Raw genomic sequence first — 144179 nt, 5'->3', positions numbered from 1 at the left:
ATTGATTATATACTCTCTTGCATTGTGGTTATTTTAGAGAGTAAAGAATCCATCTTACACATCATATTTTCACTTCATAAAGCATTGAAATTTGGTGAGTTGACTGATAGATTAATTTGGCATTATGTACTAATTGATTAGTCTTATTTACTTTATAGGCATCATGAAGAATGCAATGGTACTTAAAATGTTAAGAAGTTTAAAGACTACTAAGGGAGATGGGATATATAAAACAGTGGCAGAACAATGTAAAATATAAAAAAATACATAAAGAATTATGGGATTAAAAGTGTTGGTAACATACTTCCATGTTTGGAGATAACAGGAAAATTCATTTAAGAAGGTGAATTTTACCTGGTTTTAAAGAAAGGATAGGATAGAGGCATGAAATGGACATTTCAGAGAAAAGAAATGGTATAAACTAACTAGGGGCCTGGCATAGGGAAGCACTGATTTTTTGAGAACAGAAAGTATTTTAATTGGGTTTAGGCCTTTATGTTTTTAGAAATAAAGGTAGAAAGACAGTCTGTGATATTTTATACACTAAGAAATTAAGACTTTTTGGTAATCAAAAGCATTTGCAAGAGGAGTTATTTGATCAGAGCTGTACTTCCAGATTAGACTAGCATAAATAGGACTGTGCTTTGTAGAAAGGGAGAAACTGAACACTGAGTGGATTTCCCTACTCTATGTAGAAGTAATGAGAGCAGTGTAGTAGCAGTGGGAATGAAGAGGAGAGGGCAGTTTTAAATACAAGACTAGATCTGATCAGCTGAAATGAGCCATCGATTGTCAGGTTGCAAGGGTGACATCAGAGTCAAAGAGTAAGGAGGCTTTGATCCTGGGTAACTGGGTAGCTAAGTATGTTATAAATTAAACTGCAGAATACAGAAGGGGATAAATTTGGAAATAAGGGTCTTAAATGTAGTCATTGACATAATTAGTGTGAGGTGTTTTATAGGGAAATTTAGGTGGAGATATCTCCCATATCAATTGGAAATGCTGAGCCTAAATGTAGCAGAGACTGGAGGGCTGCAGATAGTCAGGAGCCGTATTTCTAGAAGTCAGAGTTGAAGCCATGATATTGATTGAGAATGTTACGGGAGTATAAGCAAGAACAGGCAAGAATCCAAAGGTTTATCCTTGGGGTAAGCCTGCATTTAGGGGCCAAAGGGAGAAAAAGGAGCCTGATTAAGTGGGCCGAGAAGACTGGGTTTCAGATACAGGAGGAACACTGAAAGAGTGTTGTGTTATAAATGACAAAAGAGGAGGAGACTTTCAAGAAAAGATGATCTGTTGTGTTAAATGTTACAGAGTTGTAGAGCTGAAAGAGCATTTGGTTTGTTACTATATGATCAGATAATGACCTCTGACAGTCTAGTTTCATACTAGAGTATAGTGTAATAAAGTAATAGAAGGCAAAAGTCAGATTACCAGGAATTAGTAGTGAGTCGGGAATGAGGTGGAATGGAGGTTGTAAGTATTTGAAAGAGTTTGAGGCTAAAGGAAAGGAAAGATATATAAACAACATCTCAGGAAAAAAAGGAAGGTTCCCCTAACTTTTTTGTTGTTGTGGTGGTGGCAGTGGTTTTCTTTTGAGAATGAAGAGACTATTGACAGACTTAACTGAAGGTGAAGATACAAAAGAATCAGTTGAACAGAATGCTTTTCAAGAGGTTGCCTCATAGAGAATGTTTCTATGGCTATCCATCACCAAAACAAAACAAACCACCATGATAGAAAGTCTTTCAGTATTAAATAGAACACATAATAGTAGTACCTGAACAACTTATTTGTAAAAAGGCAAATTAAAAGCTGAAATCACTCACCTTACAAGATTACCAAAGGATTGTTAGATTGTTTCCGCTGCTAATTTCTCAAGTGTTTCTTTATAGGTCATTAAATGCTCAACAGTGTAAACAACTAAAAACTATAACATTTCAATCTACTTCTGATTAAGTATCACTGGAAATTAAGATAAAATAAACCTTTATTAAAGATCAAAAGGGGATATTTACATTTCTGGTTTAATATTATTTACTCTACCAGAAAGGAAGCTAAATCTCTCTTCTGATCTGTTCAGTATAAGATTCTTGGGATCCTGGAGGCCATCAGAAAAGTCATGTGAACCACCTGAGTGTGCTGGAATGTGGTGAGGAGATGACTTATCACTCTAGGAAGTATTGAATGCACACCATTTTCAAGAAAATTAATCATGCAACCCAAAGCTACATTTTACCACAGAAAGTGCTGAGATAAAAACAACAATTAGGTTTTTGGTTCTATGACAGTTTTTGGAACATCATTTACTTAGAACACTCTGTGATTTTAATTACTATACACACTGCTGTAAGTAGCGTGAGGGATTAGCAACAATACAGGGCTGAGGTATTTGACAGTGGTGAGAAAATTCTTGTGTTCCTTAGCATGAAGTTAGAAGGTGTTTTCAGATATCTGAATGCTGCAAAGCTGCAGAGGGACTTGCTCCAGTTTTGATCTGAGTTTTTTTTTTTAATTTTTTATTGTTATGTTAATCACCATACATTACATCATTAGTTTTTGATGTAGTGTTCCATGATTCATTGTTTGTGTATAACACCCAGTGCTCCATGCAGAATGTGCCCTCTTTAATACCCATCACCAGGCTAACCCATCCTCCCACCCACGTCCCCTTTAGAACCCTCAGTTTGTTTTCAGAGTCCATCATCTCTCATGGCTCGTCTCCCCCTCCAATTTCCCCCCTTCATTCTTCTCCTCCTGCTATCTTCTTCTCCTTCTCCTTCTTCTTTTTTTTTTTTTTTAACATATATTGTATTATTTGTTTCAGAGGTATAGATCTGTGATTCAACAGTCTTGCAAAATTCACAGAAGAATGAAACTGGACCATTTCCTTACACCACACACAAAAATAGACTCAAAATGGTTGAAAGACCTAAATGTGAGACAGGAGTCCATCAAAATCCTAAAGGAGAACACAGGCAGCAAACTCTTCAACCTCAGCCACAGCAACTTCTTCCTAGAAACATCACCAAAGGCAAGGAAAGCGAGGGCAAAAATGAACTATTGGGACTTCATCAAGATAAAAAGCTTTTGCACAGCAAAAGAAACAGTCCACAAAACCAAAAGACAACCGACAGAATGGGAGAAGATATTTGCAAATGACATATCAGATAAAGGACTAGTATCCAAAATCTGTAAAGAACTTCTTAAACTCAACACCTAAAGAACAACAAATCCAGTCAAGAAATGGGCAGAAGACATGAACAGACCTTTTTCCAAAGAAGACATCCAAATGGCCAAAAGACACATGAAAAAGTGCTCAACATCACTCGGCATCAGGGAAATCCAAATCAAAACCTCAATGAGATATCACCTCACACCAGTCAGAATGGCTAAAATTAACAAGTCAGGAAACGACAGATGTTGGCAGGGATGCAGAGAAAGGGGAACCCTCCTACACTGTTGGTGGGAATGCAAGCTGGTGCAGCCACTCTGGAAAACAGTATGGAGGTTCCTCAAAAAGTTGAAAATAGAGCTACCATATGATCCAGCAATTGCACTACTGGGTATTTACCCCAAAGATACAAATGTATGGATCCGAAGGTGTACATGCACCCTGATGTTTATAGAAGCAATGTCCACAATAGCCAAACTATGGAAAGAGCCAAGATGTCCATCGACAGATGAATGGATAAAGAAGATGTGGTGTATATATACAATGGAATATTATGCAGCCATCAAAAGGATTGATCTGAGTTCTGACCAGCACTTGCATTTGAGGAAATTATTCAGGGTTGGAAAAAATCATTTAAAAGGAGTAGATGGAAAAGTGCTCAGTATTCACACAGGGCCAGGAACAGTGTGTTCACACTAGCAAGATTTGGAAATGTCATAATTTATAGGTAGAGTACCCAAAGATTCTTGCTTCCATAGTGAGAAATAATTAGCCCTACCATAATGTGCAAATTTGTCCTGCCTCACAAATTTTAAAAGCAAAAACTAAAATGATCAAACTGTTCCCAAGTAACTTAAGTGCCTCCTAGAAGAAAGGTGAGAAGTACTTAAAAAATACCAAAATATGCAGCATTCTATGAAATAAAATTCATGTATGGCAATCCATCAAGAACTACCTGGCATGAAAAGGATCAGGGAAATATGACTCATAATGAGAAGAAAAATGAAACCAGTTCATAACTGGCACAGATGTTATAATTAGCAGATAGGTTTTCAAACAATTATTAAAACTGTATTGTATATGTTCAATAAGGTAAGTAAGGACAGAGAAATCATAAAATGTCCCAGATCAACTTCTAGAGATGAAAATTACAATGTCTGAGATAACAAATATACTGGATGGGATTAATGGCAGATGAGACATTGAAGAAAAAATAATGAACTTGAAGACATAGCAATAGAAGCAATTCAAAATGAAACACATAGTCAAAGGGAATACAAAAATAAATGGAGCATCATGAGCTGTGAGACAACTTCAAGCAGTGTAATATAGATGTAATAGGAGTTCCTGAGAAAGGGAAATACAAAAAGGTATTTGAAGAAGGAATGGTTGAGAAATTTCCAAATTTAGTGAAAATTATAAACACACAGATCCAAGAAGTACAAAGAAGATCAAACACAAGCAATTTGAAGATAACTACACCAAGGTACATCATTATCAAATTGCTAAATAAAATTGATAAAGAGAAAATCTTATACATAGTAAAAGAAAGGTACATATGTTATGTATGGAGGAGCAAAGATAATGATCATAGCAGATCTTCATCAGAAACAATGCAACAATGTAAAACAACAAAGAGATAGTGACTAAATATCTTAAAGTACCAAAATGAAAATTGTCATCTGAAAGTATATACCTAGTAAAAACATTTGAGAAACAAAGGCGAAATAAGGATTTTTAGATAGGCAAAAGCTTAAAGAGTTCATCATAAACAAAGCTTCCTAACAAGAAATGTTAAAAGAAATTGTTCAATCAGAAGGAGAAAGATAGCAAATGGAAATATGAATCTAGAAAAAGAAATAAAGAACATTGGACTTGGTAATTACATGGGTAAAATATAAAATATTTTTCTTATTTAAATATTTTAAAAGAAAATTAAATATTGGGGTGGCCGGGTGGCTCAGTTGGTTGGGCGACTGCCTTCAGCTCAGGTCATGATCCTGGAGTCCCAGGATCGAGTCCCGCATCGGGCTCCCTGCTCAGTGGGGATTCTGCTTCTCCCTCTGACCCTACCCCCTCTCGTGCACTCTCTTTCTCTCAAATAAATAACATCTTAAAAAAAGAAAATTAAATATTAAAAAGATAATGACAATGTAGTGTGAAGTTTATAACATATCATGGCAGGCAGAATTCTAAGAATGGCTCCCTAGGATTCCATGTTCTAATCTCCAGCACCATTGAATATGATGATGTCTCTATTGATATGTTATTTTCTACATGTTCTGCTATGTTATGTTTTACAGCACAGTTGACCTTGGGATAGATTATCAAGTTGGACTTAACTAATCATACAAGTCCTTTAAAAAGCAGAACTTTTTCTCTGTCTGGTAGCAGAAGGGGAAGGTAGAGAGATGAAAGCACAGGAGTATTTGATGTTTTGGCAATGGCTTTGTAAATGGAGGGGTTCATGGGCAAAGATTGGAGAGTGGCCACAAGTAGCTAAGAGTGACCCTTTGTTGACAATCAACAAGGAAATAGGAACCTCAAAGTTAAAAACACAGGAATTAGATTTTGTTAGTAATAGGGAAGAGTTTGGAAGAAAATCCCATGTTCCAGATGAGAACACAGTGGGTTGATAGCTTGATTTCAGCCTGTGAAACCCCAAGCAGAAAACCCAGCCAAGTTATTCCAGACTTCTGACTTATAGAACTGTGAAATAATAAATGGGTCTTGTGTTAAGCTTCTAAGTTTATGGTAATTTGTTATGCAGAAAACCAATTAGAAAACTAATATACACTTGTAGAAGTAAAATGTATGACAAAAATAACAGGCTAGAAGGGGCAAATGAAAGTGCATTGTTGAAACACATGTTATAGTTAATATTTTCAACAAAGGAGATAAGATGCAATCATAAAAAAATATTCAATTAATTCAGAAAAAGGGAGAGAATAAAAAAGGGAACAAAGGGGCACCTGGGTGGCTCAGTTGGTTAAGCGACTGCCTTTGGCGCAGGTCATGATCCTGGAGTCCTGGGATTGAGTCCCACATTGGACTCCCTGCTCAGCGGGGAGTCTGCTTCTCCCTCCGACCCTCCCCCCTCTCATGCTCTCTCTCTCTCTCATTCTCTCTCAAATAAATAAAATCTTTAAAAAAAAAGGGAACAAAGATTATATGGAACAAATAGAAAAAAAGCAGCAAGATGATAGGTTGAGATCTAACCAAATCAATAGTCACACTAATTGTAAATGGACTAAACACCCCAATTAAAAGGTAGAAATTGTCACATTGGATAAAAAGGAAGCTCTAACTATATGCTAGCTACAAGAAATGCACTTTAAATATAAAGACATGAGAAGATGAAAAATAAAAGCTTGAAAAAAGATACATTATGTTAACTTTAGTCAAAAGAAAGCTGGAGTGGCTATATGAATAACAGACCAAATCAGTTTCATAGCAAATTACTTGGGATTAAGAAGTTTATCTCATAATAAATGTGTCATTTTATCAGGAGGAAATAACATTCCTCAGTGTTCATGTTCTGAATAACAGAGTTCCTAAACACACAAAACAAAAACTGGTAGAATTACAAGAAGAAATAGACAAATCCACAATTACATTAAGACATTTCAATATAATTCTCTCAATAATTCTCTCTCAATATAATTATCTCAATAGTTGATAAAACAAGTAAACAGAAAACCAGTTAAGATAAATGATTTGAATAAAACAATCAATCAGCCTGACTTAATTGACATTTATACAACAATTCACTTAACAATAGCAGTTTATTTTCAAGTGCCGACATTTATTTTCGACTGTGTATAGAACATTTGCAAAGATCATATTTTGGGCCATTAAACAAGTCTCAATAATTTTAAAAGGATAAAAGTAATACAAAGTGTGTTCTCTGGCCATAGTGGGATTAAATCAATAACAGAAGGATCTCTGGAAAGTCATCAGATATTTGGAAACCAAACAGCACATTTCTAAATTACTCATGGGACAAAGAAGAAATCAAAAGGGAAATCAGAAAGTACTGTGAACTGAATGAAAATGAAAACACAACATGTGAAAAATCTGTGGGATGCTATTAAATCAGTAATTATAAGGAAATTTATAGCACTAACCAATGGAAAAAAAGGCATTCAGTTTGGGAAAAAAAACTGTCTTTATTCATAGACAACATGATCTTTCATGCAGAGAATCCAATGGAATATAAGAAAGCTACTGGATCTAATAAATGAGTTATACAACATTAATACACAAAAATCAATTATATATGCTAGCAATGAACAATCAAATATTGAAAAAGATCACATTTAAAATAGCATCAAAAATATGAATATTCTTAGACTTATATTTAACAAAAGATGAGCAAGTCATATACTAAAATCTACAAATCATTTTTGAGAAGAACTCAATAATGGGGAGATATACAGTATTCCCAAGTCAGAAGAATCTATGCTGCTATGATGGCAGTTCTCCCCAAAATAATCTAAAGATTTAACACAATCTCAACTGAAATTCCCACAGGCTTTTATGTAAATTGCAAGATGATTATAAAATTCAAAATAAAAGGCAAAAGACCTAAAATAACCAACAACTTAGAAAAGAACAAAGTTGGAGGACTAAGATGATCTGATTTCAAGTCTTATAAATTATCCTAATCAAGACAGTGTGCTAATGGTATAAAGAGAGATGAATACAATAGACAAGAGAATCCAAAAATAGACCCACTCATTAAGGAGGGCACGTACTGCATGGAGCACTGGGTGTTATACGAAAACAGTGAATCGTGTGGATCACTACATCAAAAACTAATGACGTATTGTATGGTGACTAACATAACATAATAAAATAAAATAAAAAAAAATAAAGTTGCAAAGGCAATTCAGTAGAGAAATGATGGACTTTTCAACCAATGGTGCTGAAACAAGTGGATATTTATATGCAATATAAGGAACTTCAATATACACCATATACAAAGCTTAATTCAAAATGGACCACAGACCTAAAAGAGTTAAAAGTATAAAATGTCTAGAAGAAAACATAAGAGAAAATCTTTTTGACCTTAGGTTGGGCAAAGATTTTTTAGATATGGCACCAAAAGTCCAATCTGTAAAAGAAAAAATTCATAAATTGGACTTACTCAAAATTAAAAACTTCTGCTTTTGGAAAGACACTGTTAAGAGAACAAATAGACAAGCCACAGACCGGCATAAAATATTTGCAAATCATATCTGGTAACAATCATATTCAGAATATATAAAGAACTCTCAAAATCCAACAATAAAAACCCATAAACTCCAATAAAATTGAGGAAAAGATTTTAACAGACATTTTACCTAAGATTTACAGATGACAAATAAACACATGAAAAGATGTTCAACATCATTTATTATTCAAGAAGTTGAAATTAAAATGACAAGATTTCAAAATATTAGAATGGCTAATGTTAAAATGACTGACCATAACCAGTATTGGTAAGGATGTGGAGGAACTAGAAGTCATACTGCTGCTGAGAATGTAACATGATATAACCTCTTTGGAAGACATTGGTAGCTTGAATAATGGTCCCTCAAAGATGTTCATATCTTAATCCCTGGAACCTGTGAATATGTTTCTTTTCATGGTAAAGGGACTTTGTAGATGTGATTAAGTGAAAGTTCTTGGAGATCCAGGAGATTTTCTTAGATTATCCAGATAAATATAATATAATCACAAAAGTCCTTATCAGAGGTAGGCAGGTGGATCAGAGTCAGTAGTAGGAGGTGTAATCACAGAAGCAGGAAGTTAGAGTGTTCTAAGAGGTCATGAGCTATGGAACACAGGCAGACTAGTGGGTAGAAAAGGAAAACGAATGGATTTTCCCCTGATCCTTCCAGAAAAAACACAGTCTGGACAACACCTCAACTTTAGACTTACTTTTGATCTCTAGAACTGCTAAGAGATAAATTTGTGTTGTTTTAAGCCACTTAGGTTTTGATAATTTGTTATAGCAGCAATAGAAATGGCAGATTCTTAAAATGTTAAACATATATCTGCAATGTAACCTAGTCCTTCCACTCCTAGATATTTATGCAAGAGAAATGAAAGCATATGCTCAGCCGAAAACTTGTATATGGATGTTTGTAGCACCTTTATGTGTAGTAGTCAAAACCTGGAAACAAGTCAAGAATAACAGGCGAATGGATAAACAAATCATGGTATATCCAGTCAATAGAACATGGAACAATGTAATAAAAAAGAATAAATGATTGATAATTACAACATGGATGAATCTCAGAATAACTGTGCTGAACAAAGAAGCCAGAAAAAGTACCTATTGTAGGATTCCATTTTGTAAAAGTCAATATGCAAATTCATCTACAGTGACAGGTCAGTATTTGCTTGGGATGGTGAGGAGGGAGAGAACAGAGAGGAGTGAAAGGGAAGGATTGTAAAAGGTCATGAAAAAGCTTTTGGGGGTGATGGATATGTTTGTTATCTTGATTGTGATGATGATTTAATTACATCATTTATTCATTTATGTCATTAAAATGTATGGAATTGTATACTTAAGCATGTGTTCTTTGTTATATGGAAATTATACCTAAAACAACAACAGCAGCAGCCAAAAAAGAGTATTTACACTTCAGGCAGTTGTTGTGAAGCTAAATGAGATGCTCTGGATATAACGTTGTAACTCCTGGCACGTAGTATGAACCCAATCAATTCTAGCTATTATTATTTTTTAGTTTAGGGGAGGCAGTGCTAGATTGGGAATTGCCAAGGATCTTTGGAAAGAAATGTCATTTAATTTTTTCATAGAAGATAACTGGGTAAGAAAATGAGGAACAGATTTATTAAATATGACAATTAAATATACTGCACAAAGGTATGATGCGATCAGGGTGTGCTTTGATAGTGGTCTTTCTATTTTAGAGTAAGAGGTGTGAAATCCTTTCTTGTGCTTGGTATATAAAGTTTGCTTACTAAGTGGCCAGGGTTCTATCATATTCTTTTTGGACATAGAAGCTGCTTAACAAATATTTGTCACATTGAACTGAATTAATCATCACTTCAGTTCTCTAATTCAGTAATCTGAAATTCATGGCCAAGTATACCTTGTAAGTTAATTAACCTCAACTCAATTTTGGAGATTCCTTGCCTCAACATACTTAGTCTTTCTTTTCTGATGCAAACGATGTAGGTAATGATAGACAGGAAGCAGTGACTTATGAGAAGAACATGCCTGGGGAACTCCAGAAAGAATAGGGGGAAGTGTCTAGGAGAGGTGAGGTTGGGCTGGGCTGGGGTTGACAGAGTACTTTTATTTCCCATGATTTTCACATGTTCTTTCGTGAGTGTGGTAGACTCTTCACCAAACAATATACATTTGTGTTTTCTTTTTAGTTCTTATTCTTGCTGGATTAGCATTAGGAGAATTCTTTCTTCCACATTGTGCCTACCCCTGAAGTTAGTCTTTCTTTAAACATTGGCTCTGAGTAACTTCATGCTGGTTGCATGGAAAGGCTTAACAGCTGCAGCTGATTCCATATAGAGCTAGTTTTATAGAACATTATTGTCTTGAAAGTGTATTACTTAATCAATCAAATTCCAAAATACAGTTGTTTGAAACTGGTCAAATCCACCATTTAAGTGAGGATAGGGCTATAAATCTTTAGTGTTCATCAGGGTTTACTGAAAAACTTTCTTATACTAACAACATCTGGCTGTGGTATAAATTTTAATTAAAAAAGATATTTTCTGATTATAAAACCAGTATAAGAATAGGATGTTTTTCATATATAACATATGAGAGATGATCATTCCCATTAATAATCAGGGAAATGAAAATCAAAGTCATAATGAGATACCATGGTGTTGGCAAATTTTAATCTGATAATATCAAGTGTGAGTGAGGATATGGGGCAACAAGAACTTTTGTACCCTGTGGGTGGGCATCTATGTAAAGTAATGCAACCACTTTGAAAACACTGTGGTATTGCCAAGTAAAATTGAATTGTAGGTACTCTATGACGTGGCAAGTTTACTCCTATTTTCATAACCTAAGGAAATTCTTCTTGCATGTGTGTACCCGGACCTAAAGATGAGTAACAAAACACCCCAAACAGCCCAAATGTTCATTTCAGGTAAAAGGGAGGAATAAATTAAAGTGTTCATATAATGGAATACTACAGAGCAGTGAAAGTAAATGATCTATAGCTACATGCAGCAACATGAACAAGTCTCCAAAGTACAGAATTGAGGGAAAGAAAGTGGTCATGGAAGAATGGAATACGTAAGTAGAGGTTGAATTCCTTTTTGGACACGTGAAGTGTGAAGTGCTTACCTACCACCCTTGTGGAAATACCTAGATGCAGAAATGTGAATGTGAAGCTCAGGATTCAGGTAACATTTGGTGACCTTTAGTGAGGTGAAAGCTGAAGCCATTGGTGAGAATAACATAGGTAAAAGGTGATGTGGGTGATGCGAACCATTGTGATGAACTGAATTTAGTGAGTGGAGCGATGACATGGAAAAGAGGGTTAGAGATGTAGAAAAAAGAGAATATAGTGTCAGAAGTTAAGGGAAGAGTCAGGACTAACAGGGCTCAGTGCAAAATGAATATGAGATCCTGTTAACAAATTATTAAGAATTTCAAAATGAAGACAGAAGAAACCTAAACTGAGCCGAATCCTTCTAAGTGTGAGACCTCATGTGATTGCACAGATTGCAAACCTGTTAGGCCAATCCTGGGAAGAGTTTTGGGGACTAGCAATCAATAGGGTCAAATACATCAGGGGACTGAGAAAGAGAAATGAGGAAAAAAATATTTAAATACATTTTACCCTTCTGATTTTGAAAGTACTACTCATTAAAGAATATTTGGAAAAGTATAAAAATACCCATAATTTGATTTCCTTACCAGTAACCCTTAATCTGATAACATTTTGGTGTTTTTTTTTTTCCCCACTCACTTTCTGAACAGACACACACATTAACATGCATATCAACACTTTAAATAATACAAATTGGGATCATACTCTAATTTCATTACTCTAAAAAATTTAATATTATGGGAATTTTCCCATGACCTTAAATGTTTTTGAGAAAGTGATTCTTAATAAAAAAGATTATATTACTAGTTGGTCATTGATGACCTTGAAGAGGTTGACCATGTTGGTCAGATGCACATAAGTCAGGAGTAAATGAAAGTTGAAGTGGAGGCATAAAGCATAAACACTTTTCCAGGAAGTTGAGTGTTGTAAAATGATACAGAGAGGGTGGTACCTTATGGCGGTAGGATGTTTGGCGGAGCCTGTATGAGTGTGGGGGACCTGGATGTAATTGTAGATTGAAGAAGAATGCCAGAGAGGAAGAGGTGGGCATGATGATGGATAAGGATATAGTCTTGGAGAGGTTGGGGAAGGAATGGACACATAGGTAGCAGAAATGCCCATCTCTGAAAAAGGAGTGAAGAAGGAGATGATGGATTATATGTGTTGAAAATTTGAAGCACAGAGAAGGAAAATGATTAAATTCACATGATATAGAGCACTATTAAGAAAACAGAAGATGGAGAGGAGAGTAGACTTTGAGCTTAGTGATAACAATTTGATATGGCAAAAGTGATAGAAATATTAGATATTTCTATATATATAATAGATATTATCCAGAAATAAACTCCAAAATCATGAACATCAGTGAGGGCCCCACTGAGGCCAGATGGTATGATTTTGGAGTGAAAAAAAAATGACCCAAGTTCAAGATTTTCTTCAAGTAATATTCAGCAACCTGATACATGATCAGAGCAAGTGAATGACAGAATTTGCTCAGAGCCGGGGCTTGCCAAGGTAAGTGTCATTGAGGAAGGAAGGCACAAGGGATTCTGGGGTACTAATAGGAATAATATTAAAATTGTTCAATTTGAGAACCAGGAGTGGATAAGGAGGTGAGTAAAGGAGGAAATAGAGGAATGAACATGCTGAAAGTGGGAAGAGGGTGACTAAGCAGCGATTTCAGTAGATGTGAAAGGGGACGAAGGATAGGTTGTGGGCAAAGAAGGGAAATTGGGATTTAAGAATCTTGGGAGGGAGCAATTCTGCAGAATAACAGATCCAGGGTAAGTGTGGGTGCTTCAGTGGAGGTGCAGAGGTGGTGTAAGAATGTGGAGGCTGGGAGGCTGGTGGCAAGGACCATCCATATGGATGCTGAGATTAAAAAGACATTGCCATGAATGAGTCAGGAGAAGATAAAAGCCAAAGGCTAAACTATCAAGAGCAATACTGAAGTGTTCACAGGTTGCTAGAAAACAGCAACAAGTAAGGAGCTGGGAGTCAGGGAAGGGTGTTTCAGCAGGCCAGGCATGGCTGAGAGCCATGTTAGAATGATGGTGTGGGAGTGGCTGAGAAGAAGTAAGAGTGTGTTGCTTCCTAAATCATGATAATTCTGAGGAATGGCAGGAGTAGATACTGCTGAGGAGTTTTGACCTGCTGTCAGGTCAAAGTCAGGGGAGGAACAATTCAAGAGGAGACTTAGGATGTATGTGAGGTAGTTCATAATCACTTGGATTCCACAGGGCACAATATTGAGTGTGCAGTATTGGCAATAGTCAAACGGAAAGTAAGGTTTTCTTAAGCACTTTATAACATCTGTCTGCCATCTTTGATGTTCATGGGAAACCAGTCCTTTTAATTATAGCAATCAAAAGCCAGAAATAACAAAGTAAGAAGAATGAATTTTTGAACAGTTGTTAATTTTTACCTTGGGTTTACATTTAAGCACATATATTATCCATCAATGTTTGAATTGTAGGCTGCAGGTTGAATTATATTTGTCCTTTATTCTCTTATGCCAGGATGCTTTTGAGCATGGCCTCAAAAATTTTCCAGCAATGCTATGCAGTCTAGGAACAAGAATGGAGAAATTAGATGCAGGAGTTTAACAAGGGTTGGGAATTAGTAACTTTTTCTATTTAAAAGAAGTTTAGATTTCTGCTTTGCATGCATTATAACATAGGAGCATTTTAAATTTATTAGGTTGTAAAGTCTACTTTATGTCACCAAATACAATGTTTTGAAATGTGGAACCATTAAAAGAATATGTAAGTAGAAACAAACTGTGGAAGTCGCAGGTAAATATGATTTGGCATAGGTGCTGGAGCAAAGTAAGTTTACTCGATAGCTTCCCAGTAAAAGAATAAACCATGGAGCCTCTCCCTCCATATGCCAAATAAAAGTTAAACTGGTCAATGCATATGATATATATATTTTTTACAGCGCTGTCAAATAGGATCCATATAACTTTGTCAACAAAAGGCAGATTTTGTTAATTGGTAAGGCAGCTATCAGCCATCAGGTGATTCTTGTTGGATCATTATGTGATAGACATTGATCTAGAAAAAGGCCCATTTTCATTCCTGGAGGAATTTATAATCTAAGAGGGACATAGACATACACAAATCAAAATTGAGGAAAAGGCACTCATTAGGGACCCCTAACACATTGGTTTGTTTACTCAACGGGTTCCAAGAAATAGAGTCTTGGAGAGATTTCTGTTACATTTTGATCATCTCTATTGGAGGCCTAGTTTTACTGAATTTACTTTTCCATATTATTATTTGTTGTTAACTTTGGAGTTGACCATTTTTACCTTCATTTATATATGACACTTGGCATGGCAAGAAATCATGAAGTCATAGATTCTCAGAGCTTCTATAGGTTCTGGAGTCCATGTAGGTCTAGACAATATGGCACTGAGAATCCCACGGTGATGTGAGTGGCCTGAGGCCTGATAGCGCTACTAGTTAGCAGCAGAGGCAACACTTCTGCAGGGATCCTCAGTAGCACCTACGATGTTGGGCACTTGACTGTGCCTAGTGCAGGGATTGGGGTGCCGTGCTTCTGAGACTGTAGAAGAGGGGAGAAAGGGCAATTAAAGCCTCTTCTCTAAACCAGAGGAAGGACACTAGATGCTGATGAGAGGAAGCACCCTAAAGAAGATACTAAGAGGACTACATATGTGATTTGGTTGCAATTTTAAGGAATGAACCTAAATTAATGGAAAATGAGTTATCAAGATTTGGTACTGAAATAAAAACTATCAGTTAAGTATTAATAAAAAAGCTACCAAAGTATTGCCTTTAGTATTCATTTTCTTTTTAGATTGTTAGCTTTGAATTGTGTGTTCTGTATATTAATTACTCATCTATTTAAAAATAGGGCTCAGCTTTATTGTACCAAATTAGAAAAACATATTTATTTCCATTTCAGGTAAACTATACCTGAAGTTTGGTTAGTGGAATGCAAACCAAGAGGCCTGATAGGGAGACTGAGCAAAAACCTTCTCTTGTTTGGTAAAACAAAAAAGTGAGACAAGATGATTTTTACCACTCAAGCCATAAAGACATCAATTTCATCTTGTGACTTCTTACCTTAAGTGCAGGCACGGTACATTAGGATGTAAATAACCTCTTGAGTGTTAATACAAATATTAAAATCAGTAGCTATAATTTATTGAACACCCACTATATACCAGATTTTTATAACATTTGCTCTATATGCGTTATCTTTTATATTCACACCAACTACCTTGTGAGGTAGGTCTTGTCATCTTTTTTAACACACTAGTAGCTTTGACTCAGGGGCCTTCAACGATTTGTTCAAGATCAAGTAGCTAGTGGTTGAACTCCATGCACTGCAAAGTCAGCTTACTTCTGCGTCACTGTTAAAACCTAAAATGTGAAGGGGTAGCAGCAAAAACTACTTTCAAATAGTTAATTGTTTCAAATTCTTAACATCTTTTTTTTATTATTATGTTATGTTAATCACCATACATTACATCATTAGTTTTTGATGTAGTGTTCCGTGATTCATTGTTTGCATATAACACCCAATGTTCCATGCAGAACGTGCCCTCCTTAATACCCACTAGCCCCCCCCCTCCCCCCATCTCCCTCCCCTCTAGAACCCTCAGTTTGTTTCTCAGAGTCCATAGTCTCTCATGGCTCATCTCCTCCTCCAATTTCCCCCCCTTCATTCTTCCCCTCCTGCTATCTTCTTCTTCTTTTTTTTCTTAACATATAATGTATTATTTGTTTCAGATGTACAGGTCTGTGATTCAACAGTCTTACACAATTCACAGCGCCTGCCATAGCACATACCCTCCCCAATGTCTGTCACCCAGCCAACCCATCCCTCCCACCCCCACCACTCCAGCAACCCTCAGTTTGTTTCCTGAGATTAAGAATTCCCAACCTCTGGTTCTCTTTTTGCTAGTTAAAAGAATGTGCCATCAAATATATCAGAGTCACTCTCTATGAGTTTATACAGGGAGAGAATAATATGTTTTTTTCTCAAAGCATTCCTTTCTACCCAAAAGGTTTGGAAACTAAGAAAAACCCTCAAAAGATTAAATAAAAGGAATTGAGGATATATATTTATAAGGTATGTAAATATGGGGTCATAGGAATTTAAAAATGTATAAGAAAACAAAACAACTCTTCTGAGTGGTCTCTTTAAAATGTAAATATGACCTTCAAGTTCTTGAGGTGGCTCTGGGTTTGCTGTGCAAGGAAATGGGAACCTTCTGGCTGAAGGGTGGCTGCTGATACTAGAGGAGAAGTTGTGGGAAGAAAGGGTTAATTTGTAGTGAGATTCATAAATTAACCCAATAAATATTTACTAAGAGCTTACTAGGTGCCAGGCACTATTCCAGATGCTCAAGGTATAGTAGTGAGCATAACAGACCAAAACCCCCACCTCATGGAGCTTATATTTAGATCAGTTGGTTAATTAATTTGCAGAGGGAAAATAAAACAGTGCAGGGTGAATTAATCTATTAGAGCTAGGGGAACAGCTGGCCAGAAGAGCCCAAATATTGTGGCAAGGTAGAGACAAATAAGAAATGGAGTGTCAGAACTAGGGGATTGGAGGGGGGCAGAAAATGCTGATGAAGATGGGGGGGACCCTGCTTCAGGGCCTTGAATCAGGAGGTAGGTGCTGGACCCCAGGGAAAAGCTGAGGAGAAGTTTCCAAGACAGGGTTTAAACCAAGAGTGGTAGGTAAGCGTGGACCAGGCAAGGAGAGCTGGTACTACTAAATATCTAAGGATGGGGAAGAGAACACCCCAGTTCTGAGGAGGAAATAGGGAAAATGGTGATCTCCCTAAGGAATGACCATCACCAACATGCCCGAACACCTTTTGGCTGTGTGGCAGCTCTGTTCCTTGACTATGTGACAGGGATTGTCTTAGTGTGTCTTCAGCCAGGACATCATCTGCTGGTGGGTTTTCCTGTCTGCCTAACAGTCTGAAGGGTGGGGCTTGTGATACTCTCTCATGGTCATGAGGAGGGAGTTAGTGACTCACTTTCCCTCAACTGAAACCACACTGAGCCTCAGTGAAGGCTCTCGTGGTTTTTTTTACTGGAGAGTTTAGGTAGTTTTCTCAAAGTTCTGTAAGTCTGTGGGTGGGGGGAGGAAATTAGGTGCCTCGCCCACAATAAATCTCCAGAGCTCCCTTGCTCTCTTTCTTCCTCAAGGACAAAGACTCTCTGCTTAGGTTTTGGGGACAAGGAGGACTTCCCACAGGGACAATCTCTTTCTTAATGCCTCTCCCTTCTTTTATTTCCAGCATTTCTTTTCCTTTAATCCCTTCCTTGTTGGTATTTTTGACCCACCCACACATTTTTTTCCTAGGACCCTTACTATAATAATCGAATTTCTAGTCTGTCCTTTCTTGTGAATTGCAAATTTTAAGCCTCAGGCATTACTGATTGCCAGTGCTTAACATTGACTTTATATTCTTTACATTCCTTTAAACAAATAACTCTGGTTAATATTGCTAACATGGTGAAAAAACATATTGCTAACATGGTGTTCCCTGATTCTGTGACCCTGAGTTACATTACAATGTGATCTCACACTGGCTGATGATAAATGATGTCTGCTTCCAATCACTTCCCGTTAAGTGTTAGGTTCACTCCAACCCTTAGGAGCAGGGAGGAGACAAGAGTTGGTTCAGATGACTCTACTATAGTAGCTTTGTAATTTTATTATACTCTGAACATCCACTGTCCCTTCTCTGGGGAGTTTCTACCATGCACTTGAATGACTCATCTGCTGGGCATCAGGAGAAAGGATGGATGGAAAGGAATCAATGAAAAAGAATGCATGGAAGGAAGGGCTCGGATCAGTAATTGTTCTCTTAAATCTTGTGAGTAGTTTCCACAGAAGCTAAACTTTGGGCAAAGATCAATGGGGACGGTGACTGGGTAACCTGTGAGGCTACCATCTCTAGTAAAAGTCCTGTTTTGGTCTAGTCACATGCTGAAGGTCACGGAATGTGGCTGCTCATGTTTACTGGGCTCTCTCTGGGAAGAGGCAGTCAGGAGAGGGGCAGGGAGCTGTCTTTTCTTGCATACCTACTCTGTGCTCAGCATTGTCAAATACCATCTGTTTATTATTTCATCTAATTCTCAGAAGAGTCCAGTGATATGGACATTACATTATCTCATTTTATGGGGAGGACATAGATATTTAGAACCACACCCAAGTCACACAGCCAGGATGTGACAGAACCAGGATTTAAGTCAGCTCTGAGCAACTTTGATGACACTGGTAGCGCCACAAGAACTCGGGGGGTGCATTCTGAAGATGGAATAACACCCTGGCAGGACTAGCGGTTCCTTCTGGCTCCTAGACATCCATTCAGTCATGTGGTGATAGCTGCCACTCTAATGGTTTTCCACTTGTTTTGAAAGTAAGATCTTTATGCTCAAGGACAGTTAGGGGAAGTGTAGAAAGAGGAGGATAGTTTCCTTTGCTGAGCTTCTCGTTTCTTTTTGGTGCTTTCCTACCTTTATTTTACAATCAGTACTTAGTTCTCATCCACATTAAATGTCTGTAGATTTCTGAAAGTGGTGGCAGGTACATAGGCAACCAATGAATAGGGCTGTTTGGTGAATCTTTGTCCTCATTACGTTTTCTGGTCGGTGGCACACAGATATGTATGGGTCGTTCCTTAGTCCTTCAGCCCAGTTTTGTAGAGTGTGGTGTCAGTGCGCACGTCTGGAGTTCCCTTCTCCGTCATGGCAAATTTCCAGATCTCTCTGAGTGCCCAAGGGGCACGCTTCTTGAAACGCACTCCATGGATGAACTGGTGAATGTGGATGGTGTGTTCCCTGGTCCTTGCCTCATTGATGGCAGGGTGACTCTTCTCACACCCTTCTTTGTGGGAGCCATTGTGCTGGGACGCCTCGCCGGAATGGAAGGACTCCTCTCTTGATCTTAACACAGAGGTTAGAATTTGGTAGAACTGTTTAGTAAATTTCTGTCACATTTTCTCTCCTACTACTCCCCTCAGGCCAGGCCTCTTTCTCCTGTTTTGAAATTAAGCCTTTAAAATACTTTTAGAGAGAAAATTAATAAAAAAAGGCCCTAGGAAAACAAGAACATAACAGATGATAAAGAAAGCATGACAAATTAAAGGGGGAAGGGATAAGTCAATAAATAATTGAGAGACTTGATTATGTCAAAATGCATTTGACCCCCAACCTCACACTATATGCAATAAATAAGAAATATCTTGAAAAATTAAATGTAAAAATTTTAAACTGCAAAAAGATAGTGAAAGTATCAATAAATTTCTACCTGCGTTTTAGCTGACAAAAGTCTTTCTAAATATAAAAGCACAGAAAAAAATTCCAAATGAAAATTATTTAAAGTTCACTATATACTTAAGTCTAAGATACAAACAATCAGAAAGGCAATTAAAGGCTAAATAACACATTGGGAAAATATAAGAGACAAATGTTATAGAGGAAGAATTGAAAAGTTAAAGATGCCACAACTTTTATGAGAGAAATACTAAAGCAAGGTTTTATTTCTTCTGGTATAAATACATTTTAAGACGTGGCTCATTTTCTCGTATTGCTGAGATTTTTTTGGAGCTAATTACAAGCCTTATAATTTCAAGTTGTGCAGATTTGATATCCATGATATCAAGGTCCCCATGGAGGTTCTCGATAAATGAGTTAAGCAGCAAAGACCTGAGAATGAGCGCTGTGTCAAGCTGTTTGAAAACTAACCCAGATGGGCATGGATCCTGAGCCTGGGGACATCAGCCAGCTGGCTCTAAGTTTAGGCACTCAGCTGTTCTGGCATCCAGCCCATGCTTCTTCATCAGTATTCGTGGAGATTATGAAAGACAGAATGCCTTATGGAATCTAGATGCACAATATTTGTGAAGTTATTTTGCTCTTTCACTAGTTGAATTTTCCAAAAATGGAAATGAACAGTTCAGATGTCTTGTTCTTAGGGCATACGTGATGCCTTCTGGTGATCCATCATTTTCCCTTTATAAGTTCACAAACTTTATGTTTATTTATGTCTTTGGTAATATTTTCATTATTAATCTAGAGTTTGTGGCTTCTAACTTCATTCCTTTTTTGAAGATGAGAACTGTAATTTGCTTTTCTTCAGTTGTCTGGCACAGCTCCCTCCTTGCATTCCCTTAAAAATTCTTGAGGTTCTTTCCCTTCCCATTCTTTAAAAAAAAAAAAAGAAAAGAAAAAAGAAAAAAAGAAAAGAAAAAGAAAAAAGGGAAGCATAGGTGAATTAGCAGTAAGCTTAAAGAACATTTTTTTTTAAGCTTGTATGTTTCTGATTGAGTTGCCATTTCCAAAGGAATGAATTAGTGTGTATGTGTTAGTGGGTATGGGGAAGAGGTTGGGAGAGGAAAGAAGGACAGCGAGATGACCAGTGGCTCTCCTCTAGTCTCCTTTGGGCATCTGGGGCCTCGGACAGTGGTAGGGGAATGAAGCTCCATGACTGGATCATATGGAGAATTTTACTGTGTTGAGTTTACCTGTCACTTTTTCCCTATATTTGATCATTAGTGGGTTGAGTATGGACTTTTAATGGGGGAGTCTTAAAGAAGGAAAAAATAAAGAATCTGCTGCCTTTATAGAATTCCTTTCTCTATTGCAAATTCTAGAGCATGTCGACTTCAAAACCAATTTAAATAGAAACAAATTAGACTAAATAGACAAACAAAAAGTCTCAAAAAATAACAAATATGCTATTTCAGGCCACAAGCAGATAGATAAAAGCTTAAATGCTCAAAACCTTTGTTTTTGACAAAAATCATTACAATTGAGGATACCTCTGCCAAAAATCCAGAATGCCATAAGGCTCAGTAACTAACAAGATAGATTTTTCCCAAGTTAAAAATTTCCTCTTTAAGTGAGGTATGAATAAAAAGGACCACATAGTTTATATTTTTTTGAAAATGCCACCACATGCCTTTTTTTTTTTTTAAATGGCAGATAAATGCTATTTCATAAGCCTGACATTATAAGGGTTCTTCTAAGTTAAACCCTGGGGTTTGCTATTTCAGTCTTTCTGCTAAGTGAGTCCCATGCCTTGTGACATTACTTCTGCTCTGTTTACCAATAGTGTGAGTCAGGGTTTGTGGCTGTGACAAAGTTAGCTCCACAGCAGTTTTAACTCCTCTGACTCAAGGAACACGCCAGTAGACTGGAAGGGAACATGGAAGATCCAATGGCCCTGAGACCTCATGTCTGCATGGTAACCGCTGTCCTAACGAAGCTTAGAAATTATAGTCTGGATTATCCCTGGCTTCCGCTTGAAAGACGTTTCCTGTTCATGAAATATTTCTTTTCTTTTATTTCAAGTTTTTATTTAAATTCTAGTTTGTTAACATGTAGTGCAGTATTAGTTTCATGAGGTATTTCTTTTGTGAAATGGTACACAGTCATTACTTCACAGCTGAACTTTGGTATTACCTGCTTAGCTCCTTTCTTTGCCTACTATCTTCAACTCATTTAGCATATTGTCATCAGAGGAATCCAAATTATGATTCTGATTATCCAGATGGAGACATCCCTCAACTCTTACCCTGATTATATTTGCTTCCTATACAGTAAAGTGAAGAAAAAATCATATGCCTACTTTATAATAATTGAAAATTTTCTTGACTGGAAAAAGGTTTATAGATAAATATTATTTCTTGGTAAATAAAGCAGTTGCCTTTACAGTAAGTCTTGGGTTGAGAGATACAAGTACTCAATTCACAAGGTAATTTCAAATTTCATTGAGTTGATATTTGTTGAATTTATTTCAATTTATGTCCTGAATTTTGGCATAGAAAGAATTTTCAGTATAAGCCACAATGTGTGGACCCATAAGCAAAGCAAGAATGTATGTACCACTAATGCTAAGTAAACTTGTTATTTTCTTAAACATCCCATAATGTTATCCTGAAAGAGAGAATTATTTCTTTAAAAAGATTGTAAAATCTATTCAGTTGTGACATAGAGAGCTAGTGTTCTGTTTCCTCTCATTTCCTAGTCTCCTTTGCCATTAAGTTTGGGACTTGTGACTAATTCTGGCCAGTGGACAATAAGTAGAAAAGACACATTTTCTTTTGGGCTAGAGCAAGCTGGGACGCTCCACATTCCAGATGGCGCAGGCACAGAATGGTAGCCTGGTTCCTGGGATGCTGTGTGCAGGAGAGCATTCTTCAGGCCAGTGCTGGACATGGAACTTGAGCAAGAGATAAACTTTTCATGGTTTGAGGGTTAACTATCTACCCCATATAACCTAGCCTCTCCTAACTCATACAGAGTTTAAACAGTAAGTACCAAGTGTTAGGTACTCTTGCAACTGTATTGAAAAAAACGAAATATGAATTCCTTTCTCCTCCTCCAGTGGTTTTCTGTGCTGTGGAGAATACCTGGCTTTTTATTGACTGCCAGTTGAGATGTCCTGCTATTTCATCTTGAAGTCCTGGTCCTGAGTGTTTTCTGAACTGAGACTGAAGATGACCAAACTCTTTAGTTTGTACCTTTCCTGACTGGCAGAGTCTTGGCTGATGACGGTCTCAAGAGTAGAACTGGGGGGCACCTGGGTGGCTCAGTGGTTAAGTGTCTGCCTTCAGCTCAGGTCATGATCCCAGGGTCCTGGGATCGAGCCCCGCGTCGGGCTCCCTGCTCAGCGTGGAGCCTGTTTCTCCCTCGCCCTCTTCCTGCCGCTCCCCCAGTTTGTACGTGCGCTCTCTCTCTCAAATAAATAAATAAAATCTTAAGAAAAATAAACAAAGAGTAGAATTGTTGCTAGGCTCCTGCTCCTCCCCTTTCTGACCCACCTGCACCCTCTGAGTGCTCTCTACAAAAGTCTCAAATTTTTGCCTGACTGTCTAGTCTTATCCCAACTGCTCCTTCGGATTTAGGCCTTACCCCAACTCCTCCAGACCGATTTACTTGGATTTGCAGGACATGTCTATCTTCCTCTGGATCTTTTATTCGTATCAGGTGAGATCAGGCGCTTTCAGGATGGTGGGGTTACAGACTCTTTTAGTCATATCTTTGCTTCTGTCTAAAAGTCTTCCTTCCTTTTCAAATCCCACCTAGTCTTCAGGGTGCAACCCAAAGTTTGTTTTGAAACCTTCTATGAACCATATTAAACTTTCTACAGATTCACAATCCTTATCTTTCCTTCTAAAATCCAAGAAGCTCTGAAAACGGAAAGCTTTTAAATAACTCTTTTGGCAGCAAAACCTAAATTGATCTGAGGAAACTTGGAGACAAAACTCAAATTGACTTGTCTTTATTTATGTGTAGTTTTTATTTCATGTAGTGTATATATTTATATTCTGTTTGATTTTGATGTGCTATCCTAGACCTTTCTGGGGCTATTAATTTACAGTGTTACCTGCCTAAAATCTGAAACATTCTGAGTTCAGAAACTCATCTGCCTTCAGGGGTTTTGACCAAGAGATTGTAGCTCTGTTATTATCCTTATGGAGAAACCACTGTATATCTCTGTTTTCAAATTTTATGATCTATCTGATTGTGCTTTAATAAAACTAACTTCTAGCATAGACTGGGATTTTTGATAACAAAAATATTCTTTTTTTGCTTTTGGGTACAAATTTCCAAAAATGATAAATTCAGTTGCACAAAAATGTGCCGACTTTATTTTCTGTAAACTTAGCTTTTACCTCAAGCCCCTTCACCTGGAGAAAACATCAGGTGAATTCAGTTAAATTGGTGATTACTCAGTCATTTAAGGTTTAAGGAAAATAAGCCTGAAATTCCTGCTCGTCACAGGGCCCACCACATTTGTCCACTTTCCATGCTTCTCTTGTAGGCACAGGAAGCTTTCAGATATTTCTCTGTGGCCTTTTGGGACTCAGAGCCTTGAGTCCCTCTGCTTACACTGTTTTAACCCTGCTGTTGCCAGAACATACTGATGTGGGGTAAGTGTACTGAAATCTTCACGAAGGTTGTCTTCTTGATCTATGCATGCGAAACGAGGCCCCAGACCTAGTGGACTGATTATTCTTCCCTCTCCACTCTTAAAGGGTAGGAGTGGAGGCAAGCAGTTGAAATGCCCATGTCTTCTCTGATTCCAGAAAGGTTATTAATTAAATGTTATTTTCCTCTTCAGGTGACTAGGCAAGAATTCTTCTAAACTTATCAGGTTTTTTTTAAAAGATTTTATTTCTCAGAGAGAGAGAGCGAGCGCGCGCGCGCGCACGTGCGCACAAGCAGGGCAGCAAAGGGAGAAGCGGGCTGGCTCCCTGCTGAGCAGGGAGCCCGACATGGGGCTCGATCCCAGGATCCTGGGGTCATGACCTGAGCCGAAGGCAGACGCTTAACTGACTGAGCCACCCAGGCGTCCCTAAACTTAGTTTTTGATATTTAAAAGGCCCATCTCACCATGTGACATTGGTTTACAAAAGTATATTTTGAGGCTTGAAATATGTGTAACTAGAACAAACATGACTAGAATTCTTTGCTCTCTGGCTATGATTGTTTTGGCTCTGACTCGTGGATGAAGGTAGGTGGGAGGTGGGGTGGGTGGTGAGCACCTAGTCAGTATGTTAGAAGTTCATTCTACTGCATGCATACTCCCATTTAGCATCGCTCAAATCCCAACTGAAAAAGCTGCCTCCTGTGTGAAGGTAGAAGTTTTATTTATGCTTGGTTTAGTGCGTTTTCAGAGTGGTTTCAGGAAGCAGCAGAGGAGCCGTTGAGAGAGAATTTCTTCTCACCCAGCTCGCTCATGTCAGCCTTAAGCACATCATATCCATATTTAGTTCAGCCTTTTGTGTCTTTTACATGTTGTGGATCTGTGTGGGATTTAAGTAGGGTGCTGTTAGTAAAAATATTTTGAAAAATCCCTGTATCTATATAGGATTATACAAAAGATTTTTCAAACAGCCAGTTCCCAGTTAGTAATCTGTTTCACTTATAATCAACCACTGCTTAACTAGAACAAGCTTCCATTCTCAGCTGTGAGTGAACAATTCAAGGAGAATCTTCTAATTCAGTGACAGAATCTCCCGAGTACTCATGTCTGTGTCTGTATGTTTCAGGCTCTAGGAAGTTGAATTCAGAAGGCCTGGAATCAGTTTCCTTTCAGTCCTTGCTGCCCGCATAACCCCATAGAACCTTGGTCACTTGCTTATTAGGGCTTAGGGCAGAAAAACTTTATCATTTTTACTGCCATCTCTTTTCCTCTTGAGAGACACAGAGAGAATTAAACAAAAAGAAGCCTTTCCCATGCTCACTTGAGTATTCCCCTTCCTGCTGACTGAGAGCAGACATGATCCCTTGGATGTTTTGGCCAGTTACCGTGTAACTACTCATACCGTGGCTCACACACCCCTCATTTGCCACCCGGAACCTTTCGCTAGCCTTCAAAGTGGCCCCTTTCCTTTACTGCTTCTTGATCTTGCTCACTTCTAAAATGTCACTCAAGTATTCTTTTTCTAAAATGTACATCTAATCATATTGCTCTTAAAAATGTAAAGTTTTAAAAAGATTCTGTATTAGTTTTGCATTTTTAAAAAAGACTTCATTTATTTGCACGAGCAAGAGAGAGAGAGAGAGAGAGAATGAAGGAGTGGGGAAGGGAGAAGCAGACTCCCTGCTGAGCAGGGAGCCTGATGCAGGGTTCGATCCTGGGACCCCAGGATTACAACCTGGGCCGAAGGCAGATGCTTAACTGACTGAGCCACCCAGGTGCCCTGGCTTTGCATTTTCAGGGGATATTCAAATTCTTGGCCTTGGATCACAAGATCTTTAATGATTTCCACCAGAATGCTGGTAATGAACAATTATTATGTGTCTCATATGCCAGTCAGTACGATAGGACCTCTCATCATCATTTCAACTTTACAACAATTCTGGGAGGTAGTAGTTTTAGCTCCACTCTCTAAAATGAGAAAAGCGGACCTTAGAGGGATGACTTTTCCCACAGTTAATGCATAGCAAAATTCCTTCTATCACTGGTTCTTTCTGTGCACTCTTAGGTACTCCAAACACTGCAGTCTTCCCTGAGACCAGCACTGAACTATTCACTGTCACCTGTCTGGCCTCTTTTCTTTCCTTGTCCCCTGCCTGCAATGCAAACAAATCTCATTCCCTGAGCAATCTTTGATTAAGCCTCCAGATCCAGCCCACCGGTTCTGACCTCTGACCATTTTGTCCCTTGAGGCACAGTTATATATTCCCTTCCTTGCGAACCAGGAACCCTCTGTGGGACAGGTCACATGGCCAGATGGTGAATCCTGGGTGTGAAAAGGGTCCTCTACCTCATGCCTCACTCAGGGACTATTCATTCCATTAGAAGACGATCATTTCAGGAAACTGAGGAAGAGTAGAACATAGAGAAACTTTAGCTTACTGTGGTATTCCCACTGTAGACCATCTAATACTTGCTGATATTGTCCTTTATTTATCCATTTTTATTTATTTGAAAGATTTTATGTATTTGAGAGAGAGAGCATGGGCATGAGCAGAGGGAGGGGCAGAGGCAGAGGGAGAAGCAGACTCCTCTGCTGAGCAGGAAGCTTGATGTGCGGCTGGATCCCAGGACCCTGGGATGAAGACCTGAGCCAAAGGCGGATGCTTAACCGACTGAGCCACCCAGCTGCCCCTATTTTTTATTTTTTTAAATTAAAAAAAATTTAAAGTTTCCTCCTTTAAAAAAAATGTGTTTTTGCTCTGTTGACACCAATGTGCTTGCACAGGAAGGTGTTGGTGCTTATGTATTCAAACATCCAAAGGAGAGATTTCTTTTATTTTCTAGCTGTGTTTTTTTTTAATGAAAAGATTTTAATTGTGGCAAAATAAAAATAACATTAGATTTACCATTTTTATTTTCAAGTATACAGTTCAGTAGTGTTAAGCATTTTCACATTGTGCAATCAATCTTCAGAACTTTTATATCTTGCAAAACTGAAACTATCCATTGAAGAACTCCCCATACCCCCCCGCCAGCCCATGCCGGGGCCCGATGACCACTATTCTACTTTCAGTTTCTATGAATCTGACTACTCTAGGTATAAGTGGAATCATATGGTATATTTGTGTTTCTGTGCCTGATGTATTTCACTTAGCATTATGTCCTCCAGGTTTATTCATGTTACAGGGTATGTCAGAGTTTCCTTCCCTTTCAAGGCCACATAACACTCCATTGCGTGTATACACCAGACTTCGTTTATTCACTCCTCTGATAATGGACAGTTGCATTGCTTCTACCTTTTCGCCGCTGTGAAAAATACTGCTATCAACATGGGAGTGCAAATGTCTCTTTGAGATCCTGCTTTCAATTCTTTTGGGTATGTGCCCAGAAATGGAACTGCTGGATCATTCAGTAATTCTATTTCAATTTTTTTTTTTTTTTTTTTTTTTAGGAACTGCCATAATGTTTTCCGTATGGGCTGCACCATTTTACATTCTTATTGACAGTGCACCAGGGTTCCAATTACTCCACATCCTCTCCAACGGTTATTTTCAGTTTTTGTCTGTTTTTTTATATAGTAGTCATCCTAATGGGTGTGCTAGGTGTGGTTTTGAATCAAGAGAAACTCTCTCTAAAAGATTAGATACTTTGTACTAGAGGCCTCTCTGACTCAAGGGTTACATATAATACAAGACTGACAATTATTATCCTCTGCTTTTTTTAATGAATAAAACCAATGTTCATAAATAAAGCACAGTTAAGTAAACAAAGAAAAGCTAAAATCTTTGTCCAAGCTAGTGGAGTTTGTGTGAAACCAGGCAGTTTGGCCACAAAACCACAGCCCATAAACTACCCCTCTCCTGAAAGCATCTTCCCCCTAGGAGCAGTCTGTGTCCAGCAGGAACTAAGCACTTGCTAGGGTGATAGCCTTGGGAATCTGACTGATAAGGTATTAGTAATTGTCAAACTCCCAAGCTAAGCCAAGGGTTTCTGGGGGACAGGGATTGTTCATGTGAATTTTTGTATCCCCTTAGTGCCTGACATTGTGCAAGGCCTGTACTAATTTGTAAAAAAAAATTACATGTTTGGTATCTGCCATGTGGCAATTGGCCATCTTGGGGGTTGGGGGGATATGGCAGTGAACAAAATAGACAAAATCTCTGCCCTCATGGCCCTTAGAATATAGTGTTGGGGACTACATATAAATACATAGGTGTGTGTGTGTGTGTGTGTGTGTGTGTGTGTGTGTGTGAGAGAGAGAGAGAGAGAGAGAGAGATAAATGCTATGGAAAAAACAAAGCAGGAGGGGAACATGGGTGTCTCAGTCGGTTAAGTGTCTGCTTTTGGCTCAGGTCATGATCCTGGTGTCCTGGGATCGAGTCCAGCATCAGGCTCCCTGCTCAGTGGGGAGTCTCCTTCTCTGTCTCCCTCTGCCCCTGCTCATGCTTGCTTCTCTCTCTCAAGTAAATAAAAATAAAAACAAAAAAACAAAAACACAACAAAGCAGGAAAGGGGAATAGTAAGTGGCAAGAGGGGGTAGTTACAGTTTTGAACTGGGTTCAAGGAAGGCTCACGGAGATGTGGCATTTAGCCACATACTCAAAGGAAAAGAGGGAGTGAGGTATGCTGATTGCTTTCTAGGGGAAGTGTATTCTAGGTAGACAGTACAAAGGCAGAAAGCCCGGGGTGAGAGAGTGTTTGATGTGCTGGAGAAGAGCAAGAAGACCAGTGTGTCTAGAGCAGAGTGGAGTGGGAGGGAAGAGCAAGAAGACCAGTGTGTCTAGAGCAGAGTGAGTGGGAGGTAGAAGGGGTTGGATATGTGACAGGGAGCCAGACTACACAGGCCTGGCAGCCATTGAGAGAACTTTGGATTGGGAAGCCTTTGGGAGGGGAAAGGGTGGGTTCTGAGCAGAAGAGAGACAAGATCTGACCTACATTTACATGGATCACTCTGGCTACTGTGTTGCGAATAGAATAGGGACCAAGGGTGGAAGTAAACCTTCAAAAGATATTTATTGGTTGATGGAAGTGGAGTTTGTGTTATATGAAGGGAAGGCAGGGTTGGCAGCTTCAAAAGATGGACTACACAAAGTCAAAAGATGTCAGGCCTCAGCAAACTGTTCATGGATGACCCAGCTAAGGAAGGCATGAGTCAGAGAGTACAATGTGATGTCTCTGAGAATGGCCTGGCACCTTCAGGGTGGTGCCTGCTGTCTGCTTTGGGGTTAAGGCAGTCAGTCTACTATAGGCCCTGTGATCTGAGCAACATATTGAGGTTAGCAAAAAGGACAGCTGCCTACAGAGGAGCTCTTTCTTTCTGAGTGAATGGGTCAGACCCACTTTTGACAAATTTCTGCAGACCCTAGGTCTGAGAAAATTTGAGCAAAATGTCATCGGGTTTTCAGCAGTGGCCATGTGTGGTGGGACACAGCTGGGTGGTTCCCACCAGAGAAATTCTTTATTCCTTCATTGGTGCTGATGAAACTCACACTGGTGAAGGGAAATCACGTGATGAGACCACAGCTATTTCACCGAAAGTGCTACTCACTTGAACGGCAAAGCTGTCTGTAACCTTTTTTTTTTTTTAATTTTAAATTTTTAAATTTTTTAAAGATTTTATTTGTTTGCCAGAGAGAGAGGGAGCACAAGCAAGGGGAGTGGGAGAGGGAGAAGCAGTCCTCCCGCCGAGCAGGGAGCCAGATGTGGGACTCCATCCTAGGACCCTGGGATCATGACCTGAGCCGAAAGCAGATGCCCAACGACTGAGCCACCAAGGCGCCCTGTCTGTAACCATTAATCTTGGGCCTATGCCTCAAGGAAATAAAACCCAAAGAAACAACCAGAAAGGTAACTTGTACAGGAAACTTTTGAATTTAAAAGGGCGTTTAACAGAGGACGTTCCAAATGTTTGAGAAGAAAAACTAGTTAAACAAATTGTCAAACATGGTACTTTTAGGAGGCAGAATGCTACAAAGAAGTAAAAGCTCTATTTAGGTAAATAATACACCACACAAAATAGAATATTTGTACAGTTTTACCTGTACCCACCAACAAATGGGTTTAGAGAAATGGAAATAAGAGTTGGTGAATGAATTTAGAGAAACAAAAGTGAGTTTAAACTCATTGGGTTCTTTTATGTAAAGTGATTAGATTATAAGCATAAGTATAAAAAAGTCTCCAGAGGCAATTGGGGGTAGGCACTGAAGGTGCAGAATAAGGCTGCTGGCCTTTTATCCTCTTACACTATTTAGACCTTTATTGCCATTCAATCTCATTCAATCCCATCTTTATCCTTAAATATGGCCCATTCACTGTGTGCTGAGAAGACAAGGAAGAAGCAGATAAAGGTGAGGGTCCCCGACAGTCTCGAAAGCCCACCAAAGTTAGGGGGAAATTCCTGGATAGTCTGTGTGCTTGGTCACTGATGAGTTGCCTGTGGTCCAAAGACCATGTACAGCCCATGGCCAACTCTAAGAACAGCCCTGCCACTTGACTTCAGGATGAAAGATGTGAAAGTTGCCTCTGTGTGGCTACTTGGTAAACAAGCCAAGATATTTACATTCTGGCAGTTAAAGGTAGTACCAAATTTTACTAGCAAAATTCCCCTTTTGAGTAGAAGACAGTTATACACACACGCACACACATACTTTTGTTCTCTAAGGCACTCAGTAACCTTGTTCAGAAAATGTTTCCTGTAATATTTAAAATATAGACCACCAGGGATGTCAGGATTTATAGTTAATTTTACTTTCTTCTTTAAATATTCCTGTACCATTAAAATTTTTAAAAGCAATGAATATATTATTTTCATAACAGAAGGTAAATTTGTTCTATTTGAAAGAAAAAAAAAAGGTACCTAGTCAGTATTTTTATTTTTCTCAAACTGGCCCTTGTAAAGATTACTAAATTGATTACATAGCATTAAAAGTCTCTATGTGACAACCCGCCTCAACCCCCACCATAAGCAATATTGAAAGGTGACAAAGTGATAGGGACTATCAGTTCGTATCTCTAATACAAAAAGATATTTTATAAATCACTAAGAAATGATGAGAAAAGTTCCAGAGCTGTAAGTAGACAATTTACCATAGGAATGGCAATAGTATGAAAAAAAGGTTAACCTTATTTGTGATTAAATCAATATAAATTATAAGACTAGCTATTGGTTTTCATCTCTTGACGTAGGAAAGATTAATTGCTAATATTATTTGTTATAGTCAGAGACTATAGGCATTCTCATACACACTAGTGAGAATTAAAATTGGTACGAATTGAGAACAATAGCTATTAAAGTTTTAAATGCGAATATCCTTTGACCCATACATTATACTTTTGATCAATTTCCTAAGGAGGTTAACTGTAAAGTTTTACACAGGTTTTATGATTAGATTGCTTGTTGTAGAACTGCTACATTATACAGCCATTAAAAATGTATTGAGAATTACAAAATTGAATGCCACAGCTCAAGATCTGAGGGAGAAGAGAGAGTGGTGGTTGTGGGGAGACCTTGAACAAACACTCTAAGCCCAAAGAGTGTTGTTGCCCCTGCTCAGTGGTTGCCTGCAGGACTGGGCTCACTGTTGCCAGACCTTCTACTTTTTCAAGATAGGGCCAAAATTCGGATTTTTACATAACATTTTCCATATTTAAAAATGTGAGCCATTTAGTCAAAACTAAATGGTTTTGACCATTTAGACCAACATGGTATGGACATCTAGACTTGGGCCAATCTCTTTCAACCCTTGATGTATATCTACCTTCTTATATATTTTTACTTCTAATATTTGTGTAAAGTGTGTACAGAAGGGTAAAAGTAACATGTCATGTTTAAAAAATAATTTCAGAAAACCCCAATCATGTTACTATTACCCACCTTGAGAAAGACAATTACCGAAATCTGTGTGCTCTATTGCAATCACATTTGACTCACTTTGCTTCAGAGAAAGTCTGCTTTGAATTTAGTTTTAATTCCTGTTTTTCTTTATATATTTAGCACCTATTTCTATAAACATTATATTGCTTTTTTTTTTTCTTTGTTCTCTTGCCTGAAAAGCTCTTATTTCAGTCCATTCCTGCCTTGGCCCTGTGGAAAGCAAGTCCTGCTCTCTGGAGGCCCTAGGGAGGCAGAGGGGGAGAGAGGATGTCCAGATGCCAGTCCAGCTGTCTCGGGTGGCTTGTAAACCAGGTTGTCCTTCTCCATTTCTGGCCCTGGGAATACCTGCCTCAAAGCTCTTAACATGAAAACTGAGGTCAAAGCTACACTCCCTCTCATTTTTTTCAACCTGACATTTGGACTCTGATTTTCCTTAGGTAAAATGTTTATATTTGAAAAATAAACCCACTTCTGTGCAGCACTATTCTCATCCATTTTAGTCTTGATCTTTGGCATGTTAGTGTCTGAGGAATATTTCCTTGCCTTGCCTACCTCCCTGCCCATGATGGTGCTTGGACAGGAGGCCCATTGTGGAGTGTGCGTTGGCCTGGGCATCAACTGAAGGTGCTTCTCCTTTCTCCCTCCCTTGACAAGCTGGGTGGAAATGTGATTGACACATAGGAGGTGCTTCATAAATGACTGCTGAGGGGGTGGAGGGATGCTTATTGTCTGGGCCTATCCACAAACACGCAGTTCTGCCAACCTGCCCAAATTGGTATATTTACTATGTTCACAGAGGTGTAAATATAATAATATTCATAGTAATACTCCATGCAAGTGAGCATGTACTCTGTACTAATCTCTTTTAATGCTCATGATAATCTTGTAAGGGAGGTACTACTATATTACTCCCATTTTACAGATCAGGAAATAGAGGCACAGGGAGGTAAAGCAATTGTACAAGGTCACAGAGCTAGTTGGTTGCAGAGATAGGATGCAAACTCAGTTCCTTTTGACTCCCCAGCCTGAACTTGTAACCACTGTGGGATGCAGTCTTCTTTCAGATCATTTGAATCCCCTTGGCATTAAAGGCTCTCATTGTAGGACTGGGCAGGAGTTCTACTCCTACCCACCCCCCGCCCCCAGCCCAGGAGTAGCTTCCTTGGCTTTTCCAGTCAGAGACTCTCTTTCCTCCAAAACTTCTGCCTGGGGCACTCACTTGCCCCAAGTCTCTTCCTGGTACTTTTCATGGACACCCGTCTGGTTTCTCCTCGGCATTTTCAGCATTGCTAAGCAGAGGCCAAGGCTTTAACTTTGGGAACATCAGTCATGCCCAGCAAAATGCTTCCACTAGTAAGCCTGATACAGGTTATTTCCTCCTCCCCTCACCCACCGTACCCCTTTTTTTTTCAGTGCCAGCTCCCATACTACACTTGGTGTATTATTAATCTATTGCCATGTAACAAATCACCCCCAAACTTAGTGTCTTAGAATCACAGCCATTTTATTAGCTCATGGATTCTGTGGTCAGCACTTTGGGCTGGGATCCCCTGAAGTTACTTTGCTGCGGCAGGTATCTGAACCAGCGCTGGATGCTTGAAGATGGCCTTGCTCACTGTTGGAGCAGGCTGTCAGCTGGGTAGGCTCAGGGGACTCAGCAGGAACAGTTCTTCTCCACTGGCCTTTCTTCCTCCAGGAGGCTAGACTGGACTTCTTTAATTGTCAGTCTTGGGGCTGTGTTCCAAGGGAGCAAAAGAGAAAGCATTTAATTCTTCCCCATTCTGTTGGATATGGCAAGTCAAAAACCAGTCCAGAGTCAGTGAGTGGGAAACTGTTCTACCTCTTTTATTTTTTAAAACCTTTCACCCCCTTCACTTGTTTCTCACCCCATTCATTCCCCATTTCTGGCAACTACCATTCTGCTCTCTGTAACTGTGAGCTTAGTTTTTTTTTTTTAATTCCCCAAATAAGAGTGATTATACAGTATTTACCTTCCTATGTCTAATTTACATCACCTAGCATGATGCCCTTGAAGTCCATCCATGTTGTCACAAATGGCAAGATTTCATTCTTTTTTAATAGCTGAATAATATTCCACTGTATATATAAACCACATTTTATTTACCAATTTATTCACTGATGGACACTTACGATGTTTCTGCATCTTAGCTATTGTAAATAATGCTGCAATGAATGTGGAGGTGCATATCTGTTTTTGAGTTTGGCAGCACCAATTTACATTCCTGTCAACAGTGCCCTTTTATCCACATCCCCTCCAACGCTTATGTCTTGTCTTTTTGATAATAGCCATTCTAACAGGTGTGAGGTAATATCTCACTGCATTTTTAAGTTGCATTTCCCTGATGATTGATGATGTTGAAAATTTTTTCATATACCTGGTGGCCATTTGTATGTTTTCTTTGGAAAAATGTCTGCTTAGATTTTCTGCCCATTTTTAAATCAGATTTTAATTTTTTTTAACTATTGAGTTGAATGAGTTCTTTATGTATTTTAGATATTAGCCTTTCTTCAGATATATGATTTAAAAAATTTCCTCCCATTCAATAAGTTGCCTTTTCATTTTAGGTGGTTTCCTTTGCTTGTAGAAGCTTTTTAATTTGATGTAGTCCCACCTGTTTGTTTTTGTTTTTGTTGCTTTAGCTTTAGGCTTAGGATTAAACAATCATTGCCAAGACCGGTGTTAAGGAGTTTACCATATATGTTTTCTTCTAGTTTTATGGTTTCAGGTCTTACATTCAAGTTTTTAATCCACTTTGAGTTAATTTTTGTGTGTGGTGTAAGATAATGGTTGAGGTTCATTCTCTTGCATGTAGCTGTCCAGTTTTCCCAACACCATTGATTGAAGGGACTGTCCTTTCTCCACTCTATATTCTTGGCTCCTTTGTTATAAGTTACGTGGCCATATATATATGTTTATTTCTGGGATCTCTATCCTAGTTCATTGATCTGTGTGTCTGTTTTTATGTCAATACCATACTGTTTTAGTTATTATAGCTTTGTAATATCATTTGAAATCAGGGTATATGATGCCTCCAGCTTTGTTCCTCTTTCTCAACATTGCTTTGGCTATTCAGGTTATTTTGTGATTTTATACAAATTTTAGGATTATTCTATTTCTGTGAAAAATGCCATTTGGAATTTTGATAGAGATTGCACTGAATCTGTAGTTTTCTTTGAGTAGTATGAACATTTTAACAATATTGATTCTTCCAATCCATGAGCACAGAATATCCTTTCATTTATTTGTGTCTTCTTCAATTTCTTTTATTAATGTGTGATAGTTTTCAATCAACATGGTTAGTCTGTGGTGTCACAGTCTTCTTTTTTTAAAAAATTTTTATTGTTATGTTAATCACCATACATTACATCATTAGTTTTTGATGTAGTGTTCCATGATTCATTGTTTGTGCATAACACCCAGTGCTTCATGCAGTACGTGCCCTATTTAATACCCATCACCAGGCTAACCCATCCCCCACCCCTCTCCCCTCTAGAACCCTCAGTTTGTTTTTCAGAGTCCATTGTCTCTCATGATTTGTCTCCTCCTCAGATTTACTCCCCTTCATTCTTCCCCTCCTGCTATCTTCTTCTTCTTTTTTTTTTCTTAACATAGATTGCATTATTTGTTTCAGAGGTACAGATCTGTGATTCAACAGTCTTGCACAATTCACAGCGCTCACCATAGCACATACCCTCCCCAATGTCTATCACCCAGCCACCCCGTCCCTCCCACCCCCCACCACTCCAGCAACTCTCAGTTTGTTTCCTGAGATTAAGAATTCCTCATATCAGTGAGGTCATATGATACATGTCTTTCTCTGATTGACTTATTTCACTCAGAATAACACCCTCCAATTCCATCCACATTGTTGCAAATTGCAAGATCTCATTCTTTTTGATGGCTGCATAATATTCCATTGTATATAAATACCACATCTTCTTTATCCATTCATCTGTCGATGGACATCTTGGCTCTTTCCACAGTTTGGCTATTGTGGACATTGCTGCTATAAACATCAGGGTGCACATACCCCTTCGGATCCCTACATTTGTATCTTTGGGGTAAATACCCAGTAATGCAATTGCTGGGTCATAGGGTAGCTCTATTTTCAACTTTTTGAGGAACCTCCATACTGTTTTCCAGAGTGGCTGCACCAGCTTGCATTCCCACCGACAGTGTAGGAGGGTACCCCTTTCTCCGCATCCCCACCAACATCTGTTCTTTCCTGACTTAATTTTAGCCATTCTGACTGGTGTGAGCTGGTATCTCATTGAGGTTTTGATTTGGATTTCCCTGACGCCGAGTGATGTTGAGCACTTTTTCATGTGTCTTTTGGCCATTTGGATGTCTTCTTTGGAAAAATGTCTGTTCATGTCTTCTGCCCATTTCTTGATTGGATTATTTGTTCTTTGGGTGTTGAGTTTAAGAAGTTCTTTATAGATTTTGGATACTAGCCCTTTATCTGATATGTCATTTGCAAAAATCTTCTCCCATTCTGTCGGTTGTCTTTTGGTTTTGTTGACTGTTTCTTTTGCTGTGCAAAAGCTTTTTATCTTGATGAAGTCCCAATAGTTCATTTTTGCCCTCGCTTCCCTTGCCTTTGGTGATGTTTCTAGGAAGAAGTTGCTGTGGCTGAGGTTGAAGAGTTTGCTGCCTGTGTTCTCCTTTAGGATTTTGATGGACTCCTGTCTCACATTTAGGTCTTTCAACCATTTGGAGTCTATTTTTGTGTGTGGTGTAAGGAAATGGTCCAGTTTCATTCTTTTGCATGTGGCTGTCCAATTTTCCCAACACCATTTGTTGAAGAGACTATCTTTTTTTCCATTGGACATTCTTTCCTGCTTTGTCGAAGATTAGTTGACCATAGAGTTAAGGGTCCATTTCTGGGCTCTCTATTCTGTTCCGTTGATGTAGGTGTCTGTTTTTGTGCCAGTACCATACTGTCTTGATGATGACAGCTTTGTAATAGAGCTGGAAGTTCGGAATTGTGATGCCACCAGCTTTGCTTTTCTTTTTCAACATCCTCTGGCTATTCGGGGTCTTTTCCGGTTCCATACAAATTTTAGGATTATTTGTTCCTTTTCTTTGAAAAAAGTTGATGGTATTTTGATGGGGGTGCATTGAATGTGTAGATTGCTCTAGCTAACATTGACATCTTCACAATATTTTTTTTCCAATCCGTAAGCATGGAAGGCTTTTCCATTTCTTTGTGTCTTCCTCAATTTCTTTCATGTGTATTTTATAGTTTTCTGAGTACAGATCCTTTGCCTCTTTGGTTAGATTTATTCCTCGGTATCTTATGGTTTTGGGTGCAATTGTAAATGGGATCGACTCCTTAATTTCTCTTTCTTCTGTCTTGTTGTTGGTGTATAGGAATATCACTGATTTCTGTGCATTGATTTTATATCCTGCCACCTGAATTCCTGTATGAGTTCTAGCAGTTTTGGGGTGGAGTCTTTTGGGTTTTCCACATAAAGTATCATATCATCTGCAAAGAGTGAGAGTTTTGACTTCTTCTTTGCCAATTTGGATGCCTTTTATTTCTTTTTGTTGTCTGATTGCTGTGGCTAGGACTTCTAATACTATGTTGAATAGCAGTGATGATAGTGGACACCCTTGCCGTGTTTCTGACCTTAGGGGGAAAGCTCTCAGTTTTTCCCCATTGAGAATGATATTTGTTGTGGGTTTTTCATAGATGGCTTTTATGATATTGAGGTATGTACCCTCTATCCCTATACTCTGAAGAGTTTTGATCAAGAAAGGATGCTGCACTTTGTCAAATGCTTTTTCTGCATCTATTGAGAGGATCATATGGTTCTTGTTCTTTCTTTGGTTAAGGTATTGTATCACATTGATTGATTTGTGGATGTTGAACCAACCTTGCAGCCCAGGGATAAATCCCACTTGGTTGTGATGAATAATCCTTTTAATGTACTGTTGTATCCTATTGGTTAGTATTTTGGTGAGAATTTTTGCATCCATGTTCATCAAGGATATTGGTCTATAATTCTCCTTTTTGATGGGGTCTTTGTCTGGTTTGGGGTTCAAGGTAATGGTGGCCTCATAAAACGAGTTTGGAAGTTTTCCTTCCATTTCTGTTTTTTGGAACAGTTCCAGAAGAATAGGTATGAATTCTTCTTTAAATGTCTGGTAGAATTCCCTGGGAAGCCATCTGGCCCTGGGCTTTTGTTTATTGGGAGATTTTTGATGACTGCTTCAATTTCCTTAGTGGTTATAGGTCTGTTCAAGTTTTCTATTTCTTCCTGGTTCAGTTTTGGTAGTTGATACATCTCTAGGAATGCATGCATTTCTTCCAGATTGTCTAATTTGCTGTCATATAGTTGCTCATAATATGTTCTTAGAATTGTTTGTATTTCTTTGGTGTTGGTTGTGATCTCTCCTCTTTCATTCATGATTTTATTTATTTGGGTCATTTCTCTTTTCTTTTTGATAAGCCTGGCCAGGGGTTTATCAATCTTGTTAATTCTTTCAAAGAATCAGTTCCTAGTTTTGTTGATCTATTCTATTGTTGTTTTGGTTTCTATTTCATTGATTTCTGCTCTGTTCTTTATTATTTCTCTTCTCCTGCTGGGTTTAGGCTTTATTTGCTGTTCTTTCTCCAGCTCCTTTAGGTGTAGGGTTCGGTTGTGTATTTGAGACCTTTTTGTTTCTTGAGAAAGGCTTGTGTTGCTATATACTTTCCTCTTAGGACTGCCTTTGCTGTATCCCAAAGATTTTGAACAGTTGTGTTTTCATTTTTATTGGTTTCCATGAATTTTTTAAATTCTTCTTTAATTTTCTGGTTGACCCATTCATTCTTTAGTAGCATTCCCCTTAGCTTCCATGTGTTTCTTTCCGACTTTCCTCTTGTGATTGAGTTCTAGTTTCAAAGCATTGTGGTCTGAAAATATGCAGGGAATGATCCAATTCTTTTGGTATTGTTTGAGACCTGCTTTGTGACCTAGGATGTGATCTATTCTGGAGAATGTTCCATGAGCACTAGAGAAGAATGTGTATTCCATTGCTTTGGGATGGAATGTTCTGAATATATGTGTGAAGTCCATTTGGCCCAGTGTGTCATTTAAAGTCTTTATTTCCTTGTTGATCTTTTGCTTAGATGATCTGTCCATTTCACTGAGGGGGGTATTAAAGTCCCCTACTATTATTGTATTGTTGTCGATGTGTTTCTTTGCTTTTGTTATTAATTGGCTCCTCCCATGTTAGGGGCATAGATATTTACAATTGTTTGATCATCTTGTTGGATAGACCCTTTACATAGGATATAGTGTCCTTCCTCATCTCTTATTACAGTCTTTGTTTTAAAATCTAACTTGTCTGATATAAGGATTGCCACCCCAGCTTTGTTTTGGTGTCCATTAGCATGGTAAATGGTTTTCCACCCCCTCACTTTCAATGTGGGGGTGTCTTTGGGTCTAAAATGAGTCTCTTGCAGACAGCATATCGATGGGTCTTGTTTTTTAATCCAATCTGATAGCCTGTGTCTTTTGATTGGGGCATTGAGCCCATTTACATTCAGGGTAACTATTGAAAGATATGAATTTAGTGCCATTGTATGGCCTGTAAGGTGACTGATACTGTATATTGTCTGTGTTCCTTTCTGGTCTATGTTGCTTTTAGGCTCTCTCTTTGCTTAGAGGACCCCTTTCAATATTTCTTGTAGGTCTGGTTTCGTGTTTGCAAAGTCCTTTAGTTTTTGTTTGTCCTGGAAGCTTTTTATCTCTCCTTGTATTTTCTTTTTTTTTTTTTTTTTAAAGATTTTATTTATTTATTTGACAGAGAGAGACAGTGAGAGCAGGAACACAAGCAGGGGGAGTGGGAGAGGGAGAAGCAGGCTTCCCGCTGAGCAGGGAGCCCGATGTGGGACTCGATCCCAGGACCCTGGGATCATGACCTGAGCCGAAGGCAGACGCTTATCGACTGAGCCACCCAGGCGCCCTCTCCTTGTATTTTCAATGACAGCCTAGCTGGATATAGTATTCTTGGCTGCGTATTTTTCTCATTTAGTGCTCTGAATATATCATGCTAGTCCTTTCTGGCCTGCCAGGTCTCTGTGGATAGGTCTGTTGCCAGTCTAATGTTTCTACCATTGTAGGTTACACAGCTCTTCTCCTGAGCTGCTTTCAGGATTTTCTCTTTGTCTCTGAGACTCGTACGTTTTACTCTTAGATGTCGGGGTGTTGACCTATTTTTATTGATTTTGAGGGGGGTTCTCTGTGCCTCCTGGATTTTGATGCCTGTTTCCTTCCCCACATTAGGGAAGTTCTCTGCTATAATTTGCTCCAATATACCTTCTGCTCCTCTCTCTTTCTTCTTCTTCTGGGATCCCAATTATTCTAATCTTGTTTTGTCTTATGGTATCACTTATCTCTCAGATTCTGCCCTCGTGATCTAGTAGTTGTTTATCTCTCTTTTTCTCAGCTTCTTTATTTTCCATCATTTGGTCTTCTATATCACTAATTCTTTCTTCTGCTCATTTATCCTAGCAGTTAGAGCCTCCATTTTTGATTGCACCTCATTTTAATAGCCTTTTTGATTTTGACTTGGTTAGATTTTAGTTCTTTTATTTCTCCAGAAATGGTTTCTCTAATAACTTCCATGCCTTTTCCAAGCCCAGCTAGTATCTTTAAAATCATATTCTGAACTCTAGTTCTGACATTGTACTAATGTCTGTATTGATTAGGTCCCTGGCAGTCGGTACTGCCTCTTGTTCCTTTTGTTGAGGTGGTTTTTTCCCTCTTGTTATATTGTCCAGAGGGGAATAGATGAATGAGAGAACAAAATGTCAACAGGGTAACAACGACCCCAGAAAATATACTCTAAACAAATCAGAAAAGACCTGAAACTGGGGGAAAAGAATGGAAAAGAAAGAAAAAAGAAAAAGATAAAAACAAAAAACCAGAACAAAACAAAAAAACCCAGAATATGATCAAATATGATCAGGTTGGTGCCTAGATCTGTGCCACACACTAGATTTTGGTTTTATTTTGGTCTGTTAGAAAAAAGTGCCTCCCAAAATTTTAAAGAAAGAAAAACTTATATATGTACAAAAATAAGGGTTAATACGATGAAAGGATGGAATATGACTGTTAAGATGAAAATTATAAAAAATTTTATAAAAGGAATTGATAAGAAGTTGTTTGAAAAAAGAAAGAAGAGGATTTAAAAAAAAAAGAAAAAGGAGAGAATGTGATCAGGCAGGAGACTAGAACAAAGCCATACACTAGAGATTTAGGGTATATTTTGATCTGTTAGAGGAAACTGTATCTCAAAATTTTAAAGAGAGAACAACTTATATAAAAAAATGCAAAAAATAAGGGTAACTACTATGAAGGGATAGAATATGACTCTAAAAATGAAAAATAAGAATGTTTTTTAAAATAGGGACTGATAAGATATTGGTTGAAAAAGGGAAAAAGAAAAATTCAAAAAAAAAAGACAGTTAAAAAAATAAAATTAACTTTGAAAGACTAAAGAATCATGGGAAAAAAGCCATGAATTCTATGTGCAGTATTCCCCTAGCGCTGGAGTTCTGCCGTTCTCAGTGGTCGGTAAACTTGGTCTTGGCTGGCTGTTCTTGCTGATCTTCTTGGGGAGGGGCCTGTTGCCGTGGTTCCCAAATGTCTTTGCCGGAGGCGGAATTGCCCCGCCCTTGCCGGGAAATGGGCTAAGTAATCTGCTTGGGTTTGCTCTCGGGAACTTTTGTTCCCTGCAAGCTTTCCGTACAGCTTTGGAGGACAAGAGTGAAAATGGCGGCCTCCCAATCTCCGCCCAGGAGGAGCCGAGAACTTGGGGACCCCACTCCTCAGTGAGCCCCCAGAAAAAAGCAGTCAGTCACTCCGTCTCCCCAGTCTCTGGCCGCACTCAGTGCTCACCCGGCCTGTGACCGAGCGTTTCTATCTCTGGCACCCGACCCCGTGTGGAGTCTCCAAACCCAGCAGATCCCTGCGGTGCGCTCCTGCGCTGCTCCTCCAAAGGGAGGATGGGGAGTCTCCCTGGATCTACCACTTGTTGGGTCCCTGCTGGAGGAGCAGTGGCCCGACAGTGCCGTGGATTATGGTTTATGGCAACCCTGAGCTGAGAGCCTGCTCCTTGGCTCCGTCTCTGCAGCTGGCTTCCCTGCTCTGATACCTGGGAGCTCTGCTGCACTCAGGCACCTCCAGTCTTTCTGTGACCTCACGGGTCCTGAGACCACACTGTCCCACGAGGGTTCCACCCCCCCGCTTAGCCACTGGAGCGACGTCCCTCAGCGGAGCTGACTTCTAAACGTTCCGATTTTGTGCTCCGCGGCTCTATCACTTGCTGGTAGCAGCTGACGGAGGCCCCCTCCCCCGCCGTCTGTCTTCCCGAATATCACCTGGGATTCACTTCTCCACCCATCCTACCTTCCAGACAGTGGTCGCTTTTCTGTTCAGAGTTGTTGCTATTCTTTTCTTTGATCTCCTGTTGAGTTCGTAGATGTTCAGAATGGTTTGATCCCTATCGAGCTGAATTCCTGGGACCAGAGGAAATCCAGGTCTCCTACTCCTCTGCCATCCTGCTCCATCCCCATATCATAGTCTTCTAAACAGGTGTGAGTGTGTGTATATTTAAGTTAGTACTCTGTTATATCTCAATGTGAATAATTGTTTTGATGATTTCCTGAGATCTGACTTTGAAAAGGAAGGTTAGACATATTGCTAGGAGTTGATCCTTATGGGGGAAGCTTTATAGAGACAGTCTGATAAGGCTTTTGGCATAAACTCAGGAGTCACATATTGGGTAGTTAAGTCAACTCTAGGGCAGGCTAAGAGGGAAAAAAGAAAGAGCGAGCTGATTGTGATACTTTGAATTCATCTGGATCCAGATTTAGACTCTTAGATTGTTCTTGAACCCAACCTGTCTCTCTTACATTTATGACCTTTAAATATCGAATGATGATTTTTTCTTGGTCTGTCTGTATAAGTACTTTGTTCAATAAGTATTTACACAAAAATCTGCCTGCCTTAGGCAATTTTAGATCTATATTCTTGTTGGGAAGTTACTAATAGTTGAGTAAAATGCTGTTTTGGTTGGCAGTGCCGTAGAATAACAATAGCTGAGAAACATGGTTCTGAGATCAGGAACAGATCTTCAAAATCAAGGGCAATGCAACTGAATCCTAAAATTTGAAATGTAATAGTTGAAAGTAATTTTTTCTGCTTATTTGACAAAATCTATTTCTAGGGAGCAAATAGCTACTGATATAATGCTTACATGACTATTATTTGTGAGGCACGCCATCCTTAAAAGCAGTGATTTATTAAACATTCACATTAGTAAAACCAAGTTTACCAAGGTTTCTCATTGGATTGGTAACAGAATATATCATCAGGGTTTTATATTTTCATTATTATCCTTGCAGACAACTTTGTGGGAAGCAAGTATATTGAAATTACTCTTTCATGTGCCAAAAAAAATTATTTCTGTTGAAGACAATTTTGATAACAAAAGGGTTTGGATGTTCCCTTCTTAGATACCTTTTATCATGAGGCATTAAAACACTTTTGGTAGAGATGAATCTAAATGTAGTGTCACAGTAGTGTGGATTGCAAAATCTTGATTTGTGTTTTAGGTTGAATTGTGTCTCCCCGCCACTCTCCCCAATTTTTTTTAAGTTTTTTATTATTAGAGATAGAGAGAGAGAGAGATGCACACAAGCTGGGGGAGGAGCAGAGGGGGAAGGAGAAGGAGAGTGAGAATCTCAAGCAGATTCCATGCTGAGCATGAAGCCAGATGCAGGGCTTGCTCTTACAACCCTGAGATCATGACCTGAGTTGAAATAAAGAGTGGGATGCTCAAATGACTGAGCCATCTAAGCACCCCCACTCCTCCCAGTTTCTTGTGTTGATAACCTAATCCTTAGTACCTCAGAATGTGACCTTATTGGTTGAAATAAGATTGTTGCAGGTATAATTAGTGAAGACGAGGTCATACTGGAATAGAGTGGGTCTCTAATCCAATATGACTGGTGTCCTTAGAAAATGAATGCCATGTGAAGAGATAGAGACATGCTTTGAGGAAAGATGATATGAAGGCACAGGGAAGATACCATCTACAGGCCAAGGAACATTTGAGACTACCAGAAGCTAGGGGAGCGGCATGGGACAGATTCTGACTCACTGCCCTCAGAAGGAACCAACACAGCTGACACCTTGATCTTAGACTTTAGCCTCTAGAACTGTGAGACAACATTTTTCTGTCATTTTACTCACAGCAAAGTTTGTGGCATTTTGTTATGGCAGCCCTAGTGAACAAATATAATTGAGAAGCCCAGTGGAAAAGAAATGCACTCTTTGAAAACTGTGAGTGGGCAGGAGAGAGTGGTTGTGGCAAAATGGTGGCAGATCCCAAAATCTTGAAATAAAAAAGATGAATTTTCATTTATAAAGGCTGTGGTCAGAGACCTTGAATATCCAGATCTTTTTTCCCTTTGTTTCTTCCTAGTGTTCTTCCTCACCTCCTCCCTCTCTCTTTTTCTTGGTGCCACACATGGTGCATTCAGTAAAACACCCTGAGTTTCTGCCATGCCTGGCCCAGGGCTGGGTAGCGAGGCATGTGTGGCCCAGCCCTCATGGAGCGCACAGTGCAGTGGGCAGCGGGGAGCAGTCTTGCGACCCAGCTCTCAAGCACAGTGTGCTAAGTACTGTCATGGAGTAAAACTACATAGGGGACTTAGGCTGCTTTCTGGAGGGACAACTAATCTGAATTTTGTTAATCACGGAGAGCTTCCTGGAGGAGTTGACTCCTAGGGTTGTTGAGACCTAAAGGATGAAGGCAAAAATGGGTGGGGAAAAGTGCTCCACACAGAGCAACCAGCATGTGAAGAAGTCTGGAGGTGAAGTTCATGGCTGTGTCTTGTAAATTAGGAAACAGTGAGAGATGAGTCTGTAGAGGTTGGCAGAAGTCAGCCCACAAAATCTTTGAAGCCGTAATAAGTTTTTTGACATCCAAAAAATGTATGGGAGGGGACTTAATGTTGAAGAGACCAGTTGTATTTGTGCTCTGACTCGTCTCTCCATCTACTTGGAGATGGCAACTTGAGCACAGGAAGAAATGCTCCCTTCCACTCTGAACATAGACAAGTGATACCAATATCTTAAAACTGTATTATTAAATACATTTTCGTGCTTGAAAACAAAAAAGGAAGGGAAATCTCAGTAAGTCAGAAATCCAGAACTTTGCTAAAAAATTAGGGAAGAGGCGATAGAAACCCACAGCAGCAAGAAGGGGCTGAAGTTGTTAGGCTTTTAGGGGACCAGGATTGTGGGCCTGAGCCTTCCAACATCTAGGAGCAGGGCTGACTTATTCCATCTGTCCAGGGCTGGGGCTGAGAGGGGCCACCTGCTCTCAGCAGAGTCCTGGAGTTCCTCTGTCACAGAGGAACAGGTTCTGGAAATGTGATCCTTCGTGTGCCAGGTCCAGGCTGTCCCTGATGCAGGACTGGGGATGAGGCCACTGAAGGACCAACCTTCACGAGACTGTCACAAAATCATGTTAGAATTAGAATCTAATAGAACTCTAGTTGGAAATTTAAAAGTATAGTGGGAGATAGAAATAAGGTTATACTTCAACAACAAGAAAAAAAAACCAAATAGCTCAATTAAAAAATGGGGCTTTGGGGCGCCTGGGTGGCTCAGTCGGTTAAGCGACTGCCTTCGGCTCAGGTCGTGATCCCGGAGTCCCGGGATCGAGTCCCGCATCGGGCTCCCTGCTTGCCGGGAAGTCTGCTTCTCCCTCTGACCCTCTTCCCTCTCGTGCTCTCTATCTCTCATTCTCTCTCTCTCTCAAATAAATAAATAAAATCTAAAAAAAAAAAACGGTTATTTAAAAAAAAAAAAATGGGGCTTTGAATAGACATTTCTCCAGATAAGGTATACAAACTTCCAATAAGCACATGAAAAGATGCTCAGAATCACTAATCATGAGAGAAATGAAAAATCAAAATCTCCATGAGATACCACACATTAGGGTGTCTACTGTCTAAACCCCAGAAAATTTCCAGTGTTGGTGAGACCATGGAGAAATTGGAAAACTTGTGTGCTGCTAGTGGGAATATAAAATGACACAGTAGCCATGGAATCAGTATGACGAATCCTCAAAAAATTAAAATTGATCTACCAGATGACCCAGCAGTTCTGCTTTCAGGGACATATCAAAAAGATTTGAAAGCCGAGACTCGAAGTGATATTTGTACACTCATATTATTCATGTAGCCCAAAGGTGGAAGCAACCCAAATGTTTATCTACAGATAAATGGATAAATAAAATGAAACCTAGACATATAATGGAATATTATTTAGCCCTAGAAAAGAAAACAAATTCTGAACATACTACAACATGAATAAAACTTGAGTGCATCATGTGAAGTAAGCCAGTCACAGCAAGACAAATACTATATGATTCCACTTATTTGAAGTACCTAGAGTAGTCAGACTCCTAGAGACAGAAAATGGAAGGATGGCTGCCTGGTGCTAGGGGGAGGAGGGGATGGGGGGTTATTGTTTAATAGGAGAAGAATTTCAGTTTTGCAAGATGAAAAGAGTTCTGTGGATGGATGGTAGTAATGGAGGAGAACGTATTTAATATCACTGAACACTTAAAAATGGTTAAAGTGATAGAGTTTTTTGTGTATTTTACCACAATTAAAAAAAATGAGACTACCCTTGATGTCCTTGGAGAATGGCTTAATGGAGCCAAACATAGGATGAAGAAAGACCAGATGGAAAAATTTTCTGCAAATCCGGCAAGAGATAATGGTAACTTTAATTCAGGTAGTATGAGTGAGGTTGAAGTCAAAGGGAGGGATTGAGAAATAAGGAGAGGGTAGGAACAAAAGTTTCAGTGATTGAGCAGATGTGGATGGGAAGGGAGACATAAGCGGACTTTTGATCATTGGTTTCAGGCATGGACAAATGATTGATGTTGGAGACATTTACTGAGATAGGACACCCTGGAAGAGGGCCAAAAGTGGGGGGCAAGATTGGTGAGATTAGTTTTGGACTAAGAGGAGTTTGAGATGTCTGTGAAAACACCTCAGGGACCAACTTTTTCTTCAACTGCTTCACACTCTATTTACTTCTACCACTAACACACGTACTTGGCTTTCTTTCTAGGTAAACTTTACACAAAGAAACACAGTTTTGTTCACCTAAGGAGTGCTACCCCATCACTGCAGCAGAGATTTTAGCGGTAGATCCTGGGGTTATGCAAATATGCGCTTGCATCAAATAGGATCTATTTCCCTAAGGTCAAAGAATGCTGAAAGCAATCAAACAGATTGTATTTCCAGTGGACTCTCATATCCCAGTGGCAGAACACCGACACGAAGCTTGCATAGGCACAAGGCCAGTTCATTTTGTTCTCACTCACCATAATGCAAACCTAGAATTGCACTGATGGTATATAGATAAGAAGATCCACAGCTGTCTCTGGGACCTGCCAACAGTTCTCTCATCTTCTGTTTTCTTTCCTGCACATAAAATGTTTTTGTTAAAGTAACATAATGGTTTTCGAAATGTGGCTTGTTTATGTTTAGTGATGAACTGTGATCCTAAGAGAGCTTTTTCAGGACACAACACTTAAAGTAGAATCCTAGCGAATCAATCATGTTGATGTTGTCCATTTGCTAGCAGGTACCGTGGAAGATGTTTTTCTTACACAACAACAAATATAATTGTAAAAGTGAGGGCCCTGCCTTTGGCTGAACTGGGTGCGGTATTGGCCAACTGTGGGATCTTGGATGGGTAAATTAATAGCCTGTGAAACTCAGCTTCTTAACCTTTAATTAAAAGGCAGATTAAAAACACCTGATTTGTACAGTTGCTGTAAAGACTAAATGAGATATATACAAATGTACTTATCATGGTACCTAACGTGTAGCAGGCATTTAACAGATATTGATTTCTCTCCTCTGGTGAACTGTTTTATGATTAAATACCACATTTCCCCAGGCCATCCCAGCCTGAAGGTAAGACAGAGGACCACAGCATAGCATAAATGTTCCCACTACCTTATGTGGGGCATTATAAACTCCCTTCAAAGAAATCCTCCCAAATTTGTAGAGTCTCCAGGACTATCTCACACATGCTAATGAGCACAGTGTTTTCAGCTCACACAGTTTGCCATGTTCTTCTCTGCTTTGGCTGTACTGATGATTTGCTCCTGGGACTGTTAATTCTGGTGAAGTAAACAGAAAAGGTGCCAAGAACCTTCTGGTGACTTTGGGAAGATGTTGGGAAAACCCCTCCCATCACTGCCAGCTTCCACCTTCCATCATTGAGGCTACGCAGTACATAGTGCCAATGTCACTCACATGGCCCACATTACCATGATTCCTTCCTCAGCACACGAAAACCACTTCATTTTCTTCCCTGATGTGGTGAGCATCTCTTTTCTGTCTTCATATTAAGCATGATTCTTTTTCTTTGTATGTTTAACCCCCTTTACCTTGGGGACTCCATTATGAGTCCATGGGGATTGGGCCAGAGGAAAATTTGACTAATTGAAATCATACTGAAAAGTCTGTCCTTCCAGCTAACACTGAAGCTTTATTATCAGGCCAAGTTTTTATGTGAAGGCTTCTCTTCTCTGAGGATGAGTTATTTTACAAAAGTTATTTTCAGTCTTTCATGCACACCCCTCCCTTCTCCCACATCCTTTAGGGCTACCTCTCCAGTCTTGTAGATACTCTAGAGTGAATACTTATGCTCTAGTTGAGAATCTTGCTATGGTTTTACACATGGGTAAGACAATTTTTGGAGGACTTTTTCCTCTGAGGAGGAAGAGGGAGACTAGAAGGAAGAAAAAAGAGCATTATGAAATGACAGTGTTAAGTTAGAATGTGATAGGAGGGGCTGAATTTGGGTGGTCGTCATGGAAAGGAAGGGGCAGATGGAGGAGGCTTGATGAAATAACAGACATATATAATTAGTGGCTGGACTGGAGAAAGAGGCCCTGATGGTCGTCATGGATGATTCTGAGTTTTCTGGAAATTTCTGAGAAATTTGATTTGCTTGCAAAGTAAAAATTAAAATTCTAGATCCTTAGTGGAAGTTTTCAAAACCCTGTACTCCCAGCCCCCTACCCTGCCCTAAAACCACAGACTCCTTTAAATTACTCAGTGTCTACATTGGAGGCCCCCCTTCTTTGCTGTTCTCTAAGCATCAGGCTTGTGAGTCAGTTGCAATAACTTGTCTGCTCACCTCATGTGTGCTGGTGACAGGGACATGCTAGTCCTCACGAACCCGCTGGTGAGTTGGACTCCCAGGGCGGTATTGCCTATTCTCAGCTAGAGATGGAAAGAAGACCCCTGGGATTCCCATGTGACTGAAGACAGACATTGTTCTCAGCATTCAAATTTGCTTTGAATGAGCATTCTTCACACCCCTTTGTCAGGGACAGCTTATGGGGTGTTGGGAACCACAAAGTTGATTGGATTTTTGTTTTGCTTTGTTTTCCTTTTTTTCCCCTTTATTATGTTATGTTAGTCACCGTACATTACCTCATTAGTTTTTGATGTAGTGTTCCATGATTCCTTGTTTGCATATAACACCCAGTGTTCCATTCAGTACGTGCCCTCCTTAATACCCATCATTGGGCTAACCCATCCCCCCAACCCCCTAAGTTCACTGGATTTCCCCGCAATCTATTGTTTAGGCTCTAGCCTATTAAAATATTAATTTAAGAGGCATATTTGGCACATTTCTTTTTATTTTATTATGTTATGTTAATCACCATACATTGCATCATTAGTTTTTGATGTAGTGTTCCATGATTCATTCCTTGCGTACAACACCCAGTGCTCCATGCAGTACGTGCCCTCTTTAATACCCATCACCAGGCTAACCCATCCCCCCACCCCCTCCCCTCTAGAACCCTCAGTTTGTTTCTCAGAGTCCATGGTCTTTCATGGTTTATCTCCCCCTCTGATTTCCCCCTCTTCATTTTTCCCTTCCTACTATCTTCTTCTTCTTCTTTTTTTTTTTTTTTAACATATAATGTATTATTTGTTTCAGAGGTACAGGACTATGATTCAACAGTCTTACACAATTCACAGCACTCACCATAGCACGTACCCTCCCCAATGTCTATCACCCAGCCACCCCATCCCTCCCACCCCCCACCACTCCAGCAACCCTCAGTTTGTTTCCTGAGATTAAGAATTCCTCATATCAGTGAGGTCATGTGATACATGTCTTTCTCTGATTGACTTATTTCACTTAGCATAATACCTTCTAGTGCCATCTACATCGTTGCAAATGGTAAGATTTTTTTGATGGCTGCATAATATTCCATTGTAGATGTATATACCACATCTTCTTTATTCATTCATCTGTTGATGGACAGCTTGGATCTTTCCACAGTTTGGCTATTGTGGACACTGCTGCTATAAACATTGGGGTGCACGTACCCCTTTGGATCACTACATTTGTATCTTTGGGGTAAATACCCAGTAGATTTGGCACATTTCTGAAATAATCTGAACTTTTAAGTAAATGAACAGGAACAGGGATGGTTTTGGTCAATTTTCTGAGAGGGTCTTCAGCACCCCTGTAGTTGGCCCTTCATCAGTGTCCTCATGCTGGCCACTGCTTGGAGTTCTTCACGGGATCTTCACTGCTTGGGGCTTCAAAACCTCTGTGGCTAAGCTTTCTTTCCTTAGATCCAGTATCAGATTGTCATTTTCCTAGAAGTCTGAAAATAATAGGTGGTTTAATAAGTATAATGATAGATGGGTAGATGATAGATAGATAGATATGGTTTATTAAGTGCCTGGCATTGTGCTTTTCACTTGTTATCTCATTCAGTCCTTATACCAATCTTAGGAGACAAGGTAATGGTCCCTCTTTACAAATGAGGAGAGGCTTATAACATACATGCAAAGTAATGAGCTTTCAATTTCTTAATTGAAGTGAGTAATGTCTCATGGGGATTTCAGGAATCAAGGCAAGCTCTCAGAGGCTCTTTCTCTGATAAAGGCTTCATCCTGGTGGGGCTTTATTCTCTTAAACTTGCTTTTTAATGAAGTAAGCTCTTTGCAAAGGTCTCTTTAGCAGAGAGAAACCACATGTCCTAGTTCAACTTGTTCTTTGAAATCTCATAATCTGTAATTTTTTTTTCAGAATTTGGGGGCAGGTGAACTATTTATTTTAAAAAATATTCAAAACTTTTTTTTTTTAAACCTAAATCCTTACCACCTCTCGGTAAAAGTTATTTAATCACATGGATTAAAAAGAACGATGCACAAGTGTCTGTAAAAATATTTGCCATCTTTGTCTTTTTGGTTTCCTGATTCTGAGTAACCCTTGTTGTCAGACTTCTCTGTATCTGCACAAGCACAGAGCCCCTCTTACTGACTGGGCCCCAGCAAAATGGTGGAAGTGGCTGAAGTTTGAAAACAAGTACAGCATTTTTTTTTCTAGTCTTTTCTCTGCCTTTTAAAAACAATACAATAAAATGCAAACAAGACGAACTTTCCCTTTCCCCTCAATCAAGAAGGGATCTTCAGACATACTTTTGTATGATTTAAAGTAAATGTGATTTTTCAATCTCATGGTATTGGCATTTTCTGTTCTATCTTTAATCCTAGAACAGAGGTTTTTGCAGGGGAGGGGGGATGGTCTCTGATTAAAGAAGTTTCAGGTTAAGGAGCCTTGAGGGTGAAGTGATAGGGGCACAGAAGGAAGAAATTTGGATAGGATGAGCAGCATATCCTTCCTCTTCTCCCTAAAGTGGATAGGCTTCATGAGAAAAAAACTTGAGGTAGCCATTTCTTTACTTACTTTTTTCCTTTGGTGGATTTTGGCAGCTCTGCTCTGTCAGATGATACTAAGCCCCTCCCCCCCCTTTCTCCCTCCCACTGCATGGAAAGGCAAAGAATGAGGTTTAAAGGAAACAGAGCTCTTCTCTGCTCCTGGCTTGTTGATCTGGGCAAGGTCCTTACCACTTAGGGCCCTCAAGGGATAGAGGGAGCTAGTTCCTGCTAAAATTCTGATAAGGGTTTGGAGAATGAATCAAAGTTTACAAAGTACATTAATTGAATAGTCAAATTTTTAGAGAAAGTTTTTAACATATAAAATATTATTAAAAGTTCAAGGGAAAGGTTTTTTTTTTTTTTAACAAATATTAAAACTCAGTGCTGGTTATGTGGACTAGCCTAGATTTGAAAAAGTCTCTTAAAATTGAATTATTTTTTCCTCTGATTATAAAAACACTTCAATGCAATGCAGAACAAGCTCTTCTCTCCATCTCACTCTACCCCCATTGTACAGAAGTAGAAGAGAATAGTACCAAAATGGCAGTGATGGCTTGTTTGGGGTACCAACAGGAAGCTTGCAGTATTATGCTGTCCACCCTATGATTACTTCATCAGGAAGCTCACTCTTATGTTCTTGCCTAGTCAGGCCTCCCTACCTCCTATCTTCTGGCTGGACTATGAGTTCTATGCTAGCTTGGAGCTTCACATCTCTTTGGATCATGTGGAAAAGAAATCCCATGTAATTGCCATTGAGCCTTTCTTCATGTTCATTGAATTTATTGAGATGTGAGGTCTCCCTCATATAGGGGGCTATCTTGGGGAAATCTATTATGATCTCATCCTTGTGTTTCATGGTCACAGCTCACTGTTCATCACTCTTTTCCTAATGTGCACCTTTCCCTTTACCCATCAAAATAAACTGGCTTACCGCATGATCATCCTACAGCAAAGTCTACTGTCAAGTCTTTAATATTTTCAGAGTTTCCAATCAGCTTTTCAGTGTCTTAAATAAGTCCCTCTTAAATGTGAGATCCCCAGATATTTGAGGAAAAACTAACATGAAATGAAGACAGAGGAAGCAAGGACAATGTGGGAAATAAAGAAAAAAGAGAAGATCAAACAGATTCTCTTAGAGAAGATAATAAATCCATGAACAAGAACAGGGTACAATAAAAGTGATTTTAAGAAAATAATAAAGAGCTCTATAAAAATTATGACAACAAAAAGAAAAAAAATTAAGCCAAAGGTTTAATTGATAGAAAACTTGAGTAAAGTCACAAACTGAATTGTGTCCTCCTGCCAAATTTAAAAGTTGAAGCCCTAACTCATAGTCCCTCAGGATATGATTGTGTTTGGAGATATGGCTTCAAAGAGGTAATTAAGTTAAATGAGGCTCTTAGGATGTGCTTTAATTCAGTGTGACTGGTGTCCATATGAGATGAGATTAGAACATGTAGAGAGGTGTGTGTGTATAGAGTGACAGCCCTGTGGAGTGGCACCTACAGGGTGGCCATCTACAAGCCAAGGAGAGAGGTCTCAGAGGAAACCAACCCCACCAGCAACTCGACCTTGGACCTCCAGCTTCCAGAAATAAGTTTCCATTGTTTGAACCATGCATTCTGTGGCATTTTTTTATGGCAGCCCTAGCAAGCTAATATAGTAAATTTCCCAGAAGATAGAATAACAACAACAAAACCCACATGAACACACCACAACAAGAAGATGGGAAACATGGGACAGCCAAAGAAATTAGACAAATCCAAGTGGTTCCAGATCTCAAAAAGAAAAAAAACAGACACATGGAATGAAGAAAAGTATAGAAGAAATAATATAGGAAAATAAGGTTAAAAAGTTTTGCAAAGTACCTGAAATAACAATGAAAACAAACTACATACCAAATCATGTCATTGTGAAATTTCAGAAGCCTGGGAATAAAAAGAAGATCTTAAAATCTTCCAGAGAATATGAGAAAGACAAAGGTCAAAAGTTAATTACATGTACAATGAAACAGAAACCAGAATAATGTTGGATTTCTCAAGAAGAGAATGTGTACGTGAATGATTGCAGATATCTTAGGAAACTTCAAGGAACTTTTCTACAGATGTAAGAATGACTTATTTTGTGTCTCACTCAAATTATTAAGCACCATTATGGCTTAGTAAGTTGTGGCAGATTCTGCATCAATGCTCAATAAAAGTTAAAGGAAAATAAGATGATGGACAAAATTTGATGCATGTCAGCAGGCTTTATGGCCACCAAAGAAATATATCATTGTTTTGGTCAGAAGAAATTTAGAACTGGATTGTGTTCCCTTTTTTTTTTTTTTTAATTGAAGTATAATTAACATACTGTGTTACATTAGTTTCAGGTGTATACTATAATGATTCAACAATTTTATAAATTTCTCAGTGTTCATCAAGATAAGTACATTCTTACTTCCCTTTATCTGTTTCACACCCTCCCCTCTTCCCCTCTGGCAACCACCAGTTTGTTTTCAGTATTTAAGAGTCTGTTTTTGTTTGTCTCTTTTTTTTCTTTCTTTGCTCATTTGTTTCTTAAATTCCAAATATGAGTGAAATCATATGGTATTTTTCTCTCTCTGCCTTATTTCACTGAATACCCTCATTAATACCCTTTAGGTCCATCCATGTTGTTAATGAATGGCAAAATTTCATTCTTTTTTATGGCTGGGTAATATTCCATTACACACACACACACACACACACACACACACATCTTCTTCATCCATTCATTTATTGATGGACACTTGGGTTGCTTCCATATCTTGTTTATAGAAAATGCTGCAAAAAAATAGGGGTGCATACATCTTTTCAAATTAGTGTTTTTTTTCCCCTTTGGGTAAATACCCAGGAGTGAAATTACTGGATCATATGGTATTTTTATTTTTCATTTTTGAGAAAACTCCATGTTTTCCACAGTGGCTGTATGAATTTACATTCCCACCCACAGTCACAAAGATTCCTTTTTCTCCACATCTTCTCTAACACTTGTTATTTCTTATCTTTTTGATTTTAGACTTTCTGACAGATGTGAGGTGATATCTCATTGTGGTTTTGATTTGCATTTTTCTGATGATAAGTTATGTTGAACATCTTTTCATGGGTCTCCTGGCCATCTGTATGTCTTTGGAAAAATGTGTATTCAGGCCCTTTGCCCATTTTTGATTGGATTGTGTTTTTTGGGGGTTATAGAAGTTCTTTATATATTTTGGATATTACCCCTTATCAGATATAAGATTTGCAAATATCTTCTCCCATTTAGTAGGTTACTTTTTAATTTGGGGTGGTTTCCTTTGCTGTTCAAACCCTTTTTATTTTGGTGTAGTCCCAATAGTTTATTCTTGCTTTTGTTTTCCTTACCTGAGAAGACATATCTAGAAAAATGTTTTTATGGTTGATGTCAAAGAAATTACTACCTATGTTTTCTTCTAGCAGTTTTATGGTTTCAGGTCTCACATTTAGGACTTTAATCCATCTTGAGTTTATTTTTGTGTATGGTTTAAGGTAATGGGCTAGTTTCATTATTTTGTGTGTAGCTGTCTACTTTTCTCAGCACCATTTGCTGAAGAGACTGTGTATTCTTGCCTCCTTTGTTGTAGATTAATTGACCACATAAGTGTGGCTCTATTTCTGGACTTTCTATGCCATTCTATTGATCTGTGCCTATTTTTGTGCCAGTACCATAATGTTTTGATTACTGCAGCTTTGTGATATATCTTGAAATCTGAGATTGTGATACCTCCAGCTTTGATATTCTTTTTCAAAATTGCTTTGGCTATTTGGGGTCTTGTATGGTTCCATACAAATTTTAGGATTATTTGTTCTAGCTTTGTAAAAAATGCTGTTGATATTTGCATAGGGATCACATTAAATTTGTAGGTTGCTTTGGGTAGTATGGAAATTTTGACAATATTTGTTCTCCCAGTCCATGAGCATGGAATATATCTCCATTTCTTTGTATCATCTTCAGTTTCTTTCCTCAGCGTCTTATAGTTTTCAGAGTACATGTCTTTCACCTACTTGATTAAGTTTATTCCTTGGTATTTTATTATTTTTGGTATAATTGTAAATGGCATTGCTTTCTTAATTTCTCTTTCTGCTACTTCATTATCAGTATATAGAAATGTAATGGATTTCTGTAATTGATTTTGTATCCTGTGGCCTTACTGAATTCATTTGTCAGTTCTAGTAGTTTTTGGTGGAGTCTTTAAGGTAAGGTTTTCTACATATAGGATCATGGCACCTGAAAATAGTGAAAGTTTGACTTCTTCCTTACCAATGTGGATGCTTTTTATCCCCTTTCATTGTCTAATTGCTGTAACTAGGACTTCCAGCACTATAATGAATTAAAGTGGTGAGAATCGACACCCTTGTCTTTTTCCTGATCTAAAGGGGAAAGCTCTCAGTTTTTCATCACTGAATATGATGTTATCTGTGTTTTTTCATACAGGGCCTTTGTTATGTCAAGGTGTGTTCTTTCTAAACCTACTTTCTTGAGGGTTTTTATCATGAATGGATATTGTACTTTGTGAAATGATTTTTCTGCATCTATTGAAATGATGATATGGTTTTTATCCTTTCTCTTATTGTTGTGATGTATCATGCTGACTGATTTGTAAATATTGAACCACACTTGCATCTCTGGAATAAATCCTATTTATTGTGGTGAATGATATCTTTAAGGCATTGTTGGGTTTGGTTTGCTAATATTTTGTTAAGGATTTTTGTAGCTATGTTCATCAGAAATATTGGCCTGTAGTTCTGTATTTTTATAGTGTTTTTGTTTGGTTTTGGTATCAGGGTAATGCAGGCCTCATAGAATGAATTTGGAAGCTTTCCTTCTTGGATTTTTTTGGAATAGTTTGAGAATAATAAGTATTAACTTTTTAAATTTAAAATCAATTAATGAACATATAGTGTATTAGTTTCAGAGGTAAAGTTTAGTTCTTTATCAGTTGCATATAACACCCAGTGCTCATCACATCATGTGTCCTCCTTAATGCCCATCACCCAGTTACCCCATCACCTCACCCACCTCCCCTCCAGCAACCCTGTTTGTTTCCTATAGTTAAGAGTCTCTTATGGTTTGTTTCCCTCTCTGATTTCATCTTATTTTATTTTTCCCTCCTTTCCCCTATGTTAATCTGTTTTGTTTCTTAAATTCCACATATGAGTGAAATCATAGAATATTTGTCTTTCTCTGACTGATTTCACTTAGCATAATACCCTCTAGTTCCATTCACATTGTTGTAAATAGAAAGATTTCATTCTTTTTGATGGCTGAGTAATATACTATAAAGGAGGAGCTCTGATATTCTGTGGTAGTGTGCTTTGCCTATTTGTTGGGCTGATCATGGAACCAAACTATTTTGTTATCAGTAATATACAAAAGAAACTGTTCTTCACAATGAAACCCAAGAAAGCTGAATTTTATTGGTTTGTTCTTATATTACTCAAAATGTAAAAGTAATATAAGAACAAACTATAATAAGGTAGAGTTTTGTTTTGGTTTAGGTTTGTTTGTTTCTAGTTTTGTTAGCAGTTAGTATAAGCATCCCTCTTACAGGAAGAGTTGCTTTTGCTGGCAGAATGGCTTAATAAGCCCATATGGAGTGTGAGCTAAGGCTCCTGGGCCTGGGCATTGGGTGGTGACAAAACTTTGAAGAAACCGATCACCCTGTGTAACTGAAAGAAAAGAACTGGGGGCTCCAGGGGGAAATTCCAGGAAGTTGGGGTCAAAAGTAAAGAAAGGAGGGAAAGAGGCCAAACAAAATGATAGATTGCCATGTATAATGTAACCCTTCTTTAGTCCCAATTATACACAGTCTATATAAAATAGACTGTCTACAAAAAATTCTGTAATAATTATTCATTACATTCTTGTGGAGTCTGGTGAATTGGCTTCATTTAAAGGCATGATAAGGAGGGCACGTGTTATAATGAGCACTGGGTTTATACACAAATAATGAATCATTGAACACTACATCAAAAGCTAATGATGTACTGTATGGTGACTAACATAATGTAATTAAAAAAATAAAAGCATGATAGCTTTATAAAATTATCATTTCTAAAATAAATGAGATGTTATTTCTATCTTCTTAAAAAATGCCAAATTAATGAAGGGGATTATCTAAGTAATGATGGTAATGTACTTATATTTTATCTAAACTGAGCAGAAAATTAAAGAAAGGTATGTATTGTGTCTAAAATATCTAGTTTTTCTGCTGTAACTTAATTGCAATATACCATGTATTTCTTCAAGATTTTATTTATGTGCATGTTTTAAAACTGACCCAAATGCCAACTAACTTTTAGAACTTTTTATGTATAAATGTTGTTTATATTCAAAATGTGAAATTCATTTCCTATTCCTGGACTATCAGAACTTCACTTAGCAATTATCTCTAGCTACCAAGCTCATATGCCTCTTGGGGCAGGGAGTTCACAGTCCAAACCATCCTAGACAAGGTAAACATGTGAAATAACTCTCTCCTTGAGAGTTCCTAAGACTTTAACAATCTCCTGAAGTTTAATTCTAAAATTTACAGAATAAATTTGCCTTATTAAACTAATTCACACTGAGAGATTTGCTGGGGGTGAGGGGAAACTGAATTCTAAAGTAGATTACTGGGAATGAGCAATGCTGAACATAAAGGCATGAATCATAAATAAGAGAATGCCCAGTACCAGGAGCAGGCCAATGTAAGAAACATATTTGAGTAGGTACCATGATGGCAACTGCCTGGTCTCTTTATGCCTATGTCTAATCTTGATCCTTTGGGCATCCCTTTTGCCTCAGGGATAATAAGGAAGGAAATATTTGTATATGAAAGATCAGAATTCTCTAGAATGAACAAAAATTCCTCCTAATTCCCTTATACTAACTGCTATGAAAACTAGAAACAAACAAACCTAAACCAAACAAAACTCTACCTTATTGTTGGTATGACAAAACTTTGGCATTAGCAGGAAATAGCAAAGGATTTCACATTTAATTCATGTCCTCCATTTAGTAAAAGGACTTTATTTTTTAGCTTTAAGTCAGTGAATTTATTATGCATATTTTAAAGTTGATTTTTTAAAAAGTTCTTATTTAAATTCCAGTTAATATAAAGTATAATATTAGTTTCAGGTGTACAATTCAGTGATTCAACACTTCCATATAACACCTTGTGCTCATCACAAGTGCCCTCCTTAATCCCCATCACTTATTTAATCAATCCCCGTACCCACTTCCTCTCCAGCAACCCTCAATTTGTTCTCTATAGTTAAGAGTCTGTGAGAATTTGTTTTGTTTCTTCAATTCCACATATGAGTGAATTTTTTTTTCCTATGAGAATTTGTTTTGTTTCTTCAATTCCACATATGAGTGAAATCACATGGTATTTGTCTTTCTTGGACTGACTTATTTCACTTAGCATAATACACTTTAGCTCCATTCACATTGTTGCAAATGGCAAGATTTCATTCTTTTTATGGCTGAATAGTATTCCATTGTATATATATGCCACATCTTCTTTATCCATTCATCAGTTGATTGGCATTTGGGTTCTTTCCATAATTTGGCTATTGTTGATCTTTTAATCCAAGTTTTTATTCAATTCTATTCCAAGCATTTGAGCAACATGGTCAATTTGAATATTTGTATGCCATTGGCATTGAACAATAAGTTTCATGGGGAAAAAACCCTCACAGATTAAATAATGAAAAAGCCAATATATTCTTTTTTTTATTGTGGTAAAAGACATATGAGATCTACCCTCTTACCAAATTTCTAAGTATAAGTTCAGTATTATTAACTATAAGCAGAGTGTTATAACAGCAGATCTCAAGAGCTTTTCATCTTGTATAACTGAAACTTTATATCTGTTGAACAACAACCCCCCCCCTTTTTTTCCTGCCCCCATCCCCTGGCATGTATCATTCTACTTTCTGCTGCTATGAGTTTAACTACTTTAGATATCTCATGTAAATGGAATCATGCAGTATGTCCTCAAGGTACATCCATGCTGTCTCATGTGACAGGATTTCCTTTTTTAATGGCCGAATAATATTCCATTGCATGTATATACCAAATTTTCTTTATCCATTCATTTATCAATGGAAATTTAGGTTTCTACCATATCTTGGTTGTTGTGAATAATGCTGCGGTGAACATGGGAGTACAGAATTCTCTTTGAGATCCTGATCTCAATTCTTTTTTCAATTCTGAATATATACCCCAAGGGGGGAGCTGAATTATATGGTAGCTCTATTTTCACTTTTTTGAGGAACCTCCATACCATTTTCCATAATGGCTGTGCCACTTTATGTTCCCACTAACAGTGAACAGAGTTCCAATTTTTCCACATTCTTGTAATACTTGTTTATGCTTTGTCTTTTTGATAATAGCCATCTAACAGGTGTGAGGTGATATCTAATTGTGTTTTTTTCTTATTTTTTTCTAAATTGTAGTTTTTGATTTGTATTTCCCAGAAAATCAGTGATGTTGAGCATCTCTTCGTGTACTTGTTGACCACCTGAACGTCTTCTTTTGAAGAACTTTGCTCATTGAATTTTTTTTTCTATTGAGATGTAGGAGTTCCTTATATATTTTGGATATTAATCCTTTATCAAATATGTGGATTGCAGATATTTTCTCCCATTTATTAGGGTGCCCTTACACTGTATTGATTGTTTCCTTTGCTGTGCAGAAACCTTTTGGTTTGATGTGATCCCATTAAACTATTTTTGCTTTTGTTTCCTGTGCTTTTGGTGCTTTCTCCAAGAAATCATTGCTAAGACCAGTGCTATAAAACTTTTCTCTTATCAGACTTGGAGTTTTTTGAATTATCAATTAGTGTGGACAATAGACATCATGACACTATTATTTCTATTCCTATTATTCCCTATTCTTGAATCTTATTTCTTCCTTGACCTCTACCCATGACTGACATCCACCAGCTTGAATCAGGGTTGCCTATGTGCATGGTGTCCCCTAGGTTGGGCGCTGCATCACCTGTATTGCTTTGAAAAATGGCCTCAAATGGAAAAAGTTTTGATTTGTATTCCCCTGATGATGAGTGATGTTGAGGATCTTTTCATGTGTCTGTTAGCCATCTGTATGTCTTCTTTGGGAAAAGTCTATCCATATCTTCTGCCCACTTGTTAACTGGATTATTTGTGTTTTGGGTGTTGAGTTTGATAAGTTCTTTATAGATTTGGGATACTAACCCTTTATCAGATATCATTGGCCGATATCTTTTCCCATTCTGTAGGTTGCCTTTTAGTTTTGTTGATTGTTTCCTTCAGCGTGCAGAAGCTTTTTATCTTGCTGAAGTCCCAGTAGATCTTTTTGCAGATGACATGATATATAGGTAGAAAACCCCAGAGACTCCACCCAAAATTGCTAGAACTGATATATGAATTCAGTAAAGTTGCAGGATACAAAATCAGTGTACAGAAATCTGTTGCATATCTATACACCAATAATGAAGCAGCAGAAAGAGAAATCAAGGAATTTTCCCATTTACAATTGCACCAAAAACCATAAGATACCTAGGAATAAACCTAACCAAAGAAGTAAAAGATCTGTACTCTGAAAACTGTAGAACACTTATGAAAGAAATTGAAGATGTCACAAAGAAATGGAAAAATATTCCATGCTCATAGATTGAAAGAACAAATATTGTTAAAATGTCTATATGACCCAAGGCAATCTACACATTTAATGCAATCCCTATCAAAATGCCACCAGCATTTTTCACAGAGCTAGAACAAACAATCCTAAAATTTGTATGGAACTAGAAAAGACCCGAATAGCCAAAGCAATCTTGAAAAAGGAAAGCAAAGCGTAGGCATCACAATTCCAGACTTCAAGCTATATTACAAAGCTGTAGTCATTAAGACAGACACATAGATCAATAGAACAGAATAGAAAACCCAGAAACGAACCCACAATCATATGGCCAGCTAATCCTCAACAAAGTGGGAAAGAATATCCAATGGGAAAAAGTCTGTTCAACAAATGGTGCTGGGAAAACTGGATAGCAACATGTAAAAGCAAGAAACTGGACCACTTTCTTACACTATACACAAATTAAAAATGGATGAAAGACCTAAATGTGAGGCAGGAAATCATCAAAATCCTAGAGGAGAACACAGGCAGTAACCTCTTTGACATAAGCCATAGCAACTTCTTACTAGATAGGTCTCTGGAGGCAAGGGATCCAAGTTATTTTTAAGTGTGTATACACACACACATACACACACCTGTGAGCTCAGAACCAGTCTTTACAAGAGAATTTGCCCAGAGTTTATTTTGACTTGGGCAATACAAGTCAACTGCTCTGAAATTTGAAGTCCATACCTATGTAATACAATAGAAGGTAGAAACGATCTAACATTTTGTTTACCTTTCACTGAGAATAATTTCCTTGTGTTAACTCGACTGCCATTCATACACCTAAATTCACTCAGCCTACATCATTCTATTAACTGCTCCCAATATATTGGATTAGGCAATTTCTAGACTTATAAATCCACTTTGTTGTGTGTATAGTCTCCCCTCCCCCCCAGTAATACCAGCCACCAGGTAGAACCTCCAAGGTACCACCTGTCTGCACAATTTATTTTGATACTTTTTTTTAAAGGATTTTATTTATTTATTTGACAGAGTGAGAGCACAAGTAGGCAGAGTGGTAGGCAGAGGGAAAGGGAGAAGCAGGCTCTCCACTGAGCAGGGAGCCGGATGTGGGTCTCGATTCCAGGACCCCAGGATCATGACCTGAGCCAAAGGCAGCTGCTTAACCGACGGAGCCACCCAGGCGCCCCTATTTTGATACCTTAAAAGCATCATAATTTTTCACACAGAACATAAACTAGATATATTATAGTACAGAGATGTTAGGTTGGTTAATATTTCTATTTCTTTTCTACTCAGTGCTCCCATGGTGAAATAATATTTCTTTATTCTTATTTGTTCTGACTAAAATACCGTGAATTATGACTCTGCTCCAAAGTTGGTGAGTTATACAGCCATAATTCTGCTCACACACAAATAAAGTGTGTATCTCTATTTGGTCTTTGGACATGACTTCACTGGGGGAAGATCTCAAGAAATCTCAGATCCATGAGCTGTATCAGGTGTGCCAGAGGATCTGTCCACATGGGATTTCTAGACTGATTCTAGGTTTAAGATTTTAATAGGCCAGGAATGTACAAAAGTTGGGGCCCTTTTCCCTTTCCATTGAGTTAATCACTTTTGCCTGCAAGTGTATTTAAGTGTGACTGGAGAGAGGAAAAAGCCTCCCAATCAAGAGGTACTGTGGTTGCTGTTAAATTCCAGAGGCAAAGATGGCTAGTGACATTAGCTTTTGACAAGTGACTTCAGACTATGTTTTTAGAAATCAAGATAAACAGAAGGCTGCTATAGTTAACTAGATATTCAAACAATTGAATTGATTTTATTGAATTTTTACCAAATTGTATGGACTTTTAGTTTAGAGGATATTTTTCAGTAGTTTCAAACTGAAATTCCTCAAAAACAACTAATGCAAATTTAACAAGAGAAATAAAATTTTTCTCTAGGTGTCTCTACATAATTTATTTTATATTCAGAGCATGAGGTTTTATATATATTGCCCATGGCTGGTCATAAGAGTCATAGTCTACTGGGATTTAGTGTATTGTGTCGTTAACAGTTGACTGCCTCTGAAGTCTAGAGGGCTATTTTTATGGTCCTGACATGAAAGACCACAGTGCAGGTTTATCTGTGAGGCAGTTACAGGAGGGCTATAAAGTGATTTCAGTTGACTACTGTGCCTTCCATTGACATCAAGAGTATTTCATAGTTTGGTGCTTGGTAAATTTTAGATTCTAAAGGTACAGTTGATATGTTTGGGAGCATTAATCTCTGACTCACAGATTTATTGTTAACCCTTATCATTTGTTTCGAATAGAAGAGCAACTATAGGATGGCAAAACTCTTCCCCTGTTCTGAGTGATCTTTTGACTTTGAAAAAGAGGTCATTAAATATTTCACTCACATGCTGTGAAATTAGGGGCCTTTAGTAATTAATTTAGAAAGAAAATGTGATTGGGGACAAGAGCAGGGGATATGGAATCCTACAGTACAAGTACAATGTACTATATTTATATATATTCTTCAATTCTTTGTATATATATATTCATATATATATAAATAAATATATGTATATATATGGATATATATAAACCATATGAGGGCTATCTTTCAAAGTCATAATCTTAAGAAAGTATATCCTAACTCCGATGGTGGAACCTTTGCTTAACAAATATTTAGATTACAATTTTAAAATGTCAAAGTTTCTAATGTTTGGCTTTAATTCTGTAAGGCAGTTTCTATCTTTCTGCATCCACATGTGTCCTGTATCTTTTCAAACTGGGGTTTGAAAGATTGTTCAGTAATAACTCAGCATGCCCCCACTTTCATCCCATTTCATTATGTGAAGAACCAATTAAGATACTTGATGGAGAGAGCCATGGTGTGGGAATCCAAAGGGGGTTCTTATTTCTGGTCTTACAATATGATTTGTATGACCTCAGGTAAGTCATTTAGCTCCTGAGCCAGAAGTGAAAGAAGGAAATAATGTTTGCCCCTGGGAAATGCTATGGATTTCTTTGATAGTCACAGAGGAAAGGTTCCATGTAAAAATACGTTACAATATTTGTCTTCTCAAGAATCTGATATGGCTAGTCTCTTGTGAAATAAATGGCTAGATAGTTATCAGCTGAAAATGATCTCCCTGAAGTATTTACACTTTGTTTTGAAGTTTTACAGCCATTTCTAAGACACAAGATAATGAAGATTTAACACCATTACCATTGAGAAAAGCTCTAGGCCTGGGGGAGGAAGGGAGCCATATAATGGGCTAGACACCTTATTTTGCAGGGGTAAGGGCAAAAAAAAAAGGTACTTCTGGTTGTAATAATTTCTCTATTTACTTTTAAGAGAGTAGAGACCTTAGTGTGTCATGCCAATTACTTACTAGTGCATATCTGACCACACAACATGGAAGGTTAGATAGACTTATGTAATAACTCTTTCATAAAGTCCATCAAATTGTCTATCACTCAAAATTGACTGGTTTTATCTTGGTAAAAGGCTATTCCAATATTAAGGTTGCTTCCTTAATATATCTCAACTTGTGATTTTTCCCTCAGAGAAATGGTTTGTATGGTATTTCTCATATCCCTCCTCCCTATATCCAAAAACTTCCTAAAGAAATAAGTAATAGATGTGAGAAAGAAACAAATTCTATATGATAAAAATACTAAATCACTCTTACTTATTGAGTGCTTATTGTGTGATAGTGTCTGTTAAGCATTTTATTTGCATTATTTCATGTAAGCCACACAGTAAATATATAAGGTACTTACCATTGTTATCTTCCTGGTTTGCAGGTGAAGAAATAGGCATAGAGAGGTTAATCAACTTACACAAGGTTGTAGATCCCGCCTTTATGCAGCAAGCACATACTAAGAACTGTACTCTACAAAGTAGTAGCTAATAAATAATAATTAAAGGACCAAATCTATCATTTTGTTCATACTGAGCCAGGTTTGCACAGGACCTCGATTCCCAATGGTCTGTAGGCATGGCTGGCAGCTAAGGCCAGATCTGCCAATGCCTTGACCCAAGGTGGGCTGAGCAAGCTAGCATAAGGTAGCCATCAGATCATAGCTATCCCTTCTCACATGTTGGCTGGAGAAGTGCAGAAGCAATTTGGCCGGACCAGCCATGGTCTGGAACCCTCAGGGGGTACGTGACCAGGAGTGTTGGAGAACTGTTGTCTGCCCAATCTAATGGTCATTTCTCCCTTGGAGCTCAGGCTGCCCTTTGCTTCTGAGATGCCTTCCTGGGAAGGTCTTCTGCTATTGGCATTAGACAGCTTCAAGGGCAAGTCGCCCATTTATAATCCTAAACCTGGATGTTGAAGATGATAAGAAGGAGTGTGCACTGTTTGGTATTCTAAATTATGCTCCCCAGAGCTCCTGCGAGGGCAGGCACTGAACCTCTCATTCCTGCCTCAACCTCTACAACAACTCTTCCTTCTATCTAATATGTGCTTTGGGGTTGAGTGTGAGATTTTATAGGCATAACCTATTTCCTGGTAAAAATACATTTGTAGTCACTAGTGTGGTATTGAGGCATATTCATTATTCCATCAGGGAGAAGATGCACTCTCAGACCCAAAGAATGCATTTATTATTGTATCCTTTCAAAGATCCTTAAAAGAATTTCATGAAGGATATAATTAATAATAAGATATGGCACTTTTGTACCTGACAGATCTGAATCACTATCCTTGTTAGCCTAAATCTAAGAAAAATTCGAAGATAAGAAATTTAGAATGATTTTTTAAAAATTCCTTTAGAAGAAAGGAATGTTTTACACCCTTTTACACCCTTTCTTTACACCCTTTCTTAAATGGGTGTAAACGGAAAAACTTTGGCTCATTCTGGAAACAGAATCATGCATGGAAAATCCCCAATTAAAAGGTCACTTTTAACTGAAACTGAAAGAAACAAGTTCAGAGTCTAAAACCAGAGAAAGAAGGATAAGCTAATATTCTTTAAGCTGAAAAGAAATGTGATACTTTTCTAAAGCGTTACCTTTGAGAAAGTTATGAAGTCATTTGTTATTTTTTCTTGATCCAAGTTATTTGATAATCCAGAAAACAAAACTAAATATTTCTAAAGAACCTTGAGGAGAATGATTCTAGCATTCCATAAAAAGAATCCTCTTTTCTTTTTGGTGTTCCTTTAATGGGAATTTTTATTGTTGAAGGAAATGTCCCACTAACATTTTATATAAAGTTCCCTTGAGAGTGGGTCTTAGCGGTGGGGATTCTATGGTATTAATGTTGGCTGTGAGCATTTTTTTCCCGTAATTTATCCATAGAGATTATATCATCTTCTGGGGTCACAGAATGCCTAGGCAGATGATTTGCATGTGATTGAAAGTTGTTGCATTCTTAGAGTTGTCTCAGAGACAAAAAGTATATTCCTGGGTTCTCTTCTGGCGAGAATGGAGTTTGGAGGTTTGCTTACCTGATAGAGTAATCCTAGTATTAGAATTGTCTACTGGCCGATGGACTCTGAAAAACAAACTGAGGGTTCTAGAGGGGAGGGGAGTGGTGGGATGGGTTAGCCTGGTGATGGGTATTAAGGAGGGCACGTTCTGCATGGAGCACTGGGTGTTATGCACAAACAATGAATCACGAAACACTACATCACAAACTAATGATGTAATCTATGGTGATTAACATAACAATAAAAATTTCAAGAAAAAATAAAAAATAAAAGATAATGAAAAAAACAAAAAAAAAGAATTGTCTACTGGCATTTGCACCCCTACGTCCCTTGTAAATTCTCCCCTATAATGCTTCAGGTGGAAGCTTGGGAGCTATGTTTCTTGGGCTATTTTGGTAGCAGGGTTCCAGGATGGCGGGGCTCTGCCACTGAGATGCTTTCACATGGGATTGCAAAAGTGGAAGAGGGGCAAACATTTTTTCCCCCTGTCCTCTGGCAGTGGGGTGAGCTGATGAGTAGGCTTGCCAGATGTCCAGATGTGCGTGGTTGCCCTTTCACCCGTGTTGGAGCTTTGAGAAGCTGAGAAGCTACTTCATGGTTTGGATTTGGGGGGCATGGCAGCCTCCTCTCTTTTTGTGACCACAAACCTGAAACTTATGCAGCTCCTCCTGACTTTTGCTCCTCTAGTCTTTCCAATCGTTTTATACGTACCCAGTTGAATTGAATTATATTGAATCCATGCCTGGTTAAAATATGTGGCATACTTTCTGATTTCCTGGCTGAATCCTGACTAACACAGGGGATTTTTCTCAACATTTACGTTTTTCCAGTGAAGAAAGCTTTCATTTCTTGTTGCTGGAGTCCACTAAACTTTGGAAGAGAAGGTTCCATCTTTAACAAGTCCATGAAATTTGGTTTCATTTTGTGTTTTAAAGTCAATTCAGGGGACAGCACAGTTTTTTAATAAAGATGACATATGGTTAATGAAATCTCTTTCTAGCTAAATTTATAATCCAGTTTATACATGACAGTATTTTGAGGAGTTAATTAGGCTATAAATACTAATATAGTTATAAAACATATTTAAAGGAAGGAAGTTTGTTATATCATCCCTGTAGTTCCCTTTTCAGCTGTGTGGTTATTGTTAACAATAAATAGGAAAAATCTTATCATCTGAGACCATCACTAATTAGTAATGCCTATTTGAACCTGACCCAATGATAAGATCATCTTATTTACAGCCTGTGGTTTCAGGGTAGAGAGTACAAGGTTGGCAGAGATGAGAGAATCCTAGGGCTTTGTCATGGTTGGTGTGGGGGCTTTGTCCAGAGGGGCCCTGGATTAGAGAAGTTTTTTCCACCCATAGCCCCAGCCTGCACTGAGGATTCTAGGAGTTTTTCTTCTCAGCCTCTTGGCTTTGGCTCATGAAGCGTCTCTCTTAAGCCATTTATAGTTTCTGTTATTGCAGACAGAGAATGAGGGCCAGCCTGTTCTTATTGCAGGTTGGGAAAGGGACGGCCTTTTGTCCTCCTCCCAGAGGAAGTAGTGTATCTAGGGGGTCATAGAGTATGGTCCCTAGAGTGCAGCTGAGCAATTTTTAGTGCTGCGTCTCAACTTCCAGTTAAGTTCCCGGGTAGTAGGAGAGACAGGTGGAAGTAAGGTAGCACTGAGCACCTGTTAGTGATGGACATGTAATTTACATAAATTAGATATCCCCAGAGGAACACTATGTAGATGATCTTACATGTTTCTTTCAACTCTGAAAAACTATGGATTGATAAGGAATGGTTGGATGTAGAGGGAGGACCATTTCGTTAAGAGGCCAAAGACCCAAGTTCTGGCTCCTACTTCATCTCAGAGGGGCCTGAGGAGGTTAATATTCCTTCTGACTCTTGTGGCTCCATGCATCAAGTGCTTTTGCTAGCAGGGGACTAAACTGATGATCTCTGAGGTTTATTCTGGTTTAGGTTCTATAGTCTGTGATATCATAAATGTTTGGGTATACATCCAAGGTCTTGTATTTCATTCCTAGTTTTGTTACCTTATAGTAAATGTATTAATATATATACAGTGCTTAGAAGAAGGACCGGCACATAAGAAGATCCACATAAATGTTTGCTAAATAAATCATCTCTGCTGATTTAGGCAAGTCAAGTGATAAACTCTGCTTCGTTTCCACATCACCCAAATGATGTTCTGGTAATTTCCAGCCTTTTGGTTAAAGAATGGAGTAGATCCTGAGCTTCAGTCTCAGAAAGGAATACATTGTCATTTGCCTTGGGTTGGGTACCAGTGGCCTTGGTTGCCATCACGGTGCCAGGGAAATACTTACTGTCTTAGCCTTGAATTTTAAACTCAGCAAATGTTGAGAGGGAGAGATGAAGTGTTAGATCAGCAGTTCTGTTAAATTAGCAGTTCTGTCCCTACCAAGTCAACTGATTCCCTTCTCTTTTTCTTCAATCAGTACAGGGGACTTGGTCTAATAACTCAGGAAGTCAGAAGGGGAGCAACGAGATTCTGAGTAACCCAAATAGATGTTACGAGGCCCTTCCATTAAGATCTGTATTCTTTTCCTCCCTCTAGCTTTATTGAGCTATTATTAAGAAATGAAAATTGTATATATTCAAGGTATACAGTGTGATGTTTTGATATATGTATAGATATATTATGAAATGATACATATTGTGAAATATGTATATTGTAAAATCACATATATTGTGAGATACATATATTATGAAATGATTACCACAATCAAGCTAATCAATGTATTCATCATCTCTCATAGTTACCTTTTTTTTTTTTTGGTGTGTATTGTGAAAACACTTAAGATTTACTGTCTTAGAGCATTTCAAGTGAAAAACACAGTTTAATAACTGTAGTCACCATGCTGTACTTTAGAACTTATTCATTATGATAATTGAAACTTTGTACTGTTTGATGAACATCTCCCTTTCTCCCCTCCTTCCCTTCTCTTGCCCCAAGTCCCTGGCAACTAACATTCTACTCAGCTTTCATGAATTTAACTTTTTTCAATCCAACATTAAGAGAGATCATTTAGTATTTATCTTTTTGTGTCTGGCTTGTCTCATTTAGCATAGTGTCCTCCAGGTTCATTGCTGTTGTTAAAAATGGCAGGCTTTCCTTAATTTTTATGGCTGAGTAATATTTCATGGTATGTGTATTCTATGTATATATTCACATTTTCTTTATCCATTCATTTGGTGGACACTTAGATTATTTCCATATCTAAGCTATTGTGAATAATGCTGCAATAAACATGGGAGTAGAGATATTTCTTTGAAATACTGATTTCATTTCCTTTTGGTATATATGCACAGTGGGATTGTTGGATCATATGATAGTTCTATTTTTAATTTTTTGAGGAATCTCTGTATTGTTTTCCATAATGTATGTACCAATTTACTTTCCCACCAGTAGTGTACAAGGGTTTCCTTTTCTCCACATCTCACCAATTGTTATCTTTTGTCTTTTTGATAATGCCATTCTAATTGGTGTGAGGTGGTATGTCATTGTGATTCTGATTTGCATATTCCTGATGATTTGTAATTTTGAGGACCTTTTTAATATACCTGTTGCCTATTTGTATGTCTTCCTTTGCAAAATTTCTACTTAGTCCTTTGCCCAACTTCTATTGGATTATTTATTTATTTCTTATTGTGTTGTAGGAGTTCCTTGTATATTTTGGATATCAATCTCTTATTAGATGTATGGTTTGACAATACTTTCTTCCATTCCACCTGTTGTCTCTTTATTCTTGATTGCTTCCTTTGCTATATAGAAGCTTCTTAGTTTGATACAATCGTATATTTTTGCTTTTGTTTCTTGTGTTTTTGGGTTATATCCAAAAAAATCATTGCCCTGACTAATGTCCAGAAGATTTTCCCTTATATTTTCTTCTAGTAGTTTTAGTTTCAGGTCTTATGTTTAAGTGTTTAATTCATTTTGAGTTGATTTTTGTATAGGTATGAGATAAAAGTACAATGTAATTTTTCTGCATGTGGATATCCAATTTTCCCAACACCCCTTATTGAAGAGACTGTCCTTTCCCCATTGTGTGTTCTTGGCATCCTTACTGAAGGATGCCACAAGAAAAGAAAGTTACAGGCCAATATCCCTGAATAACATGGTGCAAAAGTCCTCAACAAAATACCAGCAAACTGAGTTCAACAGACACATTAAAAGCATTATACACCATGATTAAGTGGGATTTATCCCAGGATACAAGGATAGTTCAACCTATACAAATCAATAAATGTGATACATAACATTTATTGTTATGTACATAACATGATAATGTTATGTATCATAAAAGTTATCTCAATGGGTCCAGACATGATATTTGAGAAAATTCAACTTCTTTTCATGATAGAAACTCTCAACAAATTAGGTATAGGAGGAATGTACCACAATATAATAAAGGGTGTATATGAAAAAGCCTGCAGATTATATCATACTCAATGATGAAAAGCTAAAATCTTGTTTAAGATCAGAAAAAAGATAAACATGTCCAGTCTTTCCACTTCTGCTCAATATAGTACTAGAAGTCCTAGCCAGAGCAATTAAGCAAGAAAAAGAAATCCAAATTGGAAAGGAAGATGTAAAATTGCCTGTTTGCAGATGACAAGATCTTTTATATATAGAAGCCCTAAAGATTCTACCAAAAAACTGTTAGAACTAATAAATAAATTCAGTAAAGGTGTGGAATACAAAATTAATACACACACAAAATTAACACACAAAAATCATTTGAATTTTTATACACTAACAACAAATTGTGAAAGAAATGCAGAAAATAATCCCATTTATAATAGCATCAAAAACAATAAAATACTTGGGAATAAATGTAACCAAGGAAATGAAAGATCTCTTTACTAAAAACTTTGAGACATTGATGAAAGAAATTAAAGAAGACACAAATAAATAGAAGGTTATTTTGTTTTCATGGATTGGAAGAATTAATATTGTTAAAGTGTCCATACTACCCAAAGTGATCTATGGATTCAATGTAATCCCTGTCCAAATTTCAATGGCATTTTTCACAGAAATAGAACAAACAATCCTAAAGTTCACATGGAACCATAAAAGACCCCAAATAGCCAAAGAAATCTTAAGAAAGAAGAAAAAGGCTGGAGGCACTATGCTTCCAGATTTCAAAAATATATTACAAGCAGTACTGGCATAAAAATAGACACATAAATTAGTGGAACAGAATAGAGAGACCAGAAATAAAGCTATGCACTTATAGTTAACTCATCTTCTACAAGGCCTATCTTCCTTTCAAATAGGAGTTCCTGGTTAGTTTCTGAGCCCATTTACTCCTATTTTACTTACAGATTAAATGATTATTATTACTTTTACAATCTTTAGTGGATTAAAAGCAAATTGGAAAGGTATTGCTAAAGGCAAGCATACTAAAAGCAAGAGGTGAAAATGACAACAAGACCCATGGAAAATATAAATTAATCAAATTGGATGACAAAACTTTAAAAATAACAGTATGGGGTTAGTTATTTAATGTGGGGATACACTGATCTCATGCATTAAAAGTTACAAAGAACATCACTATATCACAGTAAGTGGTGTTCACAGTGGGGATTCTGAATCATCAAAAAAATGTTTAGAATTTCTTCATGTTGGTCTATAAAAGCAGTCAGAGAATGTGTCATACATTTTCACAAATTTTCAGTACAAAGAACTGTACAAATTAAAATTTGATGCATGACAATATACTTTAGATTTTATAAAATAAATGTACATGTCAAACATTTTATTTTTTAAGAATGCTAATTGGCTAGCTACTGCTGGCTCACATTCTTAGAATGAATATTAGGATTTTAGATTCTTGGAGTTAACAGGTATGTTAGGCAACATTCTGTTAAGCTTTTTCTAGCAGTGAACAGTTACAGCAAAGCAAGAGTATGTCATAATTTCAGCATTAAGTTCCTTAGAAGTGAAACAGAGCCTATGTGGCTAGTAGTAAAGAACTGAAGCCCTGAAGCCAGATCTAGATGGGAAGTCAGTTCCACCAAGCATTAGGTGAGGAATCTTGGGGGCCTCCTTGGACTCCTCCAAGGCTATTTCCTCAGTTATAAGTTGGGGTAATAAAATCTAAGAATTAAGTAGTTAATGTATATAAAATAGCATAATGCCAGTCACTAATAAAGTACCTGTGTGTGATCATGTATTTATCTCATGGCTATTTATCATCATTATCATTATTATATCACACCTATTGAAAATTCATAATATATTTTTCTGTGTTGGAAAGCCCACTTTTTTGTTAAGGCCAGTAAGATTGTCATGATAGAGACAGGTGAGTGTTTTCTGTGTTTTAGTTTGTTTACCTGTGTTTGCTTGTGGACTGAGCATTCAGAACCAGGCATGTTGGGCCACAAAAAATAAAGGCTGGAAGTGATAAAGATGAAATGTGGGGCAGATTAAGAGAAGATTAAGTTATAGACAGTTGGATAGTGAGCAAAGGGAAATGGCTCAGTATGGTCCCATAAGCCCTAAAAAGGAAGTAGATCCAGTCCAGCAGGCAGAGACATCAGAAATGCAAGTGGCAGTTGAGTACTGAAGTCAGGTGAACATCACCACTGAGGTTCCAGAAAATGTGACCATTCTCTAGTAGCTGAGAGTGAAGGAACTTGCAAGAGCTAGGCAATGTATCAGGTCTTGGCAATCAGATAAGACAAAACTCTTGTTCTATTAGCAATTAGTGAATTGGAATGCAAGGGAGTGGAGGTAGAAATCTAATCAAATGTAGGAAAAGAAACCCAATCAGATGGGATGGACAACCATTTCCAGAGTGGTGCAGGCTTAGCGGCCCTGGAAGTCCTTGCGGTCTAAGGTAAATACACTGAGTACCAGGTGTCCTTAGCTGTTCAGGCCGCTCTAACAAAAATGTCACAGACTGGGTGACTTAAACAGCAGACACTTATTTTTCATAGTTCTGGAGCCTGGGAAGTCCTATATCAGGGCACTAGTATGGTCAGGTTTTGGTGAGGATCTTTTTCCTGGCTTGCAGAGGGCTGCCTTCCCCCTGTATCCTCAGGTGGCAGAGAGAGCTGGTGTCTCTTCCTTTTCTTATAAGGGCATTGATCCCATCATGAGCTCTACCCTCATGACCTCACCTAAACCTAGGTATCTCCTAAAGGCCCCACTTTTTTTTTTTTTTTTTTTTTTTTAGAGAGAGAAGGGGATGGGGGAGGGCCAGAGGGAGGGAGAGAAAGAGAATCTTAAGCAGGCTCCATGCACAGCACAGAGCCTGATGTGGGGCTCGATTTTACAACCCTGAGATCATGCCCTGAGCTGAAATTGAGAGCCAGATTATTAACTGACTGACCCACCCAGGCATCCCTCAAAGGCCCCACCTTCTAATACCATCACTCTGGGAGTTATGCCTTCAACATAAACATTCAGTTCATAACACCAGCTCTAAGTCAGTAAGACATTCCAGGCCTTCTCAGTTGGCTGACCAGGGCTACTAAGTGATCTGTTTTTCTCAGGCATGTTTCAGGCATTGGGCAGCGCTGAACCCAAAAGCAGATTGTGTCAGGTCAAGGCAGGCAGGAGCTTATATTCAACAGAACACTCTTAAATTTCTAATAATTGCAAATTTGAATCCTCCAGGGGTCATGGTATGTTGCAGAGATGTTCTTTTTGGTTTCTTTATTAATTACAGAGTCATTATGGTGTGGCTCTTTGTAATGGTTGTAGCTCAAGGAGAGTTGAATGTAATGAAAAATTAACTGCAGCTGAATAAAAAAATCATAAGTGTGACAGTAATTGCATGAGAATGTTAGGTTAGTTGTTTTTAACTGCTGTGTGAGAAGGACATCCACACTGGACCTGAGGAGATGACATCTATAATGTTTGTAATAATTGTAAGAGGTCCAAAAGAAGGACAGTGGAAGTATAAAATGTCATACAACTCATGTTAAAAGTTTTTTTTTTTTTTTTTACCCAGGTTTTTTTCTGGAGAGAGTTTTAGGGATTTGATGCATTTTACATATCTCTAGAGCAGGTTGAAGTCTAAAAAAGTTACACGCTTAAGGGCTTCAGTGAAATCACCATAAGGTTTCCAGACTGTATTTCTAAGTCTTGTACTCCAACAACATCAGCTTTGCTAGAAGACCTCTCCCTAATCCTCTATTTCTCTCTACTTAAAATTTCCCCTTAGAAACATTTAACATTTGAGAAGGTAGAAAGTTACTTCCACTTCCATTTTTTGGTGAAAAGCACCATTTTTTTAAAAAGATTTTATTTATTTGAGAGAGAGTGAGAGAGAGCACATGAGGGGGGGAGGGTCAGAGGGAGAAGCAGACTCCCTGCTGAGCAGGGGGACCGATGCAGGACTTGATCCCGGGACTCCAGGATCATGACCTGAGCTGAAGGCAGTCGCAAAACCAACTGAGCCACCCAGGCGCCCAGAACCATTTTTTTTTTAAAGAAGGGAACAAATTTACTATATAGTTTTTGGTAAGAAAGTAAAAAACTTTAAAATTTTTGGTAAAATTTTAAAGATTTTTTTCAAAATACAGATTGCCTGGTTTTTATTTTTCTCAAGTGTAATTTTAAAAACAAATGCAGTGTCCCCAAATCTTCTGCTGTGTTGCCAGCATGTCACAAGTCAGTTTATGGAAGAGTGAAACCTTTATATAAGTCAGCCAGCTGTTTGGGCTACATTATGCCAAACAATGAATTTGATCATTTTTCCTAATGACTTGATTAACTTTGGTAACATGACTGATAATTGCTTAGAAATTAAAGTTAAGGTGGTGTCAATTTATAATTTTAACCGAAGTTCCATTTCAATAGGATAGGTGCTTATTTATTCCTTTAGAGTAAACAAACTAAGTTAATATTTTGTTTATTTATTTATTAAATATTTGGAATAGATATATAATTGAAGGCAAAATTTTTGTTATGTACGTCAATGTCAGGTTTATATATATATATATATATTTTATTAACATATAATGTATTTGTTTCAGGGGTATAGGTCTGTGATTCATCAGTCTTATATAATTCACAGCGTTCACCATAGCACATACCTTCCCCAAGGTCCATCACCCAGCCACCCCATCCCTCCCACCCCCCTCCACTCTAGCAACCCTCAGTTTGTTTCCTGAGATTAAGAGTGTCTGATGGTTTGTCTTCCTCTTTGGTTTCGTCTTGTTTCATTTTTCCCTCCCTTCCCCTATGAGCCTCTGTCTTGTTTCTCAAATTCGTCATATCAGTGAGATCATATGATAATTGTCTTTCTCAGATTGACTTATTTCGCTTAGCATAATACCCTCTAGTTCCATCCATGTCATTGCAAATGGTAAGATTCCATTTCTTTTGATGGCTGCATAATATTCCGTTGTATGTATATACTACATCTTCTTTATCCATTCATCTGTTGATGGACATCTAGGCTCTTTCCATAGTTTGGCTACTGTGGACATTGCTGCTATAAACATTGGGGTGCATGTGCCCCTTCGGGCCACTACATTTGTATCTTTGAGGTAAATACCCAGTAGTGCAATTGCTGGGTTGTAGGGTAGCTCTATTTTCAACTTTTTGAAGAACCTCCATACTGTTTTCCAGAGTGGCTGCACCAGCTTGCATTCCCACCAACAGCGTCGGAGTGTTCCCCCTTTCTCCACATCCTCACCAACATCGGTTGTTTCTTGACTTGTTAATTTTAGCCATTCTGACTGGTGTGAGGTGGTATCTCATTGAGGTTTTGATTTGGATTTCCCTGATGCCGAGTGATGTTGAGCACTTTTTCATATGTCTGTTGGCCATTTGGGTGTCTTCTTTGGAAAAAGGTCTGTTTATGTCTTCTGCCCATTTCTTGATTGGATTAGTTGTTCTTTGGGTGTTGAGTTTGATAAGTTCCTTATAGATTTTGGACACTAGTCCTTTATCTGATATGTCATTTGCAAATATCTTCTCCCATTCTGTCGGTTGTCTTTTGGTTTTGTTGACTGTTTCCTTTGCTGTGCAAAAGCTTTTTATCCTGATGAAGTCCCAATAGTTCATTTTTGCCCTTGCTTCCCTTGCCTTTGACAATGTGTCTAGGAAGAAGTTGCTGCGGCCAAAGTCTAAGAGGTTGTTGCCTGTGTTCTCCTCAAGGATTTTGATGGATTCCTGTCTCACATTTAGGTCTTTCAACCATTTGGAGTCTATTTTTGTGTGTGGTGTAAGGAAATGGTCCAGTTTCATTCTTTTGCATGTGGCTGTCCAGTTTCCCCAACACCATTTGTTGAAGAGACTGTCTTTTTTCCATTGGACATTCTTTCCTGCTTTGTCAAAGATTAGTTGACCATAGAGTTGAGGGTCCATTTCTGGGCTCTCTATTCTGTTCCATTGATCTATGTGTCTGTTTTTGTGCCAGTACCATACTGTCTTGATGATGACAGCTTTGTAATAGAGCTGGAAGTCCGGAATTGTGATGCCTCCAGCTTTGGTTTTCTTTTTCAACATTCCTCTGGCTATTTGGGGTCTTTTCTGGTTCCATATAATTTTAGGATTATTTGTTTCATTTCTTTGAAAAAAGTTGATGGTATTTTGATAGAGATTGCATTAAATGTGTAGATTGCTCTAGGTAGCATAGACATTTTCACAATATTCTTCCAATCCATGAGCATGGAATGTTTTTCCATTTCTTTGTGTCTTCCTCAATTTCTTTCATGAGTATTCTATAGTTTTCTGAGTATAGATTCTTTGTCTCTTTGGTTAGATTTATTCCTAGGTATCTTATGGTTTTGGGTGCAATTGTAAATGGGTTCTACTCCTTAATTTCTGTTTCTTCGGTCTTGTTGGTTTATAGAAATGCAACTGATTTCTGTGCATTGATTTTATATCCTGCCACTTTAATCTTTCCATGCCATTAATTTTTTTAATTAGAAAGAGAAGAAGATATTAATAAGAAGTGTTTTCTAAGCTTGTTGGCCTAGTCAAGCTCAGAATGTAAGCTCAGAATCATCGTACCATGAGAAATCAGCTTCCTTATGAATTACTCCAATTGACAAGGACTCACAATTAAATTAGGACTAGGAGAAACAGTGTGGTTTGGGAAGAGCTGGGATTCCACTGAAAAGAAAGATTGTTAGAATCTTAGAGATGATAAAAAATTCACACACTATGAGGATGTAGCTCTGTAGTTGATGTTATTTTGGGCTGCAGTAAGACTGAGAGACCTTTTATGTAAATGTTGGCCAAGGGCATCTAATGACCTGAGAACCAAAATGGTCTTTGACCATCACAGTGAGTCAAATCAAACTATTACTGTTTATCATTGGGCTCTAGGTGAAACCCTGAGCATGATGAATTTTCCCTGGATGTGATTTTTGTAAAGACAAGAAGGAATGGGTAAATATCAAAGAGTGCTTTCTTTTTCAAATGTAGTAGTGAAGGAAAGGATTAGAAGAAGAAAAATGAAAACAAGAATAGTGGATTTTCTGATCCAGATGGTAGGAAATACAACTTCTGTTGTTAAATCAGGAGAGGCGGTAGATATGGTAAGTAGAATGTCAGTGGGAATTCCTGTTAGGTGGACTAACCAGGGTAGTTGGGGTGGAGAGACAACAAACATTTTTATATTGTTCACTGCCTGGCTTGTGAAGCCCAGTGGTATTACTCTCATTATTTCAGCCAAGTGGCTTAGAGCCTCTTGGGGAAGGAGGGATATTTGTGGCAGGGGTTTGGAATCAGCAGCAGCATGTAATCTTCAGGGCCTGTGTGAGTGAGGTCCAGTCAGCTGAAAGACCATTCAGCCACTAGGGTCACTCCACCCTGATATTATACTAGTTCAAAACAGAAGCAGGAAAATGAAGTGATTAAATCATACAATTTCCCAGTGCTACTAGGAATTTTTCCAGGATTTCCATTTCATACCAAGCTATATTAATTAATATAGGATTAAGTAAACAAAATACAGAAGATTATGAAGTGGGAGAATGGTAAACTGCTTGATAGTGTTTTATTTACCAGTATAGTAGTAAAAATCTTTTTCTGTGGGGTTTCTCTCTCTCTTTTAAACAAAAAAGGAGTATATTACAAATAAGTACTTGTAAGTACTATGAGTGTTTGCTTTCTTTCATATAGTATAATCAGCTCTATTTCATATTAAATTCTTTGAAGATTCTATGTATACTGAAATACCAATATTTTCTGGAACTTAGTAACATACGGGATACTCTTTTGGAAACTAGCCACTTGGGATTTTATTGACACTTTTCACTTTCTAGAGAAGCAAATATTACATAGAAGTCCTGATATTTAGCCTCCTATATGTAGTCATAATTTTGGGTGTGATCTCCTTCACCTACCCAACGAATATTTATTGGGCACTTAGTATGTACCATGGACTGTGTTCAATTTTGAGGATGCCAGAATAATTAGATATGAAATCCCTTACAAAGCTGTTAGATAATCTCCAGGCTTGAGATAAGCAAGTGTGTGGGGTCACTGAGAGCTGTCACATTCAGAAAGAGTTATAAAAGCTAAAAAGAAATACAATTATTGAGTACATCTTCTATATCAGGCAGGAAGCCCAGAGTTTTAAATTTATTTAATTTATGTGTTTTATAATCATGGTAACATTCCAGACTTGAAACTTTTAATATATTAATTTATCTGTTAATAAATAGTAATTCTGTATTTCTTTCATCTGTTGATTCCTTTTCTGCTGTGTATTATTAATTCATCCCAACCTACAATTTCACAGTCCCCTGGATTCTCTTCTCTTAGCACGGCGATACACTATTGATGATTTGTGCTGGGAATATCTATTTGGAACAGTTCAGTAGAAAGGTGATGTGAATCACACATCTAATTAAAAATTGTTAGTAACCTTAAAAGAGTACAAAGAAATAGGTGAAATTAATTTAATAATACATTTTATTTAATCCACCATATCCAAATATTATTTCAACACATAATCAATAAAAATGTATTCATGAGATTTTTTAGATTCCTATTTTTCTGAGACCAAGTCTCTGAAATCTGGTGTGTATTTTATACTTATACTACATCTCAGTTTGGACCAGCCACATTTCAGGTGCTCAATAGCCACATGTGGCTAGTAGCTTCCATATTGGACAGTGCAGATCTAAGGGCATCTTTTTTACTCTTCTTATTCCTGGTGAAAAAATGGTGATAAATTGTCAAACAGTAAAATTCCGCTTTCAACAATCTCCAGTCACCCATTAGCCTCAATGGTTTTCAGATCTTGTTCCTAGTGAAATGAATCTGCTTGCTCTATCATGAAAATGACTTCTTTCTCTTTTCGGCTTTACCTCTTTTCACACCTCCCACCCCTCATCCACCAACCCGTCAGCCTTACCTGGTGCAACATTTCAATCCACTTCCTCCATCAGGAAGCCTTTACCAGATTTTGCTCTCTGCTTTGCTTTGTGCAAAGGCTGATAATCAGGTTACCAATTGATATCTACATGTGGATTAGTACCCTGTTCATATCATTTCATGTGTGGACTTTCAACAAGAATCATTTGATTCTTTTATAGCCTCTCTTCATAAGGAGTCAAAATGAGTGTTCATTAGTTGGCTGACCAAGATTTGGTATGCTAATTTTATAGAAGCATAAATAAATTAAACTACTGAACCCTATTTCTTATTCTGTGTAATTTCACTGGTTTATTCATTCATTTATCTACCAAATATTTATTGAGCACTTATTAGGAGTCAAAGATTGGGCCAGACAGTGACAATACAGTATTACCAGTATGTCATGCACATCTTTCAGTGTCAATACATAGTCTCCTGTGATTTGAAATTTATTTTACTCTGTTATTCCCTGCTTTTTATACACAGAACTATTTAGTGTTCACACTCTGAATCTGACTGATGTGGGAACTGAAGTTTATACAGGTTAAGTGATTTAGCTGGATTGTAGAGTTTATTAATGGTGGAGCTAGGACTAGAACTCAGGTCTTACTTTTTCTCTAGTACATTATGCTTCTTCTGCATTATAATCATTGGAACAAGCACACAAATTTACAAATCTAGGTTTTATAGCAAACAACACCTTTAACACTTGCATACTGGAACCAATTTTCCACTTGAAAAATTTCTTTTGTCATAACCATTTTTCCTTCTTATTACTTGGCAGATTGTCAACAGTGCTGCAGTTTTCATGAACAAATCTTAACTTGTGGGTTAGAGGAAAACAAGATGTTCCCAAAGGTTAATTACATATTTCATTTTTCCATAACTTTCTGCTTCCAGGATTCTGACTCATCAGTCAGTAAAACTGTAGGTGTGCCAGTCACCAACATGAGGGTCTACAAAGGAAATTTGATTAATACCACTTCCAAGGATAAATTTCAGTTTAGCATAGAGCTAGACCTCAGATGATAAAAATCCAATTTCACGATATTGTCTTTTACTCTAACCACTGACAGAGTAAACAGTTTGTAATGTTGGCAGATGGAAGTAGTGTATATAATATTCTTTAATTAACATCTGAGTCTCTATATGCAGAGATGACATTTCTTTTTTTTTTTTTAAGATTTTATTTATTTATTTGAGAGAGAGAGAGAGAGAATGAGAGATAGAGAGCACAAGAGGGAAGAGGGTCAGAGGGAGAAGCAGACTCCCCGCTGAGCAGGGAGCCCGATGCGGGACTCGATCCCAGGACTCCAGGATCATGACCTGAGCCGAAGGCAGTTGCTTAACCAACTGAGCCACCCAGGTGCCCCGAGATGACATTTCTTAAACAGAAAATATATTTAACTTTTTTTCTCTTTTGAGTATTTTAAAGCGTATTCTTTTTATTAATAGTAGTGATGAGAGCACTATTATAAAAGCTATCATTGTGGTAGAATATTATCCACATAAAATGCGTTTATTGCATTATTTAAAATGATATATTTTAAAGTGTAGTCTGTACTACTGCATCTGAATAACTTTAGGTGCTTATTGCTGGTACTCACCCTAGACTGACTAGATTTGCATTTTTTAAAAATTGCTAACAGCCAATGGATTTGCATTTTTAATAAATACTTCAGATAATCTTTATGTACATGAAATTTTGGGAACCTCTGATTTGAATGCAGAGAAGACTATAAGTTTAAAAATATTACTGTCCTTCAGGATACCTACATTTTCCTTGCCAGCTCTTTTCCCATATTTTGTTACTAGAAGTAAGATCAACTGCTATCCATTAAGTTAATGGACATGACCAGGTATTCTGAAGATTCTAGCTCAACCATTTGTTTAGTTAAATAGATGCATTTGTTTAGTTTATTTGAATTTCAGTTAGTTAAGTAATCAATAGTTTTGGAATAGCTACTGGAGCAAGGATCTGTATAGCATGACCAAATGTATAAGCTTGTTAATGCCTCCATCTGGCAGTGGTCCCATTGTATTTACTACGTTCCTCTGTTGCTTTGTCTCTCTGCCTGGATGTGAATTCCCTGGTGGTCAGGCACCAAATCATACTCATTTTTGTGTCCCTAGCTCCTTGGACCATGCTTGGTGTGTAATAGTCAGCTATTATATGCCTGTAGTTGAATTTTGAATGAACAAATAAACCACAGGGACAGTCCCAGGAATGGTCAGGATAGAATGATCAAGTAGTTGAATTTGAAAGCAAGGATGTTACCACAGGTAACTCTAGGGAAATGTTCAAGGAAGGAAGTATAGGTGGGTTTCAATTTATGCTTATTATTTTAATTAAATGTAATGAAAATATACTCTACTAAATATTATTTTATTTTTTTATTTATTTTTAAAGATTTTATTTATTTATTTGACAGAGAGACACAGCGAGAGAGGGAACACAAGCAGAGGGAGAAGGAGAGGGAGAAGCAGGCTTCCACTGAGCAGGGAGCCCGATGTGGGGCTCGATCCCAGGACCCTGGGATCATGACCTGAGCCGAAGGCAGATGCTTAACGACTGAGCCACCCAGGCGCCCCATCTACTAAGTTTTATATGATACCTTTCCACATATTATTGTGTAAAGATTTCCCAATGCTATTAACAATTCTCTAGGCAGCATTAATGATTGTATAATATTTAATTGAATGTATGTATTTTGTACTAATCCCTTCAGGATTTGTCCCAATATTTTCTTTTGCTTATATAAAGAACGCTGCACTGAACATCACTTTGCACAAAGTTCTTTTCTGTCTTTTGAATTATAGGGAGTCAAATAATGTTCACATATTTTGAGGTTATTTAAATATTTCAAATTACTTAGAAATTTCTATATATGAATTGAATATGAATAAATGAATATGGTATTTCTTGAACTGCCACGAAATATAGCAATTTCTAATAGAAGTGACATTCTAAACTGCAGTTGGGTTCCTAAGTTGCTTTCTGAATTTTATTTTTTCCATAGAACTGGCTAAAATATCACTTATAACCCCAAATCCTAATTTATTTTAAGATTCAAATATTGAAACTCAGATTTGATCGCAGAATACAAGTCAAGTCTAGAGGCCTCATATTCCACATCCTTTGAGACTTAAAACATCTTTAAATCTTTACTTCCTTTGAGCCCCATGGGAGGAAAGGGAGAGAGGATGGCTGGTGGGTGGAATCTCTCAAGCCTGGGTAGTCCTGGTCCCACAGCAGCTTTTGAGGAGGGCCTGGTAGTGGAGTGTGTGTTTAAGTATCTCTAGCGGCAGATGGGTAGAGTGGTTCTGTCTGCAAAGGGTCCACTCATGTTGGTAACCACACATCCTAAAAAAATAAGGTGGATTATATTGGATGTTGATTATTGTCCTGACAAATCTGGATTTATTGTGTAGCAGTGGGGTGCTACTGAAAGTATTTTCTCTTTGTATTTATGTATGGTTCATAACATAATTGAAATGAAATTGAAAAGGAAAAAAATTCAACATGTGGATTCTGTTAATGATCTACCCAGATTCCCTTTGGTCCCTTTTACTACTGTACACTACTCCCTAGCTTTTCTGAGCTTTCTCTTCTTTTTTTTTCTTTTAACAGTTCTATTGAGAGATCTTTGACACATAAAAACTGTATATATTTAAAGTACACACCTTGATGTTTCAATGTGTGTATACATTGTAAATACTATAATTGATCTGATTAACATACATATCACCTCTACATAGTTAGCACTGTGTGTGTGTATATATATGTGTGTGTAGGACACCCTGCACCTGCCACTGTCTTCAGAGGACTGCCTTGGGGCTGTGGGAGCCGCTTTGCCACAGTCGCAGGGTATCTGGAATACCTGGGAGGTCTCCCTCACACTCCTAACTCCTTAGGCAGCTATTAGATAATGACTGACTGGTGCTAGAATATGAAAGCTCAGCACTCTTGCCTTGAGTAGGAAAAACTGAGGTGTAATTTGTGTTGGTTCATAAACTTCCCCCTGTACAGAGGACAAGAAGAGACCAAAGAAAGGCATGCCATTCCTTGTTGGTAGGTGGCAAGTTTAATAAGCAAGGGAACTTAACGAGGGTTGTCTTGGGCAGCTGCAAGGCAAGTAGATCTCTGCCCCTGCCCGCTAGGATCTTAGTAGTTATATAGCAGCTTTACCTGGGTTCAGTGACGTATATAGTCCAGACAGTTTCCACAATGCATTGCTCTCTCAAGGCTGTGTTCTTGGAACAGCCCCCACAGTGGGAATGGCTGGCAGAGTGTTGGTCTAAGGACAGGGCAGGGGGTGAGGAGCTTCCATTACCTGGGCTAGCTGTGGATCAACCACCAGTCAGTCCTCTCAGGGAGCTACAACAATTTGCACTTTCCCCCCCACAGGATCAGGCTGAAACTGCCTGTGAGAGACTTTACCTGAAAGCCACACCTCGCTTGGCCCCTTCCCTACCCTTAGCTACTTCCCCAAATCTTTTACCAATGTCTGCTGGCAGCACTTCTGTAATAAATTATTCACATGCAAATCCTTGTTCCAGGGTCTGTTTTTGGGGAACCCGACCTAAGATGCCCTATCAAGTGTGTTCAGGTTTTTATACTCTCTCCCTTTCTCTTAATAATTAAAGACGTCTTTACGCAGTTGAAATCATGCCGCAGGCACACACAGACATTTACTTTGATCCCATTCAGTATTTTTTCAACTATGTGACTAGTTGCTACATAATCTTCCACTGGTGTCTGAGTTTAATATGCATTTTTGAATTGTCAAATATTTATGCTGTGGCTGTAACTTTATAAAAAAATGCTCCGATGAGGGGGTAGAGGGAGAGGCAGAGAAGGAGACTCCCTGCTGAGTATAGAGCTCAATGCTGGGCTCCATCTTGGGACCCCGAGATCATGACCTGAGCCAAAATTAAGAGTCTAATGCTTAACTGACTGAGCCACTCAGGCACCCATGAATGAGATCATTTTAAGCATTGTTCATATCTTACATGGTAATAACCATGGCAGCAATAATCATACTGACAACTATTTATCAAGCACTTACTTTGTGTTTGGCATTTTATTAGGTGCTTTGCCAAGATTAGTTTATTTAATCCTTTAAGCAACCTTGTGAGGTGGTTATGATCATATGATGAGGGAACTGAAATTGAGAAATGTAAACATTTTGCAAGGATTTTATGACTGGTAGGTGGCCAATATAGGACTTGAGGTAGGAGTCTGACTGCAAACTTGTGCTCTCCATTGATTCTCTAACTGCTTCTTTGTTTAATCTGTTTAATTTTTATACTATGTTAAGCATTTACTCTATTTGTAAATTATATCTCTTCTTGTATGAATTCTTGTATGAATTCTTGCCAGTTTATCGATTGGAATATTGATGGCTTTTCTTGCCATTTTGTATGATCTTTTTATATACTATAGATGGGAACCCTCTGAATAATTGTTGAAAATACTGGTGTCTATTTTATTTTTTAGATTGTTTTTATTATAAATATCAAGTTCTTTTATTACTGCTTTTTTCTCTATATAACTTTTTCAAATTAATCAAAGCTTCAAACAGGATTCTACCAAAAAGCTGATATGCTTTCCTATTTTTTAGAATTTCAATGTTTAGATTTTTAAAATATTTAATTAATATAGATTGACTATATATTGTACATGTATATAGTGTACATTTGGTCTAGTGACTATTTTGAAGGTGAAAGAGTGAACTGATATAGTAATGTATTGCTTTGGCAAATGAATATGGAAATTGGATGGCTTTGTGTGAGGGAAGGAATTAACATGTATGGAATGTGTGGTATGTGCTAGCATTTTACATATAGGCATGGAATCTGGTTAGACTTTTCTATTAACCCACTCTTATTATGACAGGAGTCTAAAGTAGGGTGTTTGCAATAAAGAAGAAAAAAAAAGAGAGCAGTCAGACAGTCTCAGATATCAACATCTCTCCTTTTCTCTTTATGTCACCCATTGAGTGTCTAACACTATATCAGGGGGAGCATATTGAAGAATTTCCAATAATTTTGGGTTTTACATAGAAAACATTATTTTCTGGTAAAAAATAGTTATGTGAGCAATTCAAGTAAAAGGTTTATTTTTGGGACCCACTTGTGGGTTTTTAGAATTGATTTTAGCTGAACAGGCTACTAATCATGAGATTATTGTCTGCTGAACCAGAGGAGTCACTTTGGCATCTGTCTATTGTGAACTTAAGTATCTTTATGGATGTAGTATGACTGGGAGTAAATTCTGCTCATCTGCTCTTTAGCTGTCATTGATAGCTGTTTGCTCATCTTCTAGTTTCTGTGACTTGTTCCAAAGGCACTTCTTGTGGTGTTAGAAATAGGAGAACAGAGTACAACCCACAACTGGCCTCATTTAAAACTAGGCAAACTAGTTAGCCCAGTTACTTTTACAGTTTGGGTAACAATGTTTTATAATATTTGAAGAATATAAGGAAGCAGTAAATATAATAATGGCTGACATTTGAATAGAAGGTTACTGTTTACACACCCTTTTGCAACACATTATTTAATTTTCATAATAGCCAAGATAGAATTATCTTGAACCTAGAACCTGACTTGAGTTTTCAAGTCTTACATGATGCTGGAATCAGTAGCAAAGAGGCTTAGAGTTGTCTAATGACAAACTTCAGATATAAATGGTTGTGGCATGAAAGAGATTCTCCAGCTTAATTTAAGAAGGGAAGGAAACAAATGGGTAAACAGGAGAGGAGCAAAAACTGAAAAAGTGTATCTGAGAAGAAATTCTTCAGAGTGAAGACTGAATGTCTGAAGGAAATTTCAGCTTTTCTACGCTGGTTTGAATCTACTTTTTAGAATGATTTGTAAACATTTAAGCCTAAAGGCAGAAGTTAAATAATTGACATCCTCAGATCATGTGAGAGATTTTTAAGTAGTGATTCTCTACTCTTCAAGGTTGATGATGATGATGAAAATTAATGTTTACCGAAACTTACCATGGATCACATACTGTGCTGAGAGACTTACCTGAAAAATGTCATATTAACCTGATGAAACAAGCCCTATAACCCTCATTTTCAAACAAGGGAAAAGGAAGCATAAAGAGATTGAATAACAGCTAGAAACTAAGTGACTGAGCTGTGATTAACAAAGCCAAAGTTTGCATATTTAGTGGTTATACTCTACTATAGGACAGATATTAGAGACATCCTAGCAGATCTGCCTGAACAAAAACATTGCTATTCAGGAAGGGAAAAATGAAGGGGGGAAATCGGAGGGGGAGACGAACCATGAGAGACTACGGACGCTGAGAAATAAACTGGGGGTTCTAGAGGGGAAGGGGGTGGGGGGCTGGGTTAGCCTGGTGATGGGTATTAAGGCGGGCACATTCTGCGTGGAGCACTGGGTGTTATGCACAAACAATGAATCATGGAACACTACATCAAAAACTAATGATGTAATGTATGGTGATTAACATAACATAAACAAACAAACAAACAAACAAAAAACCATTGTTATTTAGCAGTATATTCTAACCAGGTGAAATGCTCAGTCAAATTTCACACAATAGTCAGTGGTTATTTATGTTAGTGGCTCCTTCATGAAGCAGACTGGAAAACCTCTTATGCAGGCTGTTGGGTCAAATTCTGTTCTCCACTGGATCACTGAGAAAAAATGCCAGGTGCCCTCATGAGGGAGTCAACATGAGAAGTGGAAAGGAGAGCTGCCCACCCAGTTGCTGCTCCATCATCTCAGCATTTGGCTTTGCTCTATTATTAATCATGCCTCTTTTATAGATGAGGAACCTGAGGTTCCGAGACATTTGTTGATTGTTGTTTGTTTATTTATTGTTTATTCTTATTGGATAGCAGGGAATGATGTTTTGGATTTGAAGAGGGTCTCCTTAAACATACATGGTGTTGAAAGATAAAGGCCTGAAGACACTCTCCTTTGGAAAGCTACTCTGGAAACTCAGTAGACTCCAGAATATCAATCTAGATAATTTCTTTTTTTTCTCTAAGTTTTTAATTCCAGTTAACATACATTGTTTTATTAGTTTCAGATATACAATATGGTGATTCAACACTTCCATATATCACCTGGTGCTCCTCACAAATGCCTTCCTTAATCCCCATCCCCCACCTACCATCCCTCGTAACCATCAGTTCTTCATAGTTAAGAATCTGTTTCTTGTCTTTTTTTCCCCCTTTGCTTATTTGTTTTGTTTTTTAAATTCCACATATGAGTGAAATCATATGGTATTTGTCTTTCTCTGACTGACTTATTTTGCTTAGCATTATATTCTCTAACTCCATGTCATTGCAAATGGCAAGATTTCATTCTTTATGGCTGAATAATATTCCTCTGTGTGTGTGTGTGTGTGTGTGTGTGTGTGTGTGAGAGAGAGAGAGAGAGAGAGATCTTCTTTATTCATTCATCAATCAATGGACACAGGCTGATTCCATAATTTTGCTATTATAAATAATGCTGCTATAAACATTGGGGTACATGTATCCCTTTGGTTTAGTGTTTTTGTATATTTTGGGTAAATACCCAGTAGTGTGATTGCTGGATCATAGGGTCGATATATTTTTAACTTTTTGAGGAACCTCCATACTGTTTTCCAAAATGGCTACACCAGTTTGCATTCCCAGCAATAGTGCAAGAGGGTTCCTTTTCCTGCACATCTTTCTCAACACTTGTTCCTTATGTTGTTGATTTTAGCCATTCTGACAGGTGTGAGGTAATATCTTGTAGTCTTTTTTTTATTTTATTATGTTAGGTTAATCACCATACCTTACATCATTAGTTTTTGATGTAGTGTTCCATGATTCATTGTTTGTGTATAACACCCAGTGCTCCATTCAGTACGTGCCTTTTTAATACCCATCCCCCCACCCCCTCTGCTCTAGAACCCTCAGTTTGTTTCTCAGAGTCCATAGTCTCTCATGGTTTGTCTCCCCCTCTGCTCTCCCCCCTTCATTTTCCCTTCCTACTATCTTCTTTTTTTAACATATAACGTATGATTTATTTCAGAGGTACAGGTCTGTGATTCAACAGTCTTACACAATTGACAGCGCTCACCATAGCACATACCCTCCCCAATGTCTATCACCCAGCCACCCCATCCCTCCCACCCCCCACCACTCCAGCAACCCTCAGTTTGTTTCCCGAGATTAAGAATTCCTCATATCAGTGAGATCATGTGATACATGTCTTTCTCTGATTGACTTATTTCGCTTAGCATAACACCCTCCAGTTCCATCCACATCATTGCAAATGGCAAGATTTCATTCCTTTTGATGCCTGCATAATATTCCATTGTATATAAATACCACATCTTCTTTATCCATTCGTCTGTCGATGGACATCTTGGCTCTTTCCATAGTTTGGCTATTGTGGACATTGCTGCTATAAACATTGGGGTGCACATACTCCTTCAGATAACTACATTTGTATCTTTGGAGTAAATACCCAGTAATGCAATTGCTGGGTCATAGGGTAGCTCTATTTTCAACTTTTTGAAGAACCTCCATACTGTTTTCCAGAGTGGCTGCACCAGCTTGCATTCCCACCAACAGCGTAGGAGTGTTCCTCTTTCTCCGCATACCTGCCAACATCTGTCGTTTCCTGACTTGTAAATTTTAGCCATTCTGACTGGTGTGAGGTGGTATCTCATTGAGGTTTTGATTTGGATTTCCCTGATGCCAAGCGATGTTGAGGACTTTTTCATGCGTCTGTTGACCATTTGGATGTCTTCTTTGGAAAAATGTCTGTTCATGTTTTCTGCCCATTTCTTGATTGGATCATTTGTTCTTTGGGTGTTGAGTTTGATAAGTTCTTTATAGATTTTGGACACTAGCCCTTTATCTGATATGTCATTTGCAAATATCTTCTCCCATTCTGTCAGTTGTCTTTTGGTTTTGTGGACTGTTTCTTTTGCTGTGCAAAAGCTTTTTATCCTGATGAAGTCCCAATAGTTCATTTTTGCCCTCGCTTCCCTTGCCTTTGGTGATGTGTCTAGGAAGAAGTTGCTGTGGCTGAAGTCAAAGAGGTTGCTGCCTGTGTTCTCCTTTAGGATTTTGATGGACTCCTGTCTCACATTTAGGTCTTTCATCCATTTTGAGTCTATTTTTGTGTGTGGTGTAAGGAAATGATCCAGTTTCATTCTTCATGTGGCTGTCCAATTTCCCCAACACCATTTGTTGACGAGACCATCTTTTTTCCATTGGACATTCTTTCCTGCTTTGTCAAAGATTAGTTGACCATAGAGTTGAGGGTCCATTTCTGGGCTCTCTATTCTGTTCCATTGATCTATGTGTCTGTTTTTGTGCCAGTACCATACTGTCTTGATGATGACAGCTTTGTAATAGAGCTGGAAGTCCGGAATTGTGATGCCTCCAGCTTTGGTTTTCTTTTTCAACATTCCTCTGGCTATTCGGGGTCTCTTCTGGTTCCATACAAATTTTAGGATTATTTGCTCCATTTCTTTGAAAAAAGTTGATGGTATTTTGATAGAGATTGCATTAAATGTGTAGATTGCTCTAGGTAGCATTGACATCTTCACAGTATTTGTTCTTTCAATCCATGAGCATGGAACGCTTTTCCATTTCTTTGTGTCTTCCTCAATTTCTTTCATTAGTATTTTACAGTTTTCTGAATACAGATTCTTTGCCTCTTTGGTTAGATTTATTCCTAGGTATCTTATGATTTTGGGTGCAATTGTAAATGGGATTGACTCCTTAATTTCTCTTTCTTCTGTCTTGTTGGTGGTGTATAGGAATGCCACTGATTTCTGTGTATTGATTTTATATCCTGCCACTTCACTGAATTCCTGTATGAGTTCTCGCAGTTTTGGGGTGGAGTCTTCTGGGTTTTCCACATAAAGTATCATATCATCTGCAAAGAGTGAGAGTTTGACTTCTTCTTTGCCTATTTGGATGCCTTTTATTTCTTTTTGTTGTCTGATTGCTGTGGCTAGGACTTCTATGTTGAATAGCAGTGGTGATAATGGACATCCCTGCCCTGTTCCTGACCTTAGGGGGAAAGCTCTCAGTTTTTCCCCATTGAGAATGATATTCGCTGTGGGTTTTTCATAGATGGCTTTTATGATATTGAGGTATGTACCCTCTATCCCTATACTCTGAAGAGTTTTGATCAAGAAAGGATGCTGTACTTTGTCAAATGCTTTTTCTGCATCTATTGAGAGGATCATATGGTTTTTCTTTCTTTTATTAATGTATTGTATCACATTGATTGATTTGCAGATTTCGAACCAACCTTGCAGCCCAGGAATAAATCCCACTTGGTCATGGTGAATAACCCTTTTAATGTACTGTTGGATCCTATTGGCTAGTATTTTGGTGAGAAATTTTACATCCATGCTCTTCAAGGATATTGGTCTGTAATTCTCCTTTTTGATGGGGTCTTTGTCTGGTTTGGGGATCAAGGTAATGGTGGCCTCATAAAACGAGTTTGGAAGTTTTCCTTCCATTTCTATTTTTTGTAACAGTTCCAGAAGAATCTTTGGGGTAAATACCCAGTAATGCAATTGCTGGGTCATAGGGTAGCTTCTTTAAATGTTTGGTAGAATTCCCCTGGGAAGCCATCTGGCCCTGGGCTTTTGTTTGTTGGGAGATTTTTGATCACTGCTTCAATTTCCTTGGTGGTTATAGGTCTGTTCAAGTTTTCTATTTCTTCCTGGTTCAGTTTTGGTAGTATATACATCTCTAGGAATGCATGCATTTCTTCCAGATTATCTAATTTGCTGTCATAGAGTTGCTCATAATATGTTCTTATAATTGTTTGTATTTCTTTGGTGTTGGTTGTGATCTCTCCTCTTTCATTCATGATTTTATTTATTTGGGTCATTTCTCTTTACTTTTTGATAAGCCTGGCCAGGGGTTTATCAATCTTGTTAATTCTTTCAAAGAACCAGTTCCTAGTTTTGTTGATCTATTCTGCTGTTGTTTTGGTTTCTATTTCATTGATTTCTGCTCTGTTCTTTATTATTTCTCTTCTCCTGCTGGGTTTAGGCTTTATTTGCTGTTCTTTCTCCAGCTCCTTTAGGTGTAGGGTTAGGTTGTGTATTTGAGACCTTTCTTGTTTCTTGAGAAAGGCTTGTATTGCTATATACTTTCCTCTTAGGACTGCCTTTGCTGTATCCCAAAGACTTTGAACAGTTGTGTTTTCATTTTTATTTGTTTCCATGAATTTTTTTAATTCTTCTTTAATTTCCTGGTTGACCCACTCGTTCTTTAGGAGGATGCACTTTAGCCTCCATGTATTTGAGTTCTTTCTGACTTTCCTCTTGTGACTGAGTTCTAGTTTCAAAGCACTGTGGTCTGAAAATATGCAGGGAATGATCCCAATCTTTTGGTATTGTTTGAGACCTGATTTGTGACCTAGGATGTAATCTATTCTGGAGAATGTTCCATAGGCACTAGAGAAGAACGTGTATTCCGTTGCTTTGGGATGGAATGTTCTGAATATGTCTGTGAAGTCCATTTGGCCCAGTGTGTCATTTAAAGTCTTTATTTCCTTGTTGATCTTTTGCTTAGATGACCTGTCCATTTCACTGAGGGAGGTATTAAAGTCCCCTACTATTATTGTATTGCTGTTGATGTGTTTCTTTGCTTTTGTTATTAATTGGCTTATATAATTGGCTGCTCCCATGTTAGGGGCATAGATATTTACAATTGTTAGATCTTCTTGTTGGATAGACCCTTTAAGTAGATATAGAGTCCTTCCTCATCTCTTATTACAGTCTTTGGTTTAAAATCTAATTTGTCTGATATAAGGATTGCACCCCAGCTTTGTTTCGGTGTCCATTAGCATGGTAAATGGTTTTCCACCCCTTCACTTTCAATGTGGGGGTGTCTTTGGGTCTAAAATGAGTCTCTTGCAGACAGCATATCTATGGGTCTTATTTTTTTTTTATCCAATCTGATACCCTGTGTCTTTTGATTGGGGCATTTAGCCCATTTACATTCAGGGTAAGTATTGAAAGATATGAATTTAGTGCCACTGTATTGCTTGTAAGGTGACTGTTACTGTATATTGTCTCTGTTCCTTTCTGGCCTATATTACTTTTAGGCTCTCTCTCTGGTTAGAGGACCCCTTTCAATATTTCTTGTAGGTCTGGCTTTGTGTTTGCAAATTCCTTTAGTTTTTGTTTGTCCTGGAAGCTTTTGATCTCTCCTTGTATTTTCAATGACAGCCTAGCTGAGTATAGTATTCTTGACTGCATATTTTTGTCATTTAGTGCTCTGAATATATCATGCCTGTTCTTTCTGGCATGCCAGGTCTCTGTGGATAGGTCTGTTGCCAGTCTAATGTTTCTACCACTGTAGGTTACAGATGTCTTGTCCTGAGCTGCTTTCAGGATTTTCTCTTTGTCTCTGAGACTCGTACGTTTTACTCTTAGATGTCAGGGTATTGACCTATTTTTATTGATTTTGAGGGGGGTTCTCCGTGCCTCCTGGATTTTGATGCCTGTTTCCTTCCCCAAATTAGGGAAGTTCTCTGCTATAATTTGCTCCAATATACCTTCTGCCCCTCTCTCTCTTTCTTCTTCTTCTGGGATCCCAATTATTCTAATATTGTTTCACCTTATGGTATCACTTATTTCTCAAATTCTGCCCTCATGGTCCAGTAGTTGTTTATCTCTCTTTTTCTCAGCTTCTTTATTTTCCATCATTTGGTCTTCTATATCACTAATTCTTTCTTCTGCTCATTTATCCTAGCAGTTAGAGCCTCCATTTTTGATTGCACCTCATTTTAATAGCCTTTTTGATTTTGACTTGGTTAGATTTTAGTTCTTTTATTTCTCCAGAAAGGGTTTCTCTAATATCTTCCATGCTTTTTTCAAGCCCAGCTAGTATCTTTAAAATTGTCATTCTGAACTCTAGTTCTGACATCTTACTAATGTCAGTATTGATTAGGTCCCTGGCAGTCTAATCAATAGACTGTACTGTACTGCCAGTACCTGGCAGTCTCTGGTACTGCCTCTTGTTCTTTTTTTTGAGGTGATTTTTTTCCGTTTTGTCATTTTGTCCAGAGGAGAATAGATGAATGAGAGAACAAAGTGCTAACAGGGTAACAACAACCCCAGAAAATATACAGTAAACAAATCAGAAGAGACCTGAAACCAGGGGACAAGAAAGGGAAAGAAAGAAAAAAGAAAAAAGAAAAAGAAAAAAGATAAAAAAAAAGAATATGATCAAATATGATCAGGCTGATGCATAGATCAATGCCACACATTAGATATTGGGTGTATTTTTGTCTGTTAGAAGAAAGTGCCTCCCAAAATTTTAAAGAAAGAAAAACTTACATATGTACAAAAATAAGGGTAAATACAATGAAGGGATGGAATATGAGTATAAAGATGAAAATTATAAAAGATTTTATAAAAGAAGTTAATAAGAAAAAGAGTTGGTTAAACAAAGAAAGAAGAGAAATTAAAAAAAAGAAAAAGGGAGAGAATGTGATCAGGCAGGAGACTAGAACAAAGCCATACACTAGAGATTTAGGGTATATTTTGGTCTGTTAGAAGAAACTGTATCCCAAAATTTTAAAGAAAGAACAACTTATATATATATATATATATATATATATATATATATATATATATATATATATATATATAACAAAAATAAGGATAACTACTACGAAGGGATAGAATTTTACTCTAAAAATGAAAAATAAAGATTTTTTAAAAAGGGATTGATTAGATGTTGGTTGAAAAAGGGAAAAAGAAAAATTCAAAAAGAAAAGTAAAACATAATTAACTTTGAAAGACTAAAGAATCATGGGAAAAAAGCAATGAATTCTATGTGCAGTTTTCCCCTAGCTCTGGAGTTCTGCCATTCTCATTGATTGGTAAACTTGGTCTTGGCTTGCTGGCTGTTCTTGCTGATCTTCTGGGGGAGGGGCCTGTTGCCGTGGTTCCCAAATGTCTTTGCCAGAGGCGGAATTGCCCCGCCCTTGCCAGGAACTGGGCTAAGTAATCTGCTTGGGTTTGCTCTTGGGAGCTTTTGTTCCCTGCAAGATTTCCATTTGGCTTTGGAGGACGAGAGTGAAAATGGTGGCCTCCCAATCTCCGCCCTGGAGGAGCCGAGAACTCGGGGCCCCGCTCCTCAGTGAGCCCCCAGAGAAAAGCAGTCAGTCACTCCCGTCTCCCTGGTCTCCGGCCGCACTCCATGCTCACCTGGCCTGTGACCGAGCGGTTCTATCTCTTGCACACGACCCCATGCGGACTCTCCAAACCCAGCAGATCCCTGCAGTGCACTCCTGCACTGCTCCTCCCGGGAGAGGAAGGGGAGTCTCCCCAGATCTGCCACTTGTTGGGTCCCTGCGGGAAGATCAGTGGCCTGACTGGGCTGCGGATCTCGGTTTAGGGCAACCCCGAGCTGAGAGCCTGCGCCTCGGCTCCGTCTCTGCAGCCAGCTTCCCCGCTCCGATACCTGGGAGCTCTGCCGCACTCAGGCACCCCCGGTCTTCCTGTGACCCTGAGGGTCCTGAGGCCACACTGTCCCGCGAGGGTTCCACCCCCTGCTTAGCCACTGGAGCGACGTCCCTCAGCGGAGCCAACTTCTAAAAGTTCCGATTTTGTGCTCCGCGGCTCCATCACTTGCCAGAAGCGGCCGACGGAGGCCCCCCTCCCCCACCCTCTATCTTCCCGAATATCGCCTCGGATTCACTTCTCCGCATGTCCTACCTTCCAGAAAGTGGTCGCTTTTCTGTTCAGAGAGTTGCTGCTACTCTCTTCTTCGATCTCCTGTTGAGTTCGTAGGTGTTTGGAATGGTCTGATCCCTATCCAGCTGAATTCCTGGGACCAGAGGAGATTTAGCTATCCTACTCCTCTGCCATCTTGCTCCTCGAATCAATATCTCATAGTTTTGATTTGATGGTCAGTGAAGTTTAGTATCTTTTCATGTGTCTGTTGGTTACCTGGAGTCTTCTTTGGAGAAATGTCTGTTCATGTCTTCTGCCCATTTTAATCAGATTATTTGTTTTTTGGGTGTTGAGTTGTATAAGTTTTTAGTATATTTTAGATACTAACCCTTTATTGGATAGGTCATTTATAAATATCTTCCTCCTTTTAGTAGGTTTCCTTTTAGTTTTGTTGATTGTTTCCTTTGCTGTGCAGAAGCTTTTTATTTTGATGTAGTCCCAATAGTTTATTTTTGCTTTTGTTTTCCTTTGGAAACATATCTAGACATGTTTGGACATATCTAGAAAAAAGTTGCTATGGCAGATGTCAAAGAAGTTACTGCCCATGTTCTCTTCTAGGATTATTATGGTTCAGGTCTCACATTTAGGTCTTTCATACATTTTGAATTTATATTTGTGTACGGTATAAGGAATTGGTCCAGTTTTATTCTTCAGCATGTTGCTGTCCAGTTTTCCCAACACCATTTGTTTGAAGAGACTGTCCTTTTCCCATTGGGTATTCTTTCCTGCTTTGACCATATAGTTGTGGGTTCATTTCTGGGTTTTCTATTCTGTTCTATTGATCTATGTGTCTGTTTTTTTGCCAGTACCACACTATCTTGATGACTACAGTTTTGCAATATAACTTGAAGTCTGGAATTGTGGTGCCTCCAGCTTTGCTTTTCCTTTTCAAGATTGCTTTGGCTATTTGGGGTCTTTTGTGGTTCCATACAAGTTTTAGGATTGTTTGTTCTAGCTCTGTGAAAAATGCTGGTGGCATTTTGATAGGATTGCATTAAATGTGTAGATTGCTTTGGGTAGTACAGACATTTTAGCAATATTTGTTCTTTCAGTGTCTCTCTACTTTCTTTCATCTTCAATTTCTTTCATCAGTGTTTTATAGTTTTCAGAATACAGATCTTTCCCCTCTTTGGTTAGGTTTATTCCAAGTATCTTATGGTTTTTGGTGCAATTGTAAATGGGATCAATTCCTTGATATCTCTTTCTGCTTCTTCATTATTAGTGTATAGAAATGTAACAGATTTCTGTACATTGATTTTGTATCCTGTGACTTTACTGAATTCGTTAATCAGTTCTAGCAGTTTTTTAGTTGAGTTTTTCAGATTTTCTCTATGTAGTATCATGTCATTTGCAAATAGTGAAAGTTTGACTTCTTCCTTGCCAAGTTGGATGCTTTTTATTCCTTTTTGTTGTCTTGATTGCAATGGCTAGGACTTCCAGTAATATTTTGAATTAAAGTGATGATAGTGGACGTCCTTGTCTTATTCTTGACCTTAGGGGAAAAACCATCATTTTTTTTCCCATTAGGGATGATGATAGCTGTGGGTTTTTCATATAAGGCCTTTATTATCTTGAGGTATATTCCCTCTGAACCTGCTTTGTTGAGGGTCTTTTATCATAAATGGATGTTGTACTTTGTCAAAGGTATTTTCTGTATCTTTTGAAATGATCATATGGTTCTTATCCTTTCTCTTATTGATGTGATGTATCACATTGATTGATTTGTGAATATTGAACTACCTTTGCTAACCCAGGAATAAATCCCACTTAATTATGATGAATGATTTTTTAATGTATTGTGGGATTAGGTTCGCTATTATTTTGTTGTGGATTTTTGCAGCTATGTTCAGAGATATTGACCTATAGTTCTCTCTTTTTTTGCGGTATCTTTATCTGATTTTGGTATCAGGGTAATGCTGGCCTTGTAGAATGAATTTGGAAGCTTTCCTTCCTCTTCTACTTTTTGGAATAGTTTGAGAAGAATAGATATTAACCTTTTAAATGTTTGGTAGAATTTTCCTTTGAAGCCATCAGGTCCTAGACTTTTGTTTGTTGGGAGTCATTTCTTTCCATTTCAGTTTTGGTAGTTTATATGTTTCTAGGAATTTATCCATTTCTTCTAGGTTGTCCAATTTGTTAGCATGTAGTTTTTCATAATGTTCTCTTATAATTGTTTGTATTTCTGTAGTTTTGATTATTTCTCCTCTCTCATTTGTGATTTTATTTATCTGAGTCCTTTCTCTTTTTTACTTGATGAGTCTGGATAGAAGTTTTTCAATTTTATTGATTTCCCCCCGCAAAGAACCAGATCCTGGTTTCATTGTTCTGTTCTATTGTTTTTTGTTTTTTTTTTTTTTTTTTTTTAGTTTCTATATCATTTATTTCTGCTCTAATCTTTATTATTTCTTTCCTTCTGCTGGTTTAGGCTTCATTTGTTGTTGTTTTTCTAGCTCCTTTAGGTGTAAGTTTAAATCGCTTATTTGAGATTTTTCTTGCTTCTTGAGGTAAGCCTATATTACTAGAAACTTCCCTCTTATGACTGCTTTTGCTGCCTCCCAAAGGTTTTGGACTGTTGTTTTCATTTTCAGTTGTTTTCATGTACCTTTTTATTTCTTTTGTTCTTTCCTGGTTGACCCATTCATTGTTTAGTAGCATGTAGTTTAACCTCCATGTTTGTGGTCTTTCCAGTTTTTTTCTTGTGGTTGATTTCTAATTTCATAGCATTGTGGTCAGAAAAGATGCATGGTATGATTTTGATCTTCTCTAAATCTTTGAAGCTTGTTTTGTGGGCTAATATGTGATCTCTTCTGGAGGCTGTTCCATGTGCACTTGAAAAGAATGTGTATTCTGCTATTTTAGGATAGAATGTTCTGAGTATATCTGTTAAATCCATCTGTTCCAGTATGTCCTTCAAAGTCATTGTTTCCTTGATGATTTTTGTGTTTAGACGATTTGTCCATTGAGGTAAGTGGGGTATAAAATCCCCTACTATTATTGTATTATTGTTGATTAGTTTCTTTATGTTTGTTATGAACTGTTTTATGTATTTGGGTGCTCCTATTTAAACAGTTGTTATGTCTTCTTGTTGGACTGCCCCCTTTATTATTATGTAGTATCATTCTTTGTCTCTTGTTATAGTCTTTGTTTTAAAGTCTATTTTGTCTGATATAAGTATTGCTACTGTGGCTTTCTTTTGACATCCATTTACAGGATAGATGTTTCCCCATTACCTTACTTTCAACCTGCAGGTGTCTCTAGGTAAAAAAATGAGTCACTTGTAAGCAGCATATAGATGGGTATTATATTTTTATCCATTCTTTCAACCTATGTCTTTTGATTGGAATGTTTAGTCCATTTACATTCAAAGGAATTATTGATAATATGTATTTATTGTCATTTTATTGTTTTGTGGTTGTTTCTGAAGATTCTCTCTGATTCTTTCTTATCTTTCTCTCATGTTTTGCTGATTTTCTTTGGTGATATATTTGGATTGCTTTTTCTTTATTCTTTGAATATTTATTTTTGGTTTTTCTTATATGGTTACCATTAGACTTATATATAAAGTCTTCTGCGTATAGTAACCTATATTAAGTTGATGGTCATTTAAGTTTGAACCCATTCTTTACTCTTCTCCTCCCCACATTTTAGGTATATGTTATATTTTATATCCTTTTATGAGTTCCTTTACTCATTTTTTAACAGAAATATTCATTTTTACTGCTTTTATATTTTCTTTTTTTTTAAGATTTTATTTATTTATTTGACAGAGAGAGAGACAGTGAGAGCAGGAACACAAGCAGGGGGAGTGGGAGAGGGAGAAGCAGACTTCCTGCCAAGCAAGGAGCCTGATGCGGGGCTCGATCCCAGGACCCTGGGATTATGACCTGAGCCGAAGACAGACGCTTAACAACTGAGCCACCCAGGCACCCCTGATTTTATGTTTTCTACCTTTATGCTGTCACTTTTCATTCATTCATTTATGTTATCCTTTCCATTCAAAGAGTCCCCTTTAATATTTCTTGCAGGGCTGGTTTAGTGGTCATGAACTCATTTAGTTTTTGTTTGTCTGGGGAACTCTTTATCTCTCCTTCTTTTCTGAATGGTAGCCTTGCTGGTTAGATTATTCTTGGCTGCAGATTTTTTCCCCATTCAGCACTTTCAATGTATCATGCCACTATCATCTGGCTTGCAAAGTTTCTGTTGAAAAATCTGCTAGCCTTATGGGTTTTCCCTTGTAAATTACGTTTCTCTTGCTGCTTTAAAATTTTTCTTTATCACTATATTTTGCTAACTTAATTGCAATATATCTTTGTGTGGATCTGATGGAAGTTCTCCATGCCTCTTGGATCTGGATGTCTGTTTCCTTCCCCAGATTAGGGAAATTTTCAGCTATTATTTCTTGAAGTAAATTTTCTGCCCCCTTTTCTCTCTCTTCTTCTTTTGGGACTCCTATAATACAAATGTTATTACATTTAATGGAGTCATTGAGTTCCCTAAGTCTATTATTATTTTTCATAATTCTTTTTCTCTCTGTTGTTTTACTTGGTTACTTTCCATTATTCTCTTCTAGGTCACTAATTCATTCCTCTCCTTTTTCTATCCTGCTGTTCATTCCATCAAGTGTATTTCTTATTTCTTTTTATTTTTTTAAGATTTATTTATTTATTAGAGAGAGAGTGCACATGTATGAGTAGGGGAAGGGGCAGAGAGAATCCCAAGCAGACACCACGCTGAGCACAGAGCCCAACCTGGGGCCTGATCTTGTGACCCTGAGATCATGACCTAAGCCAAAATCAAGAGTCAGATGCTTAACCAACTGATCCACCCAGGAGTCCCTGTTTCTCATTTCATTTATTGAGCCCTTTATCTCTGCTATGTTATTCCTTGTCTCTGTGTTGAGGGTCTCACTGATGTCTTCCACTCTTTTCTCAAGTCCAGTGAGTATCTTTATGGTCATTGCTTTAACATCTCCATCAGGCATGTTACTTACAACTGTTTCACCTAGATCTCCAGCCATGGCCTTGTTGCATTCTTTCATTTGGAACAAATTCCTCTGTCTTCTCATTTTGTCTAAGTCTCTTTTCCTGCTTCTCCACATTAGGAAAGTCAGCTACATCTCCTGTTTTTGAGGGTAATGTCCTTATGAAGAAGAGGTCCTTCAGTGTCCTGCCATGTCATGTCCCATGTTCCCTAGGACTGGTGCTCCAATGTGTGCTGAGTGTGCTCTGCTATTTTGTTCTGTCTGCTTTATCCTTCAGGCCATTAGTCTGCAGAGATTCTCTTTGCCTGATAGGGGCAGTGTTTGGTCCCTGGCTTGAATGTGGTGCCTTTTAACTAGGTGTGCTCTGGTCTGTTTGTGAAATGAAATCTGTTCCAGTGCCACTGGAACTGAGGCTCTGTAAAATTCCTGCATTGTGAGACACAGTGTGAGCAGAAGTTTGGGCTGATCTTCTTGGGGAGCAGGTCTGCAATGTTGGGACTGAGGCAAGTGAGACTGAGAAGGGCAGTTCCACCAGAGTGCGAGGGCAGAGCTTGGTGTAAGCAAGTTAAGTAGTGACTGTCCATGTTGCACTGGTTCCTACAGGTGGCCCTGTGCTTATGCTGAGGGGCAGGGGAGGGAAATGGTGTGGGCCAGTTCCTTTGTTCTCAGAGGGGTCTCTCTGTGAATGCTGTCTCTCTGGGACACAATATGTGCCTTAGGCACTCTTCAGATGCTGTTTCCATGCTGTATATTCTGAGCTGTTTGCCTGCCTTTTTCCAAGAGCAGTCCCAATGTCGTTTGAGCTCTCCCAGAGCCAAGCATGCTGGCCTTTAGAACTCCAGGCTCTAAGCCCCACTGGTTGTAAAAACTCATGACATTTGGCCCCTCTTGCTTTCCAAGCCAATTGCTATGGGGATTCACATTCCCCAGGTGGGCTCCCCTCTGTGCTAGTTTGTCTCTTCCCTTCTCTGTGACCACAGCTTCCTCCCCACTGTGGCAGCCACGATCCATTTTGTCCCAAGCTGTGTCTTTGCCCTTCCTACCTTTTTCCATGTGGCCTCTTCTCTGCCTTTAGTTGTGGAGTTTTGTCTGCCAGTCTTCAGGTCAATTTCTGGGGGTATTTAGGATGATTTGATAGTTATCTAGTTGTATTCAAGGGATGAGGCAAGCCTAGTAAAAACCTCCTATTCTGCCACCATCTTCCAACCCATTCCATCTAGATAATTTCTTTAGAGAGTAAAAAATTTTCTATATTTGGTTTGGTTCTAAAAATACCAGGCTCTAGGGATGCCTGGGTGGCTCAGTTTGGTAAGTTCTGCTTTAGGCTCAGGTCATGATTTGGGGTCCTGGGATCGAACCCCACATTGGGCTTCCCTGTTCAGTGGGGAGTCTGCTTCTCCCTCTCCCCCTGCTCCTCCTCCTTGCTGGTGCTTTCTCTCTCAAATAAATAAAAAAAAAAAAATACCAGGCTCTAGTAGAGACTGAGTTATTTCTATGATAAGAAAATCTATTTTTTCTTATAATGGTTACTTCCTGTTTCTTGCCTTTTCAGAGAATGTGTGTTCTGTCAGCAGCTAAGAACACAGATCTGGGTGCTGATCAAGAATCTGAAGTGAGGCCTGAGAAAATGCAGAACTGAGGTAAAAATTTCCAGGAAACACTATAAAACCTATCATGATATTTTGTGGTATTTCAAGTTCTCAGAGAAAGGTGAACCTGAGGTGAATATGAAAAAGGTAAAAGCTCAGCTTAGTTTGAGAAACAGAGAAGTCTGAAAAGCAAAAATGTGACTTTTTATTTTCAGTGTAATATAAGGATGGCTTTTCACTTTTATTAAAAGAGGAAAGGTTAGTGAACTTGAGTTGGATGAAACCTAAATCCTTTATCATGATTCTTTAGCTTTGTCATTTGGCTTCACTGATCACATCACCTACCATTCTCCCCTCACAGTGCTGTCATGGTGCTGGCCTTCTTTAATTTCCTAGTACACTTACTTTGGCCTAAAGATATTTACATTTGCCATTTCCTCCACCTGAAATGCCTTTTCTGCTGCTGTTTACTTGGTGGCTTCATTCTTATCATTCTGGTCTCAGCTCAAGGATCATCTCCTTAGAAAGCCTTTGCTAGACCACCCTAATCAACCTTTGTACTCCCTACACCTCCCCACCCCCCACCATCTTGGATGCTCATCCATGGCTCTCCTCTCCTGTGGGACACATGGAAGTTGATAATTTCCTGATGCCTATACAATTGGGTAGGGCTCTAGGACAAGTTTTGGCCATTAGGATAGATGAAAGTGATGTGGTGGTGTAATCTCATCAGCTTTGGTGCTCTCCATGTGTGAGGACAACATGTAGCAGAGCCCTAATGATGTATAATGTATAGGGACATGCATAAGGAAAAGACTTCAACTTGTCTTAGGATGCTGAGGTATTTAGGATTATTTGTTATTGCAGTGTAACTACCCCCATCTGGCCTAAAGCATTATCATCTTTATTTTCTTTGTAGCACCTTTTAAATGATCTCATTTATTTATTACTAGTCTGCCCCCACTTCCAAACATTGCCAGGTGCATTAGTAGTATACAATATACTAAAGGATTAACTTTCTATGTTGTCTGTGGAGCCCCATTAATCTTATTCAAGTCTTTCAGGAAAGCCCTTAGGTCCTCTGCTAACTGCTTTGGCACAAATCTGGTAAATGGGACTTATCTATGAATGGCCCTTGCTGAGCTAGACTAGGTAGGTTCTCACTATCTCAATCTCTCCCTGTTCCAGCTCATTTCTTCTGATGGAGGGAAGTAAATAACTTATTCCAGAAAGACTATGGAGTAAGCAGGATCAGACAGAATGGATATGGTTTCATGTCCCTGACAAGGTTCTCCCCTCCAAACATGTACAGAGGAAAGAAGAGGGTGGTGTTTCCAGAGGCTACACAGAATCTATTCTCCCTAATCCTCACCCTGTTTAGTTAGGTAGAACTGATCTCCTCATAGGGAAAGGGAATATGGTGACCTTTACTTTGCAGCTCACCAGCCCTGCCTTGGATATGTTAATTCAGTGTAAAAAATCTTTGAGGAATGTGTCCATTTAGAAAATTAAGGGGTTGCACTTGCTCAGCAGTTTCCAAACTGTGTTCCCTGAGGCGCTTGCAGGGGTTGGCAAGAGAAACAGAATGATTATTGTAGGTCGACTTTTGTCTGCTCTCCCCTCTCTTGCTTCCTCTTCAAATCAAAGCACCTCTATTTAAAAAAAAGTCCATTTTAGGGGCTTTTATGTAGTTTTTCATTTGAAAGGGATTTGATACTTTTAAACAAGTTTCAAAAATTGAACTAGGTATTTTCTAAAGCCACCTAGGCTTCTAATGTTTGGAGACTAGAAGCCTGTTATGTTCAAGGTACTGTGCTGGGCACAGGACACAGTGGGGCATGTGAAAGCAAAGAAGACCTCCACCCCTCATCTCCTGATTTAGCAGAAGAAAGAGACTCTTGCATGAATAATAGCAGGGAATGAACAAAGGTGAGGGAAGGAGGGAGGAGAGCAGAGTACTAAGTGTGGGCTGTCTATGAAAGTAACCGTCGTAGGTAAGCCCTGCTGTGATGGGCCCTTTCCAGCTCCATCCCGGCAGCATGGTTGATGATGGGGAACCTTCTCCAGGTCTTGGCAAAGGGCCTTTGTTACTTCTAAAATGACTTTGGTACCCCAGTTCCCCAGTACTCAGCTTCTGATTTCTTATTCATCAGCTTCTGATTTCTTATTCATTCATGAGATTTTTTTTTTTTTGGTCTGATATATTCTATGCCCTTAGCAACTTTATTTCATATTAAAAATGTTGGTGACAACATAACTTGGCAATTTCAATTAGAAGTCAAACACTTTTATAAAAGACATAAATTCACTCCAGTGTCAAGAGCTTCAGAGATAAATATTGACAGCTAAGGAATATCAAATTCATAGATTTCAGTGTCCCTGGCTACCCTACTACCTTTGATGACCTGGATATGAAAGTGTTACTGTGTCTCATTTCAACAGAGTTGTCCGATTCTTCAAGGTTCCAATGCAGCCTCTGCCACCATCTTTGGATTTTAGGTTATTATTTTCTTCTCTTGACTTTAGTTTCTTCTGTGCACAAGAGGTTAGATCTTATTATCTTTATTGTATTTTAATATTTTTCTTCTTTTTGGTCATGCATTTCTTTATTGAAATTTCTAATTTTTAATATATGCAATATATTCATATGCCTTAAAATCCAAATGCTACAGACATATACAGTAAAGCTTCTCACTTCCACTCCCGTCTTCCATTTGCTCACTTTCTGCACCTAAAAACTTATCTTTTCTGTAGATAGAATGTACCTTTATCCCTTTGAACATCTGGTTTGCATTCCATTTTACTGATACAGTTTATTTAACTAGTCTCATACTGTTAGCTATATGAGTTGCTTCTTATCTTTTACTATTATAACTATGTTGTAGTAAGTTACATTGTGCATGTGTCATTTCTAATGTATACAAATGTATCTGAGAATAAATTCTCAGAAGTGGGATTGCTAGGTCCAAGGGTGTATAACCCTTGTAAATTTGTAATTTTAATAGCAATTGTCAAATTGCCCTCCATTGGCATTGCATTACTTGACCCTTTCACTAGGATTGTATGAAAGTGCCTATTTCCCCATGGCCTCGCCATCAGAAGGTACTGTCAAACACTTGGATTTATGCCAATCTAGTAAGTTAGATATGGTATCACAATGTAGTTTTGATTTGCATTTCTCTTTTTATGATTTAGGTTAATCATCTTTTAAATGTCCAAGAACTATTTATATTTTAAGTTTCTGGTCTTGATCCTCAGATTTCTCATTGGCTTATGGTAAAACAACTCTTCCTGGTTTATCTATCCACAGCTTCATCAAGCCATGTCCCCAAACTATGGATGCTCAGTGTTTTCTCCAGCCTTCTGATTGATTTTATACTTGGAAACACTATTCTTCATCTTCCCCTATTCATCTCACTTTAATTCAACATTATGCATTTCTTTGGTCTTTGTATGAAATTGCTTTCCAGTAGTAATTCTTCTAGCCAAAGAACTTGCTGACACATTCACCAGGATTATCTTATCACTACATAGTTCCTTATGGTCTTATTAACCATAAAAAACAAAACAAAACAAAGCAAAAGCAAAACAAAAAACAAGCAAGAACAAACAACTAAGACTTTTCCCTCTTTTTGTTCAAATCCAAGAAGACTGGATATTCTTTCATTGAAGAGAGAGTGATCAGTCTCATCAATTTGAGGAATTTTCCTATGGCTTTTGGGCTGATGACTATTTGCACATAGACACTGTGTAAAGGCATTTTTTCGCACCTGGATACAAATTCACAATGAGGATGTAGAGAGACTTGGCAAAGAGGATTGATATGTAAGAGTCCTTAGCAAAAAAGAATGCATGCAGAAAGAGATTGTGGGGTGTGGTGCATCTGTCCCCCAAATCCTAATGTAGATCCCTCTCTTAACTTTGTTGTCTTTAAAATGTCTGGCTTATGTGATATTGGACATGACACAATATTTATATCTTCTGGCTAAGGGCTTTCAAAGATTAAGCACGGCACCTTAGCTTTCCTACATAGTAAGCACACAGTCACATTATTTAGATAGTTAATAGTACAATGCAGATAATTTTTACAGGATAGATGTGACCCAGGGCTGGCTTGATGGGCATGTGAACTGAGTAATCACGTAGGGCCCCATGCTCAGTAGGGCCTCTGCTTTGTTGATGTTCTGCTGTCATCATGATGAAATTCTTGAAGAAGGGGCTAGTCCCTCATTTTCATTCTGACTGAGCCCCACAAATTAAAAAGCTGGCCTTTCCTCATGTGACTGGAGGTTAGATTGCCTGGAGAATCAAGTCTGTTCATAGACCTGAGTCCAGTGTATTAGTGTTACTCGTGAAGCATCTGTGAATATATTTCCTTCCACAAAGGTGACTGACACTTCTGTTTGTAATTTTGATTGGAAGTGACAACAGAAAAGCATTTATATTTATTTTAATCTTTTATATCTTACTTTAGAAAGCAGACAAGATACAGCCATGAAGAGCAAATGGATGAGTGCAATATTTTCCTTATGCTCCTGTGCTCCAGACAACACCATTAAGATCTGTTTCAAAACTGTATTAAGAATAGCCATTTCTTTCCCACATAGACATGCTAGGTCTCATTCTTACCGATACATTTAAGTATAGAATCTTAATTCTTGCAAAGTTACTTGCAAAGAAGATACCAAAAAGGCTTGAAAATTCAAATTTTCTTCTTGAGCCTAGAGTTTTAATCATCATTTGGTAAGTGGTTACAAAACAGTCCCAATAGTAAGATAACCTTCCAAATTAAGACACTCAATAGTTTAACCTGAAAGTATTCTAAATGATAAGTTCATTTCCCTTCTTTGAATCTACAAATTTAAGAAAAGTGAATAATCTGCATTCAACAGGTAAAACTCAAAGGAGACCTGTGTTGTCCTGGGTTAGGATGAAAAAACAAACCCTTTAGAAGCAAAAACACAGTTGGGCTAACTTCAGTGTTAGGGATGCTATTACACAAGCAGCTCACTGTGTCAAATTTGGAAGTGTGAGAACCTTTTTGCTAAAGAAAACTCTCATCTATCTAAGAGAACTCTCATCTCTCTTGGAGCCCTAGAGAAGGGGGAGGAGCACATGCAAAGTCATTTTTCTTTCTGCCTACCAGGACCTCTTGTTTTGGGTACAACCATTGTGCTACTGCATATGATAGATGACAGTGATTTATAATACACTTATGGAGCATGCTTTTTTGCTGCATAAGATTAAAAACCGTCACCCCTTTGAACCAGAGAGATAGTTCAATAGTTCAATCCTGTAATCAGTGCTTCTAGCTCTGATGTGATATTTCCTTTGAAAACTTGTCAAGTAAATATTGCTGGAAATCCTAGAGAGCTCCCTTTACACAGTGAACTGAAAGCGTAGGCCACTTGTCTTCATCTACAAAGGCAACATGGGAAGTATGGTTGAGGTATTGTCTTTAGAAGCTGATCTCTTTTATCCATCTAAATAATTTTGAATTTAATCCATTTTTCAATTTGGTTAACTTACCTTCTTAAACTTTAATACATTTCAATTGGCAAAGTTTTTATTGTCTTTTGTTATCTCAACAAAAGATACTGCTTTTCAATTTCTTGTCATTTTTAGACACATCTAAATAATCAGTCGAGTGAATTTGTTCACACATCTGATTCTACCATGCTCTGTTTATAATAATAATAATTAATTTATTGCTTTATCCTTGAAGCTGGCTCAGTCAAATAGGAGCAGTTAATTTAATCTGAGAGTGCCCTGAGTCTTTTCATTATTGAGAATCTGTTTTTGAATAAGATTACATTTGCTAGGTTATTTCAGTGAGCTACTCTTGGGGAGAACTCGACCAAATAATCACTGTCTTCCATCAGTCTGAGGTAAAGTTGGATAGCAGGTAGAGGGTGTTGGGGTGGTGGGAAGCCCTGTAAGTATTATGAATTTAACAAGTTATTCAAAATCTAATGCATACCGTTTGTGGCATTTTGGAGGTTTCTTGTGCACGTTAAGTCCTTTACGTACATGTGTTCATCTAACTGCCGAAACCCCTCATATAGTATTCTTGTCAGAGAGTTTAGAACTTGCCTGAGCTCATAGAATACAACAGTGTTGAAGTTGTGCCTCCAATGGAGGTCTGACTCCAAAAATCTAGGCTTTTAGCCCCTTGTCACTTAAAATTTCTAATATGAAAACCAAATAATTGTTGTTAGTCCTATTAGGGTGCAGTTATTCCCTTCAGGCCTTTTGGTAAATAAATAATAACTTTGTATCATAGGCGACTTAGGTTCCATGTAGTGCTGTCTTCAGTGTTTTTTTTTACCCCTTGGCTTGTTCTTCTTTGTCTTTTCTAAAAGACAGACACTCTGCATATTTTGCTTTCAGGGGGAGAAGTATACTTCTTGGTAATGTCAGTTTTTACTTATTACAAAGCACAAAATATGACCACCACTAATTGTACCAGAAGATCATTTCCATTGGTAGATATAGTAAGTTTACGGGCAGTTATGCTATTCATATCATCATCATCATCAATAATAATAACAGCTTTTATTGAGAATTTCCTTTGTACTCAGGCTTTATTCTAAGTGATTTATAAATGTTGCATTTGATCCTCACAAAGCCTGTACAAAATAGATATACTAATGTTCCTGTTTCATAGTGGGTGAAGCTGAGATTCAGAGGTAAGTAAATTTGTCCAAGTTAATGGAGAAAACTCATGTCCTAGAGTTGGACATCCTGGACTCACACATAACTCTGTATCCTACTAACTTCTAACTCTATAGCATCAGTTACTTTGTCTACCATCTCTAGGCTTATGTTTTTGCATTATGAAAGTAATAAATTTTGATGAAAGATAATTTGAAAAATATATAAAAATTACTGGGGACAGAAAAATAGCTACCTAGGTCCTACTAACTAAACACAATCCTACTAACCTACTAAAGTCCTACAAACCAATCACAAACACTGTTATATGTGGGTAACTTTATTTATATATTTAGATCAGAATTGTTTTCCTTTTTCTTTTCTGTAAAAATAAAGTTGTAATCTCACCATTCGTAGAATGTTTAAAGATAGACTTTATTTTCTAGAACTGTTTTAGATTTACAGAAAAAATTTTGGAAGATAGCAGAGAGTTCCCATATACCCCACACTCAGTTTCCCCTACTACTGACATCTTACATTAGTATGATATATTTGTTATAATTAGTAAGCCAATATTAATATATTATTATAATGCCCACAGTTTATTTATACTTCCTTATTTCTTCTTTTTTTTTTAAAGATTTATTTATTTGAGAGAGAGAGAGACAGAGTTCATGTGAGCAGCGGGAGGGCAGAGGGAGAGAGAATCTCAAGTAGACTCCATGCTGAACATGGAGCCAGTTGTGGGGTTTGATCATGAGGTCAAACCCTGAGATCATGACCTGAGCCAAAACCAAGAGTCAGAGGCTTAACTGACTGAGCCACCCAGGCACCCTCCTTATTTTTTCTAATGTCCTTTTTCTGTCCAGGATCCCATCTGGGGCACCACATTCCATTTAGTTGTTATGTTTCCTTAGTTTCCTCTTGGTTGCAAGAGTTTCTCAAACTTACGTTGTTTTTGATGATCTTGGCAGTTGTGAGGAGTACTAGTTAGGCATTTTGAAGAATTTACCTGGCTTTTTTTTTTTTTTTCCCTCATGAGTAGACTGGTATTATAGGTTTTTGGGAGGCAGACCACAGAGGTAAAGTGCCATTTTCATCCCATCACATCCAGGGTACACCCTATCAATGTGCTGCTGACCTTGATCACCTGGGTGAGATAGTGTTTGCCGGGTTTCTTTCCTTTAAAGTTAGTCTTTTCCCCTCTTTCCATATCATATTTTTGAGAAGGAAGTCACTTTGGTACAGCCCATACTTAAGGATTGGAAACATCTATATAAATAATTTTATTTATTTTTAAACATTATTATTATTTTCCATGTTGTATACTTGCATAAACATTTTTTTTTAATGCCTGCGCACCATCCTGTGGCTTACTAAACTTCTTCTTTGCAGCTGGACATTTAGGTTGTTCCTTTTGTTTCTTTTAGAAAAGAATCTTACAAGTAGGATTACAGGTGAAAGATATAAATATATTGAAATTCTTGGTGCATACAGTTCCACCAAGGAGCTGAACCAGTTTACACTTCCTTTAGTACTATATGAAAATGGGTCTTTTGCTTGCCCCTCTGCCCGTTGCTTATTATTATTTACCTTTTTGGTTAAGTTTTTGGCAAAATGGAATTTTACTGTTATTTTAATTTCTATTGATATTATGGTTACTAAGGTAGACAATTTCCCCATGTATTTGACTAGAGTTTCATCTTATTCACATGAATGACTAGGATAATGATCTTTATCATATGTGAAAGAACTTTTTAAGCTCTGAAGTCCCAGACAGAGACCAACCATCAGCCATTATAAGAAAGCTTCCAAAGCCCCTTTCAGGCCTTGAGGTTTTGAATTGTCACCAAGAGTTTGCCAAATCTAAATGCTGGCAATAATTTTAAGGTAGGAGAGTTCCAATTAGGGCTTGGTATCACACCAACATTATTTGATTTGGGGAAGGATGTGGTAGGCTGAGGTTATTAAATAGATGACAGTTATTAAGTGTGTCTAGTAGATTGTGAAACTGGTAGTTCATATAAGAATATACTTAGAACATATGTAAAACAGTCTATGTGATCAACAAAAACTAAAGTGTGGGGCTTTTAGAGCCTAAGTCCTTCCTGTTTTACTCATGGGACATATTTGGTCACTGACTGTTTCACTAACTATCGCCACCCCAATCTTTGACGAGATAAAGGGCAAAAGTGGCATGAGTAGGTTTTCTCAAGAAAATTAATCACAGAAAATGGGAAGTACATTCCTCTGGGGTCTGTATGCTGTAAGGGGGTGCGCTCTACTAGAGGTGTTCAGTATAATTGATGTAAACATTTTAAAGTGTAGTGTGTTTTGTCACACTGTTGATCTTATTGATACACAGACATTGGCATCAAAAAGACTCAGAAGGATAAATTAATTAAACTTAGGCTGTTATAGTTGCCGTGTGGAGAGAGGCCACAGAAATAGTAGCTGATCCTCTTTAGGATGCAGCAATCATGTCTCAACTCAGGCTCTCAAGCAACCATAGACTGGGTGGCTTAAACAATACAAGTCTATTTCTCACAGTTCTGGAGGTTGTAAGTCTAAGATCAGGGAGCTGGCAAGTGTCATTGTGAGGACTCTTTTAGCTTGTAGGTCCTCATGTGCTCCTATGATCTCTTCTGTGTGTGTATATGTGTGTGTGTGTGTATGTATAGAGGGAGAGAGGAAGCTTTCTGATGTCTTTTGTTGTAAGGGCATTAGTCCCACCACAAGGGCCCCACCGTCATGACCTTATTTAACCCTAATTATGTCCCAAATGCCCCATCTCTAAATACCATCACACTGGGAGTTAGGGCTTCAGTATATGAACTTTGAGGGGACAACATTCAGCCTATGATATCATCTGAAAGTTAATGTGGTGTACTTATGGATGTGGGTACACACCACACAAATACACATATTTTGTACACAAAAGGAAAAATACACCATAGATCATGGGCAGTATATTAGTTACTTTGGTTATTTCCCCTTTAGGCTAATATATCAGGTTTTTTTGTTTTGTTGTTTGTTTGATTAAGTGCATTTATTAGTGCACATGAATGTTAGTAATTAACTAAATAGTGATTTATTTTTTCCTGTGACAAGAAACCCAGAGGTAGATGGTTGCTGGGTTGTTCAACAGCTTGAGGCTGTTAGGGCCAAGGCCTTAATAATTCTTTTGTCTTTCTTTCATGGTTGCAAGGTGATAGCTGTAGCTACTTTTCCAGCTCTCACACCCACATTCCAGACAGGAGAAAGGAAAAATGGAAATAAGCACAAAGGTGTATGTTAGCTGAATCTTTTAAGGACTTTTCTGGGAGCCCCAGTCCATGACTTTGGCTTACATTTTATTGACCAGAGCTATGGCTACCATCATCTGAAGGGAAAACTGGGTAATAGAAGTTTCATTTGGGGACTTAATATGCCCTCTAACATGTGGGTTCTGTTAATAAGCAAGAAAAGAAACACAGATACTGGGTTGGAAGCTAACAGTATGTGCTATAATGACATCCCAAGAGCTAAAAAAAAAAAAAAAAATGATGAATTAACAGACCCTCCGTCAATGGGTAGATAGTCCTCTCACAAAGCAAAATGGAAGCCTAGGAAATTCCTACCCCAAAGAGATGTTTAAGTAGTATACCTCAAAAGGAAACTTTTTTAAGGGATTGAGGAAGAGAGTATACTTTAGACACTGGAGTCTTCATTCAGAGGACAGCCACGAGTTTAGTTCAATTGCAACCTGAGGACATTTTGGGGTAGTTGGCAGATGTGCTGCTTCAAGACTGCCTTTTGACTCTCATGGTGATTCCTGCTTCTGACTTCCTGTGGTTGAAGCACACTGTTTTCTTTCATTCAGAAACATCTTGTTCTTGTCTGAGTCACTACACCATGACTCATCTTGTTTTGGCTCCTTGTTGGAGTTTCATGAGGTTATCCAAAGAGTTGCAGGGATGTGAGAAACACCAAACTGCTGAAGACTAAGAGTAGGGAGTTAAGAGAGATGGACCATTTGTACTTCTTTCACGGTCATACTAACCAAGCAAGTCAAGGTTTTTTTTTTTTTTTTTTTTTTTGTAAATTGATGAATTGCTGCTCCACTTTCTGCTATAAGAAAGATGTAAAGGAAATCACCTGCTTCTTTAAAAAGCTAGGGTTCTAGATCACTGTGGTTGCAATGTATGACCTGAGTTGTGTGGAGGGTGGAAAGAAGACAGCAATATGCAGAAGGACATTATAGTAATGCAGGTGAAGGTTGTGAGAGAAAATAGTGATTCTTGTAAGAGACACAGCTGAAACTGAAGGTACAGGATGTGGCTATGAAATGGATGCACAAGAGGTCGAAGAAAAGTCAGAGGGATAAGTCAAAGTCGATTCAGGCTTCAGGACTCTGAGTCTACGAGAATGGAGCTGTCACAGGGGACAAAGAGACTCAGAGTAGGATCTGTTCAGTGGTAACAGTAGGGATGATGTGTTCTGTCTGTGTTCCCTCATACACTTTGTGGAGGAGGTGGAGGATGGAAGTCTGACTGAATAGACTGACTGAGAACAAGGTCTAATATGGTTATTAAAGTGCTTAGTTGCAATTCTTCCCAATCACTTCGTGACAGTATTTGATTTGAATTTTGCATTCAGAGCCACTGGGCAATGTGCCTAAAACTCATTTTACATTAAAACACAGTGAGAATTTGTATTTCCTCAGTACCCCTCTCTTCCCATCTCTCCCATATCCTTGAGCCTGGATTATCATGTACTCCAGAATGAGGCAAATTAAGCTTAAGGTTTTATTTATTTTATTTTATTTTATTTTTTTAAAAGATTTTATTTATTTATTTGACAGAGAGGGAGAGGGAGACAGCAGAGCAGGAACACAAGCAGGGGGAGAGGGTCAGAGGGAGAAGCAGGCTTCCCGCCGAGCAGGGAGCCTGATGCGGGACTCGATCCCAGGACCCTGGGATCATGACCTGAGCCGAAGGCAGACGCTTAACGACTGAGCCACCCAGGCGCCCCTAAGCTTAAGGTTTTAAATACATTTTTCTTTATTGTCTATTTCAGGTTTAAAGACACATCTTTTATTTATTTAATCATTCATTCATTTATGAGAGAGAGAGAGAGAGAGTGCATGGAGTGGAAGGGAGAAGGATAGGCAGATTCCTCACTGAGCACAGAGGCTGAGAGGGAGCTTGATCTCAGGACCCCGAGATAATGACCTGAGCCAAAACCAGAAATCAGAGGTTTAACCTACTGAGCCCCCAGGTGCCCCTAAAAGGAAACCTTTTTTGTGTTTGCCAAATTGCCACCCAGCAATTTTCTTTACCAATGCAACAGTTTCCAACTGGCTCTGATCACTATGGAGAAATTGCTTGCATGGCAACCTACATACATTATTCTGATGATGATTCTTTAATACATTCACTTTGCAGAGTGATTTCTATTAACAATTATGGAGCCATTCCTAAATGATATAGGATATTTAAGATACACTGCATCAAAAACTCATGATGTAATGTACGGTGATTAACATAACATAATAAAAAAATCAATAGCAAAAAAAAAAAAGATGTTTGACTCCTTTGATAAGCACCCATACTTTGCTCTCTCATGGTTGTATATTTAAGTTGGTCCAAGGAGTTTCAGAGAATGTGACGAGTCAGGGAAACAGAATTGAAGTTGATTTCTTTACTTTTTTACTCTCGTCTCATCTTCTGATAGTCCTTTGTACACCGGCCATGAAGTGGGGCAGGAGCTATATGCTTGGCTCCATCACAGTTGTGCACTTAGACCATACAGAGGCTAACATTAATATCATTTTTCCTTGTCCCATCATTCCTGCCAGATTAAAGCACATCAGAACAGGAGTCTCTCTCTCTCTGAGGACCTTTAACCTCCCTATGTGTAGTCGAGCTAGCAAGTGTTTATGTCTTGCTCCGTGAGCAATATACATGTTTTTCAGCTCTATCTTGGTTCTATTTTATGTTCCCATCCTTGTTTATTTAAATTTATTTTAAATAATATTTTAGAGATCACATATCTCCCTATAAGCTTCCTTAAATGATTTTTGGAACAGGAAGTACCTGTATATGTATCAGTGAATCCCAGTAGAAGTCCTAGAAGCTCTCTCAAGTTTGATTGTGGAAGTGTATTCAATGTTAGTGATAGAAATCTTTTCTGTTGTTGGTGAAGATATTATTTCTTTCACATATTTTCTTAGATATCACCAGTCAGTGGGTACACATATTAGTCAGAAAACAACAAGAAACAAACTTAACATTTGTTGAGTAACTTTTATGTGCTGGGAACTCCTCCAAGCTCTTTTCTTACTTAATCTTCACAACTCTGTACGTGCTGCTATAATCCTTATTTCACAGAGGTGAAAATTGAGACCAAGGCTTGTTAGTGGATTGTTCATACAAGTTCACATAGCCAGTTAGTAGGGAACCTGAGTTTGAGCCCAGGATGTTTGATTTTTGAGCCCACGTGACTAAAGAGAACATGGTACTGTCTCATTATAACAGAAATAACACCAATTACATTGGCCCTGACCCCTTGGTTCTCACAGAAGCTTAGTTCCTTATAACCTGTTCCAGAATTTTTTTTGCTAATAAGGATTGTGTCACATGTGCTCACAAACCACTTCACTTTTAAAGCGCACACTGCTGGGTACTTTCATGTCCTCCACCACTGATGGATCTTGGAATCCTTGGGAAGCCACTGCTGTGGGGTGGGGCAGGCTGTGACAAAGAGGAGAAAAGCCTTTTGCCCACAGTGCCGCACTGTGGCCTCAAAGCTGTGTTCAAGTCTTACTGGGTTTTAAGCCCCTTTTCAGATTTTTACTTCCAGTTTCCCTCCTCTAAGACTCAAACAGGTATCTAACTGGAGACATATCAGAGTAACAGCCACCATTTTGTGCTTACACTTCCCCATCCATTCTTTCATAAAGCTTTCTTTGTGATTAGTCAAGCTCATTATGCGTGACTCTTTTTCAACATGAGTTCTTTTCTTAGAGGATTCTCAGGCCCATGAGAAATGGGCTTCTATTGGCCCATCTCTCAGTTTCCTAAACATAGTGGGACATGTCTGAATCCCACAACAGGCCCATCTTGGAACATTCCATGAGCCACCACTGGTTGTCACAAATTACAGCCTGCCTTCTGTCTTAGACTCCCACAACTGCCATGTTCTTCATCTAGCCCAGAAGGGTGGGGAAAAATCAGCCTGCTTTTCTGACTTGACCTACTCAAGCCAGGGTCTAGAGGCTAAGACCCATCTCTCTCTGGGTTTCCTCTGACAGGGAGATTAAGATCAATCTACTTTGCTCCCCACCCTAACCTGGTAGCAAAGACTTAAGTACATGTGGCTCACTGAGACTTGAGGCTTCATCTTGGGGAAAGCAGGGTTTCCTTCATTCCCAAATCTTTCACTTGTTCAAAGAGCGGTCTTAGATTTCTCAACCACATTCTCATCTGTCCATCCTACAAAGGCATGAGTGATGGTTTTGCTGAGATTAGGCAATTTTCATTTTTAAGATAAAATCCAAGATGGCCACTCTCTCTTTACCTCCATGTACTGAGTAGCCTCACCAGGGGTGAGAATCTGCTGATTCTTCCTGCCTCCCTGGAAGCTGAGCATCCTCACAACAATTTCACTGTGAACACCCTTTACAATCCTTTGATCTAAGTGTATCTCATCTACCCACAATTTTGCTGCCTCCTTGCTTCTTTTTTCCTTTGACTATGTTATCCTTAGCAGAACTGAAAGCATTTTCTCCCTGCCTTTTGTTTTGTATTTGAAAAGGTAACTTCCTGCTTTGTTTCCCAACAACCATATGAATTAAGTGGCATCTTTGGTCCTCTGTGCTCTCAAGTACCAAGGCCATGACACACTTTTTTATCCTCCTCTTTTTGCTCACTTTCCATTAAACTCCATCACACTTCACCCTACACTAGATGCCCGGTACAATGTGGACTGCTATCTGTCCATAGCATTCCTAGTTATTGGCCAATCAGGGAATTCTTCAGGGGCAACTGGGATGGTTTTGGTACTTTTTAGATTAACCTAGCTTTGCCTGCCAAGAATCTCACACCAGTTTGAAGAAGCATACACTATTTTACAAACTCAATGCCCATAGAGGAGGGCTTAAAGGACTCGCTTTTCACACTCTTTGGGAAGGAACTTGCAGTATTTTGCAATCATTGGCAGGCCATTAAAAACTACACAGATCATCCTGTGGATATAGCTGGATACACCCATCCCTGTGGGTTCCAATGGCTCCTGTAGGGTAGTTTCCATAACTTCTTCTCACTTCCCTGGTGATAACACAGCCCAACATGCATCTCTTGGCATTGCTTGGCAAGTAATTTGGCAGGTTGTTGAGGAGGAACTGACAAGCTATAATATTAAGAATAATAATAAAATAGGATCTAAAAATGGCTATATTTCAAAAGCATCTGCCATGTGCCACTCTATCAGACACTCTGTACATTATCTCATTTTATCGTCCTATAACGAGAGGTATTTTCCACATTTTACATATGACAAAGCTCAGATTAAGTAACCTGTTCATGGTTACCCAGTTTCCAAACACCTCAACAGGTGTGGCTCTAAAGCTTGTGCAATTTCCACTATGTTCACCTCTACTCATTGGAACTTGGATAATGGAGATGTGCAGACAAACCACCTAGCAAGCCCAGGAATTAACAGTGGTGTTCCATTAAAGTGCTCTCAAATCATAACCTGAATTTTGGTTAGGTGATGCTGCTGGGAAATAGCCGTTTGTCTCAAAAACCCAGCTTGAGTCTTCCACCAATTAGATGGGCCTTCTGAAAACTGAAAACTAATAGGCTGATAAAATGGAATCTACTGGACTGGGGACAGTTTTTAAGGGGCCACCTTGATACCTCTTGTCAGCAGCTATTTGGTCTTTCTTTTTCCTCCTCCTTCTTGAGTTTTCCTAATGAATATAAACTTAATGAACAAAGGAACTTTGTTCACCACTGCATAGCTAGACAAGACAGTTCCCATAGAAGATCCTAATAAATATTTGTTGAATGATGAAGAATTCGGTGAGAAAAATCTTTGCCAGCCCTCTGAGAGCCAGCTACTCCTGACATTGCATCTGCCAATTTCCTAGAGATTCAGGTAATCTATTGTTTATCTGTTGATTGGCCTGATCTTAACCATTGCTGTGCAATAGGCAAATCCTGCCTTTTCTAGACAGTTGGTGAGACCCCTAAAAATGCAAAGAGACAAAGACACCTGCAGGGCTTGGGCTGGAGGGTGACAGGGTTGGCCTCCTGTACCTGTTTTCATCTCTACGACTTGAACTCTTCCTGATTCCTCTGTAAAGAGGGGGTATTCATCATGTCTTGATAGGAGATCATTCTCTATGAGAAGTACCGTGTCCTTGCAGTTAATCCCAAATTTGCTGAGGATTTTGATTCTTTGTTTCCTCATTCTGTAAGAACTAGACAGATCTTACTTCTAGCCTTACTTTTCCTAAATTGAAAGTTTCCCTTACTAAAAACCAAAACAAAACCAAAAAAAAAACCCAAAATCAAACCCATCAATAGTAAAATATAGATGCAATCGTATTTCTGCACCGTGACAAGAAGCAAAAGTCCTATGGTAAAAGTTTTCTTATTGTCTGGCTGTACTCATTAGACAAGAATCCTGATTTCCACAGGATTTCCTGTGGATGAACTGCTTCTTTGGCATTGAGAGAAAACAGATGCATTCCCCCATAACTTAAATGAAATAAATTTATAAACTTCAAATAGTCGCAGGAAGGAGATGACAAATGCATTCTTTAGATTTTTATGTATTTACCTTTCTATAGAAACTTGTATATATGGTCACTAGGTTTTTGACGTGCCAAGTTCTCTTTCACTATCGAGTTGGCTTTTAGGAGAATTTTATAAAAGGACATAAGCAATAGATATACTTACATCTGTTGGTATGAATGAATAGAGCCTTCTGGAAGAAGGGCTCTTGATGAGTTATCTCTGAGCCTTAGGCTGGGATACCCTCGTCTGCCAAGCCAGGCTCCTAGACCTGGGGTTGTAGACTAGGTCCCAATACTGGAATGGTTGGCTTTGCAGGTCAAGCGGTAAGTTTCCTTGGTTTCTTCCTGTAAGTGTAGTGCTGAAGATGGCTATTGAAAAGACAACATGAGAAACAGCTTTCAGGAAGAATGAATGGTTGGTGTTGGCATTACCTAGGGAAAGACTCACATAGCACATTACTTGGCCCATAGTAGAACAATAATACATGTTTGTTGAATAAATAAACAAAAGAATGAATACATGAGTTTGGAAACTGAGACCATTGGAGTCATTGACAACACAAGCCTCTATATGGATGCTACTTTCTTTTAAAAAAAAATATTTAAATTTTAGTTAACATAGAGTGCAGTATTGGTTTCAGGAGTAGAATTCAGTGATTCATTACTTGCATGCAACACCCAGTGCTCATCACAAGTGTCCTCTTTAATACCCATTACCCATCTAGCCCATCCCCCTCCATCCATCAACCTTCAGTTTGTTCTCTATCATTAAGAGTCTCTTATGGCTTATTTCCCTCTTTCCTTTTTTTTTTTTTCCTTTTCCCCTTTCCCATATATTCATCTGTTTTGTTTCTTAAATTCCACGTGTGAGTATTCGTCTTTATCTGATTGACTTATTTTGCTGAGCATAATACATTCTAGCTCTGTCCATGTCATTGCAGATGGCAAGATTTCTTTCTTTTTGATGGCTGAGTAATGTTCCATTGTATGTATATGTGTGTGTGTGTGTGTGTGTGTGTGTGTGTGTGTGTGTGTGTGTGTGTGTGTATACCATATCTTCTTTATCCATTCATCAGTGAATGGACATTTGGGCTCTCTCCATAGTTTGGCTATTGTTGACTAATGCTGCTATAAATATTGGGGTGCATGTACCTGTTTAAATTAGTATTCTTGTATTCTTTGGGTAAATACCTAGTAGTGTAATTGCTGGATCATAGGGTAGTTCCATTTTTAGTTTTTTGAGGGACCTCCATACTGTTCTTCAGAGTGGCTGCACCAGTTTGCATTCCCTCCAACAGAGCAAGGGGGTTCCCTTTTATCCGAGGATGCTAGCTTCTTGCTCTCAATTTTGTTATCATTTGGAAAGCATTTCTTTGAGTAACTTAATGGTTGGGGGTGCAGAAGGAAGAGCAATTACTTTGCTGACTGAATGAAGAGTTTTGAGGCAGTGTGTATGTACCTGTGATGGGCAGCATAACAACAGACACCTCAGGGATGCTGATTTTTCTAGTTTGTGAGTGAGTTTGTCTTTATGCTTGAGTGAAGTGGGCTGACATGCAGAGTATATAGCAGTATGACTAGTTTCAGTTTATTGGTAATGTGAACGTAGGAATAGAAATGCTTTAGTTTTTATGACATATGGCTTTCAAAATATATTTAATTTTTACATATTTAACATTTCTTTTATTCACACACTCATTCCATCTTGCCTTTCTCTCTTTCATTGGTTTTGCTGTTCATATTGATACACAAAATATATCAAGTTCTTCAACAATGGAAATAAATTGTTTTTATCTTTCTCTGCACACACGGTGATCATGAATGTACTTCAAAAAGGGAAAAATAAAGGGGAAATTAATCAAAATCTGTTTGTTTCCATGGCACTCATAAAGCATGGACTTTCCGTGGAGAAAACAAACTTTAACTTAAATCCTCTTCCCTTGAGAGATATCAGTTAAGGTCAACCATACAATTCCCTGCTGGAAAGCAGACCTGGGTTACTGCTACCTGTTTAGGACATTTATGAAATCATATTGTCAAGATTTGCATGGTACTGTTGGATGGCGGGTTTCTACAGCTAGGAGTGAAACCCATGCTTGTCCTGGTATAGAAAGTTAGTCATGTTCACCATCTATCAGAGATCTGTATTTTTCTGCTATGAGGCAGAAGAGGCTATGGTCTGCCAGCTCTTCAAAGGTATAGCAGAGCATATAGTTCTTGGCACATAGTTTTTCTCTCACTTTTCCACTTAAGTATTCTAAGAGCAGTGGAATTTGTATTTCTCGGGCACTGGTGAGGTCTGTGGGTAAATTTAGAAACACCTCATGGCACACATGACATTTTTTTGCTATTTTATCTTGAAATTCATTTGTATTTTTTGTTCTAAAGAATGATGTACTTTTTTAATTAAAAAAGTTCGGATAAAATCAATGTCCTTGAAAGATGCACCAAGTTTACATAATGGCTTTGGGCACCTACTGGCCCACCATCATGTATTCCCGGAGGTACAAATACTTCAGGTCTAAAAATAACTAGAAACTATTTGTCATTATCAGTTCAGGCTGCTCTACCAAGAATGCCACAGATGTGGTGGGTTGGATAACATCATTTACTTGTTATAGTTTTGGAGGCTGAGAAATCTGAGATCAGGGTGCCTGTGTGGTTGAGTTCTGGTGAAAGCCCTCTTCCTGGTTTTCTCAAGCAGTGGATAGAGAACTCTGCTTTCTTCATCCCCTTTTAAGGGCATTAATACCATTCACAAGGGCTCCATCCTCAGGACCTAAGGACTTCTGAAAGACCCCATTTCTGAATACTATTATGTTGAGTATTTGGGCTTTAACATATGAATTTTGGGGAATTCATATTCATATGAATATTGAACAAATATTCAATCCATAGTAGTATTCAAGAAATACTTAATGAACTCACTACTGAATGAAAAAATGATAGCAACTTCAGAGTTGGGAGGACGTGTAGCATCTTCTTTGTCATTCAAAACTTCCTTCTGCCCTGTTCCTGACAGTTGTTCTCTCAGCCTCTACTTACTGTGACAGGCAGATCACTACCTCCCAGCAAAATATTTTTGGTTATTAATTTTTTTAATAGGACTTCTAAGGAGCAGTTTAAGGTCATAGCAAAACTAAACAGCCTTCCCCAAACACACACACAGTCTCCCCTACCATCAACAACACTCACCAGAGTGTGACACTTGTTAAAACTGATGAGCCAACCAATGTTGACACATTATTATCAAAGTCCATAGTTTAAATTAGAGTTTACTCTTGATGTTGTACATCCAACATTGGTGAGTTTGGACAGATGTATAACAGTGTGTATCTATCATTATAATATCAGACAAAATAATTGTATTTCCCTCCCCTCCCTCCCCATTAACCCCTGGCAAACCTTGATCTTTTCACTGTCGCTATAGGCTCACCTTTTTCAGAATGTCATATATTTGGAATCATACAGTATGTAACCTTTTCAGATTGGCTTCTTTCACTTAGGAACATGCATTTCAGGTTCCTCTATGTCTTTTCATGGCTTCATAGCTCATTTCTTTTTCTTTTTTTTCCTTTTATTAACATATAATTTATTATTTGTTTCAGGGGTACAGGTCTGTGTGATTCTTTAGTCTCACACAATTCACAGCACTCACCATAGCACATACTCTCCCCAATGTCCATCACCCACCCAACCCATTCCTCCCACCCCCCTCCAGTCCAATAACCCTCAGTTTGTTTCCTGAGATTAAGAGTCTCTTATGGTTTGTCTCGCTCTCTGGTTTTGTCTTGTTTCATTTTTCTCTCCTTTCCCCTATGATCCTCTGCCTTGTTTCTCAAATTCCACATATCAGTGAGATCATATTATAATTGTCTTTCTCTGATTGACTTATTTCACTTAGCATAATACCCTCTAGTTCCATGCACATCGTTGCAAATGGCAAGGTTTCATTTTCTTGATGGCTGCATAATACTCCATTGTGTGTGTGTGTGTGTGTGTGTGTGTGTGTGTATATATATCACATCTTCATGTATATATATATATATATATATATATATATATATATATATCTCACATCACATCACATGTGATATATATACATATATATATGTGTGTATATATATCACATCTTCTTCTTCTTTTTTTTTTTAGAGATAGGACCTGCTACCAATACCAGTACGATTTTATTGGAATATGGAATGTAAACAGATGTTTTCAAACAAACAATCTAACCTTATAAAAATGTCTGGCATTATTAAATAGCTAACTAATAAAGAAATCCTATGGTCTGATGTGGGTAGACACCTTGAGCTCTAGCCTAGCTGTAAAGTCCCCACAGCTGTGGCATGGCTCTGCCACTGGGGGAGGGGACTGCTTGCAAACCAGACTGGTGACAAGTCCCCAAAATGAAACCAGCTTGACTGTTTTCTTTTTAAAGCAGAATCTAGCTTCCTTTGCTGACATGAAGGCTGGCACAACGGATCCCGAGCTTTGACACTGGCTCCAGGAACTCCAACTAACCCCCCAGGCCCCTCGTATGATGCTCTGCTCAGTCGTCGGGGAACAGGCTGGCCCTGCACACATGACCCCAGTGCCTGCACATGAGAAGGACAGCTCTGCCATCACATTCACACATGACTTCTCGAGAGTGTCAAAATGCAGCTTACCCTGATTACAGAGGGAAATTGCTTCCCGTGGGGATAAAAAGAGGCAAAAAATGTACCACATCTTCTTTATCCATTCATCTGTCGATGGACATCTTGGCTCTTTCCATAGTTTGGCTATTGTGGACATTGCTGTTATAAACATTGGGGTACATGTGCCCCTTCAGATCACTACATTTGTATCTTTGAGGTAAATACCCAGTAGTGCAATTGCTGGGTCATTATGGTAGCTCTATTTTCAACTTTTTGAGGAACATCCGTACTGTTTTTCAGAGTGGCTGCACCAGCTTGCATTCCCACCATTCACAGTGTAGGAAGATCCCCCTTTCTCTGCATCCTTGCCAACATCTGTTGATTCCTGACTTGTTAATTTTAGCCATTTTGACTGGTGTTGGGTGGTATCTTATTGAGGTTATGATTTGGATTTCCCTGATGCTGAGTGATGCTGAGCATTTTTTCATGTGTCTATTGGCTATTTGTATGTCTTCTTCAGAGGAATGTCTGTTCATGTCTTCTGCCCATTTCTTGATTGGATTATTTGTTCTTTAGGTGTTGAGTTTGATATGTTCTTTATATTTTGGATACTAGCCCTTTATCTAATATGTCATTTGCAGATATCTTCACCCATTCTGTCAGTTGTTTTTTGGTTTTGTGGACTCTTTCCTTTGCTGTGCAAAAGCTTTTTATCTTGATGAAGTCCCAATAGTTCATTTTTGCCCTTGCTTCCCTTGCCTTTGGCGATGTGTCTAGGAAAAAGTTGCTGTGGCTGAGGTCGAAGAGGTTGCTGCCTGTGTTCTCCTTTAGGATTTTGATGGACTCCTGTCTCACATTTAGGTCTTTCATCCATTTTGAGTCTATTTTTGTGCGTGGTGTAAGGAAATGGTCCAGTTTCATTCTTCTGCGTGTGGCTGTCCAATTTCCCCAACACCATTTGTTGAAGAGACTGTCTTTTTTCCATTGGACATTCTTTCCTGTTTTGTGAAAGATTCGTTGACCATAGAGTTGAGGGTCCATTTCTGGGCTCTCTATTCTGTTCCATTGATCTATGTGTCTGTTTTTGTGCCAGTATTTGATGATGACAGCTTTGTAATAGAGCTTGAAGTCCAGAATTGTGATGCAACCAGCTTTGATTTTCTTTTTCAACATTCCTTTGGCTATTTGAGATCTTTTCGGTTCTGTACACATTTTAGGATTATTTGTTCCATTTCTTTGAAAAAAGTTGAAGGTATTTTGATAGGGATTGCATTGAATATATATACTGCTCTAGGTAGCATAGACATTTTCACAATATTTGTTCTTCTGATCCATGAGCATGGAATGTTTTTCCATTTCTTTGTGTCTTCCTCAATTTCTTTCTTGAGTGTTCTGTAGTTTTCTGAGTACAGATTCTTTGCCTCTTTGGTTAGACTTATTCCTAGGTATCTTATGGGTTGGGGTGCAACTGTAAATGGGATAGACTCCTTAATTTCTCTTTCTTCTGTCTTGTTGCTGGTGTATAGAAGTGCCACTGATTTCTGTGGATTGATTTTGTATCCTGCCATTTTACTGAATGCTTGTATGAGTTCTAGCCGTTTTGGGGTGGAGTCTTTTAGGTTTTCCACATAAAGTATCATATCATCTGCAAAGAGTGAGAGTTTGACTTCTTCATTGCCGGTTTGGATCCCTTTTATTTCTTTTTGTTGTCTGATTGCTGTGGCTAGGACTTCTAATACTATGTTGAATAGCAGTGGTGATAGTGGACATCCCTGCCGTGTTCCTGACCTTAGGGGGAAAGCTCTCAGTTTTTCCCCATTGAGAATGATATTTGCTGTGGGTTTTTCATAGATGGCTTTTATGATATTGAGGTAAATGCCCTCTATCCCTACACTGTGAAGAGTTTTAATCAAGAAAGGATGCTGTAATTTGTCAAATGCTTTTTCTGCATCTATTGAGAGGATCATATGGTTCTTCTTCTTTCTTTTATTAATGTATTATTTCACATTGATTTATTTGCGGATGTTGAACCAACCTTGCAGCCCAGGAATAAATCCCACTTGGTCATGGTGAATAATCCTTTTAATGTACTGTTGGATCCTACTAGTCAGTATTTTGGTGAGAATTCTCCTTTTTGATGGGGTGTTTGTCTGGTAATGAATCAAGGTAATGCTAGCCTCATAAAATGAGTTTGGAAGTTTCCTTCCATTTCTATTTTTTGGAACAGTTTCAGAATAGGTATTAATTCTTCTTTAAATGTTTGGTAGAATTCCCTTGGGAAGCCATCTGGCCCTGGGCTTTTGTTTGTTGGGAGATTTTTGATTACTGCTTTAATTTCCTTACTGGTTATGGGTCTGTTCAGGTTTTCTGTTTCTTCCTGGTTCAGTTTTGGTAGTTGATACATCTCTAGGAATGCATCCAATTCTTCCAGATTGTCTAATTTGCTGGCATATAGTTGCTCATAATATGTTCTTATAATTGTTTGTATTTCTTTGATGTTGGCTGTGATCTCTCCTCTTTCATTCATGATTTTATTTATTTGGGTCATTTCTCTTTTCTTTTTGATAAGCCTGGCCAGGGGTTTATCAATCTTGTTAATTCTTTCAAAGAACCAGCTCCTAGTTTCGTTGATCTGTTCTACCGTTCTTTCGGTTTCTATTTCATTGATTTTTGATCTGATCTCTTTTATTTCTCTTTTCCTGCTGGGTTTAGGCTTTATTTGCTGTTCTTTCTCCAGCTCCTTTAGGTGTAGGGTTAGGTTGTGTATTTGAGACCTTTCTTGTTTCTTGAGAAAGGCTTGTATTGCTATATACTTTCCTCTCAGGACTGCCTTTGCTGTATCCCAAAGATTTTGAACAGTTGTGTTTTCATTTTCATTGGTTTCCATGAATTTTTTAAATTCTTCTTTAATTTCCTGGTTGACCCATTCATTCTTTAGTAGGATGCTCTTTAGCCTCCATGTATTTGAGTTCTTTCCGACTTTCCTCTTGTGATTCAAAGCACTGTGGTCCGAAAATATTCAGGGAGTAATCCCAGTCTTTTGGTACCAATTGAGAGCTGATTTGTGACCTAGGATGTGATCTATTCTGGAGAATGTTCCATGGGCACTAGAGAGGAATGTGTATTCTTTGGGATGGAATGTTCTGAATATATCTGTGAAGTCCATCTAGTCAAGTGTGTTTTTTAAAGCCTTTATTTCCTTGTTGATCTTTTGCTTAGATTATCTGTCTATTTCAGTGAGGGGGGGCTTGTTAAAGTCCCCTACTATTATTGTATTATTGTTGATGTGTTTCTTTGATTTTGTTATTAATTGGCTTATATAATTGGTTACTCCATGTTAGGGGCAGATATTTACAGTTGTTAGATCTTCTTGTTGGATAGCCCTTTTAAGTATGATATAGTGTCCTTCCTTATCTCTTAGTATAGTCTTTGGTTTAAAATCTAATTTGTCTGAAATAAGGATTGCCACCCCAGCTTTCTTTTGATGTCCATTAGCATGGTAATGGTTTTCCACTCCCTTACTTTAAATCTGGAGGTGTTTTTGGGTCTAAAATGGGTCTCTTGCAGACAGCATATCTATGGGTCTTGTTTTTTATCCAATCTGATACCCTGTCTTTTGACTGGGCATTTAGCTCATTTATATTCAGGGTACCTATTGAAAGATATGAATTTAGTGCCACTGTATTTCCTGTAAGGTGACTGTTACTGTATATTGTCTCTGTTCCTTTCTGGTCTGTGTTACTTTTAGGCTCTCTCTTTGCTTAGAGGACCCTTTTCAATATTTCTTGTAGGCCTGGTTTGATGTTCGCAAATTCTTTTAGTTTTTGTTTGTCCTGGAAGCTTTTTATCTCTCCTTCTATTTTCAATGACAGCTTAGCTGGATATAGTATTCTTGGCTGCATATTTTTCTTGTTTAGTGCTCTGAAGATATCATGCCAGTCCTTTCTGGCCTGCCAGGTCTCTGTGGATAGGTCTGCTGCTAATCTAATGTTTCTACCATATAGTTTACAGACCTCTTGTCCCAAGCTGCTCTCAGGATTTTCTCTTTGTCTCTGAGACCTGTGAGTTTTACTATTAGATGTCGGGGTGTTGACTTATTTTTATTGATTTTGTGGGGGTTCTCTGTGCCTCCTGGATTTTGATGCCTGTTTCCTTCCCCAAATTAGGGAAGTTCTCCACTATAATTTGCTCCAATATACCTTCTACCCCTCTCTCTCTTCTTCTGGGATCCCAATTATTATAATATTGTTTCGTCTTATGGTTTTATCTTTTCTCTCAAATTCTGCCCCCATGATCTAGTTGTTTATCTCTCTTTTTCTCAGCTTCTTTATTCTCCATCATTTGGTCTTCTATATCACTAATTCTCTCTTCTGCCTCATTTATCCTACCAGTTAGAACCTCCATTTTTGATTGCACCTCATTAATAGCCTTTTTGATTTTGACTTGGTTAGATTTTAGTTCTTTTATTTCTCCAGAAAAGCATTCTCTAGTATCTTCTATGCTTTTTTCAAGCCCAGTTAATAATCTTTAAAATTGTCATTCTGAACTCTAGTTCTGACATCTTACTAATGTCTATATTGATTAGATCCTGGCAGTTGGTACTGCCTCTTGTTCTTTTTTCTGAAGTGAGTTTTTCCATCTTGTCATTTTGTCCAGAGGAGAATAAATGAATGAGAGAACAAAATGCTAAAAGGGTAATGATGAACCCAGAAAAATATACACTAAAGAAATCAGAAGAGACCTGAAACCAGGTGGGAAAGAAAAAAAAAAGAATATGATCAGGCTGGTGAATAGAACAGAACCACATACTAGATTTTGGGTGTATTTTGGTCTATTAGAAGAAACTGCCTCCCAAAATTTTAAAAAAAGGAAAACTTATATATATATAAAAATAAGGGTAAATATGATGAAGGGATGGAATATGACTGTAAAAGTGAAAATGAAAAAAGATTTTAAAAAAGGAATTTGTAAGTTGGTTGAAAAAAGAAGAAAAATTAAAAAAAAAAAGAGAGAACGTGATCAGGCAGGAGACTAGAACAAAGCCATACACTAGATTTAAGGTATATTTTGGTCTATTAGAATAAACTGTATCCCAAGGTTTTAAAGAAACACACACACACACACACACACACACACACACACACACACATTTGGTTAAATACAAGGAGAGATAGAATGTGACTGTAAAAATGAAAATTAAAAAAGATTTTAAAACAGGAATTAATAAGATGTTGGTTGAAAAATGAAAGAAGAAAAATTCAAAAAGGGGGCCCTGGGTGGCTCAATCATTTAGCATCTGCCTTCGGCTCAGGTCATGATCCCAGGGTCCTGGGATCAAGCCCCACATTGGACTCCCTGCTCAGCGGGAACCCTGCTTCTCCCTCCTTGATCCCCCTGCTTGTATTCCCTCTCACGCTGTCTCTCTCTGTCAAATAAATAAATAAAATCTTAAAAAAAAAAAGAAAAATAAAAAAAGAAATAGAAAAAGAAAAAAATGGAGAAAATTAAAAAAATTAACTTTGAAAGACTAAAGAATCATGGGAAAAAAGCCATGAATTCTGTGTGCTGTATTCCCCTACCACTGGAGTTTTGCAGTTCTCATTGATTGGTAAACCTGGTCTTGGCTGGATGTTCTTGTTGATCTTCTGGGGGAGGGGACTGTTGCAGTGATTCTCACATGTCTTTGCCAGAGGCAGAATTGCCCTGCCCTTGCTGGAAACTGGGCTAAGTAATCTGCTCGGGTTTGCTCTTGGGAGCTTTTGTTCCCTGCAAGCTTTCTATATAGTTGTGGAGGACAAGAGTGAAAATGGCGTCCTCCCAATCTGTGCCCCGGAGGAGCCGAGAGCTTGCGGCCCCACTCCTCAGTGAGCCCCTAGAGAAAAGCAATCAATCACTCCCATCTCCCTGGTCTCCGGCCACACTCTGTGCTCACCTGGCTTGTGACTGAGCATTTCTATCTCTGGCCCCTGACCCCGTGTGGAGTCTCCAAACCCAGCAGATTCCTGTGGTGCACACCTGTGCTGCTCCTCCCAGGGGAGGAACGGGAGTCTCCCCATATCTGCCGCTTGTTGGGTCCCTGCTGGAAGACCAGTGGCCCGACTGTGCCACAGATCACAGTTTCTGGCAACCCCCAACTGAGAGCCCACTTCTCGGCTCCATCTCTGCAGCCGGCTTCCCTGCTCCAATACCTGGGAGCTCTGTGGCATTCAGGCACCCCCAGTCTTTCTGTGACCCCGAGGGTCCTGAGACCACACTGTCCCGCGAGGGTTCCACCTCCTGCTTAGCCCCTGGAGCGACGTCCCTCAGCGGAGCTGACTTCTAAAAGTTCCGATTTTGTGTTCCGCTGTTCTATCACTTGCTGGTAGGGGCTGACGGAGGATCCCCTCCCCCACCGTCTATCTTCCCGAATATTGCCTCGGATTCACTTCTCTGCACATCCTACCTTCCAGAAAGTGGTCGCTTTTCTGTTCATAGAATTGGTGCTATTCTTTTCTTTGATCTCCTGTTGAGTTCGTAGGTGTTCAGAATGGTTTGATAACTATTTAGCTGAATTCCTGAGACCAGATGAAATTTAGGTCTCCCACTCCTCCACGTCTTGCTCCTCCCCAACTCAGCTCATTTCTTTTTAGCACTGAATAACATTCTATTGTCTGGATATACCATAGTTCATTTATCCATTCACCTATTGAAGGGCATCTTGGTTGGTTCCAAGTTTTGGCAATGATGACTAAAGCTGCTCTAAATATTTGTGTGCAGGTTTTTGTGCGTCTGATGTTTTTACTTGCTCTTTTTCCTTCTGCTAAGTGGAAATCTGACCTCCTATAACTTCTCTGTATCAGATATGCCGTCTAGTCCCTCTTTTGTATATAAAGATACCTATCTGGGAATTTCTAAGGTTTTTCTATTTTAGGTCAACAAACACCAGTTCTGCCAATTTTTCTCACGTTGTAGGATTTTCAGTCCCTTCAGTTTCCTGGTTACCCACTCTGGATAAATGCCATGGTATAAAACAAAGAGAGTGGTGAGCAGATATGGCTGATCACCCTCAGAGTACACAGGGACCATCACTCTTCCTGTTCTGGACAAGATATCCTGTTGATGTAATTTGTTTGTATTCACTCTTTTGGATATTGTGCCACTTAATTTATTTAAAAACTTTGTGTTTATTTACCAAACGTATTGTTAGGGCAGTCTTCTCCAAACTGTACTTTTCCAGAGGACTTAAAAGCTAGATGTTCTCTCTTTACTTATTAAGCTTCTTCTTGTTAATTGTGGTTCACTTTTCTAGCTTGTTGAGTGTGTTTTGTTCCTTTTGAATATTGGTTTTTTTAATCAAATGTATTATTCATTGCTCCTTGTTCAAAACATTGTTCTTATGATAAAGAATCATCTATTCATGACAGAACTTTTAGAAAGTACAGAAGAGCTAAAAGCAGAAAGCAAAGATGTTCCTTAACTCATTATCAGAGATAAATATTAACATTTTAGTACATCTGTGTAGTCTTTTTTATGCAAATATGTATATCCTGCATGTACACATATAGTACATATAGGCATTTATTACCAAACTCTATATGTGTGATATATATGATCATACCATATAGTTTTATAATTTTCTCTTTTCCTCTGATCATTCAACATTTATTTGAGGGCGCCTGGGTGGCTCAGTTGGTTCGGCAACTGCCTTTGGCTCAGGTCATGATCCTGGAGTCCTGGGATCAAGTCCCACATCGGGCTCCCTGCTCAGCGGGGAGTCTGCTTCTCCTTCTGACCCTCCCCCCTCTCATGTACTCTCTCTCTCTCTCTCATTCTCGCTTTCTCAAATAAATAAAATCTTAAAAAAAAACATTTATTTGATATATTTTTAAAAATACCCACAAAGTGCACAGTATTGTAGGGGGTACTGGGAATACAGTTGAATCAAAGCAAATATACTATGGTTTTAATCAGTCTTCTATTATTTGACATTTAGGTTTTTCCAAATATTTTGCTATAATTAGCACACATGTAGCTAAATCTTTGCAAACATCCATGACTATTTCCTGAGGAAGTGGAACTGTGAGTCAAAGAGTAAGTAAAATTGTCAAAGGTTTTGATATGTTTTAGCAAATTGTCTTCTAGAAAGTTATGAAATAATTTGTGTCATTTAGTTATTTGAAAGCTGGATAAATGCCCCTACCCAGCAAATTGTTGATTAAAAACATGGAGCAAGGGAGGACCAATGACAAGATTTTAGAGAAAACTAGTAAATCAGTCTTCCCCAACTTATATGTTTGATAGTCAACATTCTGTGGGAACAACGGTTTGCTCAATTGTATTATATCTTGTTCATATTTTTAAAAAAATTTTATCAACTAAGGTTTCTTTTTTTAAAGATTTATTTATTTATTTATTTGACAGAGATAGAGAGCACAAGCAGGGGCAGTGGCAGGCAGGCAGAGGGAGAAGAGAAGCAGACTCCCTGCTGGGCAGGGAGCCCGATGTGGTACTCAATCCTAGGACCCTGGAATCATGACCTGAGCCGAAGGCAGATGCTTAACCGACGGAGTTACCCAGGTACCCTCAACTAGGGTTTCTTTTTCTTTCTTTCTTTCTTTCTTTCTTTCTTTCTTTCTTTCTTTCTTTCTTTCTTTCTTTCTTTCTTTCTTTCTTTCTTTCTTCCTTCCTTCCTTCCTTCCTTCCTTCCTTCCTTCCTTCCTTCCTTCCTTCCTTCCTTCCTTCCTTCCTTCCTTCCTTCCTTCCTTCCTTCCTTCCTTCCTTCCTCTCTCTCTTTCTTTTTCTTTCTTTCTTTCTTTCTTTCTTTCTTTCTTTCTTTCTTTCTTTCTTTCTTTCTTTTCTTTTCTTTTCTTTTCTTTTCTTTTCTTTTCTTTTCTTTCTTTCTTTTTTAAGATTTTATTTATTTATTTGACAGAGAGAGCGAGACAGTGAGAGTGGGAACACAAGCAGGGGGAGTAGGAGAGGGAAAAGCAGGCTTCCCGCCGAGCAGGGAGCCTGATTCGGGGTCAATCCCAGGACCCTGGGATCATGACCTGAGCTGAAGGCAGGTACCCAATGACTGAGCCACCCAGGTGCCCCTCAACTAGGGTTTCATAAGAAATTTGGCTGGATGTTTTGTTGAAATCAAGATAGTCTGTATCTCAGTACTCTGTTTCCAACGGTGTAACAGTCCTACAAAATGATAAAAATTTTATTAGTTCAGTGTGACATTATTTGTAAATTATGCTGGTTCCTACTGTTTACTACTTTCTTTAGCAGCACTTTTCAATGTTTTGCCAGAATGGAAATATTCTTTTATCTATGCTGTCCAATAGGGTAGCCACATGCCATAGATAGCTATTGAACATTTACAATATGGTTAGTGTGACTCAGGAACTAATTTTAACTTTTTATTTAATTTTTTTTTTAAGATTTTATTTATTTATTTGACAGAGAGAGAGAGAGAGAGCACAAGTAGGCAGGCAGGCAGGCAGAGGCAGAGGGAGAAGCAGGCTCCCCGCTGAGCAGGGAGCCCGATGTGGGGCTCGATCCCAGGACCCCGGGATCATGACCTGAGCCGAAGGCAGACGCTTAACCGACTGAGCCACCCAGGCGCCCCTTTTTTTTTTAATTTTAAAGAATTAAATTGGGGTGCCTGGGTAACTCAGTCAGTTAAGTGACTGCCTTTGGCTCAGGTCATGATCCCAGAGTCCTGGGATCAAGCCCCACCCATGTCAGGCTCTCTGTTCAGTGGGAGCCTGCTTCTCCCTCTGCCTGCTGCTCCCCCTGCTTGTACTCTCTCAGTCTCTCTCTCTTTCTGTCAAATAAATAAATAAAATCTTTAAAAGAAAAAAAACCTTAAAAAATTTAAATTTAAATAGTGAGATGTGACTAGTGGTTATCACATTGGACAGCACAAGTTTACCATATCTGCTGAACCACCTGTTTAATAACTATTATATAATTTAATTGGAATTTTTAATACTAAGTGGAGAAACTCATGGTTCCTGGAATGCATTGGTTTTTCTCTCTTACTCTGTTTATAAGTTGCAATTTTTTTTTCACTGCACCAACTCGTAATTTCCTAAAGATTTCTGACATTGATTTTATGTCACTGGTTCACACCAGCAAGTTGTTTTTAGACTGGGATATAATCGAATTGAGACTGAATAATCACTTCTTTCAAATCAATCTTTATTTTGAGATTTTATTTATTTATTTGAGAGATTGAGAGAGTGAGAGAGTATAAACAGGGGGAGTGGCAGAGGGAGAGGGAGATATAGGCTCTCCACTGAGCAGGGAGCCTGACTCAAGGTTCCATCCCAGGACCCCAGGATCATGACCTGAACCGAAGGCTGCTGCTTAACCAACTGAGACATTCAGGTATCCCTCAACCTTTTTTTTTTTTAATCACTTCCTTTAATAAAATTTTTCTCCTCCTTATAATGTGAACATCATTTTCCTTGATAGAAAAAGATGTAAGCAAAAATGTTGAGTAATTTTGTTTTCTACTTTTCATTTTTGGCATTATTTCCATCTTTCCCAACAGTTAGCTTTCCCTTTACTTACTCTTCTTGAAGTTGATGTAGCTAATGGGGCCCTTTCTGTTGTCAGTAGTGTTTTTGTTTTCAAGCCCAGATGATTCTGGCTATAGCATTTTTACTAGAATACTTGTAGCTATATACTACTCTTGTATGTCCATCTATAACCATGAGCTTTTTATTTCCTCCCTAGTTTTTTGAAGTCTCCATTTTAAAATTTGAGTTTGGCAGAAACATGAGTAACATATAAATTTCTTTAACTGCTGTTCTTTTTGCATCCCCTGAATCAGATTTGATTATATTTTAATCCAGTTCAACCCATCTGATGGTGTTGACTGACCTTTAAGTGCCAGGCCCTGAGATCGAGGTGGAGATTCCTAGGTGATTTAGACTTGGAACTTTCCATCACAGAGCTTACACTCTACTAAGAGAATCAAACTTGTCACATGCAGTGAGGTATATGTGTATTAATAGTACTTGTAATGTCCTGGGGGAGCATAGCAGAGGGACAGGGTTAATTCTGCTTGCAGGGCATGTAGAATGGGAAAGGAGGTTATAAAGAATCAGAGAAGCCTCTCAAACAAATGATGTTTGAGTAAGAATGAGTAAGAGTTTGCAGAACAGGGAAGCTGGGTAACATGGTATTTATTCATAAATGAATAACATGAACAAAAGCCTGAGTGGATGATATGTTCCAAGCTTCCTAGCTAGTTTTGCAGCTAGAGTGTAGAGTGCTTCTTGGGGGAATGAAGAGAGATGAGGCTGAAGCTAAACAGTGGCTAAATGGTGAGGGACTTTTTACGTTACGCTAAGGAATTTGAATAAACTTGAACGTTCTTGAACAAGAGAAGTGAAATAGATTCCTCTTTTATTTTTTAATTTTTTAAAGATTTATTTATTTTAGAGCACAAGTGGGGGGAGGGGCAGAGTGAGAGAGAGAGAGAGAGAGGGGGGGGGGGAAGCAGACTCCCTGCTGAGCAGGGAGCTGCAGGCTGGCTCAATCCCAAGACCCCTGGATCATGACCTGAGCGGAAACCAAGAGTCAGACACTTAGGATGCTTAACCAACTGAGCCACCCAGGTGTCCCTAGATTCCTCTTTTAGAAAAACAATTCTGGTGACATCAACTTAGGATATGTTAGACTTGGGACAACTTGTGAAGGGGAAATCATTAGTCAAGAGGAAGAAGAAAATACCAGCTAGAGGGGAGGGGTTCTAAGAGAGCAACATTTAGGATGCAGCGCTGATAGAATTGGGTGGCTGATTGGCAGTGGGGGAAAGGAAGAGGCAGGAAGATGATTCAGAAGTTTCTCATATGTTTTGTTGTTCTTATTAGGGTCCACTTTTTCTCCTGAATCACTTTCCCTTCGGGATCTCTGCATCTGAGGTCATGTCTGTCTTTTCTCTGAACTTTTGGAAACTTGTCCAAATGGTAAGTGAGTGTGTGTTAATTTTATCCAGTGTTCCAGTCTTCCTGGATTCCAGGATGTGCTACTCTTATTTTTTTAAACTTCTCTATTTTGAGATCATTTTGGGACTTACAGGAGAATTGCAGAAATAGTCCAATGACTTTCCATATCCTGTTCACCCCGATTCTCTTTCACATCTTACATAACCATAAAACAATGATCAAAACTAAGAAATTAACCTTAGAACTAAATTACAGAATTTATTTGGATTTCACCAGTTTTCCCACTAATGTCCTTTTATCTATTCCAGGATCCATGAAGGATCACACATTGCATTAAGTTATCACATTTCTGTAGTATCTTCTAATCTGGGACAGTTTCTTAGTCTGTCCTTATCTTTTAAGACTCTGACACTTTTGGAAAATACTGGTCAGTTATTTCTGTAGAACTCCCTTCAACTTGAGTTTGTTCGATGTTTACTCATGACTAGATTGAGGTTATGCTTTATTGCAAAGGATACCACAGAAATGATGTGCCCTTCTCAGTACTTCATATCAAGACGTATATGATATTGATAAGTATTACCAGAGATGTTAACTTTGATCACTTAGCTAGGATGATATCTTCCAGTATGCCCACTACAAAGTTAATATTTTTGCTTCTTATTACTCAGTATTTTGTGGGAGACACTTTGAGAATATGCAAATAACCCATTTTTGCTTAAGCTCTCACTAATTTTAATATCTTTTTTTTTTTTAAAGTGACCAGCTTAACCATACCAAAGTATATGGTCAATAGTGTTTTTTTTTTTAAAGAATTTATTTATTTATTTGACAGACAGAGACATAGCGAGAGAGGGAACACAAGCAGGGGGAGTGGGAGTGGGAGAAGCAGGCTTCCCACAGAGCGGGAAGCCTGATGCGGGGCTCGATCTCAGGACCCTGGGATCATGACCTTGGCCGAAGGCAGACACTTAACAACTGAGCCACCCAGGTGCCCCTAATTTTAATATCTTTGAAGTGCCTTGCCTACAATAATTATTACTGTAGTGTTCTTTTTTTTTTTTTTTAAGATTTATTTATTTGACAGACAGAGACACAGCGAGAGAGGGAACACAAGCAGGGGGAGTGGGAGAGGGAGAAGAAGGCTCCTTGTGGAGCAGGGAGCCCGATGTGGGGCTTGATCCCAGGACCCTGGGATCGTGACCTGAGCCAAAGGCAGACGCTTAACAACTGAGCCACCCAGGCACCCCTGCCGTGGTGTTGTAATGGATATTTTCTATTTATTAATTGAAATCCTTATCTTTTAAAAAAAAAAGCTGATTTAAACCAAACTTAAGGAGATAAGGTTATGCCTTTTTCCCCCAGTTTTACTGAGATGTTATTGACAAATAGCATATGTAAGTTTAAGGTTGTGAACATGATGATTTGATATCCATATATATTGTAAAATAATTATCACAATAAGGTTAGCTAACACTTCTATCCCCTTACATAATTATCATTTTTTTTAAAGTGTGTGGTGAATATATATACCATATCTTCTTTATCCATTCATCTGTCAATGGACATCTTGGCTCTTTCCATAGTTGGGCTATTGTGGAATATTATGTAGCCAGCAAAAGGAATGAAATCTTGCCATTTGCAAAGATGTGGCTGGAACTGGAGGGTATTATGCTAAGCAAAATAAGTCAATCAGAGAAAGACATGTATCACATGATCTCACTGATATGAGGAATTCTTAATTTCAGGAAACAAACTGAGGGTTGCTGGAGTGGTGAGGGGTGGGAGGGATGGGGTGGCTGGGTGATAGACACTGGGGAGGGTATGTGCTACGGTGAGCGCTGTGAATTGTGTAAGACTGTTGAATCACAGACCTGTACCTCTGAAACAAATCATACATTATATGTTAAAAAAAGAAGATAGCAGGAAGGGAAAATTGAAGGGGGGAAAATCGGAGGGGGAGACGAACCATGAGAGACTGTGGACTCTGAGAAACAAACTGAGGGTTCTAGAGGGGAGAGGGTTGGGGGGATGGGTTAGCCTGGTGATGGGTATTAAGGAGGGCACGTACTGAATGGAGCACTGGGTGTTACACGCAAACAAGGAATCATGAAACACTACATTAGAAACTAATGATGTAATGTATGGTGATTAATGTAACATAATAAAATACAAAAAAATAAAGTGTGTGGTGATAATATTCAAGATTTATTCTCTTAATTTTCAAGTATATAATACAGCATTATTAACTATATTCACCATGCTGTATCTTAGATCCCTAGAGTTTATTCACTTTATAGCCAGAAGTGTGTACCCTTTGACTGACATTTCCCCATTTCCCCCCTCCCCTCCTAGTCCCTGGAGACCACCCATCTACTCTATTTCTAGGAGTTTGGCTTTTTTAGATTCCATATATGAGAACATTCCATATCTGTCTTTCCATGTCTGACTTGCTTCATTTAGCATAATGCCTCAAGGTCCGTCCATATTGTCACAAAAGGCAGAATTTCCTTTTTTTTTAAATGGCTGGAATATATCTGTACCTATCTATATTTATATCATCTCTCTATATCTCATGTTTTCTTCCTCCATTCATCCATCAGTGGACACTTAGGTTGTTTCCATGTATTGCCTATTGCACACAATGCTGCAGTGAATGTGGAGGTGCAGATATCTCTTCCAGATAGTGTTTTCATTTCCTTTGGATGCGGCCCCAGAAACGGGACTACTGGACTGCGTGGAATTTCTATTTTTAATTTTTTGAGGAGCCTCCATACTGCTTTCCATAGTGGCTGCACCAGTTTGCATTCCCAACGGCGCGCAAGGGTTTCCTTTTCTCCACATCCTCCCGCGTTTTTCTCTTGTCTTTTTGAACATAACCATTCAAGTAGGTGTGAGGTAATAACTCGTGAAATGCTTTCGTAAGAAGAGTTGTCTCTTTTTTCCCATTTATGTATTTATTCAATCATATATTTATATTAGGATAGGTTCACGGATATTAATTTTATTATTGGGGTTATTAGCCTATATTACTATTATTTAATTTGCCGATAAACTTTTTCCAGTTATGGTCATTAAGTACTCTTTCAGGCTCCTGTGCCTTTTTCACATGGCTGCATCCTTTATTTTTGAGCACTTCCTTATTTTCCCCCACCACAAGTAGCTTTATGCTGTACTTGTATTTTCCCTGCCCCAGCTCTGGAATCACCCAGTTTTCGAAGGAGTGCTCACAGCTTTTTAACATGTTCCTATCACCTCTGCTTCATGAAGCAGTTCTTCATTGTTGATTGGAATCGAGTGAACAATAGCAGAATGACAGATAAAGGATTCTGTTTTGTGCTTCCTCAAAGTTTTGAGAGAGAAAAAGTTTCCATAAGGTATGTTGAATTCACATTCAGCAAATATTTATCAACAGCCCCCTCTATGTCGGAGCTGGGTTAGGGATGAGGACGTGCCCTCTGGCACGGGACAGAGTGTTCTCTAGGCAGCTTATTCCATGTTTTGATAGAAGAGTTAGTAGAAGAGCTCTTATTTAACCTGAGTTTTGCTTTGTCATGCCACATCTGATAACAGAGAACTCCATTAACCTAAAATGTCCCCCAACTTTCAAGGTGTTGAGGTGTACTCAGGGGATGTCTCCTATGGCTCACAAATAAGGCCAGTGAGTCATGCTCAGTTACTGTGAAGAGACCTCTGTTTGTTTCTTGTCTTGTTGCTTTGGTGCCCTTCCTCTTTTGTGAGTCACTAGAAAAAATATTTTCCCCTTTAAATAACTTTTGGTTAGCATGGCTCCAATGCAGGGCAGCTTTGCCCTCAAGTCTTACAGATTGTTAGTGTGAAAATGGTACTTTTGGTTGCTACTTATGGCACTCACCTCTCTATCTACCCAGTTCTCTTTCTTAGGATCTGTCGTGAGTCCCTCATGGGCTGGATCAGGAGATGTCACCATGCACTTCTTAGAGTCCACTATCTCCCCAGCTAAAGAAGACTGTGTTCATGAATCAACATCTTTGTGTCCACTGTCCTCCTCACTTACAAGATAATATCCGGGAGGTGCCTTGGTGTCTTTTGTTAATAAACTTGGATGAGCCCCTTTGGTTCACCAGGCATGTCTGATCTTGCAGTGGTGAATTGGGCTTGAGCTCAACCTGGGACACAAAGCATGCTTATATTGAGCTGAAAATATTCACTCTGCACTTATTATCCAAAAGGTTCTTATTATACTAAGGGTACATGGAACAAGCATAATTCCCTTCTGTTATGTCCACCCCTTAAGGCTGAAGCCAGCTCTTTTCCTGCTCCTCTCAAAATTCTATTTTTTTTAGGTTAAGCACACCCAGAACTTACTTTTTACCATTCTTCATATGATGCATTTCGTGTTTTCTCACCATTTGGGTCACTTTCCTCTGAAAATGCTCTGGCCTGTCTGTAACCTTCCAAAAATGTGAGATCAAAGAGACTATTTGGTTCAACTGGAGAAGATTAGACTGGACTATCCCCTGTTTTGTTCTACCTATTCTGCATCTTGTGGTGACAAAGCACATGATTCTTTAAATTGGATTTATAGATAAGCCATATATCTACAAATCTGAGTTCAGAATTTATAAGTCATTATTTAATAATCAAAGATGTGATGAAAAATAACCAGACTGATTTTGACATGTACTTCTAAAAATAACAGAATTACCTAATTATGTATAGCTACATTTCTGAAGACATAAGGCTTAAAGAAGAACAATAATAAAAACTAACAAAAAATGGAAAGGGTATGAAAGGTAAGTTATATAACTTCTGGATATCCTATAAATTTAGGCATGTTTTCTTGAATGTTTTTTTTTTTTAATTTTTTTATTGTTATGTTAATCACCATATATTAGTTTTTGGTGCAGTGTTCCATGATTCATTGTTTGTTCATAACACCCAGTGCTCCATGCAGAACGTGCCCTCCTCAATACCCATCACCAGGCTAACCCATCCCCCTACCCCCCTCCCCTCTAGAACCCTCAGTTTGTTTTTCAGAGTCCATCATCTCTCATGGTTCGTCTCCCCCTCTGACATACTCCCCTTTTCTTCCGCTCCTGTTATCTTCTTCTTTTTCTTTTTTCTTAAAATATGTTACGTTATTTGTTTCAGAAGTACAGAACTGTGATTCAACAGTCTTACACAATTCACAGCGCTCACCGTAGCACATACCCTCCCCAATGTCTATCACCCCAGCCACCCCATCCCTCCCACCCCCAACCACTCCAGTAACACTCAGTTTGTTTCCTGAGATTAAGAATTCCTCATATCAGTGAGGTCATGTGATACATGTCTTTCTCTGATTGACTTATTTCACTCAACATAACACCCTCCAGTTCCATCCACGTCGTTGCAAATGGCAAGATCTCATTCCTTTGGATGGCTGCATAATATTCCATTGTGTATATATACCACATCTTCTTTATCCATTCATCTGTCGATGGGCATCTTGGCTCTTTCCACCGTTTGGCTATGGTGGACATTGCCGCTATAAACATTGGGGTACACATACCCCTTCGGGTCCCTACATTTGTATCTTTGTGGTAAATACCCAGTAGTGCAATTGCTGGATCGAACGGTAGCTCTAATTTCAACTGTTTGAGGAACCTCCATACTGTTTTCCAGAGTGGTTGCACCAGCTTGCATTCCCACCAACAGTGTAGGAGGGTTCCCCTTTCTCCACATCCCCGCCAACATCTGTCGTTCCCTGACTTGTTAATTTTAGCCATTCTAACGGGTGTGAGGTGGTATCTCATTGAGGTTTTGATTTGGATTTCCCTGATGCCGAGCGATGTTGAGCACTTTTTCATGTGCCTGTTGGCCATTTGGATGTCTTCTTTGGAGAAATGTCTGTTCATGTCTTCTGCCCATTTCTTGATTGGATTATTTGTTCTTTGGGTGTTGAGTTTGATAAGTTCTTTATAGATTTTGGATACTAGCCCTTTATCTGATATGTCATTTGCAAATATTTTCTCCCATTCTGTTGGTTGTCTTTTGGTTTTGTGGACTGTTTCTTTTGCTGTGCAAAAGCTTTTTATCTTGATGAAATCCCAATAGTTCATTTTTGCCCTGGCTTCCCGTGCTTTTGGCGATGTTTCTAGGAAGAAGTTGCTGCGGCTAAGGTCGAAAAGGTTGCTACCTGTGTTCTCCTTTAGGATTTTGATGGACTCCTGTCTCACGTTTAGGTCTTTCAACCATTTGGAGTCTATTTTTGTGTGTGGTGTAAGGAAATGGTCCAGTTTCATTCTTCTGCATGTGGCTGTCCAATTTTCCCAACACCATTTGTTGAAGAGACTGTCTTTTTGCCATTGGACATTCTTTCCTGCTTTGTCAAAGATAAGTTGACCATAGAGTTGAGGGTCCATTTCTGGGCTCTCGATTCTGTTCCATTGATCGATGTGTCTGTTTTTGTGCCAGTACCATACTGTCTTGATGATGACAGCTTTGTAATAGAGCTGGAAGTCCGGAATTGTGATGCCGCCAGCTTTGCTTTTCTTTTTCAGTATTCCTCTGGCTATTCTGGGTCTCTTCTGGTTCCATACAAATTTTAGGATTATTTGTTCCATTTCTTTGAAAAAAGTGGATGGTATTTTGATGGGGATTGCATTGAATGTGTAGATTGCTCTAGGTAGCATTGACATCTTCACAATGTTGATTCTCCCAATCCATGAGCATGGAACGTTTTTCCATTTCTTTGTGTCTTCTTCAATTTCTTTCCTGAGTATTTTATAGTTTTCTGAGTACAGATCCTTTGCCTCTTTGGTTAGATTTATTCCTAGGTATCTAATGGTTTTGGGTGCAATTGTAAATGGGATCGACTCCTTGATTTGTCTCTCTTCTGTCTTGTTGTTGGTGTATAGGAATGCTACTGATTTCTGTGCATTGATTTTATATCCTGCTACTTTACTGAATTCCTGTATGAGTTCTAGCAGTTTTGGGGTGGAGTCTTTTGGGTTTTCCACATAAAGTATCATATCATCTGCAAAGAGTGAGAGTTTGACTTCCTCTTTGCCGATTTGGATGCCTTTGATTTCTTTTTGTTGTCTGATTGCTGTGGCTAGGACTTCTAATACTATGTTGAATAGCAGTGGTGATAGTGGACATCCCTGCCGCGTTCCTGACCTTAGGGGAAAAGCTCTCAGCCTTTCCCCATTGAGAATGATATTCGCTGTAGGTTTTTCATAGATGGCTTTTATGATATTGAGGTATGTACCCTCTATCCCTATACTCTGAAGAGTTTTGATCAAGAAAGGATGTTGTACTTTGTCAAATGCTTTTTCTGCATCTATTGAGAGGATCATATGATTCTTGCTCTTTCTTTTGTTAATGTATTGTATCACATTGATTGATTTACGGATGTTGAACCAGCCTTGCAGCCCAGGAATAAATCCCACTTGGTCCTGGTGAATAATCCTTTTAATGTACTGTTGGATCCTATTGGCTAGTATTTTGGTGAGAATTTTTGCATCCATGTTCATCAAGGATATTGGTTTGTAATTCTCTTTTTTGATGCGGTCTTTGTCTGGTTTTGGGATCAAGGTAATGCTGGCCTCATAAAATGAGTTTGGAAGGTTCCCTTCCATTTCTATTTTTTGGAACAGTTTCAGGAGAATAGGTATTAATTCTTCTTGAAATGTCTGATAGAATTCCCCTGGGAAGCCATCTGGCCCTGGGCTTTTGTTTCTTGGGAGATTTTTGATGACTGTTTCAATTTCCTTAGTGGTTATAGGTCTGTTCAGGTTTTCTATTTCTTCCTGGTTCAATTTTGGTAGTTGATACATCTCTAGGAATGCACCCATTTCTTCCAGGTTATCTAATTTGTTGGCATAGAGTTGCTCATAATATGTTCTTATAATTGTTTGTATTTCTTTGGTGTTGGTTGTGATCTCTCCTCTTTCATTCATGATTTTGTTGATTTGGGTCATTTCTCTTTTCTTTTTGATCAGTCTGGCCAGGGGGTTATCAATCTTGTTAATTCTTTCAAAGAACCAGCTCCTAGTTTCGTTGATCTGTTCTACTGTTCTTTTGGTTTCTAGTTCATTGATTTCTGCTCTGATCTTTATGATTTCTCTTCTCCTGCTGGGTTTAGGCTTTATTTGCTGTTCTTTCTCCAGCTCCTTTAGGTGTAGGGTTAGGTTGTATATTTGAGACCTCTCTTGTTTCTTGAGAAAGGCTTGTATTGCTATATACTTTCCTCTCAGGACTGCCTTTGCTGTATCCCAAAGATTTTGGACAGTTGTGTTTTCATTTTCATTGGTTTCCAGGAATTTT

Source organism: Zalophus californianus, chromosome 1 (assembly GCF_009762305.2).
Source record: "Zalophus californianus isolate mZalCal1 chromosome 1, mZalCal1.pri.v2, whole genome shotgun sequence".
NCBI lineage: Eukaryota > Metazoa > Chordata > Mammalia > Carnivora > Otariidae > Zalophus > Zalophus californianus.
Note: the sequence above shows the minus strand (reverse complement) of the source record.